The sequence below is a fragment of the Pipra filicauda genome, unplaced genomic scaffold (assembly GCF_003945595.2).
Source record: "Pipra filicauda isolate LSUMZ 115617 unplaced genomic scaffold, ASM394559v2 scaffold331_size1881853_pilon, whole genome shotgun sequence".
Taxonomy (NCBI): domain Eukaryota; kingdom Metazoa; phylum Chordata; class Aves; order Passeriformes; family Pipridae; genus Pipra; species Pipra filicauda.
Window position 1 is genome coordinate 325 of NW_024104456.1, and position 144,179 is coordinate 144,503.

General features: G+C 39.5%; 2 protein-coding genes and 1 long non-coding RNA gene across 3 annotated transcripts; 1 reads left to right on the forward strand and 2 right to left on the reverse strand.

The window, feature by feature from the left end:
* Positions 1 to 4,307: 4,307 nt before the first annotated feature.
* On the reverse strand, positions 4,308 to 53,961 carry LOC113998744 (translation initiation factor IF-2-like). The gene is made up of 5 exons (XM_027741749.2): positions 53,825 to 53,961; positions 52,725 to 53,684; positions 28,462 to 28,658; positions 10,509 to 10,738; positions 4,308 to 4,384 (listed from the first exon to the last, which is right to left on the reverse strand). The coding sequence occupies exons 1-4, from the start codon at positions 53,959 to 53,961 to the stop codon at positions 10,695 to 10,697; spliced, it is 1,338 nt and encodes a 445-aa protein (XP_027597550.1). The 3' UTR covers positions 4,308 to 4,384; positions 10,509 to 10,694.
* A 2,015-nt stretch (positions 53,962 to 55,976) lies between these two features.
* LOC120323734 lies at positions 55,977 to 58,369 on the reverse strand. Its single transcript, XR_005564525.1, has 3 exons — positions 58,274 to 58,369; positions 56,239 to 56,363; positions 55,977 to 56,061 (listed from the first exon to the last, which is right to left on the reverse strand). It is a non-coding gene; the product is annotated as an uncharacterized LOC120323734 (long non-coding RNA).
* A 19,900-nt stretch (positions 58,370 to 78,269) lies between these two features.
* On the forward strand, positions 78,270 to 107,249 carry INO80C (INO80 complex subunit C). The gene is made up of 5 exons (XM_027741750.2): positions 78,270 to 78,471; positions 97,229 to 97,339; positions 99,937 to 100,048; positions 101,728 to 101,795; positions 106,469 to 107,249. The coding sequence occupies exons 1-5, from the start codon at positions 78,340 to 78,342 to the stop codon at positions 106,598 to 106,600; spliced, it is 555 nt and encodes a 184-aa protein (XP_027597551.1). The 5' UTR covers positions 78,270 to 78,339; the 3' UTR covers positions 106,601 to 107,249.
* The last annotated feature ends 36,930 nt before the right edge of the window (positions 107,250 to 144,179 follow it).

Here is a 144,179-nt window from a genome sequence, read left to right on the forward strand (position 1 = left end):
ATACTTCTCCTTGCTTCAGGTCTGCTTAGGGAAGCCCATCCCCCTTCCAAGAAATCTCAACCTGCAAAATATGACACCCTCCTAGCGCTGCATCATAAGCTCCAGTGGGGACCAGAGCTTACATGAACAACATCATTCTGTTCCAGCTATGTCTCCACTGTTTCCAGCCTTGATTGCTTGTGCCTGAAAAAGAAAGTGTTTTAAGAAGATCTTTGCACATGTAAAAACCTCAGAATTTGATTTAAACCCTCACATTTTCACATGTAAAAACCTCAGAATTTGGTTTAAATTCTCACAACAGGAACACAAACGTTTTAGATATTACACAAATTATTCTGTAATGAATTCAGGCTGGAAAGCTCAGCCTTAGAACACTATACTCATTCTTCATTTTGCAAACCAGCTTCTAAAGTCACCTCCAACAAGTATTGAGAGCCAAACCAAGTCATATGACATGTGCAAATTTCATGCTTTCAACCACCCTACTTTCCAGCCTGAATACCAGCCTAAGACACACAGGCACAGCTGAACATGCACTTTAGTCATTGACACCTATTTTATTCGTTGCCTTCCTCATCTTCAGCAAAATCAAGGCAAGACTCTGGTGTTCCTAATCATCCATCTTTTAGTCTCTGCTGTCATGTCAAACCCACAGCTGCATATTTTCCTGGCAACTGTGAATCAACTCTCACTTTGATGACTGATTCATGGACTAGAATAAGACATGCTTACAAGAATTATTCTATTAACAATTTAAAACCAATCTGGTATGCCCAGCTGCTTATTCCCCAGCAACAACTTTCCTCCAGAGGTTGTAGCCCTGTCTGTCATATTAGTTTGTTACAGTAACATGCCCCAGAGTCCAGATTCAGGGAAATATCCAGGCTAAAAAAAATTACTTCTGGTTTGGCTTTTTCTGTTGAGCAAAACACATTCAGCTGGGATAATGAGAAGAATAAGTAGAACAATGTTTCTGGTTTCAGATACAAAGTGACTAGCAATTCAGGCACATGTCAATGATTTTAAAGGCATTTATGTGCATCAGTATTTTTGTGCCAAATAATAAAAATAAATATAAACCTGTTAACACCACTAGGGTACAGCTCAGCAGAACAGAGGTGTCAATGTCCATACCTGCCCTGTACTGAGGAGTTCCCTCAGCTGAAGAAGTACCTAGAAGTTATTAAAACAGCTCATCTTTTTATTCTTCTAGTAAGGGAACAAAATTTCTTGGCCAAAACATAAACAGAATGCCCAGAGTGGGTCATCTGTAGAGATTAACCTATGAGAACTCTAGGACCAAGCACGTACACCAATGACCTTGTCTTCACACAGATGGCAGGGGACTCGGCAGAACTAGAAATTAATTAAAGGATAATGTAGACTACTTCAGAAGTTGCTCTCCAGCTGACAGGTCGTGCCATCCCCATTAAATACATGTGGCAAATTGGTCCTGGCACTCTTAATTCCACCAGCTTTCCCATGATTAACTGTAAGGCAAAACTTTTACAGGCTTCTGTACTTCAGAAAAACTGACATGCTGGAGAATTAGAGGACTTGAAATAATCACATCTTCCCTCTACACCACATTAAAGGAAGCAACCCACAAAACCTGTGAAGAAAATAATTACATGGTTGAACAGCTAAGTGTGCCTTTGAACATATCCTGCTTTTTCAAAATCTTGATTGAAAGTGCTACTGGCAGCTGTTCCGTAGGCACATAAATGTGGTAAGGAATGATTAAAAACTACCCATTCTTCTTCTCCATAAACTATTTACATACAGCCAGGGACATAGAACAAATTAAAATAGAAGTAATTCCACTAATGCAGCACAAAGCATTTCTGACCTTTGAATATTTTGACTAATCAGATAGTTTCATAAGACATACACATAACACCAGAGGATATTTATAGTTTTAACAATTCTGAAAATGGTTACAGCGTTTTTGAAAAGTAATACTAATCCATCCATACAGATTAAGATATCCTTTCATTGTAAAGACAGTATTGTTCTCAAATTTGCTGGGGAAATGCTAAAACACTCCCCAGCTTCTTAATTAGAATGACCTTATAAAGTACATGTTGAAAAAAGACAAAGGAGATTTTTGGGAATAATTTTTCTCTCAAAATCTACTAAAAAATGCACACTGAAAATAAATGTCAAAAAATTTGGCAGGAATTTACAAGAACAGAAAATCCAACTATGCCCTGAGACTTTACCCAAAATTTTATTCTAAGATTCCACTTTCACACACAGAGTACAGTGACAGTATTGTATCCAGACAAATGGAAAAGAGAAGCAAATGCAACATTACAAAACTTACAATGTATGTCTTACTGCAAAACACAATAATTCTAGAGCATAACCAAGTGTGAAAGACAAAAATTTCCTATAGCTAAACTTCATTATAGAATTGTAATTTCATTTTTCTGCAAGTTTGAGCGATGTTTACGCAATATTTTTTTAATAGTTTGTAACAATTTCTCTTTCCATTTTTGGCTAATTCAAAGTCTAGACCTCACAAAGCTTAATTTTGAAGTTGATTATGTCAACTTTTTAGATCCACAAATTTATTTTCTTATCTTTTTACTTACATTATGGAAATGGTAGAATATATACATGCAAGTTTTCAAATATGAATGCTGAAAAAAGATGATATTTAATTTCTTCATACTTCAGGGTCATAATGAAGACTTTACTTCTGTTTACCATCCAAATAACCAAAAATTGTAACTATTGCTTCCCCAAACTTTTGGTAATTCCTTCCATTATGCCCTTCCAGAAAAACATGCAGAAATCATCCCATATTAGTATCTCAGCTTTGACAAAATTCTCCAATGAAGCAGATGATTTTCCTTGCAGTTAAGCAAGTTGAGAATCCTAACTATAAGTTCTTTGCCAGTGGAAGTCACCACTTAACAGGGAGGCAATTTCTTACCCTATAGATTGTGAAAAAGGGGGCAGACATTACATATGAATTTGCACAAATCCAAGAGATCCCATTGCCAAGTTACAACAATGACCAGAGCAATAACACAAGAGAGAAGGATATACCTCTCCCCACCAAACAACATCTGTCAGATTGGAAAGAAAACCTGCACGTTCATGATTTGCATTCTTCCACTACAGTGAGTAACAGACAAGCAGTGACCAAAAAATCTGACTAAAAATATATCTGAAAATTGATTGAAAAGTTACACTAATTCAAGATTGTGAAATTGTATTTTGAAAAATATGCCTCAATTATTAAGAACACCAGCACTACCAGGAACTCACACACTACATAAAATCACTTTCATCACAACAGATGAAGGTACCCACAAACCAGCTCTTTAACACTCATTAAAAAAGAAAAGCACAGAGAGCTTCATCTCATTCTCTTAATATTAATCTTCTGAGGTAGGAGATGAAAACAAATTCATCCAGAAGCTAGGCCTTGAGTATACAGAAGCAAAGCAGAGCTTCTAAAGAAATAGGGTTTCTATAGCATCTGATTCTTGCATGAGAATGCAGATAATTGGGAAAATTTTGTTTCGTGAGCTATATTCAACTTGAATGTCCCGTTCATAAACAAGAGAGGCTGGGGAAGGGGGAGTCCTCAGCTACTCTGTCAGAGGAGTCCCAGGAGAGTAATGGAAGCTCAGTTTTCTTTAAAACAAGGCTACAATTTTCTTTTTAATTACTTATGACTCAAATAGCTCTGAAAGGATCAATATTTCAGAAGCAAGATCAAAACCAAACCAGATGGATATTAGAAAACATTATAATGCAATCTAAATGAAGCTTTGCACATTTCATTAGGTAACAACATTTTAAAGGATTTTCCTCATCATCCAATCTTTTTTATTTTATATAATGCAGAATTTTAGACTGTCTCCTTAGAAGCAGTGCATGAATTTTTCAAATAAGTAATTTTTTCCTGAAATGTCAAGTCTTAACTAACTTTGTTTTCCTTCAACCAAATTAATTTCTATTCTCTGAACGGGCTTCATACTTGTAATCAGATTCAAAATTAAATAACACTGAAGAAAACTGGTTTTCTGCTGTTCCATCTTATTTTACCAGTAAGTATCTTATATATAGGAAATTATCCAACTGTTTGCTTGAAAGTTATATCTTACAGAACTGAACTGTTGTTTTGGATTACTCTTTGCACAGTCTTCATTTAAACAAAAGTACCTTCTTGATACAACATAAAGTACTTACCCTTCTAACCTGACATCAGGTAAAGATCTGTTGAGTGCAATCATTTCACTTGCCATTAAATTAAATTGATTTATTTTAAACATTTCTTTCATTTTTTCTTGCTCCTCTTTAGGAATGACCACAGGCTTCCCCATCTCTCCAGGTCCTTCATGTGGTTTTTGTACGGGTTCTGGAACTAATAATAAATAAAACATTACTAACTACTTTTAGGCTTGTTTTTGTTTGTTTATACATTATTTTACACTGTAGGAGCATTCATATTTAAGATAGTCCTAAACCCCACCAGGTTTTGAAAGTGAAAACAAATCTTCACATTTGGGAGTTTAACAGAAGTAATTAAGTGCTATTCTTAGACACTACAATTCATGTAAAAAAACCCCAATACCAATTTATTTCTATCCATCATTACGTCATAATTGACTTTACTAAAGTTTCTGTAAAGGAAAATCCAACTTTTCCAGGAAAGTCTGTGTGTGCAAGAAAAATCTGGGATATAAATGAGGGGAGATCACACAGTACTCTTCAACTTTCTCAAGAAGTGAAGTGGAGGGGGCAGGCACTGATCTCTTCTCTCTGGTGACCAGTGACAGAATCCAAGGGAATGGCCTGAAGTTGCATCAGAGGAGGTTTAGGCTGGATATTAGTAAAAGGTTCTTCACTCAGAGGGTGGTTGGGCACTGAAACAGGCTCCCCACGGAAGTGGTCACAGCAACGAGCCTGACACAGTTCAAGAACTGTTTAGACAGTGCTCTGAGGCACATGGTGTGGTTCTTGGGGCTTTCCTGTGCAGGGCCAGGAATTGATCCTTGTGGGTCCCTTCCAACTGCAAATATCCTGTGATTCTGTGATAAATGTCTGATGTTCCAGACCAGTAAAGGTTCTATTAAAGTGTAGCTTTACATTTATTTCCACATTTTTATTTTGACAGAATGACATTGGCATTTACAGTTTAGAAATAATTTCTCCTGTTTGCACTAACATTATTTTTAGTCAACAAAATTACATTTGGAGTTTAATGTTAGTACTCAAACCAGTAACACTATACATCTTTAAACAAACAAAATCTTAAATATCAACTATCTGATAAAATTGAAGAGGGAGAGAGGGAGGAAAAAAGGAATCCAGACTCTTGAATTATTTGGGGGTTTAAACAAAATAAGTGGAAAACAAATGTCTTTTAAAAAGTTACACTTCTCTTTACAAATACCATTCACTTTTCTTCTGAAAAGAAATGACAAAATAGTGAATTTGAGGTATATTACCCCTTTAAAAATTCAGTAAAAATATTAATTAAAAAAAATAGTAATTTAAGATCTAAACAGAGGAATAGGAAGTATTTTAAAATAAAGACACCAAATTCCTTTAGAAATAAGCCTAGGTTCAAATTACCTTTAATTTGCACCTTAGGATAGCAAAGTGTGATTAAAGAGCAAATAGCCACACAAGGTATAAAAGTAAAATTTAAAAAAAAAAAAGTCCAAGCCTTCCATCTTTGATGAAACACTGAGGCATAAAATATATATTACTAATAAATAAGACTTTTTGCTAGCCTGCATTTAGCGCTAATCAGTAACAAGCACAACGTGCTCCTTGAGAAACTTTCATTTTCGAGTACCTGAAGAAATTGCACTAGTTGCATTCACACAGTAACATTCAGCAGAGAAAATCCTCCCACCGTAAGGGTGCTTTCTTTTTACCACACTCCCCACGACTGCCAGTTGAGCTATAAAATTCTAGAAGTTGTAAGTCAGCCACTCATACACTGAAAATTGATAGAATAAGTATGTTCAAGCAGATCCTGAACAGATTGGCCTAGGTGTTTGTTTTGGCCATGGGCTAAACTGAACAAACAGCTTGCTTTGCATCGTTGCCTCTTAAGAAGGTATGGTTGAACCTGCATCAAAACTTTCTGATTTGCAATTGCACAACCTTTCAAATTAGAATTTGTGCCTTTCTGGGTGTAATTAACATAAAATTATGGTATACAATAAGGTAATTATTTGGGTTTAATTTTTTTATAGTCAGCTTGGTATTATTACGTGGACTATCATAATAATTTTTATTAACTGTGTGGCAATGAGTATATAATTTACTTAAGACATAAAATGATTAGACAATGAGTGTTCCACATACTTAAAACAATTAAACCAAAACAATCAGAATATAGGTATATTCACCATGTTTTTCAGAACTCTGAAGAGTGAATGTCTTATCCTACCAAATTACCTATTTAGAAGAAAAAATCATTTCCTGTTTCATTTACACTTCCAGTTGTTCCTTAACGTTTACTAAACCAGTCAAATTGAGTAGCTAAATTAACTGAAAACTCATCTCTCACATTTGCAGACCTTGCTGTTAGATGAGAGTTTAGCACACCAGTGACTTGGATCCTGGTGTACAAATTCCACAAATTCATAAGCTGAATTTTTAAATTTCATTAGTAAATACACATTACTTCATTACACATTTTACCTCAGTAGTGTACTCCATTCTTTTGCAGAAAAATTCAGCAACAACAAACCAGATCCAGATGTTTTGTGCAACTCATTAAATGCAAAGACAGTCAAAACTTGGTGCACAGACAGGGTGATGACTTTCCAAGAAAAGTTAACCATCTGAAGTTTCTGAGAACCATGCCTTTTTTTATGGTTTTCTGTTTTCCCACAAAAGCACGTAGTTTTCACATAGACACAAATCAACAATGTTCTCCCAAAATGACTAATACACATTGTTAAGCATTCAAACCACAGTGCTCTTTTGTCAGCTAAATACAAAAAAAATATTTCCTTTGAAGGACTGTAGGCACGTACTGATGACATACTTCTAAAAAACAGAAATTTAATTTACAGTTGCAAGTTTCAGAACTAAATGAATTAAGTCATTAATCACCACCCAATCCAACGGGAAATCTAGTAATGTTTTCCGAGACATCTCTTAATTTTATCGATAAACCATTGGTTTCAAAGGGAGCTTGATCTCTTCCAGATCTTCATTAAAAAATAAGGAACTGCTTATGTCTGTGGACTACAAATTTCTTTTTACCAGGCAATATGCCTGATGAAAGCCAGATATTTCAAAATCTAAGACCACCTAAAGCCAGGAAAAAGGGGTAGATTTTTCTGGTGAGATGTCTTTAGCGGCTACAACAATGTAAACCGACCAGTCCAAAATCATCACCTTTGGAGGCATCACCATAATTACAAGAAAGCTGTTTGGACAGGCAAAAGTTCAGAGAAGCTCTGTCTCTTGCACACACCTCAGCTTTAACAAAACGAAACTGATTTATGATGTACAGTTTGCATTTTCAAAAATTCAACCTGTGTTTTATATCTTGAAATTGCTCGCTTTTCTTAGGATTTTTTCGTGCAGGTGAGATTTCTCAGAACCGAGACACTATTTAGAGATTCTATCTTTACCAGAGTTCAAAATTCAAAACATAAGACTTGACTGGTACTTGACAAAAATGACTGGCCATATTTTGTCATTGCCCAAGAAAAGAGCATAAATAGCAAGGAGCTGAGACTACAAGACTCTTGCAATACCAATCCTAAATCTGAAAGATTCCTCACCATCCTGCGCTTCTAATAATTAAACAAGGGGAATGCACCTTGAGGAGAAAAAAGGGATAAAGGATGAGTTTGAAAGTTTATTTAGAAACCATATCAAGTGCCAAAGCTGGAAGTTGATTTGCAATCATACCTTTAAGAAACTTTTAAGTAGGGGTAAAGAAGGATTCATTTCCTATGGAAAACATCCTAACTTCATGAAAGCCCAAACTGTCCAAAATTATCCCCAAAATCCTGTGCTCCTGCTGAAATAGCTAAAGACTAATTTTTCCAACTAGACAAGCATAACCTAAAATAAACAAAAACTCTTCAGAAAAACTTATATGCCAAGTAGATTCATTAAATGCTACGGAATTCTTCCATGAATTGCAAAGTGAAGTTATATACCAGAGTGACAAGGACAAGAGGCTATTAAGTTCAGAACTCTTATATAATTTATGCTGAATCAAGAAAACTAATTCAATTATGGAAATTAATAGGAGTGAAGAAAGTGAAGTGAAAAAGCAGATTTTGATAAAAGCTTCACAGAAAAAATATCCTCAATGTTATCTGAAGATTCTAGACTTCTGAGCAGGAATCAATCTACTACAGATTCCAAGCTGGTAAACTACTGGAACAAGTAAAAATATTTATGATCAAGCATGCAACTTGGTTAAAAGGAAGTCACAGAAAAACCATGGTTTCTAGCAGACCTATTTCTGCACATACCTTATTACAAATCAGCTGTTTAAAAGAACCCAAAAAAACATACAAAACTATACACAAGATTTTGTTTGCTTGGTTTGCGTAGTTTTTTGTTTCTTTTTGTTTGTTTGTTTACCAGTCAACTATAAGATATTAAAAAGATATCAAGGATTTTAACACACACAGATTAGTGAAAGGTCAGAATGAAGACTGTACTCACCTAAGTAAAGCTAGTGTTGCATAGGGAACGTCATAATACTAATCTGTCAAAACTGCAGACTTTCCCTCACCTGAAAGTTCCCCCCACTGACTTTATACATAAAGTCACCTAAAATTTCAACATCATCAAAATACCAAACTAAGTTTGATAAATATTGACTTTAATTGTTGTTTGTCAACAGAAAAAAAAAGTAAATTCAACAGCACTAAAGAAGCCTGGCATAAATTCTCTTCTTAGCATGGGGTAAAAACTTTATGGGAATCCAAAAAGTGGATCCATTCCTATACAACAATATATCAGTCATCTTACCATCAAAAAAATTTCCCAACTTCTGAAAAAAAAAATAAAAAGAGAACAAAAGAAGACTGAGTTTCTATAAAAGATATACTTTCTACATAAGCCTAATTAATTTTCTCATCACTCTCCTGTGTGCTTATTGAAAAAGAAACCCAAAGGATTAAATGCAAGCAACTGAAAATTTAAGTTCCTTCTGCAAAAATTCAGGTGAATTAGAACCTCTCTAAAATGTTTGCATGCAGTTGTGGAAAAAACAGTTCAGAGACACTGCAGACATTGCAGAAATTCTGCATTCTTACACGTTGTTGTTCTCTGTATTAGCCTGTTTTCATCATGGGGAAAAATCTCAACTAAACCAAACCTGACATTTCCTAAATATCTCTCCAGTGTTATTCTGCAACAGAGCAACATTATTCTTAAAATACTTCAGAAAATTTCCCAGGAAGGACAAGGTTGTCCATACCAGATGTTAACAGTTGAAAAAGTTTTTTGTGATGGAAATCATTAATCTTGAGTACAATTGGTTGATTAGACTTAATAACTAGTATCACTGTGTAAGTTTCTTATATCAGCAGTGAAACACAGACACAGCCCTTCAGGTGGGAGAGACACCACACTACAAAATTAGATGTTTCACAAATGAACTGGAGACAGCAGCTGCCTGCAGTTCTAAATGCATATGCTGAGGCATTTCAGGGATGAGAAATCTCCCCGCACCAATCCTTTCTTCCATGTGATCAACTATGTTGACCTCCTTAAAACAAAGTTGGCAACATAAAAAGTAGTGCTTTCAAAAAAAAAAAAAAAAAAAAAAAAACAAACCCGAAAAACCCCACACTCAGCTCATCTAACTGGTACTCGGAAACGAAGATGGCAATAACAAAACTGAAAGCTTATCTAAAGACCTTTAGCATGCAATAATACAGGTGTCACTTAAAAAAAGCTGCATACATAAGCATGTGCTCATTTGTCACTTCTCCAACCAAGTTAATCATATTTATTTTCATAAACTTATTGTCATTACAATATTCACTGTCCCTTGTTGCTATAGTCACTGTCCAAACTTTTGCTTAGGTGGGGTTGGGGGCAGGGGGCATTTTTTGGTTTGGTTGGTTGGTTGAGGTCTTTTTTGCAGGGGCAGGCAGCCAGGTAAGCTTGGTTGTTGGTTTAGTTTGTTTCACTACCAAGTCTAGTGAAGATAAAAGTGCCTTTGCTTCCTCACCGGTGGAAATTTAAAATATACTTTAGATTATATTAACATAGCTTACATTCCTGAACTTCTTGTTGCATAGTTTCATTATTTTTTTCATTTACATTAGTGCTTAAAATGCTACATCTTAAGCATTTAAGTCTGCATCATACATTTCAGGCAATGTGGTTATTCCCTAGTCATTCAAAGAAACAGGGAACATTCTACAACACCTAAATGCTGACGCAATGCTATATTGTTGCGGAAAAACAATCCCAAATGTTTAAAAAGAGTGCAATTTTAAATGACCATAATTTAAAGAACACTCAGGCAGAAAACTTACCATCTCCAGCAGGCAGGCCTCGTTCTTTTTTCTCATCACATTTGTTGCATTCACTGAAGTACAGCAATAGAAACATGTCCAGAAGGACCCAAACCAAAGAGGTGGCAAGGACCACCTTGCAATATGCAAATTTTTTCATGGCACTTTAAGTCAAATACAAAAAATAAAAAAGTATAAATAAAAATATCAACAGGTTGTTTTAATCCAGTTTGAGAGACCACGTTCTATATCTGGAAAAAAAACAAAAAAGAAAAAGAAAGTCACCAAATTTACCTGAGAATAGATGCTAAAAGCAGAAATTTTAACTCCACTTTAAAGGTAGCAACTTAATCACCAAATGCTGTATGTAAGAAAATGAATGCTCTATGCATTCCAGTGAGATTAAGGGAACAGGGTCAATTAAAGCAGCATGACTCCAGTCCTTTACTATGTCAACATTCATTATCTGAAATGTTAAAATGAGTGATCAAAAGAGTCCTCTACTGTGCCACTGAAGAAGAAGGTAGGCACATCAAATGAAATTGGAACTCTCTGGATCCTCTGGAAATTGGAACAATCTAAATGAATGAAAAACAGGAATATCCTAGGAAGCAAGGTATCAATGTGTACTGGGTGAAGCCCATGGTTAATATTTCTCATGCTCCTCCCATGTAATACACACTGACTTTCTGGGCCCATACTAGGAATACTAGCCTACAAATGCCTGTGTTTTACATAGGGTCTAATGGCACATTACAAATTTGTCACAAAGACAAATGCTTTGCTTTCAGCAAACCAAAAATAAACATCCCCTTTGGCAAAGTTAAACAGTAGGGAAGGTTAACAAAGTACCCATAAGCCACCATGATCACTTACTAGGTATTCAAAGCTAAAGGTATCAACTAGTAATTCTGACACTTACAGGGACTTTAATAGCTCAACACTTGATTATAGAGCAAACCTTTATACATTTTTCAACATGTATACATTAGAATTTTAGAATGCCAACATGTGAAATTCTCTTTTGTCCTACTCAAATTACAAACGAACTTTGTTACAAAGACTGCCTATTTCCACGACTGGTAGTGCAGAATCAAGAACAGCTTTGAGCCTGGTGACTTACACTAAAATATAGAGGTTTTTAATTTTATTTTTTCTTTACACTAACAGGTTTCCTGCCATTGCAGACATATTTCAATTCAAGGTGCTCCCGAAATGTTTCCCAGTGGGGACAGCTTACCAGTTAAAATTAGAATTGCAGATACTCTTAACTTATAAAATAAAGGGAAAGTAAGACTCTTCAAACGCACACTAGAATTTTAAAAGGTACATGCACACAGTTTTCCGTACATGCTTTCAGTGTAAACTGAAGAATTTATTGAAAAGGAGAACTTTAATCACAAGCCATTGTGTTGGTTTTGGCTGGGGTAGAGTTAATTTTCTTCCCAGCAGCTAGTTGGGGTCATGTTTTGGCTTAGTGCTGGAAACAGCATTGATAACACAGGGATGTTTTTGTCACCGCTGAGCAGCTCTTACATAGAGTCGAGGCCTTTCTGCCTCTCACCCAACCCCATCAGCGAGGAGGCTGGGGATGCACAAGGAGCTGGTAGGGGCCACAGCTGGGACAGCTAACCCTGACTGGTCCAAGCGATATTTCATACCATACGGAATCACACTCAGCATACAAAGCTGGGCGAAGAAAAAAAGAAGTGGAGGATGTTTGGAATGATGTCATTTGTCTTCCCTAGCCATTGATACACGTGATGGAGCTCTGGGAATGCCTGAACACCTGCCTATCCATGGGAGGTAGTGAATGGATTCCTTGTTCTATTTTTCTTGTTTGTGTAGCTTTTGCTTTATCTCAATCCATGAATTTTCTCATTTTTATTCTTCGAATTCTTTCCCCCTTCCTACCAGGGTGGGGAGACAGTGAGTGAGTGGCTGTGAGGGGTTTGTTTGCCAGCTGGGGTTAAACCACATCAGCCATGACTAAGCAAAAAACCTCACAAAAAAGCCTGTATTATTTAAGACAGCCCTTCCTTTAGCATTTCATTGTCATAATTTGACCCCTACTTCCCCTTGGCCTTCTGAAGGCAAAATAAGATGACAACCCTCTTCTAAATACAGCTTATTTCTTCTTATTGGCAGCAGACACATCCATGCATCCATATACAATGAATTGGCACAGGTTTGGATGGCATAGCAACATAGAAGCCTTTCAGTTGTACAGTGCTAGAAGGGTATATATCCCTCTGCTTCCTGTGTAAGGGAACATCAAATGCCAAGAATGAATTTTGTTTGGGATCCCAGTTTGCAGCTATATAGTTTCGGTGTACAGGGATGGCTGTATGAAATTAAGAACTGTAAAAGTATCTGTAATTAACAATTTGAGGATAAAATGGATGAAATTACCACAACAAAACATTAAGTGAGGTATGTTAAGAAAAAATCCTAGGGTTTGTTTGTTTGGGTTTTTTTGTTGATTTTTTGGTGTCTTTTTATTTTTTTTAAATAGACACGAGGATAGACCTGAATTCTGGATCTTGGGAGCTGCATGATAAAGTTCTGTAAAACCACTGGCAGCAGTAAAAGAAAAATAATTTGTTACAGACTACTAAGTAGAAAATAGAAACCAAACCAACCCTATGTCATTAAATAGTATCTGCTTTCTCATCTTGAGCGCTGTGTGAACATCCAGTCTTGTAATTTCAAAAAGGATATAGAAGGATTAGAAGGAACAAGTGAGAAGTGCAAAAGGATGAATTCAACAAAGAACAGCTTCATTATAAGATGAAAGTAGCATTTTTCCCGGCTGAAAAGATGTAACCTAAATCAAGTGGCAGGTCTGTAAAATCAAAAGCTGTATGGAGATGGTAAATTGAGATCAACTGTTGCCTTTTACTCTTCCGTCTTGTATTGGCAGAAATCAAGTGAATTTAGCAGCAAGAGGTTAAAAACCAAAAAGGAATGTATTCCCTACAATGTGTAGTCACACAGGGGAACCGCCTGTCACAATACACTGCCAGTGCTACAAGTCTATTCATCAGCTATTAAATACCAAGTGTCACCCCTATTTCAGGCAGTCCCTGACTGTGAACCTCAAGTCACTACATGTTAGGAGAATACAGTGAGGAAGTATCCTTACAATTTCCCCTGTTCTCTTCCCTAGATATGTGTATCAACCACTAGCAAAAACCAATACTGTATACTGACAAGATCTCTCTGACATAGTATGACTGCACTTAAACTCTCCATACAATAGTTTTCTTTTACTCCAAATCAGGACACTGTAGAAATGACTTGGTAAAGAATCAAGTCATACCATCATCCTGTTTGTACTTAAAGAACATAAATGTTAATTAAACATCACATGTTTTGAAAGAAAACTGTATCAATTCTTATAATCTCAGACTTCTTGAAGTTCAGACTTGTGAGATATTAGCCTATAAAAGAAAGTGTAAAACACACAGGAACACAGTGCTTAGGGATTCTCAAATTAGCAAGACACCAGGAAAATCATAATAATAATCTAGACTTTCTGTCCATAAAAATACTAAAAATATCAAGTGTTTTAGAATGCATAGGCTGGTATATCTGCCTCTAACACAAGAAAACTCCTTTGACAGTTCAGTGAAATGTCAAAGAGACACTTTGTGAACCCTTTGAGGATTCAGAGAAGTCATGAAGAGATGGTTATGCAGAAATTCAACACACTGTTTACCACTGATAAAGCCCTTCCCTGTACCTTTAGAGGAAGCCTTTCACTCTCTTGGGCAGTTTTCCACCTCATGATTATTTTACCACTGATTTTATGACAGCAATCCCCCTGTCTGCTTATCAGCAGAATTCAGACAGCACAGCAGTGAAGCAGAGGGGCCCAGAAACTCAGATGAAGCAAGTGTTCTTAGCATACCAGAAATCTGACCCAGAGGTCTGGGAAGAGGACTCCATCATCCAGGGCTTGGGCTATATGCCTGGTTCTTCTCCCTAGTGCTGAAGCAGTGGTGGTGGCCTCACCCATGGGATGGATGCTTTGCCTGAGGTGTTGCTTCTACAGTGGAAGGGTCTATAGGACAAAGTAAGCAATGATGAACAGTAGGTAGATGCATCTTCAAAGAGATCTTGCAGCGCCACAAGTCTGAGCCCCATGATGCAAGAAAGAAGAGACAGCTAGGCACTGCACTCAGTGGATCAGTGGATGGAGACTCCTAAGATGGGGAGTGAGTGAGAGACAAATACGGGAAATTAGTGACTTGTGGTAACAGAAGGAAAGTCTGTGGATGAGCCTTTCCAGAACAGTTATACTTCCCGGGATGCTGTTGAAAGACTGATGAATCTGCCTGAGTTTAGCTTTTAGACAAGCACCCCTTGGCTATTCATTCAGATATGAATCAATGACACTGCCAAGTGCCACATGAACTTGAGCATGTGAGCAGGCTGATCTTACTGCACGGTCATTCTCTATCATCTCTGAAAGGTCATGGTGACCTCGAGTTGCTTCAAGATTAGAAAAAAAAAAACTATCATCAGGAAGGAGAAGGAGAATCTGGAGAACCATCTGCTAGTCAGTCTCACTCCAGTCCCTGCAAAGATTATGGAAGAAACTGTACATACAAAACCACAAAAAACCCAAAAAACAAAACAAAACAAACCCAACCCCAAACAAATCACCACAACACAAAAACTATACCATACTTGAACAACTTGGCAGCTTGCTTTAAGAAGAGAACTGCTTTGGTAAAGACGGGAACAGCAGTGAATGCTGTTTACATTGACTTCAACAGGGACTGTGACAGTCTTCCAGAGTATTTTTTCAGAACTTAATGAAATTTAACCTGAAGAAGTAGCCTACTGGCAGGGTGGACAGCTAGCTAGCCCACCAGGCTTTATGGGTTCTGACCAACAGTACAAAGTCCAGCTGACAGACAATCTCCGGTGATAATTGCCTGAGGCCAAACTAGAGCTGATACTGCTTAATGTCTTTACGGAGCACCTGGCAGATGGGACTGAATGCATGCTCAGCAAGGTTGCTGGTGACGCCCAGCTGGGGTGGAGCATGCAGAAAATACCATTAAACAGTATGCAGGAATGGCCCAGGGTGGCTGATTCAAGAGACGTCCAAGAGTTAGAAAAACAGGCAGGTTGAAACCTCAAAAAGTTCAATAAATGCAAGTACAAAGTCCTGTATGCAGCATAGAATAACCTTATTCCATGCAAGATCAAGCTGGATGGGGCCTTGAGCAACCTGATCTAGCTGGTGACATCGCTGCCTGTGGCAAGGGGATTGGGATTAGATGATCTTTGACTTCCCTTCCAACCCAAACCATTCTGTGATTCTATGATTACTATCCACATATCACAGAATCAACCAGGTTGGAAAAGACCTCTGATATCATTGAGTCCAACCCATGACCCAACGCCATCCTGTCAACTAGACCATGGCACGAAGTGCCACATCCAGCCTCTTCTTAAATACCTCCAGGGAGGGTGAATCCACCACCTCCCCGGGCAGCCCATTCCAATGTCTGATCACTCTCTCTGTAAAGAATTTCTTTCTAATGTCTAACCTAGACCTCCCCTGGCAGAGTTTAAGACTGTGCCCTCTTGTCCTACCTCTGGTTGCCTGGGAGAAGAGATCGACACCCACCTGGCTACAACCTCCTTTCAGGTAGTCGTAGAGAGTGATGAGGTCTCCCCTGAGCCTCCTCTTCTCCAGGTTAAACAAGCCAAGCTCCCTCAGCTACTCCTCATAGGCCCTGTGCTCCAGTTCCTTCACCAGCCTTGCTGCCCTTCTTTGGACACTCTCCAACACATCGGTGTCCTTCCTGAACTGAGGGGCCCAGAACTGGACACAGTACTGAAGCTGGCTATTAGCATGCTAGAAAGCTGCTCTGCAGAAAGAAACCCTTGGAGCCTGATAGTAACTTTAACATGAATCAGCAGCATGGTCTTATGGCAAAGAAAGTCAACTGAATTTATAAACAAGTCCAGTAACCACAGAAATAATCCCCAAATACATAGGTTTAACAATTGTATTTACCTACTGAGCAATGTAATAAAATTGAAAATTTTTTGCAAAACCAAGTATTTTTCATCCCTTTGAAATACTGGATAGTAGATGACAAAACTCTTACACCACGGAAGAAAAAGGAGTATTAAAAACACCATGGAAAGGGTAAAAACAAAGGCTGTAATTTATCAAGAATAAAGTGAAAAGAGGAAAAATGGGTACGTTCAAGTCTTGTTACTTCTGAAGGTCAAGTGCATTTTTTTTTTCCTCTGTGACAAAATCCGTGATACATTTGACACTATAGAAAAAGGTCATCTTTAAAATTACTGCTCATATAAAGAGCATTGTTTCACTTTACGACCTCTTTTACAAACACAGTTGGCACAAGAAAGAAAGCCTACCCTTTTTTCAGTATGATACATAACTATTCAGTCATTTTTATCTTTGGATCAACTTCATCTTTGTTTATACTAGTGATCAGTCTTCAATATGACTTTGTAACAGACTTTACAAAGGATTTCATTGCCGTTATACAGCTAAATCAGGATTCTACACTGGATGTGTCACGTAACCAGACAAAGCTGATGTAAAGTTTGTTTTCTAGACTTTCAGATATGAATAAACAGAAGCTGGCACAAAGTAAGGGCTCATCAAAATCCTGACACAACATTTGCTATGTCTAAGCTATTAATATCAATTTAAACCAAATGGAAAATGATTAACCGAACAGCATCTAAGGAAAGATTGATGGCCTACACGAAATTGAATTTTCAGCTTCTCAGTCTACTTAGTAATGAGGGAGAAAAGACTGGCATACTCTAAGGTAACATATTAGGCATATGTATGGATTTTTGAGCAAAATTCTAAAAAATGAAGCTAATGCAAATTGTCATGAGCAATGTCTACAACTCCCTATCTCTGAACTATTAATGGACCAATCCAGTTGATTACACCCATATTTGAAAACAGAAGTGATTGCCAACACTACAATCAGGTTTCAGAACTACTTTTGCTACTGTGCTGATGTGTTGTTTTTTTCTTTTTTACTGGCCCATGCTCTGTTCAGTTGGTTTCAGTGCTTGTTTGCAGAGGGCTCATTACTATCAGACCATCAGTAAACAGGTCAGTTTGACAATAAATAAAGAACCACCTTTCAATGCTATAAAAGCAAATGTAAAAAAAAAAAACATTCAAACCAGAAGGTCAACCCATCACCTGTGGAAAATGTGTGTATTCTGCATCTTTTTCACAGAAACACAAATGCATCCAGTAAATTTCAGCAGGCAAAAATAACACTCATGAGTTCAAGGATGCCAGTACTCTACTGCTCAGAAGTTAATAAAAAAGAAGTATTTTTCATACTAGTCTGAGCAGTATGAAAACAATTCATTAAATCTTATTCTTAGAAAAATCTGAGAAATATTGGTCAGTAAAATCAATTTCTATTCTTCTTGCTCTGCGCAGGAAGACTGTATTTTTAATTAATCAGAAGAGATTTTTCAATTAATAAATCAAGTTTTTAATTGACATTTGAGAAAAATATCAATTATGTTTCTAAAACTTGTAGGCCTTGGAATGAAGGAAGAACAAACATAGGAGTAGCTGACTACAGTTGAAAACCAAGAATGAACTTCATACACAAAGGTAGAAGCTATTGGTTCATACAAACTTTCCTACAAATAAACAGAGCGTATTTTAGGCTTATAAAAGCAGAAGCTCTCGTGAGATTAAAATCTATCTCATCACACAGGAAAGTAATACCAAAAAGAGAACAACAGGTATGCACTCCTTCCACAATTTTTTCCAACTATTTACAACTGTATGGAACTAAGTCACTGTGTACTTAAACTTCTGATTCTCCCTATTTAGAATTGGAGAATCATAGAATATTTTGAGTTGGAAGGGACCTTCTTACCTAAATAGTCTTTACTTAAACTCTAAACTTTTAAGATTAGTTCTAATTACTTCTACAGATACATAGTAAGGAAATAACATTTCTAAACTGAGTTAACAGGCTTTTAAAACCAAGTTATTTCAGTTAATGCAAGAAGTTAATTGAAAATACATTGGTATTTTGGTACCTATAGTTTTCAGAAACATCTTTACTATAATCATTGAACTTCTGAAAGCAGTATATAATTTGGCAACTCAGTGATAACGGTTTCTCAAATGAGTTTGTAGCTGTGCCAAAATCCCTCAAAATATCATTTTTGAGAATGAAATAAAAGATTATTTCCACAACTCCTCAAATGAAAACCTTTGAAATCACTTAAATTACGTTTTTCCCCAGCCATACTTAAAGTCAATAGTTTTTAGATTGACTTGAAGAAAGCCCTATCTTGCTTGCAGGAAGAATGGGCTAGGTTTCAAAGAACCAGATGAACAATATTTTAGTCAAATTCAATCCATAGATTTTGGATTTACATTCTTTTTACAACAATTTTTGCTATACAAGAAAAAGAATAAATTGATCCAGGAGGGAGATGAATTGTTCCCTATCAGAATATCACTGTAAATATTCCAAGAGCTCAAGAGAATAGCTAAAATTTGGAAATTAAGAATACAATAAAAGTACAAAGAATACTGCTGTTGTATAAGCAGCTGAGAGTCACTGGATGTGTATTCTATAACTTTAAAGTAGCTTTGAAATGTCTGAGGCAATAATTTTATTTCTCTGTCTGCTCTCCAGGTTGAATGAAAATTATCTAAAAATAGACATCTCCTTCAGGGATCCTTCATACATTTCCACTCTCTAAACTGCTCTAAAATTTAAAATATACTTCTATTACGTCCAGTGAACAATCAGTATACATTACTTAATATTGCAAATCCTATAACAAAAAACAGTTATACATCTTTTTACAGTACTGCTTCAAATATTTGGAGTACATCATTAGTCCAAGTTAACTGCAATACATAACAAAATGAATACACAGTATATAGAACCTTGAAGCAAAGAGCAGTAAGTGTTTGCACAGGCATTAAGTTATTGGGTATTACAGTACTGGCAGGGAAGTTCAAAACCCTGCTATTCAAATCTTTTCCTTCTCATACCGAATGGTAGATATTGCCTCTCCTGACAGCTGCAGAATAGGCAATACTTTTAGAAAAGCAGATTTATAAGCCAATAGACAGTTATTTCTTTTCCTGAAACAACTGTAGTCTTAAGTTGGGCTACTGACACCTCAGATGGTGACAGAGAGCAAACATCCCTCTTCAAAGCCATACCTACTTCACATGTACACTCTGGGAGGGCTACTGAGTGTGCTTAACTAGGAGTAACAGCCAGCTAGAGAATACAGGTGGTATTTTCATCAGAGAGTATCACAGGCAGCATGAAGACAACGAGCAATTCATGAGTGAAAAGCGTTTGTTATTAACAGCAGAACGAGATGATCTAAACACCAAGCTCATAAACCCTTGACGTGCAATAATTAATGGCTGAAGATGCATCAGTAAGACCTATTAAAGCCTTCTGCTACCCTTCACAGCAGCCTAGAAGGCTGAGATGGAATTTTTTTGCTTTTTTCTTTTTTGAAGATTCACAGATGGTGATCCAGCACTTAGCTTTTTCAGCACAGCAACACTCCTGCCGATCAGCATCCCAGAGCTATAAACTGACTCCAATCTTTAATAAATCCCTGAAGAGCTGTGCTAGCTGGTCTTTCAACCCCAACACTACAGGACTTTTAGAGGAAAATCGAGGTCACATCAACACAGGTTTTCTAGGTGAGGACCTCCATTTCCTCAAGAAAAACAATTTTGTCATGTGAGCTACAGACAGTTCAAATTCACCATTACTCAGAAGAAACAGTTTAAAACTAAGTAATTTTAGCTTCCCTATCAGATCTAAATGGTCCTTTAAGAAATAAAAAGCTGAACTACCCAGAATTTATATTGCAGTGGAATGGTGTCACAGGAGTAGAGATTAGGCTATTAGTATACTGTTTGCTGTCTGCAAGAAAAAGCTGTAAACACCTCCACATGTCGTAAATGCTCAGGCTTGTGACATGATGTAACACAGCACAAAGGCTTCTGGCCAAAAGCAGCACCACTTGGCCTTACAAGGCATACTCTAATTTCTAATAATCAAGAAGTCTTATATTCCGTAGACTATTTTAAATACCTTGGCAGGTGCCAGATGAGCTGTAAGTAGAACAGGTTAGCTGATAATAGGACTTCTTTTAAAGTTAAAATTCCTTCTGAAAAAAATTAAATTTAGTATTGTGAGCAATCTTCTTGAAGAAATCATATGCACTAGATTAGACCATGTGGAAGTAAAACCATAGCAAGTTGTTTCATATTCTCAGTGCTCATACTTTCCATCTTCCTTTATAATGTTTCTGCATGGTCCAAAAAAATCAAATTGACTTCCAAAATATTTTAAAAGTTGTACATTAAAATGTCCAAACTGCAGACTCAGAATTTACTAGCTAAGGCTAAACTAAAATGAATACTATCCTTATCAATAGGTCACTCTCCATACAGACATATCAAATAACAGAATTTCCTGCAGAGGATACTTTCTTTAGTTTGCTCATGTCAACATTCACAAATGTCAGGTAGCATTTGCTTTTGAAGTATTTTGAGAGAATAAGCAAATTCTTCTTGAAAACACTGCTGAACACAGACAAAAGGGTTTCAAATTTACTCTCTCTTCTGCTATTACGGTAGAAGCTAGAAGAGAAGAAAACTAGAAACTCTGGTATCAGCATTAAAGAATTACAAATTTCAGGGAGAAATCTTTGACTACTTAAAGGTCAGGAAAATTCATCATCGCTAAGCTAGTTACACAGTTTTCATAGACCAAGACCTAAGCAGACTCTGAACAATCAAGTGAATAAATCTTTATACAAGACATTCTTGACAACTTCCTCGTATGTTGTGAGAAATTGTAAAATCTTTCAAGCTAAGTCTCAAATGTTCTAAAATAACCAACCTCCATAAAGCTTCTGATTATTTTTTAGGTATGCATCAAAGCCAAAAGCTAGAGTGGAATAAAATTGTTCATTAATTCTTCAAACACTTTTAGAGACGGCAGAAAATTACATAGGGCAATAGTCAGCATTAAGGATGAATCACTAATGGGCAAAAATTTGAACTAAAGTAAAGCAGAGTCAGTAAATTAGAAAAAAATTATTACAAAGGAGACTTCTGGAAACATTGGGTAAACTGCAGTCAAAAGATTGAATCACGCTTATGTGATTAACTGTAGAAACCTTCAATCCTGAAAACTTTCTACTATAAATTAAAAAATCCAAAGGGAAATTTGAAGAAATACAAATAACTTTGAAGAACACATGTTCTCTGCCTTCAATATATTTGGAGAATACTCAAAATACTGTGTTTCAGAAGAAAAGCTTTAAAAAAAAACACAGGTAAAGAAAAATTTAAGTTACATACTGGGGCCATAGGGTGCTTATCCTAGAGAAGCTGACTTAACTCTGCCTAGAGTCAGAACTTGCTGACAAATACAGGCAGATACTGAGTTAAAAACTGCTGACAGGATAATGCATGTGACTAATTGTGAAGACTTTAAGAATTAGGAAATATAATTTGAAAAAATAAGGGAGACAATTATTTAACCCACAGTGGGTTATTTAACTGCAAGTAAAATGAAGAATGGTAAAGAATTCAAAGGTTTTGTTGGCAAGTTTTACTTCCCATCCCATGTCTGGGGAAACACCATACTTCTAATCAGAAGTAACTCAGCAGCTTTGCAGGGCTAACCACTTTTTGAAATAGAGAGAAAACATCAGATCTCCTTCCAAAAAAACCTAGCATCAAAAAAAAAAAAAAAAAAAAAATCAGAACATATGCCTGTTGCTCTTTCTCTAGAAAGAAGAGACTGATAGATAGATATGGAGAAAAAAAGGAAAGCTAGCATCATCCCATTTTGTGATACATTCATAATATTTTTGCAATGTTTCTCACAAAGACTTGTGTTCCTTTACTATATCCATATGCAAATATAAAGTCTACCTAGAAAGCAAAAGGCAGCATTTATACAGAAAAGCCATACAGCTTTTAAGCCTACATTCACACATAAGTCGGTTCTCACATCATAAAGCTGTCTGCTCAGCAGGTAACTTCTGCTGCTAACAACTGTTTTGTACTTAATTAACACGCACAGTATTTCACTATGGATAAGATTCTTCACATCCATCCTTCTCTTTCCTTTTTAGATTCACTTGTTTTAGATGTAGTTTTTCTTAATTCTGTCTTCCCAGAGATCACTGACAGCACAAGCTTGGGAAATATCATAATTCTAAGTTCTTTGTTTCAATTGCTAATCCATGCAAATGTACAGATGGTATAAAAAGAACGACCACAAGATTTTCTTCAAGGACCCATAAACTTGTCCATGTAAAGTCTTTCTTTCCAAAGTAAGCAATATCCATATTTTAGGTTCTACTTTGAATAGGTGAACAAGAAGAAAAGAACTGTCAGATAAAAAGCTAAAAAAGGCAGAATAATAAAAGCAGAGTTCTGTAAATCCTTTATAACTTGGGATCATTTTGCAAGACTGGACAAAGAAAGAAGAAACTGAAAGGGAGAAGTTGTTAGAATAGTTTGCAACCAAACCAATATAGCAATGGCTCTTCTTCAGCACTAGTGTCCTGGATACTTTCTTTCTCCCTATGGCACCTTGTTCTTCAGCACTGGTACTGGTATTTCCACAGGAACAGACCTTAAACTCCAGAATTCCGATTTCAGGTGAGCTACAGAGTTTATATGTTGAAGCACCTGTGATGCCTGACAGTACAAGAGAATTTTTACAGAGGTATCGGTACTGTCCATTTTGAACAAAGGCTTGATTCACATTTTGGGACATTCTCAACACAGAGGTCTACTCTTCCTTTCCTTTTCACTGCATTTTCCCCTTTATTATTCAAACAAGCAAACCATCCTTAACTCTCAGACAGGCTGCAGCTATGACCAATTCAGTTCCATGCAAGCAGATGCACTCTCCCTCCCCGTTGCTCTTACATGTATATCTCCTAGCTTGCTGCCATACAAACAAAAACGAAGATAACAGGTAAAGTAGATACAGGATGGAAAAGTGATCTTCTGTTGCTGGTGGACTCAAGACCGTAGAACAAAAGAAGGAGATAGAAGCAGAAGTTAAGAACCCACCTATCTGAGAAATATAAAGCAGCCCATGTGTTTCAAAAAGCTGGTGCACACAGTATTCACCTATCCATGAAATACCTTCCTGTAAGTGCAAAAGTAGACAATTATAAATGATGAACCAGATCACAGAAATTTTAATGGACCATGGACATACGCCTAGCACTATAAAGTATTAACTGGCAGAGCTTCAATATTCCATTAAGTGGAGGGGAGAGAACTTAGTTTGATCCACATATGCCAGTCCTAATACAAATAAATGAAACCATTTTACATTAGCAGTCCCTACAAAAAAGAGTAAGTGACAAAGTGGATTGGCAGACAAGGAAAACAAAATGACCAACCAAGTAGTTTATGAAAAATTGGCAGTTCAATGGCAAGCAAAACCAAAAGACAATATAAGGCCAGCCAGCAGAATTAAATCATGTTTAATTGCACAATACTGAGACTATATAGGAAAAAAACCCACAAAGATTAAAAATTATAGAAATCCAGTCTATTAATTTCATTGTAAACACTTTACGCTTTGTCCTCTTTCACCCTGCCCCAAACCAGACATATTAGATAGCCTTCAAAAAAGAAAATAAAAATTTAGAAACCAGAACTTCATTTGCCAGTATTTCCAGAAAAACTAAATGCTGGCTACATTGATGGTTTCTCTTAGACTCATCTGCAATACTACAGCAAATATTTTAAGCAACTCCACATTCGCTGGAGTAGTACTTCCAAACAATTTAAAAAAATCCACGAGTTAAACTTGGTTTGCTGAATCTCAAAAAAAAAAAAAAAAGAAGGTATGAATATTGAGACCAAGAACATTTAAATTTAACAGTGTGACAAAACATCTTGGGTTTGTAGTTTTTCAGAATGAACTTTCTTCTGCACTCTGGACACAACAATACAAAAAATATACCATTATTAATGAGACAAAATGTAACAAGAAAGAAAAAGGTCTGCAGAAAGGAGGATATAAATTTAAATAAGCTCTTGGGTAGCCTTATCAAGTCATTGTTACCACAGCATTTGTGCAGGATTGGATGTACATTTTTGGTTTTCCAAAGGTTAAACAAAACCACTGAACACTTTTCCCAACTTTCAACTTCATTGAAAAACACAAAAATTGACATTCAATCTCACATTTTATCAAAAGCAGCAATACGGAAAAGATGAGTTCTACAGAAAACAGCAATTATCTTTTGTTAACAGCTTTAAAAATCTTCACTTCTTGAAAATAAGAACAAATCTACCATGTTTTGAGTTTGTTTTTGAAAAAAAATGCTAGAAAAACAAAAATCAGTAAAACTGCAAAATATTAGTTTTCACTTAGATCATAGAAATTATTAAATGAAAGTCCTTCTCAAAAGAAAGTATTGCGTTTTCATTCTTCTGTAAGAAATGCTTTTCAAATGTTGCTGGGTTTTATTTCTTAATATTGCAGAAGAAAATAGATTCACTCACATGTTAAATTTCAAGACTATACTCTTCAGCTAGTGATTCCAAAAAAGGTTTTCCATCTGGCCTAACTTGTAAGTTTTCATCCTAGTATGAAAAAAGCTTGAAAAATCTAAATAAAACAGCCATATCAAGATATAGGAAATGCATCAGTAAGGTAAAAAAGTAAATAAAATTTAGAATTTGTTATTTGTTGTGCTGTGCATCAGTCCAGAGAAATACGAAGAGTGTGATATGTAATTTGAGGCAGAAAGATTATTTCATGGAAGAGTTCACTTGTTTCCCCAGTTACCTATAAGAGATGGTAACAATTTTCTGCATAGTTGCATAGAGAAAACAATCAGCAGAACATTAGGTATGGCAGGAATGTATCAGGCTTCACTAAATTACTTAAGTTTCTTCAAATACTTAGGTGCTTATTACTTCACCAATTGTTTTGCAGAAACTGTCAGGCACTTTGTGAAAAACAGCTAGTGCATTTAATTTGACACGACTTTTGAAGGTACAAAGCTTGTAGCAACTTAAGCTTTTTTACAATTCAAAATTAATTCTTGACTAGAAGCCAAGAGAGAAACAGGTCACCATAAAAAGGTTAATCTGTCAGAAAACATTAAAAAAGGGAATATGACAGAACTGTTTTGCAGTTTTAGCTACACATTAATTGAAAACTGCAGAACTTGTGTAATACAATCACTTCAAAAATTTAAATTAAATCAGATCAGAGATCAGATTCTTTTTAAAGACTCTTAAAATTCTGTGCTCTAAAACATTTAAAATTACTTTTCAGTACCTTTTCTGAAAGATTTTCAACTTCTCTGAAAATACTAGAGTCTTGACAAGAAGAGAGAGTAGACAGGTCTGAGAAGCTAGGCCACACGATCAGACCACAGTTAAGGATTCATCAACACACTATTACTGCGTAAGTAGTTGCTAATCCAACATGTTAGCCTTATGCTTTGCCAACAAAAATCTACACAGCAGTGAAGAAACTTAACTAGAGAACTGACACAACTGCAAAATAACCGAGAACAATTGTGTCTGGTCAGCCACATCAGTCTCTCAGTGCAGATCCAGACCAATCAGGTATTCCCCTCAACAGCAGTTATTGCTACTCAAATCTGTTATCTCATTAAACTCACCATTAGAGTCAACAACCACAGAAGAGGTGACTGGGCTACCAAGAAAGCAGTATCACTGCAGCTACAGCTTGAGCAGTAAATCCAGAAGTAAAAAATTTGTTCTATTTTTTTTACCCTAGTTTTTTTTTTCTTAGTAGCTTCTACTACTAATAAACAGTATTAGGTAGTAATTTGGAGTATATTTTTCCCTCTCTGCTAAACTGATGCTTGTTCAAACTATACCTTTTAAGCACTGAATTTAAGAGTACATTTTAGATCTTTTGAAGTTGACTGGAAAAGGACCCACTCAAACCTGAAACAGATTTTTCCCATTTTACCCTGCTGAACCTGAACTTCAGAATTGGACCCAAAGAGTTCTTCAGATCTCAGTCTGTGGAAACTAATCTACGAAAACTGCTAACAGGTTTCAGGAAAGAAAAAAATCAAGATGAAAAATAAGCACAAAATGTCAATACCAATGATACCAAGTGCAGGACACCAGCTGACGCACTAAATACAACTGCATTGGTTAATCTTTTCTGCCAAAGGAAACAGACTGGTCATACTACATCTTTGCCTGTCTGTCCCATTAAACTTTGGTTCTCCATCTTGTATCAATCAAGCTTAAAAAAAGTGGAAGATGCACACAGAGAGAAGACTTCAGAAGGATTCGGTTGTTAAACACCTCGCTGGGCAGCCAGTGATTACACAGCGGTAGTTTAATAAATCATCTCTTATCTGACAAGGATGCTTTCAGAGAACTGTGTTTACTGTAGAAAGAGAGAAAATAAAACTCAGGTTTTGTTAGTTCATCTGGATGGAAAGTTGATCTGAATTCCAGCTCATTGGCCTAGATCATTCTTTTCAAGATATACTGAGAGGGTAAATTTAGGAGAACTAAAAATGGAGTGCTTTACCTACTTGGCTATTGTACTTTAGGTGTGCACTAAGATCTAAAGGGATTCTTATGGATTGTTTAATAGCTGCAGACAACTGAACTGGTCCAGCAGGACCCTGAAGGAACAGTACAGTACGGAATATGCATGTGGTGGATTGATCCAGGCTGAATGCCAGGTGCCCAAAGGCGCTGTATCACTCCCCTCCTCAGCTGGACAGGGGAGAGAAAATATAACAAAAGGCTCCTGGGTTGAGATAAAGGCAGGGAGAGATCACTCACCAGGTACCATCACAGGTGAAACAGACTCAATGAGGGCAAATTGGTTCCATTTATTACCAATCAAATCAGGGTACAATGAGAACTAAAACTAAATCTTAAAAACACCTTCCCCTCACCTCTCTCTTCTTCTCAGGCTCACCCTTCACTCCCTATTTTCTCTACCTCCTCCTCCCTCCAATAGCACAGGTGGACAGGGAATGGGGTTTACAGCCAGTTCATCACACTCTGGCTCTGCCTCTTCTTCCTCCACAAGGAAAGGATTTCTCACACTTCACCCCTGTTCCCATGGGAAACAGTCCTCCATAAATTTCTGCAACATGAGTCCTTCCCACAGGCTGCAGTTCTTCACAAACTGCTCAAGCATGGGTCCCTTCCATGGGGGGTACAATCCTTCAGGAACAGACTGCTCCAGTGTGGGTTTCCTATGAGGTCACAAGTTCTGCCAGCAAACCTGTTCAAGCCTGCATTTCTGTCTCTCCATGGGGTCACAGGTCCTGACAGGAGCCTGCTCCAGAGTAGGCTTCCCATGGGGTCACAGCCTCCTTGGGGCATCTACCTGCTGCAGTATGGGGTCCTCCCTGGGCTGCAGGTGGACATCTGCTCCCCCCTCTGTAGCATGCAGGGGGACAGCCTACCCTACACCTTGGTCTGCACCACAGGCTGCAGGGGAATCTCTGCTTCTGTGTCTGAAGCACCTCCTCCCCCTTCCTCACTGACAGTGATGTCCGCAGGGCTGTTTCTCTCACACAATCTCACTCCTCTCTTCAGCTGCAGGGTGTTTTTCCCTCCCTTCTTAGACACGTATCCCAGAGATGCTACCACCATAACTGATAGGCTCAGCCTTGGCCAGTGGCAGGTCCCTCTTGGAGATGGCAGGTCCCTCTTGGAGATGTCCCTCCATTGGACACAGGGCTAGTTTTAGCAGCTTCTCACAGAATTCACCTCTGTAACTAACTTGCTACCAAAACCTTGCCACACAAACCCAATATAATCCAATCACAAAGCAGTAGTATATATGCAGTCGTTAAGTGCTCCCTTTGCTCTAAGGCACAAAGCATACAGATCTGACCAAAGCATCAAAAATACCTGCAATACATTCTTTACAAACCTCCTCTGCAGGTTTACAGCCATCTGGATGGTCCACTAGCACTGGTGGCAAAATCCCGATCCATTGCTGTAGAGCACCTGTGGCAGGAACCATAGAGCAACAGACTGGCCTAGGACATTCCGACATAAACATAGAAGCAAAAGAGGTCTTCCAACCACAAGGTCTTAAGGCTGTCCTAGAAGAAAAACAGAAATTCATGTAAGTTCCTAGCTCAGCTCTGGTAGAGTTTGAGGTGGAAGGGGAAGAATGTTTCACATTAAAGATTTCAAAATCCAAATTCCTGTGCAAGGGAGAAGGAGTCAAAGATTGTTTCTAAAAAGAGGCAGTGAACTGAGCTTGTGAGGAAAACAACATATGCAGGGTAGAGTGGAGAGGTGGAACAAGTCATCAACATTTTTTAGCCTTTCAGATGATATGATTTAAGTGGGAGGACTGCCTGTCCTCCCAAATAAGCAGTTATCTATTTTTGAGTTCTATATATGTCATCCTCTATCCAATCATGAACACTTAGCACAACAAACTATGAATTGTTCTCAATAAGGCTAGAAAACAGCCTCCTCAACAGCACACATTCACATGAGCAGCTCTCCAGACGATCATTCTTTTGGACTAAATTTGCCATACATATTCAAGTTTATAGATGTAGGGGGTTTTACATTCTTTCATCTCTCGCCCACAAGTTAAACATTAGCATTTATAATGACAGCTTTTGTAAAAAAACCCCGTGATATTATACTAACATAGACCTGATGCTTAAGAAGTAATGTTTTTTCATTTCTAAAAAAAAAGTGACATCTTAAAAATGATGCCTGAGCCTTTCCAAGTCTTATCTGTTTAGCAATATTGAATGAATTCCTTCCTTTATGCAGTTAATACAGCAATGTCTGAAGGAAATTCTAAGCAGCTGAAAAGTAAAGATTATATCATAACAGACAAGAGAGGAGGTTTGTTCAATTTTTAATGCAATTGTAATTTGTCAGCACTTAGGTAATATTTGCCATATATTATATGAGTTTATATCTTGTATTTGCCATATTATACATGAGCCTACTTATTCAAGTTTATTGCTCTACCTGTTTAAACTGTTAGCTGTATGTACCTGTCCAGATGAAAAATTATGTACAAGGGAGAAAAAAAATACGATGCTGACACTGTGACAACATGACAGTATGGGGGAAGTACATGATAAGGAAAGCTAAGATTGGCAGTGATAGAAAAGGTGTTTGTCAACTGCTTATTCTGAAACAAATTATTATGCCAGTACTGAAGCAGGTGAAGTAAGTATAGTACTTGGCAGTTTCCCATTTATTTGCATACCAAAGTAGAAAGGGAAAATGTCTCAACTCCTAATTTTAATCTCCACTGGAGGACAGATTACCAAAATACTGGTAAAGTATACTGATAGAATAGGAATACTAAGCAGAAGTGGCTTACAGTGTGATTTTTAAAAGAACTGGCTAAGGATCTCCCAGAAATTATACCAGTTTTTACCAAATCTGAAAAAAATAGGGTAGTTTCAAAGGCCAGAAAAATATGATCTAAGACATACCCAGCAGGGCACCTAACATAAATCATGTTTGTTTCCTTTCTGAACATGTTAGTATAAGAGATCATGACATCATCACAGCAAATTTGTTGGTGCCTTCATGAAGGTTAAACACAGGCTTCCATGATATATCTGACTAGACTCTTCACATTGCACTGTAACTTGCAATACACACACCAAAAAAGTCAGTGTTGCTTATGTTAAATTAGCTTTTTGTGTATTACTTTTCTTCAGTAAAGCTCAAGTGCCTTACAGAGGCAGAGAACAAGGTTCATTTTTACACATGGGGAAACTAGTCTGTTACTGGCTAAGTGGCTGGCATCTGGGAGCAAATTTTCTTCTATCTTCTCAAGAGTTTTAACTGATATATCTATCTATACATCTTATCAGGTTAGATGAAGATGCTTATTTAGTAATTTTGCTAACTCATATAGTTTTTCAAAGGAGCCTAAGATGGCAGGCTCTTTGTTCAGTGCTGTCCAGACACTGAATAGAAATAGCCCTCATAAAACACAAAACTAAAAAGCAAACAGTGAGAGCAGGACACACAGCGAATGGTCCATGTCGCCATTAGTAAGCAAGACACATCTACCAATGGTAGATGTTTGCTTATTTGTAGTGAGCTTCCACACACTTAAAAGCTTGTGATCTCCCTTGATCTCTTCTTTGGGTTACAAAAATGCCAATTCAATCATTCCTTCTGCACATACCATCTTTTCTAAATCGTCTGTCATTACCATTACACTCCTGAGGCAAATCAACTGTGCCTACAGCTTTCTAGAAGTACAGTGGCCAAAACTGATAAAAGTACTTCAATTCCACAATATAGAATGGAGTGAAAGGTTCAACTTCACATCCTCCACATTATATTATTTAGTCATACCAATACATACACACACCTCTTCTTTGTGAACAATTCTGCATTGTTAACTCTCCTTTTATAATCTGTGGTGAGGAATGGGATGGTAGGAACAACTAAACAGTTGTTCTCCATATTTTATTTTATTTTGACCTCAACATAAAGTATTTCACTTATTCGTGTAAATCACATCCCATTCTTTTAGGCTATCTTTCCAACATTTAAGACTTTCCTGAATTGCCATCCCAGCTTTGTGTAACTGCATTTATTCCCAAATACATCTTGTCTTCAGATTTCATAACCATATGCTAATTACCCAGTTCATGAAGAAGAACAGTAAGCTGAAACAACTACACAAAACCCCATGCAATATGCTTTCCTTGTTGTAAGTGAACCACTGAAAAAACCTCTGGCTACTGTTAACCTAATGATTTTACACACATCCTAAAATAGCTTTTTTTATCTGGGCCATGTTTCCTCTTACTCTGTAAGAGTATCACATGTGGCTTTCTACAGTCCACAAGCTTCCTGTTGCAGAGGATGTTACACTGGCTTGATGATGCATTTCTAATCTTCACAGAATCACTGAATGGTTTGGTATTGGAACTAGATGATCTATAAGGTCTGTTCTAATTCCCCTGCCATGGACAGGGACACATTCCACTAGAACAGGTTGCTCAAAGCCCCATTCAACCTGGCCTCAAACACTTCCAGGAAGGGGCATCCACAACTTCTCTGGGCAGCGTGTTTCAGTGCCTCACCATCCACTCAGTAAAGAATTTCTTTCTTATATTTAATCTGTATCTGCCCCTTGTCCTATCACTCTATGCCCCTGTAAAAAATCCCTCTCCAGCTCTCCTGCTGGCCCTCTTTAGGTACCGGAAGGTCTAAGGTCTCCCTGGAGCCTTCTCTTCTCCAGGCTGAACAGCCCCAACTGTCCCAGCCTGTCTTCCATAGGAGAGGTGTTCCAGCCCTCTGATCATCTTCGTGGTTCTCCTCTGGACTCACTGCAGCAGCTGCACATGCTTCTTATGTTGGGGGCTCCAGAGCTGTTTGCAGCATGCCAGGTGGGGTCTCACAAGAGGAGAGTAGAAGGGGAGAATCACCTCCCTGGACCTGCTGTTACTTTTGCTGCAGTCCAGGACATGGTTGGCTTTCTGGGCTGCAAGTGCACATTGCAGCTCACATTGAGCTTCTCGTCAACCAACAAAACCATACTCCACCCAACCTGTATTTGTACTCCAGGCTGATTCCTCACCCTCGGTTTACATACGGGGCATGGCATTCTACGATATGCAATATCCCTTTTGCCAGTTCAGGTCAGCTGTCCTGGCCATGCTCCCTCCCAGCTTTTTGTGCACCCCCTCACTGTCAAGAGAATGAGGCACTAAAAAGTCCTTGACTTGGAGAAAGCACTACTTAGCAACAACTACAACATCAGTGTGTTATCAATATTATTCTCATACTGAATCCAAAATACAACTCTGTACTAGCTACTAAAAAGAAAATTAATTCTATCCCAGCTAAAACCTAAAAATGAAATTTTTCAGGAGAATCCAATATTCTGAGCTTTTATTTAAACCTAAACAAATTTTAGCCAGTCATTCTAATATGCTGACCAGATTCGCAGTCACAATATTTTTAAAGTGCAAAATATAATTGTCTCATATTCAAGCTTCTATACTGAATAGCCTCAATATTTCCATTCCTATTATACAGAGAACTTTCTTCTGACACATTTAATAACAGCAGCAATCATGCAGAGCTATCTCTGCACAGTATCTTTTCCTAATTGTAACACCCCACTTACCACTTTCACCTCTTCCTAAATATAATATGGATTGACTGTATGATTTTTCATTCATACGTTATCTTTCCAGCTTTTTCAATCAACTTCTGTTTATTCACTGACACTCCTACACACACACAAAAAACCATGCAGCTGCCATAAAGTAAGGAGCCAACTCCACTGATTCAACTTATTTTTCTACCACATCAGTACAGTGGTATGACCCTGGACGTGGTCAGAAACATCAGCGCAAGAAAGTGAACAGCAAAACATGAAAAGGAGAAAAAAATTTAGTAGCCTGCCATTAAACTCCAGAGAAAACAGATTTATAACACTGAGAAAACCACATCTTCTACCTGTTGTTCTTGAGGTGAGCAACAATATTTAAAAAAACCAGCACAAAACCACCACAGTTTTATTCCATAGGTCTTCATGGTTTTATCTTATACAGAAAGACAGCAAGAGGAAAAAAATGAATTGAATTCTTAATGGAGACAATCCAAAGTTTTTTTCCCTGCATGCAATTTGTCAGGAAAAAAAAGATTCATAGATATCTTTTATAATAGAATCAGCAAAACCATAAAGACAGGTATGTGTTTAACAGGTGTAAAGTACACACTGCTATGATACTATCTCCCAAAACTCAGAAAAAAGTTGACGAGCTAACACTTACTTTGATCAGACTGACAGCTAAAGTGTATGCCATTACTTTTCTCGGCCTTGACCAATAGCTTGTTCACCAAACAAGCAATGATTCTGGCAAGTACAGCCATGCAAACAACACAGCAGCACCTTCTTCTCACAGGCCTCCCGCTGCCTCCTGTCTTCTGGGGACACTGACTCAAAGCAACACAAGAAGTGTATGAAAGGGACCAAGAGTGACTGAACCCACAGAGGTATTTTAAAGTAAACATGATTTTTAGAGATCAACTGTAAAATGCACCCCAACCCCCACCCCCAAATCAAGACCATTGCAAAGCTCATTTTCACATTGCTTGAGAGTACTACACTGCTGGAAAGCACGAGAAAAAAATAAAAACACAAGACAGTCTACTGCTTTTACCAGTGAGGTGTCTACTGTCATATTCAGCATCATTACTAAATCTCTTTGGACTGCAAGAAACAGCTTTTTCATAATTCAAACCATACCTACACGGTGAACTGCTCAACATGAAAAAGAAAAAAGCTATCTTTCATAACTGCTCTCCAGAAAGACATAAAACCAAATTATTTGCAAATCACGAGTAGCACCGCTGCCATTCTTAAAACTATTGTGATGCAAAACATTAGTAAGGCAATCAGCAACGGCAGTTTATTTTGATAGCATTAACTTACATCAGCTTTAAGTAGGAGCATGGAGCATCAATCCAGACACGCTTGCCTTCAGTGGGACTATCAACAAAGAGTTGTGTGTTGACTGCTGTGAGCTGGCAGACACCCTCTGCACCTTCTCTTCAGCCACCAGGAAACACTACCCTCATTGTTTCACAAGTATGCAAAGCAACCAGCAAGGGTGCATATGGAGGATGTGAGCCACAGTGCAAAATGCATTAGACACTTCTCAGCTCCTTCAGTTTACAAAACATTTACTATGAAGGAACACAGAAGTCAAAAAATCAAGATTTAGTGTCAACCAAAGTTTTTTGTTTGCATTGTTTGTTTACAAAGAGTGGGTAGTTTAGTTTTTCAGTAATATTTCTATTGTAATACGCTATGAAAACAGAGACTGAGCTGTATTTCACTCTCAAAACTTCCACCTTCCTATCCTATACTGCAATAATTTCAGTCTTGTTCTCTTGCCCCCTGCTCATGTGAACTGAGGTGGGACCAGCAGCAGATGCATATCCCTGACATTACAGACAACACATTTCTTGTGTAAAAAGCACAGACTGTGGACCTCACTGACAACTCTTTACCAGAAATCACATGAAGCTCAGGAGAAATCAGATAATTATCACTTTAACAGCTCATGTAGTCATCTTCCTCAACAAATGCAAGTATTGGCAACAGCCTTAAACCAAGCAGCAGCAACTAGGCAGAAGTATCAGCACCTCCTGCATGCCAACCAGCATCAACCCCAGCTACCTATATAGGTGTGTGCATGTGCACAGCTTTGTACACAAAGTGGATTTCTTCATCTAGTTTTTATAAATGTTGTTTATTTTCTGTTTTCTGAATACTGTTCTTTGCTAGAAAAATTGTACATAACACTAACACTGGCAAACAAACAGAGGATGCCTTCAACTGAGAAAGATAGTGCCTTCTGTTTCACCTTTTTTACTCTTCCCTGAGTCATCAGAAAAGAGGAAAAGTTTCCAGACCCACTGAGGAAAAACATCCTATTAAATTATGAATACAAAATAGTTAAATACATAATTACATTAAAATCAATGACAGCTGCCCTCATAAATTTTACATTCTGTAAAATTGCATGCCCTATGATCACTGCTTTCTTCCAACAGCAAGCAGAAGGCTTCAGAAAAGCTGTCTGCTATATTCTCAGGTCTAATACTCAAATGAATATTCTGTAACATCCCTTTCTCTGATGTGATGCAAACACTCCAGAAAGCAGGAAAGCTTACAGGTGGATGGCGCAGGAGAACAGAGCTTAGGGAAAAAAATGTACATGATTTATTGCCATACCCAGGTTCTCCATTTCCACTGATAATTACTAATGGAACTACAGACAGTGAAATACCTACAAATATTTCCCATTACCTCAGATATGATCAGAGGGATTCGAAATTACAAACATTCAAATATGCTGCTTTAATGGTGCTTAAAAGACTACAACCTCTGCCTTTCATGGGCCAAGAACTCAGTTTGCAAGTGGTAACAAGCCACTGTGGGATAATAAAGTTACAGCAATCTTCCTATATGCAGAAAAAGGGAACTACAGAATGTTCTACTTCTAATAAGAGGCTTAGATTTTTTGAGTTCACACATACACAGAGAGTATTATAGCAGGCACTGCTAGAGTATTAAGCAGCACATTACTTAAAGTGTAAAAAAGTGGGAGGGGGAGGTACCCAAGCAAGATCCTAAGAACTGACATTCACAAGAGGTAGTACTTGAAATAAATCAACTGGTAAATTTGTAAAAGCAAATGTCAAATTTACACAGTGCTTCTCAACATTTACAAATGACCTACCTCAATGATAATTATATTTTCACACAAAGATAATAAACAAAGTGCAAAGTGATAGAAAGTCCCCTAGGTAAAACTACTGCTCCACACATCCAATTATGTCTCTTTAGACACTGAGAAATCATTTCTTCCAGTATTCTGGCATAAGAGACAGATTACTGTCCATTCAGCTCTATAGCTTCATTGCAAAAGAAATACAAATATTAGAGTTCCAAACCAAATCATTTGTGGGTGTATACAGAGCTAAAAAAGGCTGTTTATATATTTAATGACTTAGGAACCAAATGAAACCATAAAAAACGCTCACAAATCAAAAAGGAAGTAGTCTCCTGCAATATGTAATTAGCACTTGTTAATCAAAGAGGAAAATGAGAAAATTGTATTCTTGTCCACAAGCTGTTACAAAGTCCAATATTATCACACATTACAACATTAGTCCCCCTGTAAATAGTGGAAATATTAGACACAGCTGTTTAAAAAGTGAGCAAGCATATCATAACTCCAAAGTCCAAAATAACACACTGTTTATTAGGAGGACTTTAACTACGGGAGCAGTTAAGTTTACAGTACATAAAAGTAAATCTTTAGAAAGAAGTTAGCCTAGGGCACAGAAGTAATACATAGAACCTCCCGTAGGAAAAAAGTCTAGCCTGGGGACTCAGTCCTTTAAAAATATTAATGCTCTATTTAAAACCAAAATTTTGTGGTGAGGGAAATAAATGGAAACGAAGAGGGAATGGGTTTCGGCCTTCTGCCAGATTTAAAGCATTTCAGTAAGACTGTCTGTCAGTGTCACCAGGAGAAAACGTACCCAAACCAACAAACTGCTTGACTGAACATATGTCTTCGTACACAAATACTAACCCTCCCACAGAAATTCTAGTTTTGGATACATGCATCTGCCTCCAGGCAAAGCTCTGCTACTTGCAACAGTATCTGAAATTTGGCTGAGCTGACAAATGACTATCATTTCTCACTTGCAAGAGTAGGAAGATCACTTTAAACAAAAAAAAAAAAAAAAAAATTCCATTCTTCTAAGTAGAATAAAGCAGACAAACTCCTTCTGGATTCAGGTGAGATAATGGACCTTAATTCAGGAAGTTTTGTTTACCACAAAGGAACACAGGAAACGTTACGTTACCAAGTTTCCAAAACAATGGATTCAGTTAGTAATATGGATCCTAATTTCTTTCTTATCCCTTTCTGTAAAATCAGTAACAGGTAGCTGAAACAGAATACTGAGAGCTATTAACACTGTAATAACAAGGATGAGGAAACTGCGACAATAAGCCAATGAATTAGCTTTTCTAAAAAAAGCACTGCTGTTTTAATGCAGCCTTTGGCAAAGCAGCAATCTGGCATACAGTTTCCCAATTCATGCTGCAAACCTTAAGGTTTCTTCCTAGGAATATCCTGTTTCACTTGGTTTACTAACTGCTGAGTCAGCCAGCTGTTTGCAGTGTCTGTCTTTCTTTCTACAAGCATGAACCCAGAAGTTACTTTGGTATGCAGGAAACAAGGTATGCAGTTTACATATACATCATGCCTAAAATAAGAGGAAAAAAATAGTCAAGAATACTGAAAATCAGCACTGCAGCTCAAGGAATGCATGGCAATGTCCCCTAGTCCCTAAGCATCTATCTCCACGCTCCTTTCTGACCTCTCATTTGGGTACAGGTTAGAGCTAATTCAGCACAGATATATACTGCACTCCAGAAAATTTTGCCATCTATTTCACAGTGCATGCCTAAGGAAGGGAAAGAATGGTCAGGAAAATACTGTTTACTTCAGCAACAGTGGCAGACTGGCATGTTCACTAAGCTAACAATTTAATTCCTAAACTTTGAGAGTTGCCACTGTTCTTACACTAAATCTCACTAAATCACATAATTACCACTACTATGTGGTAATTATGTCTTCTATTTTCTCCAATTCTTTGGTTTTTTTCAGTTATTCTGTATCAATTTTTCATCTCAATTTAAACACCTCTTTAGCAGCTGGCCTGAAAACATTGTGAATTACATCATAACATCATGTGGGAAGGATTATTAATCTGATACCTGGCAGAATGCTTCAGGGTCTGAGAAACTTGCATTACTGGAAATCTCTTATCAGTTATTCAGATATGAATTCAACCATGTAGCATTTTCAGTAACTGGAAAGACACCAGTTGTATGAACCCTTGCTTCCCTAAAACACCTGACTGATTCAGGATTGAGGAATAATTCTCATTTGAATATTCCAAAATGGGATGAAACAGTAATTTTCCATATAAAAGCTCATCCTAGCGTACATCAAAAGCTAGGCAGCAATATGAAAACACGCAGAATGTTTTGGTTTCTAATCAGCCCCTAAAACCAAAATTACTAAAGACAAAATAATGTAACAAGTAGGCTAGGTACTTGCTATACTGAAAAGAAGGTCAGGATACAGAGAACTACGACTTACAGAAGAACAAAATATGAACATTTTATTTGACAGCAGGTATACTATACTAGAGGACACCTCAGCAAGCATCAAAATGAAAGAAGGTACCTTTTAAAAATACAGTTAGAAGGAATAAAAAAAATGAATTCACTACTTTTATTCAATCAACACTGACTTACTTTTATTCCTGATGGGAAAAATCTTTGGAAGTACTACACTGTCTTAAACTACTTATCCAAAATGCTTAACTTGTCATCCAGAAAAGCAAGCAGGGAGCTTTCAACACTTTTGCACACCTTGTGACAGGCCAAAACAAAGCCTCTCAACTCATTCAGCTCCCAGCTCAACTGTTTGACAAAGTCATATGCTTAGCAAACAACTTCTTAACATTTCCTCAGGTGGAAAGTATCAACTAACTTTTTTGTATATGTTAGGAAATGTAGTATGTTTTTTAAAGACTCAAATTCAATTCATCAAACTAAAGAAGCAGTACCAGCTGAAACAGCATTTCTAAGACCTTCTTCAGCAACTGAAAACTTGGGGCTTGCAAATACCTCCCTGTGAGGCTCCCACCAAAAGAGAAGACAATCCATTTGTCAAAATACCTGAGCTGGATTTCTATGATATGACATATGAACATTTAGCTTCAGATTACGTTGAAAGAAAATAAGTAGAACCAACTTATAAGTAGCAGCTCAAGTGCTTCATCAGCTTCAAAAGAGTACCAAATGCTGAGAATGGCTATTTGCTTTGCAAGCTGAAGTGTTCTACAAACCAAGTATGCTCAAACCACTGATTTGTCAGTATTGCTCTTAGATTTGCACCTAAAAGTGTTACACGCTTCCAGAAAGTAAGTTCTACATAAACTCTAAATAAAAATATGATGACTTATATATGATACTTTCAGCAAAAGCCTTATCAACATTCCATATTCATGGGAAAATTACATACAGAATGGAAAATTCAATTTTGTTTTCCACACCATAACAACAACATTGTGCTTACTCATCAAGAATGAATATGGCAAAAAAGGTTCATAAAAGACTATAGTTCAGAGCTATCTTCACTATATGTACAAAAAGAGAAAATCACAAGTATTTACAGGACATGTACACCCAACTTTTTATATATGGTCCATGGTTTGGACTACCACGTAACTTTTTGTTCAAAGGACATCACATCCAAATACATCAACTACACCTACCTCCCAAACAATTACTCCAACACATCCCAGGGCTATAGTGGTATGCCCTACGCTGTAAATGAAAGCAGATAGTGTGTCTATTCTACTTTTTAGTGGGGTATATAAACTCATCCTATTTCTTGTAAAGATCTCACTGGTATTTTCCTGGAAACTAAATGCTATGTCAAGAGTAAATTTTACCCTTGTCAGGGTCAAGAGGGGCAGGAAGGAAGAAGGTCAAACTGATTTTATCATCTGTGAGATTGGCTAGACAGGCAAATCATGCTAGTCAAAACTTTAACCTGCTTGCTACACCTCCACGACTGTCACTATTTGACAAAAGAAATAGGGAGATACTATTTAGCCATTTAAATATGGCAAAATTTTTACATTTTATTCTCTCTTCCCAATTCTTCTGTTCTCTTCTCCTACAGCTTTTATGTTGCCCAGTTCCTGTTTGCCTTCATTTTGAGCCCCCCAACGCCTTTAGACAAAGCACTGACCAGGAGACTCTTCAATATTGTTTGTAGCTGCAATAAATTAAAAAATTGAAAAGGTGGATGTCATTACTTCCATCACATCGATCAGTGCAGTTGTCCAGGGAAGGCTGGAGATCACAGCTTTAATCTCATCAAAAGGATTGTGTACAAGAGTTCCTATTTAAAACCTGTTCAGATGCTACCGAAGCCTCTAATTGTGACCCACCCTCAACTACTTTTATTCACTAAAAGATGCTTGGTAACACCACTTATGCCATCCAGTCCCAATTTTCCGCAGACTCAAACATTTGCTCTTTGAAGCAATTTACTTCTGTAATAGTTTTCAACAAAGCAATGTCTCATTACCAGATTTTGTTTTATTTTTTAAAGCAGAGGCAGGGTAGGTGACAATGATGTTAAAAGTACGTCCATTCTTACATTAACACTTCACTTTAGCAACAGTCAAGTTTTAAAATCATATCACCTCAAATCATCTAGTAGCATTCATTCAGAAAAGTGAGAGAATATCATGTTTATACTATTATTTGCAACGTAAGAAGTCTTTCCTAATAGTTTCTGTGATGCTACCCAGAACGTGTAGAACACATCCACCGAAGACACAAGGTCATAATTAAGTATCCAACAACTCAATTTGAAAGTTGCAGTAAATTGCAATTCTTTCATTCCTTTTCCTCATGCAATTCAGAAAGGAAATAACCCAGGTTATCACTCTCCCTAATTACATCAGCTTACATACTTTACATGTATGAACAACATAGTTGTTCATACTTTACATGTATGAATTGTCTGTAGTCTGCTCTCCTGTTCTCCTCTTTGGTTTTCCAAGAGAGGAAGAAGAGATGTTATACTTACAAAATAGCCACTTTAAAAGCTAATTTTCTATGAGCAGCTTTCAACTGCTCCCATTAAAAATAAAAAAATAAGAAAATAACACATTCAGTAAAATCATACTGAACTACATGACAAACTACTCATTAATGCAAGGAAAGTGGATTAACTTTTACCACTTCGTTCTTCTGAAAAACTACTCTGTAGCAGCAGCTGGCTACCTTTATATAATTTAAAAGAACCAACTGCAGTAGGAGCTGCAGCACACTGAAAAAAAATGTCTGTGTAATGTTGATCCTTAGAAATAAATTACAGTCTATCTGCAAACAGCCCTTGTTAAAACAAGTTATGCTTCCTTGTGGAAAGTGGAACTTTGGGGTTGATCTCCCACAGACAGCCATAACCCCAGCACCCTGCTGCTGCCCCTTATGAGCTCTCCTTTTTTCCTCCTCCTCTGAAATGTCCATTCCCCACACAGTACTATGATCTCTTCCCTGTGTCTCTTAATTACTGAATCAGCAAGAGGCATCAGAAGCTAGGGTTTGTTCCAAGGTTTAGGTATGCCATCTGCTCAGTGAAAAGCTCGGCTCGCTGGTGAACTGGCAGGATAGAAAAGAATTGGTAAATGTTGAGTTGCCTTTCTTCCTTAGGATCAATTTTCTCCAAACCTGTGCCAATTTAATATTTTAGGGATTTTTGCCCATTAAGTATGACTACAAGCAGTCTAAAAATTGGAGGAGAAGGGTGGCACAAGGTAAGCATGATGGAGGGCTGAGGATAAATGGAGCAGGAGATCAAACTGTCTCAAAAAGGCAACTTTTCCTCTCCAGCCAAAGCAATTTCTGTTGCCTGACTGGGGCAAGCATTCAACTACAAACACTATCAGCTTTTACAGGAACGACTACCACAGGGCATGTCGTCATCATATTTGACATACTTCTAGAAAACAGACAAACTGCAGGCAGAGAACAGAACCCAAGCCAGTGCTGGTACAGCCAGGGAAATGCCCCTCCCATCACTTGAAGACTGGACATTTGATCCATACAGATGCAATCAAAGCCAAATGCTTTCAAGTTCTGTGTATTCACTTTTTGTGTATTAAAGTTTTGTCTTTAACTTTCCTCTCTCCTGAAGGATGCATGGAAAAAAACCCCAAAAATCTTAAACATTCTTTTTGAAGCTAAACAGAAAACAGTATTTCTTCCATAAACCTTCATTTACAGTGGATACAAAGATTTTCAGACATATACACAGTTTTAAGATAGAAGTGTCTTAAAATTTCCCTAGTTTTCCAGTTATGTTCCTCCATAAACACTCGAGATTTTACAAATACTTTATAATTTTTACCCCTCCATCTGAAATAAATCCCTTTTGGAAAAGGAAAATAATTCCTCAACAAGTTTGCATAAGACTGTCTAAATTTCTCCTTTTTGTGTCTGAAAGCAACTGCTTAGCACATTACAAATTTCATAATGTCAGAGTAGTAGCAGCTCCAGACACCACCAAAGAGCGAAACTAATCTTTTCCTCCAAACCTTTTCCTCCAAACCTAAGACTTGGATATGGAAATTTTAAACTTAGTGTTTGTCAGTTGGGCCATTGTGATCATTTCCTCTTCAATATGTCTGACCATAAATAGATTTCAATTTACTTCAGAAATGAGTCATTACTTTTCTCTTAAAGAAGTCTTGTCTCTCTCCCCTGGCATATTCTAGTTTACCTTTTTATGTAACAGTTTGATACATTGTTAAAACACAAAGAAACTCTACGTTATTCAAAATATATTGAAATATCTCTAGTAAATTAAATTATGTCAAATAATTGGCATGCAAAGAAAAACTGGCATGCAAAGAAAAACACAAAACTTTACATCATTCTGAATACTCTTCAAGACCAGTACAGTAAAATGAACATGCTCAGCGAGCTAACTTTGAGGTAATTTCCTTCCTCTTTTTTTTTTTTTTTTTTTTTGGAAATACTTGAGTTACACTAAAAGTGATGATGTTCTAAAAACATTGAGCTTCATTTTCAGAAGCCAGGTCTCTAAGACATGTGAAACTATGTATCAAAGAACCCAAATTATTAGCAATTTCTATTATTTTGATTTCTTTCATATACATTTCTCCACTCTCATTCTTGAATCATTACCACATCCTTCTGAATAAAAATTAATGTTACACCCAAACAAATGGCAGAAATGGAGAAATCACAAATTATGGAAAACTTAAGCTGGTATGCTACAACAGTAATTGATACGAACTGTTTCAAACTAACAATTAGCAAACATTTTACAAGTGATAGATAAAGAAGCAGTCTCTTAGAATAATGAGAAATTCTTCTTGGGTTTGCTCCATAGAAATATACTGTACCGCTCATCCCTGTACATGGAAGCAGTAGTGAATCACAAGTTCATTAGCCTCTGCAATAAAAGAGGATTTTATTACAAGAAAGTTGGTATCAAATATTTTTACAGTTGCGGAGTTGAAAATTTAGCTATGAAGATTGCAAGGTCTTGGAAATTGCCTTAGAAATCAGTGCCTGACTTGCATGCTATTTAACTCTTCTGCATAGAAGGGATAATAAAGAAAGCCTGCTCATCTTAAAAACCATTCCATTGTGGATTCTTTGTTTAAAAGTGCTAGTGATCCAAACTATTGGACTAGTGGAAATTAGTGACCGCAACTCATTGCTATTGAACTCTACTGTAACATGAGGTATTCCATAAAAAAAATAAAATGAAAGGCATTGTTTTTCGGGCAGAAGCCAAGATGTTTTATGAAGTTTTCAACAAAAAGGAAAATGTGGTTAGAAAAGGAGTTGTTAGATGCCTTTCAAATATACATAACACTCGTGAAATAAAGAGGAGCTATTGTTTCAGCTCTTAGAAGTTCTTGCTGTGTTTGAGAAAGCACAATTTTGGGGGAAAAAAATGAATAGTCACGATAGTCTAAAACTGCATAAGAAAACTTTTATATGATCCAAAGCAAGCAAATTACATATTGTTGTACTTCTGTGAATCAGATCACAGCTGAGATTGGGTCAATTGGTTTCTTACGCACAGCAGATTTCAAGCATTAGCTGCTTGCAGAAAAGTGATTAGTTTTCCTAGGCATGGAAAGACAAAATAAAAATATATGATTTTAGAACTCTGCAATATCCAAAAGCAACTAAAAGAGAAACATGAGGAAGGAAGGAAAGAAAATAATGCCTAGTAAACAAGGGGCTTGGTTTTCTGGGTTTTACAGGGTTAGTTTTTTAAAGATTTAACAAATTCAATATACAAGGTTACTTTGTTTCTTTTGGGGAATTGGTTACCTTAAATTTTTTTAAATTAACTGCTGCAGATATAAAGATTTTATGATTTAGAAGTGCAGTGCAAAATTAGATATAGAGCCTGACAAGTATATTTTGCTAGAGAAAAAAAGTTTTGTGCTGATTCTGCAAACACAATCTGCTCATTGTATTAAAATATTTTAACCAGATCTAGTTTCTCACTAGACTCCTAGAATTCTTCATGTTTTTAAACACCCTTTTTCATTTGATGACACTACAGCAGATTAATGTGAATAATATTATGAAAAAGCACTTGAATTTGTAATACAAAAAAAAAAAAGGAAAAAAATTAAAACTGTACAATATGCCTTTTGAATATGCAAGCATGCAAGTTAAGACTTTTTTCAGATGCTCTTGTCAGAGTAACTCTGATTCTGATGTACTATATTTAGATATCTATCTTCCAACTACACTTTCACAAGACTTGATGAATTGTTTAATATTTTCTGCATGAGTCTGTTAGTGTTATTGGACAATTAGGGTACCAATTTTTTTCTCATTCTTTAACATTTTGTACAACCAAGTAGTATTTTAACTACCAACATACAACTTATTTTAGACCTGATAAAATATTAATGCATCTCCCAGCAATTCAATGAATTTATTCACAGCCAAACATCAAACATGGATTTTAGAGCACAAAAAACCTATAATAAACACTATTTTTTCTAAAGCTATACTAACCATACTTTTAAGCTCTCAGTACATTGGTTATTTTGAAGGCTAGATTATCAACCATTTACTTCTGTGCAGCCTAAGCTGCCTTTAAAGATGATGTTGATCTATACAGTTTGAAACTACTTTAGTCCAATGTTCATAAAACCTGTGATACCACACGTTAAAACGAATTTGAAGCTGACAAAAACCCCCAAACTAAAACACTTCTGATGAGTATACCATCTAACATAGCAGCAGCTGCCCCACTGTTCTGCTTTAGCAGGGAACTTGAGTTTTTACAAAGAATGAAAAATTCCTGGGCATCCTTCCTGTCACATTATTCTCCCTATTCACTTCAGCACCCAAATAAACCACAGTAGAAGTTGAAGCAAAGGGACCACTGAGTAGCTTGGAGTTTTTTCCCACAGCTATCTCAGACCACATTTCCAAATGGTTACCAGGCTGTTCTTTAAAGAGGACAGATAATTACATTAAAGTTAAGTCTCAAGCAAACCCAAGTTTAACTTACTGGACTTTCCTATCCTATCTGTAACGCTTTCTATACACAAACAGCACTGGAGCAAGGAGCAGATCATGGTAAGAACCTGAATGCCTTTCAAAGATTGTAAGAAGGTACAAAGAATGTATAATTTTTGACATACATTAAGGCTCCTGGAAGTGGTACTGTCCTTTTCTACTCCCTAAAGTTACTGAACAACTTTGTATTTTTCGTGCCACTTCTGAGACTTTCATTTCACAAAAATAAACCACATAATCAAATATTTAGGAATGTCAGCATAAAAAAATACTTCAATTTTATAACCATTCTTGCAGGCAGAGAGCCTTATGAGGCAAGTTTTATTTTTCTTGAAATATAAATTTAAAATAAATGTATTTAAATCATAGTACCTCTGGTGCGCTTTAGGAAGCTTAGGATTTGTTGTGTGCTGTGTGTACATGTCCGCACTAGCTCCAGAATTTGAAGACTGAAAACAAAACAGGTTTACTAAACTGTTACTAATTTAAGTACCTATATTTCTTAAACTTCTGAACAGAGAGTACTGAAGAAAAAATTGCAAGAGTATGTTGGAAAAGGGATGAACGAAGTTACACACTGCTAGCAGGGGTAGGGGTTTTCTTAGCTATTCTAAATAGACCTGTTATCTCTTTGAAACAGGACTGCTCTGGTATGCTGTCTTTAACCGTTTTTCAAAGATAAAGACAGCAGACATTTATTTCATTCACATGACAGTATAGACAATAGAGTTTAAAACCACAAACTTGTCTTAAAAAAAAAAAGTTCTGTGAAAATGCATCCTCAACTTCCTTATGGCAAACTCACCAACTGTACCTTCAAGGTAGTACTCTAATCAGCAGAAACTGAAGTAATTCCTTATAGAAGTATTGTCCGGAAATAATAGTTATAGCTGATTTTTGCATCTAGAATTAGGATTCAGCTTCTGTGTTTGAAAAGTGTATCAATCCCAATTACCTTGAGTACATAATGAACTGAAAATTAAATAAATCCATTAGTTTAATTTTAACTTAAATGAGTCCTTAAAGATACTTTAAAAATGCCCCATCAATGAATGTTCTCTTGAATGTATTTAATGCAGAAACATAATGAACAGGATATGCACATAAGAGCCTGGGCTGTTCTTAATGCTAAATTATTCACGATGGTAATCAAACTGATAAATGTCACCCAGTGAAAACACAACTCTGATCAGTCCTATTTTTTCCCCTACAACTAATATGCATTTGGACCATCTGAAGATTCAGATGTACATTTGGTTTGGGTTTTTTGTTTTAAAAAAATTTATCACCTAGCAAAGTTAAGAACTGATCACATGAAATTACATCTGTTTGTTATCCACTTTTGACTGAGGTGAGAGACATCTTTATGCTTGATCTTAGTCCTTGCTCATCCTGGCCACAGTAGTTAAACTCATTTTAAAACACTGTAGTGGAGACATCTGATTAAGACCAGCACTAAATATCTTTTTCTCTTTACAGACGTCCATGGTCATTTTTTCAATTTCTCATTCTGCTTTTCAGTCAGCTACTTAATTCAGATATGTAATGAGCACTCCCAAATCTCTCTCGACACACTGACAAGTGATTCCGACCTGTTACCAGTATTCCTATCCCCTGGTTTGTTCCTTACATCCCCTGGTTTGTTCCTCACAAATGACAACAAAAAAAAAAAAAGCCCCAAACCCCAAAATTTGTTTCCCTCTCCCTGGAATAATCTGGCATTATCAATTTCCTTTTAATTTTCAGCATAATTCTAATTATCATCCACAATTTGCACTAAAGCATTGCTAGTATACAGAGCACAAGCTTAAAAGGTATGAAAAAAGGTAAGATAACAATGACCTGTGGCTATGGAAAAGAAAACAGATTGGGATTCAAGTTCTTCGGGTTCTGTTGGCCTTTGTCATAGAATCACAGGATCAGATAGGTTGGAAAAGACCTCTGAGATCATCAAGTCCAACCTATAAATGTTGTGCCTACAAAATGAGGCTAGTATTCCTGCCTCCTGTAGAACTACTTACTGTGAGATATTTATGCACTCTGTTATTATCATCATTCCTGTTGCTGACAGGAAGCACCAGCTGAAACTCTGGAGTCTATTCTAATGCACGATAAAAATAAAAAGTCAAGGAACATGTCATACCCTCTTGCTTGCCTTTAACAAGTTTTCACAAGCAACTTGGATGTTGAATATCGTCCTGACTCAATTGTTCCACTTAATCAGGATGACAAAGTCTGTTGTATGACTTCATTTACACAACAGGAACTCTCTTATATGAAGATATATTGGTATTCAACATGAAAATGGTACTGCATCCCGTTTCAAAGAAATACTATTTCTACAAAAAATGCTAAGAGTTTGCCTACTGTAAGAAATTCCACCAAAAATATAATTCCTAGAGATTCTAACACTTGTACAGCTTAACCAATACTAGTCCTACTGAAAACAAAGTAGACTTACCAAAACATTTACGATATTACACTGGCTTACAATTTACAGGACAAAGTCTTACAAAGCAATATGAGAATTATAGAATAAAAGAGCAGTTCATACATTCTGCCTACAAAGGATGCTAATGCTCTTTCAGCTAGACAACAAAACACTGAACTGGCTTATCTTTTGGATGAGTTTTCTAACAGAGTATAAGTTTCTGAAAGTTGATACCAGCATGGCACCAGGAAAAGAAAATTATGAAAACACTTCCCTCCTTAATTAGGAATGAATTTCACAGCAGCTGTACATCAGCTGGTCCCAGAGTTGAACTTCCACAGCAGCAAATTGCTGTTGCTTTATACTGTTCTTCACTAGCAGTAACTTCTCATAGGAAAACAAAAAGAAATGTCTTGAGGACCATCAGATTACACAGAATAGCAACACAACCCACTGTTCAATATCCCTACCTGTATATTTCTTTTAAATGCTGGAAAACATCTGATAAAAAAGGAAAAACACATGAGCTGAAACTATCAATGAGAGTTGCTGTGGTCATTAAACACAGATTCCAGTGAAAAGGCACCATTACAAAGCTCTGATTGTTGAGGATAACTTTTTAATTCCAAAGAAACAAAACTGACTACTCTAGTGCCAAAACCAAATACCTTGGCAAAAAAAAAAAAGTTTTGAAGCTATTTCCAAATCAAGTTCCATACCACAATTACCTACTACTTAAAGGCAGAAGAAGTGAAGGGAAAAAAATTTATGTGGGTTTTTTTTAATAATTGAAAATAAAACGCTCGATCACAAAAGCAAGGGTGGTAAATTCTATCAAGGGACAGTCTTGGGAGACTATCTTGCCAAGGGTACCTTTTCTTAACTAACCAGGTCTCCAAGCACATTTGCTTTCAGTGACAACTGAGGTTATCGACTAGACACATCTTTCAACATTGACTGCACAGTTCCATTGGCCCTTCAAACGAAGACACAAGGAATCAAAATCTTATCTCCTACAAGAAACTACAAACCATTATCCACTAATGTGAATAGTCCAGGTCTTCAGAATTCAAGTTAATTCTCTCTCGTGGATTATAAAAAGACCTTTATGTGAACCCAATGGTAAGAATGCCTCAATGAGTTGGGAGTTACTACAACAGCACATGCATGAGATATTTATGCAGTGCTCAAAGTCACAAGATTCCAATTTAGCCGAAAGTAAATGCCGCTTAAGAACCTTCATATTTCATAGTGCAAAACCGTATTTAAGCAATCAGAAAGTGAATAATAGAGCAGTTAGCCAGCTCTTTAATACATTAGCTAAAAGTATATCAATTCCATTGATTTTTACAATGGGCTGATTTCACATAATGGATTAAGCTCGCTAGAAAGGCCATAAATGGGAAAAAATGCTTTGCCAGAGTCAGTAGAAGATGGTGTCAAAGCGCTTTTGTGACAAGCATACAGTTAAAACATTTTATTTTGGAATGCTAAATTTAGAATACCTCTGTCAAGAATAGACCTGATGCTAACAGTTGAGTAAAAGCCATGATTTCAACACTGCAGATATATTTGCAGATTCCAGTTACATTTTGCTTTAAATATTTTATTCCTACCTAAGAAACAGGAAGCTTGGACTATGAATACGTAATCAAACTTCAACACGGCAAAAGGTTAACAACAGGATGCTTCAAGGATCCATAAAGCAAGCAATATTTAAAGGTATTAATTAATGAGCTGAAAAAGAAAGTAGAAAACTTAATACTTATATAGGTTAGTCAAGTATATAAGACCAAAAATGTAATCAATTGGAAGCTAATCAACCATGATGTACAGGTAATACAGTGGCAGACAAAATTCCATGTTAATAAATGCAGAAGAAGTGTCACTGCTACTTAAATAATTATTAGTATAGTCAGCAACCTACCAAATTAAGTAGGCCTAGCATAAACAAGAGGATTACAAGCATCCCTGTGGAACTCAGGAAAGATCTCTGCTCAACATGAGAACATTGCAGTAGAAAATTAAGAATATCAAGATTCAAAAGCAGCAGTGGCAAGCATTAGCAAAACTGTGGTATCTTCTAATAAAATTAATGCTTCATTCTTTATTGTTACCTGAAAAAGGGTGCTGCAGTGTAAGATTAGGTGAAGAATTAGAAATCAAAGATTCACAAAGCAAAATATGAAAAAACACAGTTACAAAAAGACTAAACAATGTAAGCAGAAGGGAAATAACTTAATCCTCAGAAATAAGGATGCTGCTCAGTGAAAGGGGGAAGTATAGAGTTCAGAGGTATGCTATTTTGACACAATGCATAATTAAATATTCAAAGTTATCTCTAGTGCATCTTTATTATAAACAATGTGTCAATATTCAGAGGAAGACAAAAAAATGGACTGAGATGAGGAACATCCCATTTAAGGATCCAAGCCTAGTTTTATTAAGCTCTGGTGCAAGACCCATACCATAAAAGAAACATTCAACATTTGCCTCCTTTAACACTTCTATCTGTCATGAGCTATTCATCCAGATGAATTCCAGATAAACCCCAGTGTCACAATTTCAATACTAAAAGCACCATGCTGAGGGAGGAGGGGGGCACCAAAAACACTACCTTCCAAACAAACTTTAAAAATCAAGATCCTGAAGAGTAACGCTGGAATGAAAAACATGCACTATAACTTGGCCTGAAGGACAGCACTACATACTTCCAGATTTTGATTATAATTTAAGATGGATAAAAGAACTTCAAAATTCTTGATAAAGTGATTGATTAGGTATGAAACAGCACCATTTTAAAAAGCACCACAATAACTGCTAAAAGGTATTTTAATGCATCTTACACACACACACACAAAACAAATAGTTCTATTTAAATTTGTAGGCTATTCCTTTTCCTTACAAGTATTGACAGTTCCCAATACAGGTCAACTTGCATCTAGAGGTGTTTCCTGCACTTCCACATAGAAGCCACTTAAAAACACAGGCTGGGTAAGACTGCAGAGCCAAAGACCATACCATTTTGGTCCTGGGAATCAAACTTCTCTGCTAGGTGGACAATCTGACACTTATGTGCCCAAAAATAAAAATTAAAAAAATCACTACAAATATAAAAGGCAAAATCTGTCAATAATCTCTTGCCTCTTGAACTGAACATAATGTCAATTGCATTCAAAGGATTTAAGTATTTGGAAGTACCCTATTTTTGGATGAGTGTCCCTTGAGCTACATTGTCTTCTCAGCCCAAATATTACGCTCTTTCTGTGACAGAAAAAAAGAAAAATATTTAACAAGTTTATAGCTAACATATAGCTTATCGACACGTGCAACAAAGACAGCAGGGTACTATTCACTAAAGCAGCAATTTGGCACTGAAATTTATTCTAAACTACCTCCATTCTTTTTCTGTATAGCTTATTCCTGAACTTATTTGAAAAAAATCCAATATGAGATGATGAGGGGGGAGGAATAAATCTTTGTATAAAAGTGTAACAGTACCACCTCACCACTAGGCTATGCAATGACTGTCACATGGTATTTTTAAAGCATTTCCATGACTTTAATTAGTGTCTTTGAATAGCCCTATTCCTACAGGAACAAGGTATATGAGGAATAAGGTATATTCATTCATGCAGCTTACAGTTCTGAACAGACAGACAGCATCCAGTAATAGTCCATGTGTTGTCATTATCACCTTGATCTCAAGGGTGGCTTGTGTGTGGTGTCCTTGCCAGGTACCATTTGTATCATTTTTCTTAAGATGACCATGCTGCCACAATCTCCCTATTTGACAATATTTGCCTCTGATGTGCATTCCTGTTTCACAGGTAAGGCTGATAAAATGCAGCAAAATCAAATTCAGAGTGCTAGTAATACCACTCAAAAAACAGGCTAGCATCACAGGAGGACAGAGACAAAATTCCAAGTCACAGAAAATGATGAAGCTGGCGCTAGAAAGTAAAGTGCTCTCCCAATATAAGCAATCCTTTGTATGTACAAGAAAAACAACTTCTGTGGTGTTCCAAGTGTTCAGAGTAGCATGATCTTGAATGCCTTTGCAAAGAAGCAAAGTTGAGATCAGCAGTGTATAATAATACATGGTTAGTTACATAGTTTTGGTTTGCACAGCTGTTGGCTATGTTCATTTACAGTTCATGTAGTGCCAACATCATTTATATAAACAGAAGAGACTGTTTCACTCCTGTTCATCGCCATAAAAGTTATTTCTCTGAGCAGCTGCTGCACAAAAATCAGTTTCTATTTCAGTATCTCACCCAGTAAGTTTACAAAGTAGCAGGTTCTAGAGTTTGCTGAAACCAAGCAGGACCTAAAGAAACTTGCCCGGACTTAATAATAAAAGGGGAGTGGAGGTGGAGAAGGCAGATGACACACACTTCTGCTTTCCTGAAGTGGAAGGAGGTAGTAACCCTCTGTTAACACGGGTAAAGTCACATGAAAACTAAGTTCCTGTAGGCAACCACTTGGAATGAGAGTCTTAGCTTCCCCGACCTTCTTCAGCTTTATGAATTAAAAGGAAATAAAATAAGGCTGATCCGGATTCCAGCAGATAAGAAAAAGTCTAAAATATTAGTCACATGTTACATAATATACATTAACTGAACGAACTTGATATGACAGCGGTGCAGAGGTAGAGTCGGGGATGCTGCCCTGGTAGTCCCCCCCTGCACAAACACATACATACAGACACAGACACACACACACACACAGAGGCACGCTGCCGGAGGCTGCTGACACACAGCAGCTCCCGACCCCTGGACGCAGCAACAGGACGTCCCCAGCTCCCCCGACCATGGAGCACCTCGGGGAGCCGCCGGAAGGCAGCCGCGGGCTGTGTGTGCCCGTCCTCCCCGGCGGCTGCCCCCGGGGCAGCACCGGCGGAGAGGGAAGAAGCCCGGCGCTGCCTAAACTTGGCGCTTCCCTTCCCCCGAGCCCCAGCGCGGGGGGGAAGCGGAACCCGAGGCGCCCGGAGCCCACACTCACCTCGGCCCTCCTCTCCGTCGCTGCAGGGCGGGCGTCGGGGAGAGGCGAAGGGCTCCGCCGACCCCGCCTGTCACCGGGCGCCCGAGGAACAGAGTCCAGCGGGGTAAATCCTCCGGGCGGCGGCGGGGACGGGGACCAGCCGCGCTCCGCCCGCTCGTCGCGGCGGCCGCTGCCTCGCACCAAGTTGAGGCGCGGCCGCCGCTGCCGCTGCGCTGCCGGCGGCGGCCGCTACGGCCACGGGGAGAGCCGGCGCCTCCGCTCGCCGCCTCGCCCCTCGGCCGGGGAAGCAGCGCCGCACCGCCGCCGCCTCGGCCCCCCTCTTCCTGCGGCTGCCGGGAGCCGCGCTCCGGGCGCAGCGGCGCGGTCACACGGAGCCCCGCGGAGGAGCCGCTGCCGCCGCCTCCCTCGGCGCCTCGGAGCCCGCAGCTGCAGCCCCCCGGCGGCGCCCGCCCCGCATGCCCCGCGCTCCGCCGCTCCCGCTGCTGCCGCCGACGGCGGCGCCCCCGCCCGCTCTCCCGCGCACCACCGCTGCCGCCCGACCCGCTCAGCGCCGCGTCTCCATCACCGGCGGCAGCGGCGGCGGCGGCGCGGGGAGGCGGGACCAGGGAAGGGGCGGTGACCGCCCCGCTCGGCCCCGCTCCGCCCCGCCGCTGCCCCGGATGTGCGGGGGTCGTCGTGGTGGGGTGGGGGTCGCTGTCGCGGGGGTGCCGGTACCTGGCGAGGTCGGGGACTGCCGTCCACCGCCTTGGTGTAGCAAAGCCGGCGGGCGGCAGTACCCTCGGTCCCGCCTGTCGCCGTGCGGGGAGCGCTGCTCGCTTGGGCCGGTTCTGGTCCAACACGTGTCGCCCCGGGGGCCCCTGACTGAGCAGGGTGTGCGGTGCTTCGTGCACGGCCCTGTGGGCTGTGGGTGCGTGGCCGCCGCCCGGGGTTGCGGCTCCCCGTGGTGTCTCGGGTCTGTAGCTGGTGAGCAGGTGTGGTGTTTTCCTGTGTCATTCCTGCTGTGCTGGCACCTGCTGCACCCGCGGCTACGTGCGCCTTGAAAGTAGGTCTGGGCTGTGAGGACTTGCAAGAACCGCGTGGTACTGAGTTGTCCTTCCTACGCCTTGAGATGGGGGTCAGCGGCAGCTCCCAGCTCCTTGCTGGGCCACGGGTAGCTTTGGCATAGCTTGGGTCCCGTCAACGTGGTGCGCCACAATCTCCCTATTTGACAATATGTTGCAGCGATGTTGGGACCCATGGCTGAAAGAATGTTGCAGCGCCTCGTTAGGCTGCAACAAGCCTCTTAGCAGTGGCCCCTGGGCAAGGCAGCATCAAAATGTTAAGACATCTGCCCTAGAACCATGTTTGTGGACTAAGATTATTCAATATAACTAGAAAATTACTTATCACGCACAAAAACACATACACCCCCCTCAAGAATATTTTTGACACTCGAATTCTGGAAAGTGTTTTATCATCTTCCTACTCTTAAATTCAGCTTTTTACAGCTTATAGATCAAAGTTGGTATGCCCTCTTTAGAAAAGTCTAACTAGCAAAGTTTCAGTGAAGAAAACACTGGGTTTCCTTGACGAGTGAATCTTAAGTCTCTGAAGTGATGTACACCTTTAAAGAGGTATTTGTTTACAGAACCCAAAAACCACGCTGTGCTCATTATAAACATTTTTAACAAGTTCCTTGGCAGGAACCCTATATTCAAAATAGAATTTAAACAGGGAAAGGAAAAAAAAAAATGTGCAGACAAAGTTAGGTGAGTGCCAAACACGCGTCAGACTGATGCCTCATAATTTTGTGCGGAATTTTGCTGCTGCTTCCACTTATTTCTCTCTTTAAAGATCTTTTTGTTCAGATGCTAACTAGTAATAGCCCTTTACCCACCACACAGCGCCACTAGTTCTATGGTATTTTTATTTTTTCTAACTCTGAGACTGATTTTTTTATTCTGTTTGCCACATATGCAGGTGCTATTTGCTCTTGCCTCCTTCAAAAGTAACCTAGGCCTTTTTAAAGGCTCTTAGGTTTTTGAACCATTCACTTGTGATACTTTTTCTTCAGACAAAACCAGAATCCTCATATCCAGATCTGTTGAGGATGGGTACTTAGTTTGCTAGGTAGCATACAGGACCCTATTTCTCCATATATTTTGATTTATATTTTGAAGCTCTTTCAGGCCCAGCCTCTTTAAGCAGGAGAGTGCCAGGCAGCAGCACAGTGGTTGCACTTGAACTCCATCTGCCTGCTCTCCCCTCACTGAGGAAGAGTCAAAAGTGCAGGATGGATTCCTGAGCAGACATCTAGCCAGGGTGACCTGAGGATTAGACTAAAAGAGGATTTGACTAATATTGACAGAAATAGTTTGAATAAAAAACATTTTGAAAAATGCTTAAAGTTGTAGTCAGGTGACAGAGTAAACATTCCTGTGAAAATACCAAGGTAGCCAATGCATAAACAGTAGCACAAGGAGGCATTCTTAGCCCAGCACATGGCTCCCACATATGTTCACCTTCAGTGAGCTGAATGAGATACCTTGTGTGCTTAAACAACTTAAATGTTTGAGCTTTGCTGTATTGCTCAGCTGATACATTCATCAGGAAGCGTGTACTATGACAGGTTACTTCCCTGTGAGACATAATGCACACAAAAGCTATAGAGCTGCCTTCATTTAGCATTTATAGGCTGGGGGCTGAATATGTGTGTGCTTACACACAGGTAGATAATACAAGAAGTATCAGGCTTTCCTGTGGGAAAAAAAAAAGTGTATTTCCAATTTACACTAAAAAGTTTGAGATTTGTTGTATACAAGCAGCTTAACACTTTTTCTGTTATGACTGATGATGCTGTAGGATATATCCCAAATCCCTCTGGTGGAATGCCTTTATAACACCTTGATTATCTATTTTATTACACTGCAACCAAGTCCAGGAAATTCACTTAGCAAAAACATTATCAATTTCATGAAAAGAGAAAGTCAATGTGAGAAGTCTAGATACAGCCAAAGACACTTAAAGAAGTGGTATGAATTTACTAAACCGTGTAAATAAAAAGATGTAATTTTGGAGTAAGTCAACTTTCAAAAATGTAGTCTATAAGGACTAAGTTTGTGGTATTTGTATTAAGAGAAGTGTACTGGGATTCTGGTTTATGGATTGTACAACACTACTAAGTCAACTTTGTAAAACTACTATTGGAGGGATCTTTTAAAATATGTACGTCTCCAAGTCATGAGAACAAATAAATACATTTTAAAAATCCTTGTGATAGTTTGTAATTATAGTCCATGGTAGCCTTCTGATTTCACAAGACTCTCAAATTCCTCTAACATACACACTGTAGAGTTGCCTGGAGGGGAGAAAGGATAAAAAAAAAGGATTTTTCTTTCTTTGGTTACTTGTTTGCCCAAGCTGTGCCACTCCTCTGATGTTCTTAGAACCCCAAAAAATACCAGGTTTAAGGAAAATGTAGAGGAGAACCTCCTGTGTAATTTGTACTGTACCAGGCATTAATGGGCACAGTTACCTGCATAAGTCTCCATCTTACATCTGCAGCCCACCTACAGCTGCAGAGAGGTGAACTGAGGTTGACCAACACAAATGCCACAGCTGCCAGGCTCTGGGCAGATGAGGAACTGAAATTCAGGCTACCTGCAAGGTAAACAGAAGCATCAGTGACCAGATCTCACAGGTAAGATATGTTTAACCATAATTCACATCAGCAGCATGGCTTAGTGTCATGAGGACAACAGCCAGGAGCAGCCTTGCCAAGGAATCCTCACAGAACCGGAATTAAAGTGTTCCCCAGCTGAAGCAGGTCACTGTGTCAGGGTTTGGCAGCTTGCTGCATCTGAAGCAGCATCCCATTTGAACCGAGTGCACAGAAGCAGTACATTAGTGGAGGTCACTTGCACTCATTCAGTATTTAAATGATGCTTAGAAATCTTAGAAATAAAAAGTACACTTATGTGCCAGATACAGTCCGTTTTGTAAAAAGAAAGAAATATGTAAATACTGTCTTCATGTCAACTTTGGGGAAGTGTTTGTCTCACCAGAGCTAATTGCCAATGAGGAAATTGGCATTTATTGTTGAGGTTGTTACAAAGGGTGTCATAAACTAACTTTATTATAGCAAATGTTGAACTGTATTTGCATTATTTCCATCGCATCGTCGTTGCTTTACAAGCTGTCTGCAATAGCTGTTCTTGGAAGGTCTCCAACAAAGCATTCTCTTTGGGGCTACTAACTGCAAATAAGATTAAAGCTTAATATGTCTGGTAATCAGTTTTCTTTTAAAGAGTGCAATTTGATTTCTTATGGTCAGTTGGGATCCCACATATCCTCATCTCCTGTGTTTTTCAACTTGCTGCTCTAAATAACCCAAAAAAACAATTTGCCAACAGATGTCCTTTCACCAATTTTCCTGAACTGGAGCATCATCTGAGAGGCAGTCATACACAGCTTCTACTCCAGGGTCTCAGACTTCTGTCTATTAAATGCAACCTCCTTTTTTTTTTTTTCTTTCCCCTTGAGCCTGGGCAAGAATGAAGTGCTTTATGTCCTCCATTTGTTCCCATGACATGCAGTGAATAAAGATGGGGAAAGCTCCTTTGCTCAAAACCAAACAACAGAAGCAGGTAATGTCTGTACTCCTCACGCAAATAATTGATTTGCTCCAAGAGAACTGTGGCTGTACTGAGCAGATTTTTTTCTTGATAATAACAAAAACACCCTTTGGGGCAAATGGTAAAAAGAGAAGAGCACCACAAGAACGTGTCTGTCTTTCATGAACCCAATCTCATGTCCCAGCTGATCTGATCTCACCTGACTTGTAAGGGTAGGAGAAGGGGACAGCTGGGATCTGTGCTGATACCCAGAGGGAGGGTAAGGACACCACCTCATCTCCCACTTTCACTTCCCATGAATGTTCCCTGAGCCCATAAGCACTCAGCCCTTGTCTGCTTTGCTGCTTTGCTGGAAAGGACTAGAGGGAGAACAGGTCTCCTTCACACCACTTCTTCCCCTGTATTGGACCAGAACTAGGATGCTATCCTGTGTCTGAGGAGAAAATTAAGGACACGAAAACAGTGAGACTGGACTGGCAAAACTGGACTGGGTAAGCCTAGTCCTAAAGATATCATGTTGGTTTGACAGCCTAATAGCTGTTAAATCATTTGGCACCATGTGCAAGCTGAATAGCAGCCACACGGTGCTACTGACATCTATGCTGTAATATTGTACCACAGAATGGTCAGGAGTTGCAGGAGACTGTGAATCATTAAGCAAAGCATTTGGTAAAAGAGTATGCTGTTGGTGACCCTTGAAATTTTTTTTTTTCCAGTATTCCTAAAATTCATCTTGACTGATACTATACTTTTTCTATTGGGCCTACTGGAAGAAACCACCAGAGGATAACAATGTTAATTCCTCATTGGGGGATAGTTTCTCAAATTACAGTCCTTAAATGTTTAGTTTTGCTAACTCTCCTATTGAACAGGTGGCCCAGAGAGGTTGTGGTGTCTCCCCCACTGGAGATACTCGAGAACCGTTTGGATGCAAACCTGTGTGACTTGCTCTAGGATGACCCTGCTTGAGAAGGGAGGTTGGACGAGATGCTCCACTGTGGTCCCTTCCAAGCATACCCCTTCTGTGGTTCTGTGATTCTGTGAAAACAAGCTTTTAGACATCGGGGGATATCAGTATATTTGTCAGTTTGGTTGTCAGAGGTCCAAGAGGATTTAAAACAAGTTTGCCAAAGTAGGAGGTTGCTTCTAGATATAAACATTTCAAAGAATGTAAACACTAGTTTTCAAAATGTTGTTAAAAGGTTTTGGCAGGTATAAAAGTGCTTCCATTTCCATCTACATTAAACCTGGAACATATTCATCACTCTTACACAGCCTGTTGCTATTCATATGTCATACCTTGTTTTGATACTTATTTCTAAGTTCTGTAACAGGAAAAAAAGGCAAGTCCTGTGTTATTAGGACTATTTTGCCACAGCAATGATATGTTTCAATATACTTAATCCACAGTTACAAAATGTGGATGTTTAAAAGACAAAAGAAAAATAATTATTACATTTCATTCAAATATACATGTGACTGAAAGGACTGAAGATTTATCACAAACAGCTCCAGCCTTTACTAAGTGGTCCTATTCTGGAAGAAATCTGAATCCACTTTCTCCGAAGAAAAATAGAAGTGGCCTGAGGGCAACATAAAGGTATAGCAAACTTCTAAAAGATGAAGTCTCTATTTTATTTTTTCTGGAATAACTTTATGATATGGATAAACAAAGACAAGATATAATTTTATGCAGCCACTTGAAAGTTCATAAGCCCAGCTAAAGGAACTTTTCATGAGCAGTCTTAAAAAACAACAGTAAAACTAGCAACTAATATCTTTGCCTGATATACTGTCGCGTCGACACGATAGTAAGATCTGTCTAACACCACCCATTCTCCCCGCAGATGGGATCCCAGTGTTCCTATTTCAGCAGGATGTTTTTGTCACTGACTTAAAAATAATAAATGATTAAAGTGAGAGCAGATACTAAATGTTTTCACACAAAAGCCTGTCACAGATTTCTCACCCAACTGCTTCCATCTATCCTTCACTATTTACCGTCACTGCTCACACAGCGGGCCAGCAATATTATTTTTTTCCAAATGTGAAACAAGGCAATTATGTAGGGGGTGCTGGAGGCCACTTGGAAAACAACTGCTTGAAGGAGGAGGTACCTTCTGAAAAGGCACTGTAAAAGTGGCTCCTGAGGCTTCAACTTTGTACCTTGATGGCTTCTTTAATAAATAAGCTCTGTTTATCACGTGCAGAAGAGAAAAGGAGAAGAAATGGGCTTTCCACAGACAGGTCTGCAAAGCAGAGGTACCATCTGCTTCACGCACCATAGATTAAGCACATTAAAAAGGGTGAATTCATCAGTGTAGAGATACTACATCATTAAATCATGCCTTCAGTGACAACTGGATAGTCCATTTGCCTTCAGTAGGTTTCTAGTGGAGGCAATGATTGAAACAGGTGTGTTAGGAAAACACTATTTCTTATATATATGGCTTGTGAAGCACAAGCAGTACAAGAAAGCAAGAACATTTCTTCTTTTTTTTTGGCTTTTTTTTTTTTTTTGTTTACAAGCATGAGACGAAATTACTAGCAGGTGAAGGAAGTGGACTAAGGTGATAAAAATACACTACTTACCACTCACTTTTCAGGTAGAACAAGCCCTTAGGATTTATTTCGTAGGTTTTCCCATTAGGAAAATGTTCCTAAAGTGTGTATTGAGTAGCATTCCTGCACATTATTTTCAGTCAAAGCACTCCACCCCTAACCTAGATTCCACTTTGCTTGCCCTGTTAGGTTTTTAAAATGATCAACACCCACTCCAACTAAATTATTTAATTATATTTACCATTTACCAAAATGACATTGCAAATGAGCTACACCTGCACCAGTGTATGGTTTGGGTCAGACCAAAGGTCTAACTCCACATCCTGTCTCTGACACCTCTCAAAATGAGTACCCAGAAAAAGATTACACAGGCCACTATAAACACATGGTGTCACCTCCACAGCTTCAGGATGAACTTAGGTTTCATTTCTCTTTTCAATACAAAGGTAATTTGCAGTTCACTTGTTTTTACAACTTGCAGGAGTCTGCAGGGGCAATAATGCTGAAGATGATTCTTAGCTAGTTCTCTCCTTAAGTACACATCTAACTGAAATGTACCGACAATATGTAATTGCTGCAGGTGAGCTTTGTAGACATGCAAGCTGCTGGCAAAAGCAAAAGGCAGGAATCACCTCTGTGTCTTAATTCAGTTTCTCTCTTATGGTCTGCCCAGACCATGGGAATTCACGTACCTTCCCTAGGAGTTTGATTTCTGGAAACAGTGGAGGACAAGTGTGTGGAGCTCAAATAATTTATCCAAAGTACAAAGACACTTTTCTGTAAAACCAAGGAATAATCCATCACTCAGACTTCTTTTTTAAACAATTTTCAAGAATTAGGAAGATGTCTAAATTTTTACAGCTCCATTCTTATAATTAAATCCTTCTACCCCACAATCTCAAAGTATATACTAGTATAAAATATTTGACTCAGGATACACTTAAGTGATAAGGGCATTCCTTCTGTCTTGCTGTGTACCAATGATCTTTGATCTTAGTATATTCACTGCCTTCCTTCCTTCCTTGCACTGATTTTAACAAGGTGGATGAAAATCCCTCCACCTGGAGCTGTTTTAATGCTTGCTACCCACTTCCTAAATCCTGTATAGGAACAGAGTGCACTATGGCTGAGCACAAGCCCAGGATGGAGGGATTAGAGAAAAAAAAAATCCAGCACCTCAAGGCAGTACTTGGCAGCTGCTGTTTTAGGCCTAGAGCTACAGCAGCTGCCACAGCCATAGCAGCACTGCTTGGCACAGACACAATAAGGAAGGTCTGCCTGATCTACTTCTCCTTCCCACCTTGTGGCTTGCCTGCATTCTTTAACTCTTCCTTTACGTAATGCAAATAGTTCTACCTCGAGAATAATCTTGTGGATCCAGGGGAAAGACTATGTTTTCATCCCTATTACACAAACAAGCCACAGAAACCTCCCTCTCCTTCTTCCAGCCCCAGTCAAATATTATGTTAAATTAAACACAAGCCACGTTATTTTCAGCAATTATATATTAAATAATTATATACTATTATATGTTATAATCATGTATCAGAAATCCTAGCACACATGGACAGTACAGAAAGATCATTTCCTCAAATGTAACAAACATGGAGACCATGCAAGGAATGACCTAAACACTTCAGAAATGAGAAAAAGATTCAGCATATAGTCTAGAACCAGCAGAGCAGCATTAATTTATTTAATTCTATATGAATCTATTTTCATACCGTTCTTTTCCTCCTGTCTGTTCCAGAAAAAGTTTTAACTCTCCGGAGTGCCATTTCTGAGATGGTTTCCCATAATGCAAAAGCGAAAAGTCTACGAGCATTCCAGTATAATAAGTGAGCAGCAGATGTGCATGAGCACAGTTTAGTAAGTAGGTATTTCCAGAGAGCTTAGATGAAGTGCTTAATACAATGGCCAAATACCACAAGTCCCAGTGGGATCTTGAAGCTTGCTATGGGAGAGAGACAATGGAAGAAAGTCAAAGACAGTGCAGGAATATTATTTCCTTTTTGAACCATTTCAAAGTATGACAGCCTTTGTCATACTTGTCAGTCCGATGAAGTAACAGAAAGATGCAGCATGGGCTGTGGCCATGGAAGGTAAAATAGTACCTGCTCAGGGTTATTAACTGCATTCCAGTTGTCCTATACTAATGCTGGGGCTAATCATCGGTCAGGAGTAAGCACAATATTATAATTTTTAAAATATTGTTTTAAAGTTGCACTTCTGCATCTAAACAGAGTCTTGCTTTTTTGTTATTCATCTGAATGTATACAAGATCTGAGTTTTATTAAATATTGGGAGCACTGGCACTGGCTAGTGCAAGTTTTAGGTGAGCAAGCATGTATATCCACCACATTTTTAACCTGAGGTTCTCAAAGCTTTTGGGGATGAAACTGTCTGAGTCCCATTTTTTTTAGACAGACAGCTACACTTGCACCAAGGCTAGGAGACACCACACTGAATCCTAACTGAACTACACGTGACCCTGTAATGCAGGGTGCAATCCTGTGACCTCCGTCCCTGCTTCTTGGGAGGCAAACTGGGGTCTTGCTTCAGGCTGCAAAGCAAGTCAATGACATAGTACCAAAAGGATTCAAGGTCTCACCTCCCCTTCCATTCCTGGTCTTCATTTCATGCTTCTATTTTGTTACGTGCATCTCACTTTTCATTATAGCATATCACTGTTTAGCACAGTTTTAACAATAAAACTTGTTTTATAGTTTGAAATATCCTTCTTTAGAGAAAGAGAAAAGCATTTTATTTGAAAATACACTCTCATCTTGCAAAATAAGTGTTAAATCTCTGCAGCTGAAAGACTATTTATGGTCTGCATAGATATCCTTTCAGGGTATGACATCATCCTTAGCACATGCATAGCCCAGAACACAGTAAATTATTCTCCCTGAAAATTCCTTTCATTACTCTCAGATTGTTAAACATCACCCAGTGGCAAATTAGTAACTGGTGTCTGTTGTCTGAAATTGATTTGCATGCTTATTTCTTTTGTTAATTCGCTGGAGTCTCTTACCTTCTGTGTCTAAAATAGAACTAAGGATGTAAATATTTTAGGATTGAGGGAATAAATTATTTTAGCCTATTTGCTGTTTTCTAAACCTGTATTTATTTACTTTTTAAAAACTACTTTTTGTATTGCAAACAATACTCATTAACACAGTTACACATCCTCTGGTATTACCTCAGATGTGAAACACAATTTTCTACCCAGCCTCTGATGTGGAACTTCGGGCCTCCTGTGCAGCCAACTTCTGCCCATAGCAACTATCCCTGACTTTGCAAAGGAGTGACCTTTTCAAGTTAACAGTTTTATTCATTCAGTATCACTACTCCAACGAGTTGAAAAGTATCAGTATGATCTGATGCCTCTGAAAGCAAAAGGTTTAATTAGAGCCCCTCATTCAGTCTTTGGGACTATTCTTCAGGAAGACAATATAGGTTTAAAATTGATTTCTTGCAGGACCTCTGAGCTGCTGCTGTAGAGAATAAAGAGACAGCATAGATAGGAGTCCCATGAGGAAAATCACTCTAACCTGAAGAACACTGGAATTCCCAAAAGCTGAATGGTGATGAAAGCAATTACCTGAGAACATGGGCAGTGTTTTGATGGTTTTGCTGTTGCCTTTTCTTCCTGGCTTTTGGAGTTGTTTTTCTCTTAGTTCCAGTAGTAAAACCAGCATGTGCAGTTTGCTGCTGTCTACCCAGCTAAGCAAGTGACAAGTATTACCCTTTTGTTATGGTGGATCAGGCCCTTAATCTGAACAGTACTCTCTGTAATGAACCAAATAACCTCCAGGGCAGTTCTCTTGTGCCTAAAAAGCGTGATTTATATGGAAGTAAATAACTGCCATATACAAGTGCTGCGCTGCTCCTAACATCCAAACAGTGATGAATTCCTTATCACATATTCAAACAGAGCAGGAAATACCTCCCTTTCTATATTTCTTTCAGCTATGTTGTCAATCAACCACAGTTTCTATTTCTACTAAATAGGCAGATTTTCCTTCCCTCATGTGTCCAATAAAAGCAACCTACTCTAGTGAGAGGTGTCTCTGCCCATGGCAGGAGGGTTGGAACTAGATGATCTTTAAGGTCCCTTCCAACACAAACCAACCTGTGACTCTATGATATTTTTTTGTTTGGGCTCTCATAGTTGATCACCTTGCTATATACCAAACAGGCCCTGATGTTCTGAATGGTGCCTTTATTAGGATTGTTGTTCTAGAGGCATTTCCCTGGAAATTTGGTTGAATTTTTGGATGCACACAGATACAGAGGTGAAGAAAGAAAATGCACAAAACTGATTATTTTTCTGTTTGAAAACAAGTTTTCCTGCTGTTCTAGACAGATGGAGAAGAAAAAAGGTAGTACTTAATGAGGTGGGACATATTGTACTCCTTGACAGCACTGCTGAGCCAGAACACCATTTTTTAACAAGAAAACCAATGCAGTAGATAATGTGCCTTTCAAATACAGTTTTAAAATAAAAACCAATACACAACTAACTCATCTCACCTAATTCCCTCATAACAATGATAGACTAGTTTGTTTTATTGCCAAAATAAAAACTTCATCTTCCTCCCATTTCCTACCCCCCTCTTTTTTCCCTCAAAAGAGAAGATAAACAGATGCTAGCAGAGTAACCCTCAAGATAAAAATACGTAAGAAACCATGCACGATTTCCCATGAATTCTTTCAAAGCATGCTCCTAAAGGAATATCATCATGTAAGCCTCATAACTGAGCTCTGGTCAGTGTGGGACATTGTTTTACACCAGTAGAATAGAAATGCTGTTCTAACTGTATCAAAAAGCTTGCAAAGTTTATAAACTTACAAAGTTTAGAAATTCTCTGCTGGCAAGGTTAAATAGCCCCCTGCTCCAAAAGGAAAGATTGAAACCTTCTGGGAAGAAAAAAAAAAGAGGTGTCAATTATCTAAAACAAGCTTGTGCTTTACATACAGCTTATTAATAAACATATAGTCAGACCACAGCAATTCTACTGAGCAAACCCAGCCCGCAGAAAACTTATTTTAGGCAGGTGATTTGGGAAGGAAGCAGAAGAGAAGGCTCATCCAGAGCTGGTGCAATCAGTTGGAAGAATGCTATTAACTGGACGGAGTTCAAAGGACCCTGATGGGTAAGAACGGATACCTTTGGCTGTCAGCAACAGAGCTAACAAAAGCTGTCGTTTTCTACATTTACTCCCAGCTACACAGAAGCCAAAGTTACCTTCACTATCAATGTTCATCCGCAGGTTGGAATCTTTACTATTCAAGGTCTACAATCCTTTCTCTCTAAAAAAAATTCCTATTTCTGTAAAACCCTTTTTCAATGAAGGCCAAATAAGACAACTCCTGGAGCAACATTCAAAACTGTAGCTTTTGAAATTTCAGAAAGCCAACTCAAATTCTTCAGATGTAATTTTGGAATAATTCTAATTTAATTGTTGTCTTTTGCCTCAGAGTTTTTGTGCCTATGTGTTTCAATTAACATTTTCAAGCCAAAACCTAAAAGCATTTTGCTGTAAGTAACAGAAGAAGCTAATGTAAAAGCTAATGGAGATTGTCCTTACCATTGAATAAGGCACAAAGGAAAATAAAAGCCCCAAAGAATTTACCATCTGAGGGCTCATTAAATTCTGTGGGCCTACTTCCAAGATTAAATGCACACTTCTGGGCTAAGTATTTGTGAGATCAGTTTCATACTGCAGACATAAAATAGAGAATTGCCCCTTGAGACTGGGAGAATAATTATGCATGACAGGAGGCATGTACTCACTCTTACTGTACTCTATTGCAAACTTTAATGATGGTAGGAGAGCCCTCTGAAGTGCTTTTTACATACACTCACTTCTATATACATATATAGATATTTTATCTTTTTTTGTGTGTAAAATATATATATATATATATTTGTGTCTGGGTATGTGACTTCCAGTCACATAATACTGAAGTCCCTATATATTCATATAGATATATATATTTATTAAAATCCAATCTACCACTGCTGCATGACATCTAGTATAATAAGAATACAATAACCTAACCAAGCAAGGGGATGGTTAGATACAAAGTCTTTCATACAAGTTACAACTTCATTCCCATAAGACATCAGAGACTTCCAGTTTTAGAGACATCTTCTTAAGCACATGAAGTAGCTTCTCTTTCTGCAGCAATTCTAGCTTCTGCCATGGTCAATGGAGACTTTTCCACTGCTTCCATGAGGAATCAGCCTAGGTCTTGCTCCATCCAAACAGAAATCACTCAGACAAGATTATGATGCAGAAGTTACATATTTTAAAGCAGTAGATATTTCATAATCACCATAATCACCAATACAGAAAAAAAAAAACCAAAATGCAAACAACACAAAAACCAACCCACACTTAACTAAGCCTATTTCTTATATGGATTATTTCAGATGTAGCAAAATTCCCTCTTTGCAACCTAATGTACAATTTTAAACAATCAGTTAGAGTTTTATGGAAGTGGGAAAGTGGATATTGACCACTGCTTTGTGATTAGGCAGGCTAACATTCTGAAAAATATAAGGACTTCAATCTTAAAATTACAAGGGATTATGATCTGCAGGAGAACAACTATACCTTGCCATGCCTTCCAAACTAGTTTCTGGTACTCATATTGAGCTCCTACCAGGTTGGATTTTTGTTTGTTCTAACACTAATTTGAGATTTATGCAAACATTCCTGAAATACAATCCACTTATTACATGTTTTTAAGTAGGAGATTGAAAACTGCCTACCCACCTACAAAATCATCATTGCTCCACCAGTTAAAATCACATCCCATATTGCTCTCATTTAATCAAAAGCTAATCTTGTTAAGTTACTAAAACAAATTGGCTTTTTGATGTTAGCTAATACCAACATTAAACAAACAAAAATAAATTAATAGCTCATTCAAAAATTAAGGGAAGTGTGAAAAGGAAAAAAAATTAATATAATTGGAGTAGACTCTTTTCTCCAAGAAATAAAAAGGAAGTATTGTCAGTTTTCAACAAGCATTGGCAGAGCACACATTAAGATTTTCATCATGGTAAAAGTAAGATAGCATCAATATTTTAGATTCTGTGACATCTGTTTACAGTCAAGATTTTTTCCTGAAGTACTATAAATTGTCAATTGTTTATCTACAGTAACGGACTCAATTACTGCTACCCCAGATTATGTAATAAGCATATTTAGTAACTGAGATAATTAAGCAACACACGTATACTTTAAGCTACAGCAAAGACTTGCCAGCATTAATTCTGCCAAATCAGAAGACACGCACACATTGCAATGTCATTTCTTCACACTTCATTTTTCAGTATTATGTGTTTCACTGTTCGCTTCTGTAATGCTAATGCACTATTGCTTTGAAAATAATTAAAATTATGGTCTGACCACATGCAGTTTGAAGAAATTAATGTGTGACCTTCAACTGCACAGAAACACATACGTGACAGATAACCAGGTTATGCAGCATTAGGGAAACCACTACATGCAAAGTTATGCACATTATAAAAGTCAATACACTAACCTAAATTTTAAAAGACACCTTTTGGTTGCACAAAGATGTGTTCATGACAGCCTTATGTCACAGGAAATGTTTTTTTTAAACATCTCCCTCAAAGTCTCGATTTAACCACCATCATTTATCTCCAGCCTTTTAATCTGTCAGGAATATTCTTTATTTCCACTAATTGTTCATTCTTTTTTTATTATTTTTTTGTAGGCCCAACACTTAAGTTGCTGATGGTTGCCTTTGAAGGCCTAAACGTCCTTAACTTTACTAAACCATGGCAGAACAAAAATGTTTCACATCATCAAACTTGCATTATCTAACATCTCTTAGAACTTGCTAATTGGAAGAGACTGAACGTCACTGCAGATTAATGCACCTCCTTTCAGTTTGAGCACCTGAGTTGAATCTAATCTGCACAAAAGTGACTAAAAATCAATCTAATCTGACAGTGGTGAAATTATTAGGTATAATTATATGCATTTTCAGATCCTTAGCTGGAGAAGACAAATTCCTTGGAACATTTCAAGAGAAGAATTTAAATATTTGTAGCATGTTGGGATTTTTTTTAATCAAAACCATGCAGAAAACATTTGCTTTCAACCACAAAAGATGAAAGGTGATCAAGACAATATCTTCTGTTCATATCAGCCCTCAGTATTTGCTACAGGAAACAACACATTCCCATGCCAGGAGTGTGTTGGAGGAAGGAAGGAACTGGGGGAAGGGAAAAACCTTGAAAAGTACTCAGATGCATCATTTTTAATTACCTAAAAATGTGCATTAAACTTTTAATCATTGACTCTTTTTCATTAAAGGAGCAGAGATCTTAGCTTGCTCATACAATGACATAACTAGCAAAATTTCTTTTTTGCAAAGGGCTGCATATGTCTACCTAATACAAGCAAGTAAACTCACTCTTTTTACCAAACTCAGAGCAATGAACATGACAGGAGAGCATAACCCTGACTTGAAGCTACTTTTTCTTTTTCCTCACCCACACAGTCTGCTGAGTAGTATTCAAATACAAATTAGGAAATATAAAAGACAATACACCTATTTTTTTGTCAATAATCCCAGCAATAACAGAACACTAAACAGTGCTGAAAAAACAATCTTGTTTGTCTCAATAGGCATGATTAGTATTTAAAAGATTCAAATGTTTTTGCAAACTGTTTATTGTATAACATGAAATACTCAACAGCACTCAGTTAACAATGTTCTTCATCAAAATCTTTCTTCAAGCAGTAAAATGCATCCATTTATGATTAAATTTTTTTATTATTACCAATTCCAGTATTCAAAAAAATGAAGACGCAGATGATGAAATTGTGTTCTGAGAATTAAAAAGCACAGCAAGTCCGTGTGTCAGAACTGGAAATGTGATAGTGTGATTAAACTAACAAATTTGTATTTGGTGAAGAGAACAGTTTCTCATGTAAAAGATAATAATTTTGTTTGCTACTACTGTCTTATTTTTATGCCCAAAAGCACATTGCCAGTGGAAATCCAGTTGATACAATCTATCTGGATTTCCAGAAGGCTTAAGGAACCTAAGCACCTACCAAGAAATAAAGAAGGCCCTTGCACAGATAGAGAACTTGTCAAAAATTAGAATATAATTACCTACAAGAGTTAGGGAAGTAAACAGTCCTCACGGAAATCTATCCTGGGACTCATGCTGCTCCTTGTATTTATAAGCAAGCTAGAAAAGGGGGTGTAGCAAGGTGGCAAAAGTTGCTGACTCTACTTTATTATTTAGGGTAGTGAAAGTGAAGGCTCATAATGAACAATCACCTTATATGACTTAGAAATTAAGCAATAAACCAGCACAGGAAATTTGCTACAGACAAACGGTAAAAGATACACAGGAGAATAAAGCTGTCCAAATTTCATATATACAATAAGTTGACCATTATTACTTAAGAAGGGGGGCCTTGAGGTTAGGACAGCCAGATAATGGAAACATAAACTTAGTGCTCAACAGAAGTACAATAAAAAAAATCACTTATTTGAAAAGAAATTGAGAAAACATCTCTTTGCTACCTATAGTCTGCATCTTAACTTCTGCTTGCAGCTTGTTCCCTCCATCTGATCCAAAGAGGGCAACAAGGAGAATCCAAGCATCATCTACCATATAATAAATAGCTAAGTAAGCCAGAACTCTTGAGTCTAGACACAGAAATGTTTAAGAATGAATAAGGTAAAGGTCTATAAAGTCTTTAGCTGCAATGGAGAGAGTGAGTCTTTAATGTCTGTCTAAAAAAATAAGAACCAAGAAGCACCAAATGAAGCTAAAATGGGGTCAGGTTAAAACCAAGAGAAAGGTCTTCACACATGGTTGAGCTACAAGAGCTTCTGCTTGTGGAATACCAGGAACACTAACAGCTCAAACTTTTTCAAGGGACACAAGATAAATTTATGGAACTGGAATCTAACAAAAGCTACTAAATACACAGAAGCCATCGACAGAAAAAGTATCATCCTGTGTAGTCACTCTGTTTGTACAGTCCTCCCTGCACATCTGCTTTCAGCTCCCACTGGAGACAGTGTACTGGGTTAAACAGTCTGACCACACAGCCAGCCTCAGTGCTCGCTCCTCTGTGTGAACGCACATGCCTTTAATGTATAACGATGGAATTGACACAATCACAGAAAACAGAACTGGAAAAATTCTTGAGAGGTCATCTAATCTCCTCCCCTGTCTCTTGGTAGAATCAGTTGTGCATGATCTTTTGTGGCAGATGTCTAACCTGTTTTTCAAAACCTTCAAAAGCAAGCTATTCTAGTGTGAATAGCCTTCTCTGAAAAAAGTTCTTTGTGATATAACCTGAATCTTCCTTGCTGGAAAGTTAATCCCTTTATTTCTTCATTGTTATAGATACACAGAGATACGGTTCCTCCCCCTTTGCAGTGGCCTTTCATATCCTTGGACTTATCTATCAAAACCTAGAAAGAAAACCTAAGACTTCTCAAATTGTAGTCACCTAATCATTGAAAGAAAAAACCAAATTTCATCCTTGCAAATACCAAAATTCCTCTACATGTTACCCACTTGAGTGTATCACAGAAAGTAAAAAAACAGACTCTTCTAGTAGGGTCATTACTAGTCCAAAAAAACCCAAAAAAAACAACAACAACAACAAGCCAAACAACAAAGAAAAAGAAAACCAACCAAAAAACCAAACTAAAACTAAAAACTACTAAAAAACCCCCAAACATGTGTGAAGTATGGTTAGTATATAAAGAATGGCCTATAGTGCATAATAAATTGAGTTCATCTGTAACAGGCACAGAGAGCAAGTCTTCCTTTTCTGCAGAAATCTTCCCCAGTCCCCTTCTTCTCCTTATCCTTTACCACATAGGTAACCCAAATTCTCAATCACTCTTCACAGACTATGCTCCCTAGACCTCAGAGTATCCTCTTCAAGAAAGACAGGAAAGATTTGGAGGGAGTCCAGAAGTGTAATGCCCAAAGCTAGACATAGCATTCAAATTGAGCCTAACCAAAGCTTTGACAAGCAAAAGGATTACAGCGTGTGCCTTGCAGGCTTCCTGCTTGTGTGATGTGTGTGTTTCAAGGCACGGCAATAGCGCTGATTCATAGCCAGCTCATAAATCACCCAGGCTCTGCCATGCCTTCTACTGCAACTGTTATCCACTCATTTTTACCCTAGTCCATGATTTATGTAGTTTCAATGATTTTAATTTTTTTTATTTCGTATGGAACCTTTTTACTCAAGAAGAAATGATCTTTTTAGGACTGTCTCAAAAATTGCACTGATGCTAAGCAGTATCAATTTGCTTCTCTTGGCCACTTCACACAGTCTAAGGATTTCCCAGGATCAACAGATGAGACTTTTAAAAATCACTGGCTGTAGAAATAAAGTATGAATTTGTGTTTGTCTGTGATTTATTTTATATATATATATATATATACACACATTAAAAAGAAACCCAAGCCAACAAAAGACAAAAAAACCCTAAAAAACCCCAAACCAAACTAAACCAAAAAAAAATGAACCCAGAAACATTTTCTCTAAATTCTAATCTTGTGCACCAACTAGGCTCCTCTTGAGTATCTTGAGTAAATTTAGTTAGGGCTTTTTTGTCTATTCAATCATCTGGTCTGCACAGTAGCAACTCAGCAGAGATCTTGGCTAAGACGCTGGGTGCGGTCTGACTAGTTCAGCATACACCAGAGTGGTTTACCTGGCACTTGCATTCCTAGTTTGCATTTGGGAAAGAAAACAAGTGAGACTGACAAATAACCAACAAAGTCAAGATGTCATCAAGCAGATGTCACATACTGGCTACATTTTGCATCTTCATCTTTCGGGTTTTTTTTCTTGCATTGAGAATATAATAGTGAGCAAAGCAGATAACATTCACGGATGGCCCATGAACACTTAGAGATACTGTTGTCATTATTAACTTACTCAAATTTATATCCTAATTGCAGTAAAAATACCACAGCCTTAATCTACAGGCAAATGAAAAATTAGTATAGAACTAATAGTGCTACAGCACCAGAAAACTTGTTCTAACAAGTAGAGATGCATGAGTTAATCCCTGTGAGCAATTAACTCAGTGACTTCAAGCCCTGCTCTGTTAATTAATTCAATGGGATATTTTTCTGTGGATTTATTCTTTAAAATTATTAATAAATTAATTACATGACCACACTCAGTCTCCAGATTGCTTGCAAACTATTTGCCATCCCATCAAGATTTTATGTTCATAAACCAGATTACTTACTCAGCTAATCCACATTTTTTTCAGTCTACAAACCCACAGCATTTTCAAGGTGGTTACTGCACTAAAGATTACACAAATGAGTATCATGACATTTTTATCTTTCTCAGCTGAGCATTTTGGAAATCAAGAACTTGTTCACATGAATAACTGCAGAAAACATTCATCAGACTCTGTATGCAAACTAAATAGGGAAATTCTTAACCTGTTTCCACTTTCAAAAAGATAAGATTAAATTTAATATGATAAATTGATTCACAAATCTTTTGAGACACTATGTAAATATGCTAAATATTGTGTAATAAGTAATTATCCAGGATGTAGAGAGTACAGGATTCCATTAACTTGCACAATGGCCAGTTTCTCCCTTTCACAGTGTATGTAAAGAGAATAATGTTTAAAATCAAAGTCAAATACTACATGTAATTTATTTTTTTTTCCAGCATATAACTTTATTTTACCATAGTGAAATCTATATTTAACAAAACCTTCTGGGTTAGATTTCCCTTGCCTACACAATATTTTGGTAAAACTTGCCAGGCACAGCATGAATACAATTTTTGGTCAGTAGTCCACACTTCAAGCAACAACCCTGGTAAATGGCAGGTGTGCTGCCAACATAACTTTACTTGAGTTACTAGCAAAAATCCAAGTAAAGTACAACTAAACTGCAAGCAGAACAGCACTTTGACTCTTATTGCTCATTTCTGATGTGTCACATTTTAAAACAAATTTTAAGAAGGAAAGGCTACCAGGAAAATGACACAAAAGGCATTTCTAAAGACCCTGCTTCTCTTTTTGTGTTGCTAAGAATATAGAAAAGGCTTCAAGAAGATTGCATTGAATGTTAGATATTTGATGTGCGCAGTAAAAAGGCCTTTAATATTACAAAAGTAGTCTCCTTAATCCACAGTTCAAACACCTATTTTAAAGGCATTTGGCATTATATTTAAACAAAGCTAGTGCAGTGCCTGCAGCTGCAAATTGCAGGGAACAAATGCAAATCACAAGAGTTCACACTGCAGGCTCTGAAAAGTCATCAAAGCCTCCAAGTACTTTTAAAGAATAATGTACAAAATGCCACCAAGACCTCACAAGCTACCCTGCAGGAATCCATTGCTTTTTACCTGACAGAGCTGTGAAGATAACAACTTTAATCCTTACTCTTTCCAGAGCATCTATTAAAATGCAAAAGACACCCAGTAAACAAATACACTACCAAAAAGGAAAAAAAAACAAAACAACACTCCAAAACACAAAACCAAACAGTTGCTGTTCTTATTTTTAATAAGAGTTAAGTCTTTTTTATTAAAAATTTAGAAATTATAGCACAAATTGCACTTGTGGAAAACTGCTAGAGATGCCTAGATTAACAGAGTTGTCTGAAACTGTTGGATACTGTTGCTAGGAAATTGTAATAGTACAAATCACTATGTAACAATCACTAGCAGCTACTTCTCAACTATGACAACTTCCTAGCATTATTTCAACCTACCGAGGAGTAAAAAGTTATTACCACTTTGTAGATATGCAAAAAAACCCAAAAAAACCCACAAAAAAAACCCCCAAAAATAAAAAAAAAACCACAAAAAAACCCAAAAACCCAAAACCAAACAAAAAACCTAAATAAACAAACAAAAACAACAACAACAAAAAAATAGCCAACACGCAGAAAGAGGTTATGTAAGAATTGTAAAACCTTCACTTTAATTCAGTTATATACAGAGGGATTATACATATTCTCTCACACCATTTTAGCTACCTGATAATCTTACAAACTGCAACATAGCCAACAAGTGAAGCCACAGACAATATAATTTTTAACCCACCCATTTTTCTCATGGCACCAACGCGCTTGCAACAAACGTGGGTAGAGCCCTTCCCAAATCTTCATTCGTGAAACCTAGCCATGATGACAGAAGTATGAATAGTAGGATTACTGAAAGCTAAACAGCCAGATGCAATGTAAATTAGGTCCTGAGAGAGATCTAAGAACAAAGCTGGGAGTAGAATAAATTCAGTTTCAGAGACCGGCCTTTTCCTTTTGATGGAGCTGAAGAGCACCCATGCATTCGGTCCGAAAGCATCCAAGACTTTTACTTCCAGGCAGCCTGAATGTGTCAGCCAGAAAGCATCCCACCACACCCAGCCACTCCATTGGGCCAGCTCCCCAATAGGAAGAGAACTGGCAGAGCTCTCTCCTCGCTAGGAAGCTGCACCTGGGGCTGGGGCAGGGAGCAGCTCTGATCAAGAGTACGCTACCCCAGCCATTTCTGCCTATGGATCTTCTCCATCAGCTGCCATTGCACCTCCAGATACACACTACTGACATTCCTACTGGTAGGCCATGCTCCTCCATTCCAGGTCAGTCGGTCCTTGCTGTCCTGGTGGCTGATGTCACACCTCTCAGTCCACAGAAGAGCCCTCTGTGTGGCAGAGCCCTCTCATGACCCCTGCAGCCCAGGGCCACAGCCTGCACGGGGGCCTCACAGCTGCTGGGGACCTCGCTCTCTCCACTCTACTTATCCCAACTCACGATAAAGATCCTTCAGCTTGTTTTCCAAACATTTTTTTTTCTCTCATCGCTTTCTTCCTGCATTAAAAATATTAAGACTTAAATTATCCTAATTATGAGGCACTCACCACTCTTCATATGCCTCAATAAGCTTCACACTGGAGTAACTCCCTCTGCATGATAAGAAAACTATTGTGGTCAATTTTCATGCAGCCAAAGGGTGAAAAAAACAACCGCAAACAAAAAACCCAACCCCCCACCTCACAAACCCGTGATAGGACCCTGAGATGTTCTTTCCTAATTCAGGAGATTCCTGCATTTTCCCCCACATATTATTGAAAAAAAAGTAACAGGAGCCTTTCCAGCTCTCTGAGGCTATTACAGGTGGGTGACTGCTCATGTCAAAGAGCGTGCAGAGTTGTTGCTGAGCGGTATTTAATTTTCTTATTAGAAAGGTAATATATAAAAAAATAGACCTTGCATACTAGAAAGGGAAAAGGTGTTCAACTCAAGCCAGGTTCAAAATGAACAGCAGGAAGAGCCATGTCAGACTAGCAATTGCAATTGGCACTTCGTCAGGTGAGCCCTTGTCCATATCACAAAGCAACTGCCTATGTAAGCGCGTAACAGGAAGCCAGCAAAATACACATGGCACTTATTCAGCAGAAAAACATCTCTTAATTTTCAGGGCTGGTTCTGGACAGCCAATCAAGGAGCAGGGAGAAGGAACTGTGCAACTCCACAGCCCTTCTCCCATCCTCAATTCTCCTACTCATCCCTGCAGACACTCTCACCAGGCAGTACAGGCTGGGGGCTGACCTACTGGAAAGCAGCTCTGCAGAGAAGGACCTGGGGGTCCCGGTGGACAACAAGGTGTCCATGAGCCAGCTGTGTGCTCTGCGGGCCAAGGCAGCCAGTGGTATCCTGGGATGCCTTAGCAAGAGCATTGGCAGCAGGTCGAGGGAGGTGATCCTGCCCCTCTGCTCTGCCCGAGGCCACATCTGGAGTGCTGTGTCCAGTTCTGGGCTTCTCAGGACAAGAGAGGCAGGGAACTCCTGGAGTAGGTCCAGCAGAGGGCTATAAAGATGATAAAGGGACTGGAGCACCTCCCTTATGAGGAAAGGTTGAGGGAGCTGGGCCTGTTCAGCCTTGAGAAGAGAAAACCAAGAGGGGACCTCATCAATGTCTATAAGTATTCGAAAGGAAGGTGCCAAGAAGATGGATTCAGGCTCTTCTCAGTGGTGCCAAGCAATAGGACAAGAGGCAACAAGCAGAAACTGATGCACAGAAAATTCCACCTGAATATGAGGAAAAACTTCTTTACTATGCAGGTGATTCTGAACAGGTTGCCCAGAGAGGTTGCGGAGTCTCCCTTACTGGAGATATCCAGAACCATCTGGACACAATCCTGTGCCATGTGCTCTAGGATGACCCTGCTTGAGCAGGGAGGTTGGACCAGGTGACTCACTGTGGTCTCTTCAAACTGGACCCATTCTGTGATTCTTTAAACCATTTGGTACCGTGTAAAATTCTATTGTACTTAATATTGCTGCAATACATGTAGACCTTGTGATTTTTAGTAAACCAACTGATAAAAGTGGGCACAGGTAAGAAAATGCCTGGATAAGTGCTATTTAAAAACTTTCACTGATGCAGCACATTAATTCTCTGCATGATGCACTTTCATTAACGATGCTCCTCTCAGTAAAAACATCCCTGTGATAAGGTATGCTTCCTACTTAATTGGTCATGCCTGAGAGCTGGGCACACAGCATGTGCATGGGAAAGAGATGGGCCCCAGCCTTGGCAACAAGAAAAGGCGGACTAAGACAAGATCAACACTTTGAGCAGACAACAAAGCAGATCTGGCTTTGTCAAGGGACACAACTCCCCTGCAATTCCCAGTGCCCCTGCTAATTCCACACTCAAGTCACTGTCTTGAGCATGCAACGGGAGGCTGTCTATTTAAGCGAGAAGCAACATGTACTACATAGCGCACACAAGCCTGAAACAATCACTAGGGGCAAATGCAATTGAGTTTACCAGTTTTCTTTGTGATGCTGCTGGCAGCCTGTGTGCTCACACAGAAAGACAGCAACTACAGTTGGGAAGGAGAATATGGGACTTGGATGTTTGTACAAGGCCTTGCTTATGCCCCTGGAAAGCAAATCTTGTCCTGCTTTTCTGCTACATATACAGGTGCCTGGAACACAGCCTGGAAGTCCAGGCTTTTGTCTTCAACTCTCTTTCAGGCCACCTTCAAAGCTTTTGTTTTACACAGCACTGCCTGGCACCCCTACTGTGACCAAGCTCTGTCCTCATTACAGCACCGTCTATAAATGTGACCTAATTTTTATGCCTGAATATCAACTTCTTGGACCTCTGCCTCTCCACAAGGCATGTGCTGGGGTAGGATCTCATACAGCTGCAGCTAGAAACCTAGAAGACAGGCGTTGCATTGAAGTAGCTCAAACAAATATGGTAATAAGTTGACCAGCATGTTGAATGCAGGTGCACGCAAGCATAAAAAGTTTTCTCAGTCATCAAGCAGCTTAAGAACTGTGTGCAACCCCATATCACCACCAACCAGTTCTCTGGGGCACGGCATGAAACAGCACAGACAGTAAAAGGACTGCGAAAACACTTTGGAGCACAGTCCAAGTCCCCTCAAATTTATTCTCGTATGTTTCCCCAGGGCAAAACTACCCCAGATTCCAACAACTGTTAAAAACTCCAGACCAGGACGATAGCTATGGCAAAACAGTGTGGAAACAACCAAATCTGCAACAGTATGAATTACCCAGAAAGGCAGTAAGTACCAGCTATCTGTAGTTATATTCTGAATTTTTTAATGACAATGGCAATCACTTGCAACTTGAATTTTAACAGCTTACACAGTTAAGTGTGGATGACCACAAGGAACACTTACTGGTTAGGGTCCTCAGAGCTCACCATCTGAGAACTGAAGGGAGCAACTAAACCCCTCTGAATATTTTATCGAGGCAACTGGAACAAAAGCTGACACGTCTGAGACTCGCACACCATTCTCATCGTTATGAGGGCGTTTCGATAAGCTTTATCTCGCCTTGGGCAGGTTACGGCAGCAGCTGCCCGCAGGCCCAGCACACACTGCTGCGCCCGCTCTGTGCGGTGACAATGCCCCCATCTCCGAAACCACAGCCTGAGTTCAGCCGGATCTCGCACAGCTCTTTATTGCACACCTGCAAAGGCCTCTGTGGCACACAAGACTCAGACCCAGCGCCCTTTCCAGCATCGCTCACCCTCGACGGCGAGCAAACCCACACCTCGACACACTGTCACCTCCCATGCACACGGGCTCCCCGGGGCCGGCTCTGCTGCCACAGCAAAGCCTCCAAGGAGGGGCCTGCGACACTGCAAGGCAACGAGGAGGAGACCGAGCTGCTCCCTCCGAGGCCCCGGCCGCGGCGGCTCCGAGCTCGGTCCCTCACAAGCTCCAGCCGGTGCCCCGTTCGCTTCGCCCGCTCCGGCCCGGCCCAGCCGGGGGTAGAGGGGGCACGCTGCCCCCACTGCGCATGCGCGCACAGCGCCGCCACCACGCCCGGGGAGGGGGAGCTGTGCCGGCCGCGGAGCCGAGCGGGGCGGCATGGCCAGCCTGCTTCCCGCCGCCGCTTCTCCCGCCGGCGCCCCGTCCCGCAGCAAGAAGCGCCCGTCGAGCCCAGGCACCGGCGGCGGTCCCGCCAAGAAAAAGAAAGCGGCGGCGCCGGGTAGCTCGCAGGTAATGGTGGGAGTGGGCGACCAGCGCGCATGCGCGGCGGTGAGCTTCTCTTACTTTCCCTTCCTTTCCCTGTCCCGCCCCCTCGGCGGGGATTGTCCCCGTTCCCGGTATCGCCGGGTATCCTGGGACACGGCATCGCCTCCCGCCCGGCTTCCCGCGGCATTCCTGCTTCCTCGCTGGAAGCTGCCGAGTCCCAGAGAAGGGCTGGCCGCTGGGTGCCTGCCGGGGGACCGCCATGTCCCTCGGGCTTACAAGTCCCTTCCAGGCGTTGGAATGCCGAGTTTCGGGCCGCTTCCTTCGTCTCCCTGTATCGTGGAGGTTGTGTCCCCTCGATGTGTACAGCTGGACTGGTGGTGTCGTTCTCACGCCTTCCCCAACCGGATGTGTGGGTCAGAGGCAGCGCTTTACCGGGATGCGGTGGGAGCTGCGTTTGGAAGCACCGAGATGTCCAGTGTGGTCACAAATGTATGGTGACACAAGCGTGCGGTGACACTTTCTGATCAAACCGCCCCGCGGCTGTTCCTTGTTCCCCGCGCTCAGCCTTCAGCTTTGTACCTGAGCTCTGTGCGCACACCCCCACGCATAAACCTCTGATCGCGCACGATGGTGATTTTAGTTCGAGGTAGCTGATGTGTCACGGAGCAGACACTAGTGCTGGACAGAGCACAGTTCAACAGCTGCTAGTTCTGCTGTGTGCGGCTCAGGTGGCCTTCTCTCAGTTGGGCTAAGTGAACAGAAGACTTAAACGTGAAATGAAGATGTAACCTCAGAGCCTGAGTTTCAGGGAACAGGGCCAGGGGAGGGAGAAGGGCTATTAAGGTGAGTTTCTTCTAAACTCCAATCCTCAATCACAGCGGGTGGTACAGACTGTTTCTGCATTATGTGACACCACCACCCATCCCCAGTTAATGTCATCTGCCTCTTGATGAAGGAAACATCTCATGCTCCAAAACTAAGTCCCAGAATGTCTTCAGAATCAGTGTGTATGCGACACCTGTATAGACTTGAGATGCCATATGTCTCATTACTTCTTCAAGAAAGATTTTGGTAGCTAAAGTGGTCAAAAGATGGTTGGAAAAAATGGCTGTCTTTTTTCTTTCCCCTGGAAATGACTCTTCTCAGTCATATTTCATGAACTATAACAGTAGCTACAAAGTATGCCCTACTACTAGTTAGGTTGCTTATTTTCACGTGAACCATCAGATCAAGGGAATGTTTATGTGTTTTTCAGCAGATCTTCTCTCCAGGCAAATAAAAGCCATTGTGCACACGCCAGAGCACAGGCAGAAACCCTTCCTCATTTGAATGATCCTCTTGCAACACTTGTTTTCACCCTGTGGCAGTTCCATGGTTTCTTGACTGGTGGGCTTATCCCTAGGAGAGGGAGTACACACCATAGTGCTTCAAGTCACTAACAAACTGCACCACATCACGTTTCACAACTTTTTCAAGGTGGGATACAGATAACAATCTGGATTTTCCCCTGTGGAGCAAGCTGCTCTGTGCATGTGTGCGTGTGTGTGTGTGTATGCAGATATAAAACATTATTTATTTATATATTATTTAAATGTGTATAGAATCATTTATATTTAAAAAACTTCCCCAAACCCTTCTGCCTCTAAAACTGTTTTCTGAAGTGGATGCCAAACTAAAGCTTGTGGACAGCTTCCAGTATTATGAGACTTTTCTTACTGAAACTGTGTTTCAATACTGCTTGATAAACAGTTTTTGTAATTTTTCTCACAAGTGATTTCAGTGGAGAAAGATGTAATTTCTCAACACTGCGTCCGAGTTAGCATATACATTGACTGACTTCAGCAGTGCAGATCAATCCAATAAGGAAAAGAAAAAATGAGTCTCAGAAAAAGTAACCTCAGGAGTGGGACAAGGAACAGCTCGTTGATCTTCTGGCAATCTCATTCAATGTTGCTGACTAGCTCTGAGTGAGGCAGTTCAAACAGAAATGAAATGGGACTTTGCATTTTTTGACTTAGAAACATTGATCATCGAGCACCTTCTTCTGCTGTATGTTATTTAATCTTAATCTCCAGCAGTCCTTAAAAGACCTTGGTTAATTGCTGAGTAATATACTTTTTCTGGATAAGGAACCTGTGACACAATGAAACAATAATTCTAGTCTAATGAGCTATTCAAAATGTAGCCAGTCAACAAGCACTTAATGCTCTCTTTTTTTATAATATACTCAATCTTTAAGTGGCTCAGTCAGTCAGGGACTAGGTCATCCATGACTTAAATACTTTTTCTGAATATATTATATACCAAATATCCAATCATGTGGGATTTTTATTTTATTTTGGATTTTTAACTCCAAACAAGTGACATTCATCTGGTAGTCTGATTATACACTTTTCATGCACACCAGTTTCAGCACAAGTTTGGAGGTAGCATTTGTTAATCTTCTGACCATTCACTTTCCTAATTAACCCCTTTGATATTTTACAGCCTTTTATAGCCTGTTTTCAGCCCTTTAGAAGCTAAATGTGTCCTGCCATAGGTCAGCATTAAATAATTTCTATTTTAAGCAAACTGACATTCTGAAAGGGATAGAGAAATAGTGAATTATTTCTTAGTTAAGTTGCAAACTACAGGTAAGGGAATCCCTACTGGGAGGTTTATAACTACTTGCAGGGGTCAACTTAGAATCTGGGGACTTTCCATTATATTAACTAGTAACTTTTGCTGAGAACCTTGTCCCAGCCTATGTGAAAATACACTTCATGTTGTTCCAGCTGTGAACATACCCACATCTCTGATTCCATCATTGTGAAATTAAACAAAAGAAGATTTTTGTAAGTTCTGCAAAACACATACTTATTTTTTTCTTTTGTACGCTCTGTGTTACAAGTAGCTATCACAGTGCTCACCCTGAAAGACAGACCAGTCTGGTAAGAGTGTAAATTTAAAAAATGTGTTTATTTTTTATATAACAAATTTGCTTAAGCATAGCAATGTAATCAACTAGTTTGAGTAACTGTGTGTATCCTACAAGAAGGCACACAGAATTACACAGCATACAGATTTTTTTAAACTCCAATTTGATTCTGTTTCTCCAGCATGTGAATTGCTACTTTCTCTAAGACACACTTTAGGAACATTACTAAGAAACATTCTTCATCATTTGGTTGGAGCATGGTGCTCATAATGCCAAGGTTATGGGTTCAATCCCCATATGGGCCATTCAGTTTAAGAGTTGGACTCGATGATCCTTGTGGGTCCCTTCCAATTCAGAACATTCTGTGGGATTTGTATGAGTTACCGACCCAAAGGTATTGAGCCATGTTTGTTTTGGAAGCACATTGTACGTAGGGCTTGTCAGTCATGTCAGCAGAAGGAGACACATGCTCCCAACGTTGAATAAACAAATACCTTGCTGCTTAAAGATAAAAAATCTCTGAGCAGTTTCTTGGACCGATTTTTCGGATTCAGCATTACACAATTATTCCTCCCATGCTGTTGTGCCACTGAAAAAGACCTCAGTCTTTGCTGCAGCAATGTTGAGGATTATTATGTATATTAAATGGTAACATTAATGTCTCAAAACCAATACTGTGTAGTGATTTACACAGCACCATTCAGTCAGATGTCCCTGCCCAGTGGTTCCCAACAGCTGCTGTGCTGATTCAGCTCCATTGCTGGCTTGTGTGCGGACTTGTCTCCAGGTCTTCTGTCTTATTAATTACTATCACTTAGCCTGGGTTAGAATCTTGGACACTGATCTTAAAATGCCACTGGTTCTTCTACCTTAATGTTCACACTATTATTTTTATAAATTATACAGCAACAGGAAGCTTTAAAAAGAGTATATTCTAGACGTAAGTAATGAAACACAATGCTTGCCTGTGACATCCAACAAGCTTAAAGATAAAATTTCCAGTAAGATAAGAGAATGATTTGGAAAAAAAAAAAATCTCTGACTTTTTCATAGGACAATTAAAAAGAGAAAATATGCTAAATATTGTGGTAAATCTATATTTGCTTGCATTATTTGTGAAACAACTTTAGACTTAACCTGATGAAGTATAATAAACACTTTACTTTGAGAATGACATCATGTTTTGTCTTACATTTTTAATTGATGTAAACTGCCCTGTAAACTACAGAAATACACAGAGAATATTTTTTGCTTCCCTCGTCTCCATTGCTATAATAACAGCAGATCTTGGTACTATTTAGAAAATAAAGGCCAAACTTCTGTAGTGGTATTTAGAAGTTAAATTGTTAAATATATGGATTTTATCTACAGTTAGAATTATTGCAGCAATACTAGTAACCTTCATTTTATGTAACTAGCTCTCATTTGTATACTTAACACTTTCTGTATTTCTTGTTCTATGCTTAAAAATAAAAGCTATACAACAATATTAGAAAATAAAATCAAAATGCTTTAAAGTTACCATCCTCTTAAATAAACTCTTCTAATGTACAACATGAAAAAAACCCGAGTGACTCTAAGATGCTCTTAGAAATCCATTTTTGTTTTAAAGATAACTAAATTATGATTCTATGTCATAAACTGAAGATCATCAGATTTCAAAGTTCTGATAGAGAGCTGTAAGTTCAACAAGTGGACTTAAATATATACGTGGTTGCTGTTACATACTCAGAAGCTGCCCACTAAAAACAGAGAGCTTACCCTAGTACATAAATAGCATAGAATTGGACCCTGAACCATCAGTAAATTTAATCAATTCTCCTGTTACGCTATTTTACCAAGCCTATCGCTTTTAGTAGGAAACCATCAAATCAGTTTAAAAATTACTTTGTTTTAAAGAGTCCATTTGATCTGGCTGTAATTTCCTGAAAAACGAGGTTAGGGTGAAGGAGTTTAACTGTAGAATTGGCAAGTACAACTGCAACTACTGAGGTGAACTACTGTTCTCCATGTTCTGGGACATATATCTGCTCTAGTGCAGGTATCGTCATTATGCATTAGACTACACTTTTTGTGTTAAAACATCTCTCAGCCCTTAAAATTATGACAGTAACTGAAAATATGTGAATTTAACCAATGAAGCAGTGCCAGTCTGAAGCTATTGCTTGCTTGGAGTGATATCTTTAAAAGATATAATGTGTTCCCATGGGATGTTAATTCAAACGTAATTAAATTGATTTAAATGACACTTTGATAAAGTATAGATATCTTGATACATTGCAGGTGATTGCTAGTTACTGGTAAGAACTGCTAAGGTGAGCTCTTCAGGTTCAGCCAGTTGCACACTTATTCCCAACCCTACCAAAGAGTCTTGGCTCTTACAAAACGAGCAGCCACTTTAAAATAAATTGGCATGTCTCAACAAGAGTTTGAGCATGTAGTGTTTAAATTGAGATAGCTATCCTACGCATAGGTAACATACTCTGGCATCATACTGCATGTCACCAGACCACAGAGCACTGAGAATTCCCCAAACCTGCAGTTCTCTCTATGAAGTTCTCAGAGGGTCACTGCTTTCATCTCTCAATCCTTTCAGATGCTGCACCACAAAGATACTTTCTGCAACAAAGCTGAAAGTGAATAGCTGAAATACTCATCCCCAAAAAAATCTTATTTTCAGGCAGTTCACTAATGAGAGCCAGGATTATCCAGTTTTTGTCACTTGCACATTTGAAGTCAAATCTGTTAAAGATCCAGAATCTCTCTGTGCCTGATGGGGAAAAATGGTAATTAAAAGACAATTAGCAGATTTTCTAGAGAAATCTGCCAACATTTGTGTGTATTTTAAGTTTAGCTTCATTTTAAAATTCATTTTAAAATTCATTTTAAAATTCATTTAAAATTCATTTTAAAATTCATTTTAAAAAGGGCATTGTTTTTATAGAGCAATCTGTTTAAAATGGACGCTGTCAAAACAGAGCTAAGAACTGACTTTACTTGACATGTATCCCATTTTGAAGGCTTCAGATGATCTGCAATCTTAAAAGTATGTGAATTTCTAAACCATACTGTGCCAGTCTCAGAGAATTATCTACCTCCCAACCAAATGTGATTAGATTTTAAATTTAGAGTAAACACAGATGGGTTATGTTGTAGAAAGGCAAAAGCACATGGGTGTTGGCTTTTACTATGGGTGTCAGTATGCTGGTGTCGTGGGTTTTTTACTCTTCTCCACTTATCCTAGTAGATAATTTTAATCTTTCTTTTAGCAAACTGGAAATGGAGTCTTACTGTGATCACATCTAATTTCAGGATTCATAATAAACATGGAAGAAACTTAGGAGAGTTAATAAAGATGGCTCACTGCTTCTATTGTAAGGAGATAGAATAGGATGGGTCATTTTTTGAGAAAGAAAGAGCAATGTAAAACACCGCATGCATGTACCTTAGAATGACATTTTTTCTGAGAGGTAGTAATGCTAAAAAATGGTCTCAGAATCCAGTTAGTTCTTTAAAAGGTTCAGATTAGCAAAAGAAAATGTGGAATAACTTAACTGTCTAGATAGTGCAGATTTATAGAGGTATCAGGCTGTTTTTCACATTTTTCTAAAGTATAATACTTGTGGTAGTAACTTCAGTTCTTGCTGTAGCAAGGCACTGGTAGTATCAGTGTATTTATTTTGGATTAGAAAAGCTAATAGAAATATTAGTTTGGTAGCCTGGGAGGGTTTTGAGCACATTTTTCAAACATTCCAAGAAAACAAACAGAAAGATTAGCTGTTTATTTAGACCTGCAGAAAGCCATGAAAGTTGTGAAGTTGTGACACTCACTGTGTTGTGAAATACACCTGGTCTTGACAGCAGAATTCATATCCATGAACAGCATGTGTTGCCTCACTGCAAAGCATTCCTGCAACTTCCAGAGGCTCAGTTAGGCAATGCATTAGTTTCTTCTTATCAAAAAGGAAAGAGTCCAAGTCTCTTCCTATCTTTTTCACTGTTATCCCACTCCACAAGTCTTGGCCGCGTTCTGCTGCCTGCATCATGCCAACTTTGGTACTCACCAGACCTGTTCCCACTGATAGAGGTCAGCAGTCAGAAGACTAACTTACCAAACTTTCCCCCTCTCCTGAAAACTGTGTTGTCTCTGCTGCATTGATGAGCTGAACGGATTCACAGGGAGGTCTAACAGCTGTTGGATGTAGCACAAGAAAGAAACACGACCATGTGGCAAGGAAAACCACTTTTCCACTGCAAGCATTCAAGTCTTTTTTCAAATCTGAAACAGCAACTTCCCAAGTTAAGTATAGAATGACTGCTTAAAGTTTGGTTAGGTATGTATCAAGTAGAACATATTTGAAGAAAAGGTTACTGGCATCCCAGGACCACAGGGGATGGTTGTCAGGCAAGGGAGAAAGTTATGTGAAAACACTAATCGTTTAGCAGAAAGGAGTAGGGAGTCAACACCTACTAGGAAACTGTGTGAAATTTATGTGCCATAAAAAGGTCTCTATTGAGTCAGTGTCGTATTGGTATGCAGTCCATCCAGCAACTTGTCTTAATTTCCCAGATAAACAGGTACATTTAATAAAAGATGACCCCTCTGTCTAAAAACTTTGTTACATTTATGCCCTGAAACCATCAGGACTACAGCAAAATACTGCTGAATTGGGACATAGAGAAATTAGGGCAGTAATTAACATGAGTTATATGACTGCTCATGACAAAAAGATCTTTTTGTTAATAAAACCACTATTTTCTATTTTATAGGGTATTGATTTCTATCCAGGGAGATGGAGAGCTGCACAGAGAGCTGTGCGATCTCTGTCCTTGGAAGTATTCAGGACCTGCTGGGACAAAGCCCTATAAGTCTAGTCCAAGGTCAGCTTTGACCCTGCTTTGAGCAGCAGGTTGGCTAGTGGCCTCCTTAGACTCCTTCCAGCTTCAGTGATTTAGTGTTACCATGTCAACTTTCAGACATTTGCTTTATGTGATTAAGATGTGTGTGTCCTCTACCTACAACAAGCAGCTGTACACTCCTTCCATGGTTCAAATATGAAAATGACCACAAAATTCAATGGCTTCATTTAGACAGTATTAATTCTCCCTACACTGTAACCATGGTTAAGTTTTCATAGAACTGCTCTTCCCTGGAAAGAACAGGACAATATTTTTACAGCAAAATTGACTGTTAAAATGAACAAACTGAAATAGGAGAAGGCCATTTTTCCTTGACATATGCTGTGTATTCAGGCTCCTCAAACCAAACTGATAATCTGGAAAGGCTTTATTCCTTAAATTGATTACCTTTGTTTACATAGTCTACAACTAGCAATGCTAGTTTGAGTCTCACATTACTGACCTTGAATTTTCTCAAGTCAGAAATTCCATTTTCTTGTAAATTTTTGTTAAACCTATATGTTGCAGCCAGAATTGCCTTTTATACAGATATAGAATTGCCCTTTTTATTATCATACTTTTCATCTGTCCGAAAGGTATTTTGTTTGTTTGCTGAATAATTCATTGTGGGAAATATTCTAAAATAGAATCCTGTTAAACCAACCACTAAATATGAAATACTATGTTTCCCTTTCACCTACGATAGTGGATGTGATAGCAAAACTTCACTAGTTCTAATGTAGTGGAAAAGTCTTTTAATAGTTCTGTTCTGTTTCAAGTCCAGCAAAAAAGGCAGTCGGGATAGAAGTGTATAAGCAAAACACTGAACTGTCTGGCGCTTTTCAGATCTGCTGCAGTTCCTCAACTTCAATATATAGTATCAGGGTGAAGTGCTACAGAACTTTTATAGTTGAGTAAACAACCACCTACTTGTACAAATGTTTCTGCAGAAATATTTCAGAAATTTGCCTTGAAATTAGCTCTACCATACAACTCTCTCCTCCCTTTTCCTCCTGAGCTGCCTCAAAATAACCTACAATAGATACTTGTATTACCTTATTTTCATCTAAATTAGAATTTGCTGTATGTTTATTTTGGTTCAGTCGTCAGGGTTTTTTTTCCTTATCCAATTAAATGTAGGTATCCATAGGATAATGCACCTACAATTTTGCTGAATACAGGAGACCTGGTGTGCTCTTCAAGCTGGAATGGTTGGTGTTAAGTTTACTAGATGAAGGAAAGTGAATACAGTATTCAGGGCATGTGCAACCAGATTTTTTGTCCCATAATATGAGACAAACAATAAAGATGGCATTTGTAGTCTGAAGGATTTTTAAAACTAAGGTATAGTTTCTTTTCTTGTCTTCCTTAAAGACCTTTGGGGCATCTGATACAATTACTACTCTCTGATACGTTATGCCTTTGATAACTTTTTGAAGGTTTGTAGAAAGAATGTTTTTACTCTTGGTTCCTGTAGAAGTGGAATGTTCCATACATCAGTGTACCTAAACTTTGTCTTTCTGAGATAGTTTTCAGGTATGACAGTCTTATGTAACTGTACACAAATGGAAAAACCTTCTGAGTAACTTTAGACTGCAATGCAGTAGTAGTGTAGTTAGCAGAAATGAAATAAAATTAGAATTTTTGTCTACTTAAAGTTACAAGAAAGACAGAAGAAAGTGCTAAAATGTGTAAAAAAATAGGAAAAATACAAAAGTAAAGTTTCATTTTCTGTATAGGTTTTTGACCAGTTAGTCCATAACATCCTGAAGGTAAAATTTGACTATTCTAGTCCCAGCGTGTTTTTTCCTAAGCAAAGTAGATAGAATAGGAGCTCTGAAAGAAAGATACACTCTGTTTTCACTTGAAACTAATTAATGGCTTTTCCTTGAAGAAATGTTGTTTTGTTTTTCTTTGTTACTCAAACATTGTTTCCTGTCAGAATGGATAATGTTTTACAGAATAAACTACAATCAAGAAAATGATTATTTTTCTTTTTTTTTTTTTCAGAATCAAATTACTTTCCCATCAGTCATAGGAGCCAATAACTTTTTGCTTTGCTTGTCGCTGATTCAGTCACATGTAGATGAATGGACTTGGATCCTTCTCCTGCCTTGGCTGAAGCCTGTTACTTGACAGAGGGATTCTGGTATGCTCCCTGAGCAGCATTACAATGTTAGCAGCACATGAGCATATTGTAATCCTCCACTCTTTTCTCCAGAAGTACTTTGACCTTAACTGTTATGTATCAAATGATGTATTTTAAACTTTAAGAAGCAGTTTAGCCAAAGTCCTTGACTGAACTGAATTTTTCTGATAGAGAAAGGAACGTATTGGCAGTTTTTATAAAAATTCAATTGTGATTTACTATAGTCCTTTTTGCTGGTATACTTCCATCCATTTTCAGTCTTAAAGCTCATCAATTAAAGCTGTTTTTTTTCTCTAGAGGGATCAAAATACTCTGTTAGCTGGGCTCACTTTTACCCTTGGTGAAAGTATGACCTAACATGTGCTTTTCGATTCCACATATACTGAAAGTTTTAGCTTCAGAGGTGCTTCAGTGTGCCATTCAGCTTGTGAATTTGTCAAAGTTACAATTTTCTTAATAAAGAAAACTGTCAAGCTTTATAAGCAAGGAGTAATCCCAATCCACCAAATGAAATCTAAAAGTAAGAGATCCTTTGCAATTATTTAAGCCGAAGGCAGCTTTGTGGCAAATGCAAATTAAAGCAAGCTTTTCTGGGATAGCATGCAGCTATTCACAGTTGCGTCCCAATTACGTTTTATTCGAGGCTTTTCCCCACAGGAAATAGTAATTTTTTTTCCTTTAAATATCTGTAAGTTATAAAACTTTGCCTATCACAGTATTTGAAAGTTTTAAATGGAAAAACATGTTTGGCATCTGAAATCCCCTGAGAATAAATCCAAGCTTTTTATTGAAGCTTGTTAGTCTTTTTCTGTGTTTGACAGTGTAATAATTTTGAAGAGAGGAAAGTAAACTTGAGTTTTTCTGGATTATTTTGGGGTTTTTTTTAAGTGAGCATTATGAAAGGAGATCCTGTGTCATGAAATTGCTACATTTTTTTCCCCTAGGTTTTTAAGAAATGTTGGAGAGGTGGGGAGTGTAATTAAAATCTTACTCTCCCTTCGGCTGCATTTTTAATTTTCAATTCAAACCCTCACACAGCATAATGGAGCTTTGAGTTAGGGTGTTTTATACCTCTATCAAAGTGACTAAAGTAATTAGTATTTTATACATTTTTGTAAGTATTTTGTCACTGGAAGCACCAGTGCAGGTGAATGATAATGGTTTGAAGCTCAGGCAGTGACAGGACCCTAAATGAGAATGTCGCCTTTTAATCAAGAGCGCTTGGAGTCTATGGTATTGAAATGCCCTACAGAGAGCATAGGAAAGCCATCCATCACTTTGTGACAGTCCAATCTTTTAGTGCATGAGTAAAATTTTATTCAGCCTTTCTAAGGCAGTTGAAATGTGAGATGTTTTAACTCACCTCAAAGCAGCAAAAGTTTGAAAGCATAAGGTAGAGAGTGCTATCTGGACAGTGTATGTCTCTTTATGTATTATCTTTGTTTATTTAGATTGCAGTTGGAATATTTTCCATGTCCTGCTTCAAAAACCTCCCCCCTAACTCTTATATACTTAACAGCAGAGATTATAGCTAAATTTCAGTCGCATGTTTGGAATTAATTTGCTTAGTTGATTAACTCCTGATAATCAGCAGAAATACTCCGCAAACTAGAGGGAGAGAAGTGCTGGAAAGAAAGAACTTTAGGAAGGGCAGATTTTGTAAGTCTCGCACAGATAAGTAGTTTGGCACATGACCCAGAAGTCCTTTGGGGAATGCATAGAAGAAGAAGTACATTTAGTGACACGTACTTGGAATTATAGACTATTATTATAATAATCCAACAATCTAATTTCAAGCTTTATGTTGTTATATTTGTTTTTAACAACCCTCCTTCAGCTTTCTTTATAAGTGAAAGCAGCAGTAGCATCTGAGCACAATGTGGTAATTTAAACAAAAATATTTTTGTTGTCAGGCCTTTGGGAGATTTACTTTTGATGTCAGTGGAAGCAGAAACCTATACCAGGACCTTTGTCTTTTGAGATGAGTTGATAATTATTAAACCCACTGACCTAAATGGGTTTACTCCCAATTTACACCGTATACATGAATATATTGCCAGTCCTACTAGCTGCTTGAAATCAAGGACAATGATCTGCACTGTACTTCATAGCTGGTTTCAGCTGGCTATTACTCAGGGATTTTTTGTTTAGTAAATTCAGTTTTTCACTGCCCTGTGGAACAAAATTTGCTGTGAATATGCAAAACTAGGGGTTTTTTCCCTCCTGGCACTTGAACATTTTCAAGCTTAACTATTTTTTGTCCTATCCCAAAATAAGGTAAGACATTCTGTGAAGGGAGAACATTCCTAAAATGCTACCATGTACCAGTGCTGAGAGAGAAAAGGCTGGGGAAATTTTATTTGGCTTTATTTTAGTGAATGGAAGGAAGAGCGAAAAGTTTTTTCCTGCTGAACCCAAGAACTAGTAAAATGCAACCAGATGAGGAAGACATGTTTATACATCTTACTGAATAAGTTTCCAGCAAACCCTTCTGTCACATACATGGAGTCAACCTTGTTCAAAAGAGTGCTGTTTCCTCACTCTTACATTCTGAGTCTTCAGTGAGTTTGCTTTCAGAACTATACTATGGTAAGAATGTTGGCAATGAGAAATTTTTTAGCCATCATTTTAACTTCAGCTTAAGCACATCTAATTCTGACACCTTTCTCTGTAAATTATTCCCAGCAATGTAAAGAGCTGCATTTTTGTCTGCCAGAGGGTACGTGTTCAAGTTTTAATGGCTCCTGTCATGTCATCATGCAAAGTTAAATGATTTAAATATTCAGAATGTGCAAGAGCCTGGGCCAGCCTTGTTATAGTGAGAGCTAATATATTAATCAAACAGCTTAATATATGTTCCAGTATGAGCAGTATTAGCTGGTAGTCCGTTAAATAGCTGACATTCAAGATCTACTCCCAATTTTAAAATGTCTGCTCATATCATTGCTGCTGTCATCTAGTGACATTCGTGCTCTGTTTCCACATGGCATTCTCACTCACTGTAATTGTCTGCTAGTGAAAATACAGGTATTATCCATCGATTTTATAAATTACCATTTTCTTCCCTGGCTGCATGCCACAGCTCTGTCAGGATATCACTGAACTTACGCTCAACTAAAAGCTGAGTAAATTGCTACAACTTGGATATTGCTGCTTTAGAAGTAACCTACTACAGGAATAATTAGACATATGCCATTATTGAAGCTGAGTTAAAACAATATTGTTCTAGTATTGTGATTATGAAAATCAGCTACCAAAAGTAAGTAAAAATAATATAAACTGTTTATTGAATTTCACATACAGAGGTTGGAGACAAGTGGGTTCCTCAGTAAGCCAAACTGGCTGCTTGGGGCAAAGTTATCACCAAGGGTGAGGGCTTGATTTAGAACCAGACCCCTCTTATTACTTGTTTTTCAGCAATGGCATTCAACACCCTAGTCATCACTGTGGGACAAAGCCAGCATTTCAGAAATACTGAATGCAGAAACCAAACGAAACCAAAAGACAACATATGTAATCACCTTCATCTATAATTCCTGGATATATATCCAAGGTATATATCCAGGAATTATATCCAGTATTGTTAAAACTGATGAATGATTTGCAGCAATGTTTTCAGTATCATCAAGCTCCCTTTCCAGTTCTTATGGAATTTATTTATGCATTTAGGTTTTGATTTACACACTGTTCAGTTGCCTTCTGTTTTTAAATTTTGTTTTAGCACGTAAAACTGTAACACCTAGTGAAAATGGCCATTGGCGATCATAGTGTACCTTCAGTGATGTGCAAATTCTTTTTTTTTCCTAAGCCTTGACATGCATGGTATGCGGTGATAGGATGCCAGAAATGCACATATTTATGTCTTTGACTTTTTATTTCATATTTTTAAGGGTTTTTTTATACTTCATAAAATCCTATTAGTCTAAAATAATAAAAAAAACTTCTTACAGAATATAATCAAAACAGAAATAAGTAAGAAATGATACTTCAGGATATACTGCACAGTTTTAATCCTTGCTGGGTAAAAAAAAAAAAAATCATGAGTCAAACAAGCACTTTCATAATAAGCTAATCCACCTGGTATTTAGCCCCATCACGGACACCCATCCTAAACCCCACAATGCTGATTCCACCTAGAAATAGCCAAAACAAAGAATTCAGCTTCTGTGGTCTACAAGTTTTGCTTGTTCTCTCTCTAAATAAAACCAGACGGATGGAGCACTCTTTGGAAATCATGTTAAAACATCTGCAGTAGGGAATTTGGAACGAAATATATTAAAAAATTAATAGATCTACCAAAACCCAATATTGAAAGTAGTATATGAATAGGCAGCCTCCCAGTGTGGTTTCTCCCACAGCAGAAACAGCAGGGTCCAAACTAGGCTCATTCCTGGGGTTTGGCTTTACTCAAAAGAAACCAGTGTAAAGGTAGCAAAGCTTAACTCAGGTCTCTTCCCCAGGCTTGGCTGCTCTTACAACCAACTTATTGGGACTCCCAAGTGTTTGCTGAAGGTTTTCACTGTCAAATTCTTGCTATCAACCAAGTGAAGTCCTCAGTCAGCTTCCTCCCTTGGGTGACTCACCCAGTCCTTGTACATACCAGGCAGGGCAGTGTTCCATCCTGCAGGGATGCACTGGATACTCGATAGATGGTCTCGTGAAAAGAAATGCAGAATAGAATCTGACCCCCTCGCTATTGCTCTCATCTGTCCAAGGCGATAGGGATTGCCAACCTGTCATCCTGTGGTTGTAGTTAAAATTCAACTAAAGCACATAAACACAACTTTACAGAGGGAATAAAATTGCACAAGTGGCGCTGTAAGAAGCCTGTAATTGACCCGCTGCCTATGATTTTTAATACATACTATTCCAGTCAAGGTTGCTCTATGCCTGGGGGATACTGGGAGGAGGAAGAGGAGGAGAACAGAGAGGGGTAACGTGAGAAGATGTGGCAGCATGGACTTCAGTGAGGATTAACAGCCAGAGCAAGAGTTGATGGGAGACGATGAACATAGTTACTGATGGCTTAGATGAAGTCTTTACTGCAGTGTTTTTATCATTACCTGAGGTAAAACTAGCATAAGTATGTTCAGCTGTACTGAAATCATTTTCCCATGCAGGTGTACCCTGTAAATGTAAAGCCGCTCCAAAGACTTTGTTGCTATAATCTTCAACAGACTATGGAGGAAAACATATACTGCTTAGTGACTAATGTAGCACAAATTCCCTGTAGCTCTAGTTACATAAACCACCATTTAAGAGACACAATTTAGTTATAAAGTGCACGTTAAAAGCTGCTCTCTCCTTGAAGTGTATATTGAATTCTCCATAAAGACTGTTTACAAGATCAGTTAAAAAGAAGCTTTAAAGAAGCTTTTGAGAGTTTCAGCACATGATTACACCTTCTTTCTAGCCCCACAGCAAAGCATTTGGGATTATCCTAGAACTCTGGGGGTGACAGAGTTAGCTAAGAGACTGGCTGGGTAGGCCAAATGTTCTGGGGATTGGCTGTGAAATGGGCAGGAAGGGGAAGTTGCCCCCCGTGTGACTGGGGGTTACGGCACACATTGAGTAGTGTGTGTTCGCTGGTGACAGGCACTTCCTCACTGTGCTCGTGAGACCACCATCACTTCACAGGACTACAAAGGGGACTTGAATTCTTTCTGTTTGTTTGTCCCAGCACATGACAGTGAAGAATGTACTGTCTTCCAATCTGGATGACCAAGAAAACAAGCACATTTGGGAGAGATTTGTTCAACTGATGTTAAAAGTTAAAGATTACCTTTACTGTGCAGTAATTGTTCACTGAGGAATCTTTCATCAGGCTGTAAATAATGGTTTGTTTTATCACTGTATTATTCACTTTCAGGAAATGTGAGTTTTGCAGTACAAAGATAGATCCATATCCCCTGACTTTAAAAACACATTCGAAAAAAAGTCCTGAAGCATTACATGATGTTTCCTATGCTTTAAATCCTGGCATTTAAAACATGGGCTGGACAGATTTGTAGATTCTGGAGACACTTGCAGTTTGTGGCTATAAAGCTGCAGAGGATATCAGCTGAGACTTCTGCAGGCTGCATGGAAAGAGCATTTCAAAGCTCTGTAGTTGGCGGAGTTCATGGCTCTGTGCAGTAGCACATTATTCTGGAAGCAGTGCTTCTTCTCAACTCTTTAATGCTTTTTCCAGAAAGAAAAGCATGTTAGGTGGGTGTGTCTCTTCCATAGTGCCACTGCTAAAAATCAGAGTTTTCATACAAGCAATGTTGAGTGAGGGAACTGGCATGGCCCTACAGTATGTCTTTATCTCAATTCCCAGCATTAACTGGTATCATAGTACTCAGTCTTATTTGCTTCCCAGTCTATCACAGGGCTCTGAAATCAGGTATGCACACAGGCCTGCACCCTTTGCCTTGAAGAGGAAACCTCTGCTCTCATATTGTCCATGACACATCCAGAAGCTACTGCTGGCATTGTTTCTCACTGGGACTGGAGTATGACTTGAGTGTCCTTATGACCTAAAAAAGCAGAAGTTGTTGCTCCAGATCCTGCTGCCTCTGCCACTGTGCAAGGGATACCGGCAAAAACAAAATCACATCTGGCCTGTAATGAGAGTTAGCCCAACTCTTAGCAGCACTAATACCTGAAATCCCTTAGGAGTTGGTCCGAAAAAGAAATGACATATAGAATTTACATTGAGGAATTTTCCTGCCAGGAAGAATTCCTTACTTTCCTTCCCAATGCACTAGCAAGATTATCACTGAATCCACACAGTGTAGTATGTAAGTATATCCAGCTACAGAAATTAAGGACTATATGTGTAAGGAAGTTTCTTTTACTATTTAACTGTTTTTATTTGCTCTGTCTCACTATATTAGTTACTGTTTTGAGATATGGATGAAATGCTACTCAAAGCCTGTTTCATAAAAACCAGAATACTTAGGAGAAGATCACTGAAGGGACAAAAGTGATAAAGTAATTATCTGTGGGATTGGATTTAACACAGACCAGATGGTACCAAAGAAGAGGCAAGAATGCTTTGAAGAATAACTGTGAGTGCTGATTCCTCCACTTAGAGAATTTACACTGATAATGAGCAGTATCAGAGATAATTAATTCATCCGAAGTATCTTGTATCTCAGGCCTTGTCTTTCTTAAGACTGACTAACGTTTGCTGCTGAAATCTGAAGTGCTGGAAGCATGCATGTGCAAGAATATACTTTGAAACCTAGAAACTCATTGTATAAAGCCACTTTATTCAGGAGTTATTAAGGTATTTTCTCTGCTCACTGCCACATAATGTATGTGTTTCTAAATATCCATCTGCGTTTCTTCTGTTTCTCTGACAGTCACTGACTGCCTTTTAATGTTGTCTGTTCTCTTAAGGGAAGAATCAAGTTTAAGGTACAGACTTCAGTTTGCTTCCACTGATATTATTATGGCAGTATCCCCCTACTTACAGAGGACTGACTATTGTTTTGAAAATAGATTATTTCTATTAATATATTTTATTTGAATAAGGCACTAGAAACATTTGTTTTATACGATACTTTCAATGTTTAAGATCTTTCTTTGCTGTGTTAAAAACAGGCACTGCAGAATCATTGAAGTATTTTCCCAAAGAAGAGTTCAACTTGCCTAGTTCCTAATCCTGTAATTACTTATGCATGTAGTTAAGAGTAAAAACACTTCCCTTGTAATCACTTGGAGAAGGACATGATGAATCATGGCCTTTGCTATATAGTCTCAGTGTCTAGAAGTACTCCCATAAATCACAATAATAATGATCCTTTTTTCTCCTACTTAAATGAGTATTGTACCAACACAAAAGGTTTTGAACACAGGTTTTTACAGGAAAATATTTTTTGTTTTAAGTATTATCTGTCTGAAGGTAACATAAAGGAGCATTTTAACCACCCATTCAGTAAATTTTGACTTAGCTTTTAGCCAAGCTTTTTGTTCTCCAAGTGAAAAAAAAATCAAAATATGATATCCTATTGACTAAAATGCCAAACTCAGAGACAAAATTCTCATTGGCTTCCCTATAGATGAGGATTTCGAAAGAAACATGTATGTATGTAGCATGGGCTAGTTCTAGTAGTGCGGAGACTTACAGGTCACTGACAAAATAAAAGAAAAACTCAAACTCAGCCGTGCAGAACTATCAGAAATTGGTTAGAACACCGCACAACTTTTTTAGCTTTCCAGTCACACACACACCTTCTCCAACTGCTCTTCCTGCTAAATAAATAAACCATAAAAGAAGCCTGGAAAACCCTATAGCACACAGGTAGATTTTGTGAGGCTTGTATATAAAAATAATATGTAATAATATACTTTTTCTCTCAGTCCTCACTCAGGCACAGTTGAAGCCAAGGATGAAGTATAAAATGATTGATCAATTTTTCTCTAGAATCTTGAGAAAAAACTTTTTATAAATTTTATATATTCCTATTAATACTTTATACAGAACATTCTGAAATAGATCCAGTGTACATTTCTGCTGTTTCGGGTTGCACATGCCATCTTGCACTTTATATAGAGATGGCTTTCATTAATACTGAAGTAAACTGAATGCGTTTTTTACTCAGTGGGCTTTGGCCACTCTATCCCCTTCCTCCCCTTTATGTGTCAGTTGTAAATTGCTTGATAAATGCTCTGTTTCATGCTTCCCCACTCTTGGCCTGCAACATCTTTAAAGATTCAAAAGACATAGGAAGGCTAAAAAGGCAACAGGTAGGTAATACAGCAGACGGCTCCATCTCCAGTTAAACTTGCTCAGAGTAACAAGCAGTAAGATTGTATTTTTTCTGCAGGGTGCAGGGGGAGAGGCCATGAATGAAAATAAATTTCTGAACACAGACTCCAGCACAGGATCAGTGGAAACTACCGTCAAGCCCTTACCATTCAAAGATCCAAACTTCATCGTAAGTATATTATTTTAACAATTTGAAATTCTAAACTTTTCCCATAAAACATTAACTAAGATTCCAGTAACTGTATTCCTAATGTAAATATTAACAAAATCAGCTTAACAGCCAAATAAAAGGTTGACAGTTTTTAAGAAATTTACCTCAATTCTATGGTCCAAAGACTATATTATAACGTGAAAATGGCACTGGTCCAGAGACAGAACAGCTATATTAAATTCTGGAATGGAGTCAGAAAACCTGCTAGATCCAGGTAAGTGTGGAAGTTTTATGATGTGGTGTCTCACAAACTACCAAAGTTAGAGAGGAGCAATTAACACCGCTGTGAAAGGTAGGAATCCCATGTTCCAGTTCCCAGCCAAGGCAGGCTGCAAAGCAATTGAACTAGAAATCAGCCAGAGAGTCAGTGGTGAATGGCATTTGCTCCTCTTCTGGTCCCTGAAACTCTTAACAGACTTGTAGTGTCTTCTTCCCGTCATTGCTAGATTTAGAAGCAAATGCCAGAAGACTGGCCTGCCGGCATTCAGTCATGTAAATGCTGACAGCTGATGAAATGCAGGCTCCTAAACACTCTGAGGTTTAAACTGGGGGAGAAGGTGAAGGAAGATTACAGCTAGTAATGCTGTCACTGCTAGTTTGTTTTTAATATCTTTTTATCTTGCTGTGCCAAAGCCAGCTAACTCATTGGCACACTGTACAAATGCTTTCTAGACAAGCAAACTTCTCAGACTGCTGGTCCTAAGCCAGTACTTAGAAAGAAGGATTTTATCACAGATTTCATTCTGTATGAATAAGATACAATATCTCACAGCATAAACCCTGGGTAATTGGGCATCGCACAGCTGACTAAGTACAGGTTTGGCAGGGGGTATAAAATTTACCTCTGACATGCAAGTCACTCTATATCTGCTTTGCAGACTACTTCTGTCATGAGTGGGGCATTCAAACGACTGTATAGTTTACTCACTAATCCTCCAGCAAGCACCAGCATCTTTGAGAAATGAGGCTTATTGGAAAAGCTCCTTCTGTGCCCAGAGGCATTCCATGTAGCTTCCATATAGGATTTAAATAACCAAGAGGCCTTGCACTGATCCTTCAGTTCTTAGAGAATGTCACTATTTCCAAAGGGGCAATACTAATGTCTGCATGCTTAACATAATAATGAATGTACAGGGCCTTTGGCAACTGCTGTAGAAATAATAGGCAGTTATAATAAAGAATCTGAAATTGTCCTCTCCAATACAATTACTAATTTGAGAAGAAATGCATTGAGTTTTAGCTAGTATTTCATTGGTATGACCTAGTAGTAACAATTTGGATGACTTTTTGCATCCTTTCACCTAATTTGCATTAAAAGGAAGAAAATAAATCAAATAGTGTCTATCTCTCATACATATGCCAAAGTTTGAACCATTACCTCACAGCAGAGGATATACTTAAGAGCATAGAATAAGGAAGAAATTACCTTTTCCTAAACTTTCTGAGTGGAATTTACATCCCTTGGCAATGGGGAAGGGGAAGAAGACTTTCTGACAGTTGTATAGAGCAATATCTGCTATAGAGCAGTAGCTCCACCTGTCCTAGCTCCAGCTTTCTCTGAACTTCACTAGTGCAGAAGTAGCTCAGGTCATATATCTTATCTTAATATATCTTATGTCTACAAAAAAAGCTTTCTCATTGAATCTTTCCTCCTATGATTCTCATCAATTTAACAGGTTTATTTAGAAACCATTCACAGCAGAAGACTGTTTGTGGAACTTTGCTGAGTTTCTGTGAGACTCATGTGGCAGGTAGTAATTATTAACAGAAATAACAACTCCCCAATTGTAAGAACATTTTCTTTTCTGACATAGAGCTATAAATCTGTGTCCTTTGATCATTTAGAAGTATTACAGTGTGTTGCGCAGCTTCTGTCTCTGGAGGGACATAAATAAATTAGTCTTTAGCAATCACATTTGATAACTGAAAATACCATTATAGTACCTGTGACAAGCCTTCCATTAATGTACCTTTCAAAATGCAAAATTGTCTTGGCAGCCAACATTCTATTTATTATTCTTTTTCTATTATCCTGTCTTTTTTCCTTTGAAAGAAAAATAAAATTTCCAGAAAGTTTCTCATAGTATTTATTACATTTTGCAAGATCAGTTGTGTTTGCTGCAGTCATGGATAATTTATAAAAGAGCTAGAGTTTCACCTGTAATATGCCATAAAAAGGAGAGAGGAAATTTAGCTGTGTAATCACAATTTCAGACACAGCTTCATAGTAATAAGTTCTAATACGAAGGGAGTACGTACAGAATCCTGTAATCTCTGGCTAAACCTAACCACATTGATTTTCTATTTCCATGTGAAGAGCAGATTTTAATTTCCCTCATTTAATCAAAAACATAGAAGCTTTGACACAGTCCAAAAAGCTTTGTTTTTCTTGCAGCCAAGATTAAAGTGTACAGTATATTATCCTACTGATGAAATAAGTGAGGATAACAAATGGTTCATGACAAGATGAGACGTATCAGAAAGACTATGAAATAGAAGTGTTATTAGTATTCTTTGTTTATTTTTTTCTCTAAACACCATATTTTTAATTCTAGCACTCCGGCATTGGTGGAGCAGCAGCTGGCAAGAAGAACAGAACTTGGAAGAACCTAAAACAAATTCTTGCTTCTGAAAGGGCATTGCCATGGCAACTAAATGATCCTAGCTGTAAGCTGCTTAGACGCTTCGCATGTATTTATAAATAATAGAATCCTCACAAATAACTTTCTTTAAAACAAATCTAAATTATTTCATCAGTGCATGCCATATCCTGCTTGAACAGGGGTCAGTACTATATTTAAGACTAGTCCAATCACAATGGTGAGCCCCAAGCGGAAATCAGGGGAAAGCAAATAATTTAGAGTATCACGACAAAGTTCAAATACATTTGGAGAGAGAGTTTAATAAAGGAAATATATTTATCCAAACCAGGTCAGAAACCCTTATTCCCATCAGGTTTTTGTCACCTCTTCACTGATTAGGAGCCTGCCCTTCCTCTGCATACAGCCCAGAGGTCTTCTGGTGGGTGGCTGCTATTCGATTAGCTATATTTGAACTATTTTCAAATTGATTCTGCTAAGCCACATACCTGCAGAAGCTTAGACCTTAGCCCAAGCTTCCTACCTAGCCCCTTATCCTAGATTCTTGGGAGATTTAAATCCTACATCCCCTCTTTAGTACAGCACAGCTGAAACTACATTATTATCAGTCCTGATTAGCAGTCCTAGCTGGTGTACATCCACAGGAGCAGAGTTACAGCAGTGGTCTTAATCTAGATTTACTTCAAGTCTACTTGTAAAGTAGGATACTATTGAACTTAGCTGGAGGCAGAATGGGATCCTCAGATTTTACTTAAGCAAGTGGAGGCATTTCAGAATTGAGCATATGCATATACTTTTTGTCAGACGCGGTACTTTATCCAAAAATAGCTTGCCATTTTTTGAAGTGTTTTAGACACAACTGTTAAAGAAAAATGCAGACTACTGTGTGTTCCTGGCTATTGTAACTGACAATCTGCTGATGTTGCTATTTCTACTATGCTCTGTTTGCAACCATAAATTTACAGGATTTTTTTAAAAAGGAGGAAGGAGAAATTCACTTTCATATTTAAAACTAGCTGTCTGTGGCATTAGGGTCTTTTGAATTATGAGATGATATGTTAAAAATCTGATGTGAAGGGAGCATTTGAATTGATCATAGCATCTGAATAAGTTGCAAATGAGATCATAAAAGAACAAAGAAATGAGTCAGGTACAAGATATTTTTGTAAACATCCAAAATTGGGGATTTAACTGCTTAAACATACCAACTGTATCTTGAAAAATGTTTATGAATGACAGTTGCCGTCTAAAGGGCACCAAAAACCAGCAATTTCCACCACTTAATTTAAACATTCAGACAATTTTCTAGGTCACTGACTGGGCTTAAAGTGGTACATGCTTAAAGATTTAACTGATTTAAAAGATTACTTTCCTTTTGTGGATTACAGTATTTCAGAGCTTCGATCTTGAGCAATGTTTCATGATCTTAACATATAACATGAATATGATAAAGGCTATGCTTTGCATGTGACTGACTGTAGGGGAATTCGTTAAGACTTGGAAAAAATCAACACAATTTGAATAGGTCTTGCATTTTTCCTTTTGGGGAGGGAAGTTCTGCTTGCTGAACTCTATTAGAGAGATGAGCAGGATCAGGCTGTGATTTACAGTGATTACAGGCTAAATGTTTTCAGAGGTTTCATATTTCTTTGCCTTGGTCTTGCTAATTAATAGAGATCTCAGAAATTAGGTTTATGTATTAAAATATACATAAAACACTGAGTTTATCCCTTTGTTTGTCTCTAGATTTTAATATTGATGCTCCTCCTTCCTTTAAGCCTGCCAAGAAATATTCTGACATTTCAGGACTTCCGGTAAGTATTTTATCTTTCCCTCCAAAATTGGCATCTCACTTTCCACAATGAAGTAGTGCTGGTGCATTGTTTTGTAAAAGATGTACATGCTGAGGTTCCTATTCAGCCTTGGTCTTAATAGTTATCCAGTGATTTAGGGCCAAACCCCAGCTACTATCACTACCTCACAGAATCCTTAGGTTGTTAATAAATGTCAGGACAGATTAAATAGCTTGTCCTGCCAGGTCGCTCCTATGACACCATTTCCTCAGCTGTAGAATCTACATTGGTCCCCACCATTTCTAATTCTCTAGATCGTTGCACTGAAAGCTGGTAGTCCACAGTCTTCATGACTGCTAGCTTTGCCAAGCTCTAACCACACTGACTGAAACTTTCCATGCTGAATGTTTGCATGAGGCCGATCTGTTTCATTGTATCTTGTAGAGGAAGTTTAAAAAGATGGCTCAGCAATTTTCAATAATGAGATTAGGCAAAATTATATTGATTGGCCCAGGTTAAAAAAAATCTTTGTTATTGCTCTCAAACTTTCCCTCAAACAAATCAGCCAGAAACAGACACTTGGCGTAGACTTTTGAGAATTTCAAATACCCTCATGCTTCAGAGCTGGAACTTGGAGTTTGGCAGATGTATATCCTATGTGTCACATATGGCCTCTTTTACATATTTTTGTTAAAGAAAAAAGAAAAAGGGGAAAAAACCCCACCCTCACGTTTGACTTAGATACAGTTTGCACATGCTCCAAAAAGTCTCAGTAGTTACGATTTGGTGCCTGAATTCCCCAAAGATTCTGTTGGCACAAAACAGGAGTAAGTCATTGAATTCTGCCCAGCGAAAAATTTGTATCTGCTGCTGAAACTGTTCCTATGTGACATGAATAATTTTACTTAAAACAGTTGTTAGTAACAGCATATCTTTTCAGTTTTCACCATCAGCTCCCGGTGATTTATTTTGCAGAAACCTGTGTATTTATTGCAATTGAAATGAATGTGAATGTTGTATTTTGCTTAAGTAATGGTTACACTAGCTAACTACAGTAATGAAGACTTTATAATACCAAAGAATCTTAGACAGAATTTCTGGGGCCCCTTTTCCCGGTTTAATCTGTTTTTCATCCATAGGGCACTGGCCCGCCTTCACAGGCTTGATATCACCTCACAAGAGATGTCTTTAAAGGTACAAATTTGTTATGTAGATGCAGGTTAACATACCATTTGCATTCTGTACACTGAATTAGGCGAAAGTCCTCAGTAGGAAACAAAATGAGTGAGCCCTTAATTAAGGACTGCCTTATAGTACATACACAGTGTAAGGCATCAAAGAACAGCTATAGCACCAACTGTAATCCTGCACATTCTAGCATGTGTTTTCTTTGACTTTTTAATTTTATAACTAACACATTTAAATAAGGCACCTAGGAGGTGGCATGTTTGCAGCCTGTGCCTCCTAATGTGATTTGGAAATGGAGTGGGTTGCTCAGATAGAGGATGGTAACCCTTAGTGTTCAAGAGGGAATGGGAAAGCAACATTTCCCTCACAGATGAACAGGCAGACAGCAAATGGAAGAGACTGCTCACAAACTGAGGGAAAATAATTCCCTCCAGCCAGTCAGACTTACATTCTTGTACTTGTAGCAGTATTGCTTTGATATAATAGCAGCTTGTTTTCAGAGAAGGAGCAGGGATCAGTTGAATAAAGCACTTTGCATAAGTACCCCTGCTCTATATAAAGATGCAGTGGATAGAGGAATAGGGGATAGGTGGGCATATGAAATAATAATGAGCAGATTTCACCAACATAGCAAAAATTCTATCCTGGATCACTTAGTGGTGCTCATCTTTTCTCTATCCTCTCCCCTTAGAGCTGCTTTGCAAGTGTTAGTAGCGCTCACACCAGCTGTTAGTAAGTTGTTGCAACATCTCTGCTGTTTGCTGCTAAGCTGTGGGGCAGAAGGCATAGAAGCATAAGTTCCTTTCACTGGCCCATCTCCAAGGAGATATAATACTTTCCAGCGCTGACCTTTGATGCATTTCAAAACTAGTCAGTCGCACCTATAGCAAGGTGATGATGCAGGATGTAAATGTGAGTGGAGACCACATCCCTACCGGTTAAGGGTCAGTTTAGTCATAGGAAATAAATCATTCTCTCAGTTCCCCAGCTTTCTTTACCATCTCCCGCTTTCCATCAGTGATTTATGTGCTCTAAGTATTCTAGCTCAGTATAAATACTCTCTATACAAATCCATTCAGTGCTTCTTTTGTTTTCTTCTCCTCTATTTCCACTTTTTTTTTCCTTAATTTTCCATCCTCTAATTGCATTGTGAGTCAAGTTTCCTATTTTACCTGGCCTGCAAGGTTCTCCAGACTATGATAAAATTACTGTGTTTAAAAAAATCTTTTTTATTAAAATAACCGAGACAGTGTGTCCTTTAAATTGCTAGTCTAGAAATGTTTCATAAGAAGCGCTAAATACACTTTCAAGATCATTTCCTAGTGGAAAGATATGTAGGACAATAGAATATTTTAGAAATCTAGTATTAGAAAAATGCCCCTGTATCTTCCGTGTAAAATCTAAAAGCATTTGTGTAAGAATATATTTTCTATGGAAATGCTGGATTCCCCGTGGGGAAAAAAAAGAGAAAACAAATTCCTTAGCATTACCCATTTAGGGAAGAATTAAATGGTCAAGCAGGTACAAAAAGAGAAATATATTAAAACACTCTCAATCAGTATACTTGCACTTGTATTAAATGCCACAATTAAATTCTGCTGATCCTCTTCTGTCTCTGTGTGTAACACAAATGGAATTAAATTTACCAATGTTCTCAGCAGAACAGCCTATATATTTTTGTAAGGCAGCTTAGAATTCAAAAGCTATTATTTACTATATTGACACTGGAAAATAAACCTATTATTTCCAAACTTGCAAGATATGTATTTAGATATTTTAACATGCAAAACAGAGTAATTTATTGTAAAGAAGATTAAAAAAAAACCACCAAAACTTCAAATGTTTATATTTCTCTTCCTTTTCTGAAAATGGATGAGCCCTGTTACTATAGAAACAGATTGAGATAACTAGTTTATTGTGTTTTAAGAGTATGTCTCTCTGGCCTTTGACTTAGTTTTTTAAACATGACAGAGTTTTTTCTTTGCAAAATCATCTTGCTTTACTCTTCTAATCTATTTAATTATTGCTGAAGTATTGGTAAAGTTTGTTTTCAGACTGAAGTCATGGCATAAATGAGTTATCATACATTAGTGTCTGCAAACAGTGCCCCAATACAAAGTATCAGAATGGTGGAGAATTGCCATAGTATTTTTAACCTAGATTGGTGCATAATACAAATCGCAGATATTGCTTGACTAGTTTATTACTGAATCATGCACATTTGAAAAGCTGTCTAAATGGTTAGCCTTTTCTTACATGAGGCCAGAGGTAAAGTTTGAAATAAAAATAAATTTAGACCTGCTGTAACCATGAAGTTACCACCACTGATAAATTTATTCCTAATGTTCTATGTTTGAAAATTAATTGATGACTTGACTGTTAGCTGACTACATTTAATTAACCTGGTGGCATTTCTTTGTAAAGAAACAAGCTGCAAATAACACTAAATTTTCTGAGTCATATCACACCAAACGATTAACTGGGTTGTTACCATAGTCAACAGGTGCTTCCCAACATAAAAATGGTAGAGGCCTCTGCACTATGACAGTATGGAGGGGGAGAATACTCCAGCTCTTCCTGACCTTTTCTATTTTTAGTAGCAATGTCTTAGGGGATCTCAACTGCCTGTGCCTTGCAGCCTGCCACCATCTCGTGTTAAAGAGCGGTATGGAAAACACTTTCAAAGTTTTGGGAGATGCTTGGTAATCCATTGCTGAACAGGCAATGATTGTCCTGGAGACTGAAGGTGGGGAGGCAATACCCTGAAGCCTGCCTTCTCCCAGCACAGCCTCCTGGCCTACCCCTGAGCTCATCCGAGCTCCAGGTTTCTGTAGCAACAAGGAAGGGGAGAGGATAGAAGGAAACTGGCACCACTCCCAGGCATCCAGGGTCCAAATATAGCTGGGGATACAAGCATAGCCCAGGGTGAGCTGGCCAGACTGTTATCCTAAAAGCAGGCATCTGTAGCAAAACACAGTGCTGAGTTCAAATTTCTTATCGGTTCAGGCACAGAACCATAAGCTGAGACTCCCTAGCTTTAACAACCACTTTAAAGTAAATTAAAAGCTAAGTTGTATGCAGCAAGAGAAAAGCAGTCCAAAGCTATGAGAGCGCCCATAATTCAGCCTCTTTGTGGGTAATTTATTGGCAGCAGCCTGACTGCTTGGAGAGCTGCCTTGCGAGAGACTGCACAAGGCACAGAGTTGCTAGGGTGAGTTTAGAACTGAGGAATTTCTTTTGCGCTGTGTTTTGTATGTAACTTATTTCGGCCCTCTGTTATGTTTAATGCATTTCTAATGTGATTTTATAGGGGTCTGTTAACGTTTCATAAGTTCTGACATAAGGAGAAAGAAAAAGAGACAAACTTTTGGTCACGTGGTAGAACAGCAGTGCTGTTACTGGGAACAGAAACTCACTATTTTGTGGTCTTGTAATTAAGACACTTTTTTACTATTATGATTTGAAATTTTATTTGAATAGTGTCTCTACCATTGTTTGTTTTTCAGGCAAATTACACAGATCCCCAGAGCAAGCTAAGGTTCAGTACTATCGAAGAATTTGCTTATATTCGGATGCTCCCTTCAGATGTGGTTACAGGATACCTAGCTCTAAGGAAAGCAACAAGTATTGTTTCCTGAAGAGACTAAATATTGTCGTACATCGCTTGTGAACAGTGCTAATTTTGAGCGTCATGATGGAAACTGACTGTGGAACTGAGGTTCTTTAAAACTATCCATGGATTTTTACATCTGGAAGTAGTTGATGATACATGCATTTGAAGAACATATGGATTTAATTTTCATAAATGCTGATATTTGTTAGTTTGCCAATTTGTTAGCAATTTGGTTTGGTGAACAGAATAACTTAGACCTTAAGGATATGTATTTGCACCATAATGTCTCATTTATATTAATTTCTGTAGAGACAGGATTTCATCTCCACCCTGTGTATTTTATGTACTGCCCTGGCTCAGAAGGAATCCTCATCTGAATCAAGGAAAAGGCACCAAGATACCCAAACATCTAAACCCCTTACCAGCTGCGCTTGCCACTTGGCTATAAATAAGTTTGTCCCATCTGTAAAATGAAGCTAAAATACCTGGCAAGTACTGCTGTTGTGATGACTGTTTATGGTACTGAGCACTGTGGAAATGAACAGCTTCACACAAATATTTCCATTGAAGCACTGCCAGCATAAATAAAGTTGGACTCATACTTGTTTGTAAAGTACTCTAATGAATACACATAACGGGATTAAATCAAATCGCTGGGTAACTCTTAATCGTGACACTTTGCAGTTTTTGAGTGCTTCATTTCTCAACCTCACTATTCTACCTTTCCTAGTTGGAACAGTATTAGTACTAATTAGTATGAAAAAAGTACTTATTTCCCAGACTTTTAAAAAAAGATGCTAAAGAGCAGGAGTTCCACTGTCCATTGGGAGTGTTCTGCTACCCAGATGGTCTTCAGAAAGGCAAGACCTTCTACATGAGAGCACTGAAGTTGGCACCATGAGACACTGAAAGAATAACTGAGAGCAAGTGAACATTGTCACGTTTTTGAGGAAAGAGACTGAAGGACAGTTTGGACTCTTGCTGGGGTGATGGCTGACAAGTGTCAGAATGACCATGACTTCCTGAAACAAAGTCTAGGGGCCAAGGGGGCAGAGGGTTTTCTGCCCATTCTTTCTTTCTGTCCTCTTTCTTATGACAAGCTGCTGATTTGATATCTTCTGACTTCTGAATCTTTGTCCCAGCCTTAGGCTCATGTAGGGTTTTGATCTGGACTCCAAGTTCAGGCTCAACTGCTTCTAGCCCCCAGTCACGCAGCCTTCACCGCCATACTCCGTGGATTGCCCTTTAGTTGTGGCACTTCCCTCCCTTATCTCTCGGAACCAGTGGGTGTTAGCCTGAAGGGCTGCTAGGCAAGTTACTCCTTGCTGTGGAAATGCTCTCTTCCCATGTATAAAACTGCCAAGTGGAAGTCTTGTACCATAGCTTGTTAGTTCTGGACTTCCCAGGTCACTGAGGAGATAAGGTGCTGGTCACAGGACAGCACTTCTGTCACACTGAAGCTCCATCATGGACATCAGGATCTTGTGCAAGGCACATTCTTCTCTTTGACTGCCCAAGCAGCACACAGCAGTGACTAGTTAGTTTCTAAGCTGCACTTTAAATGCACATTTCTATAGACATGACAATTAAGATTATTTTTTTCTCATTGAAAGAATAAATATGCAAAGTGTTATTATGCTAGTTTAATTTCAACTCCAAACCAGGAAAAGCAATAATGGCATACACTGTTTAATGAAAGTTGGTGGGACTCATTCCTCAGTTTTTGTGATCTAATATTGCCAAAAACAAATTCTAAGTCTTTGACGTGCTTACAATAGATCCTTCAAAGCCCTAGATATCAGATTAGGCTACAACTGTATCACAGTACAAAAAAGAATAAGACAGGATATCTCTCTGCATGCCTGTAAGCATCCAAGCCACATTCTCTTTGCATCCGAGTTTTATAATGGATGTGTTTAACTTACTTTACATTCTGAAGATGTGTTTATAAGATAAGCTTAGCATTGATATGAAAAAACACATAGAACTGCTGTAAGATCATTTTTGTTTTAAATAAATAGACAGCAGCTCACAAAATCAATTTCATGAGCTTGTTCTCTCCCACAAATATTTTTAACATTCTTTGGGAATGACTGTGTAGGAGCCCAGGTTCCTCCACTATCAGAAGTGCTCCATGCACTACTGCACTCTATATTAAGATGTTGCCTCTTGGCTAATTTCTGCTGCACAGCATTTATGCATTTCATTTTCAAATTCTAAGTGTCGTGCTGAATAAATCAGCATCATCTTAGATTTGGAAGAAACATTAGTGACTCTTCTCTCAATGCTCTGTATCCATATGGTGGCTGCTAGATTCCCTTTTCTTCCTTTCCATGTTTCTTCCATTGTTGGCTATTTTTTCCTAGTCGTTAGCACTTCCCTTTTACTCCTTACACTGTGCAGTAGTCAAGCCAAGAGTGATGAATCGGCCACCAGCACCATTCAGCATTACATCGATCAACGACTGTTTACTATGTGGAACAATCAAAACAAATTTGTTTTAGCAGGAAGCTGAGGACAGAATAGATCTAGTGGCCAACATGTACAATGCTGTTCAGTCCAGCTGGGTTCCTTTAGGGAACAGCATGTGAACCTGCTGCTCTCATCAGTGCCCTCTCTGAGAGAACAGACCAACACCTCCCTTGCTTTATATAAGAGAAAATATGGATAAGTGAAAAGCTTATCAGTGCCACAGAGTAGTTCTAAAGTGTCTTATTGACAGCTTTAGAGGAAGTGAAAATTGAGAAGTACATTTATATATAAACAGGATGTTATCTAGATAAATATACATAAGTTGAATTTAAATTGAAAAAAGGACAAAGGAAAAGAGAAGCAGCAACAAATACCATTTCAGACTTGGGGAGAATATGTTTTGACTAATAGCACTGCCACATCTATAAAGCAGAAAGCCAGCAGTCAGGGTGAGGACTAATCTGTTCTAATACAGCTGTTACTGTCTGGGAAGCATCACCTGAATGCATTACTTAATAGAGACCATGGATGGCTTCAGCCTCACATGCATTTGCATTAATATGTTCCCCTGTCATCCCCCTGTAACGGCTTACAGTGCGCCAGTTGCTAAACTCCCACAGAAATCCCACTGACATTAATGGGAATTGAGCTTGTCCAGCAACTTGCAAGGAGCAGTCCAACTGGCAAAGCTTTAGCCTTAGTCTTTTTGGCAGGTGGAAAACATATTTTCCTTGCCTCATCTGTCCTATCCCAGAGGCCAAGCTCCTGTTTCCCTATGCAGCTACTTACCTAACACACACCACTGGTCCAGCAAACACTGGAGATGGTGTGTTGCATCCAGCTTACTGTGGAGGTTTCTGTTTTTATTTAAGACTGCAGTAGCTTGTATTTACCCCATACTTTGGGTGGATCTGCTTGCTCTCAAAGGCCAGGAAAAAGCAGGCAACTACCTCTGCAGTGGTCAGCCCCAGGACAGCAGAACCTCTGTAGCTGAACTGTCTGATGTGGCCTAAACCCTGGTGCTGAAAGGATGCTGTGCTGAGCTGGGGCAGAGGCTGGATCCCATGGGGCTCTGGGACTGCGGAGCCAGCTACTCCCAAGGAAAGGGGTTCACTGAGAGCTATGAGAGGAATGAAGCTCTCAACAGCTGTGGTTGCTGCCTCCATGCTCTTTAGTGGATGGGAAAGCAGGGTGTAGGAGCTCCAGGGCTCTTGCCTTTATTATTCGCTGCTGGTTCAAACAGCAGGTGTGTACCCATGGAAACTTCCTGCCCCAGCCCTTCCCCTGGCTGTGTCTGTACTAGGAATGACCTTGGCCCCACGTCCTGGAAAGCAGCAAAATTCAATTCAGAGAGGCCTTGGACCAGCTCGTTCTGTAGCCCCTGCATTTCACTATCCCATATTTCCTGGCTTTCTCCCATCATAACCTCCTGGATCCCTATGGAGTTTCTATATATGGGCTTCAGTGGAGGATAGGAGTAGCAGGCACATGCAAGGAAATGTGCCTTGATCTCCTTTGATAGAGGCCTGAAAGTGTCAAACCCCACCAAACCACAAGGAAATAAAGGTAAACAAAGGGGTGGGCTTTTTACTGGTGAAAAATATCAAAGTAAAAATTAACCAGTATAAGCATAAAAAGGTTTTTCTAAGTCTACTCTATTAAAGAAAAAAGCTTGAAAAGCATGATTACAATCTTCTTCTGAAGGGCTAAGTAATCTTTAATAAATTCATACAACAATAATTTATTATTTATTGGAAAACTTAGCAACTGGTTTTAAGGCCTCTTACAATCTCTAACAATGTACATGGTTTATATAGTCAAAACAAATAGCAAACAGTTTTTCTATCTGAATAACTTCAAGGAAGAAGACTTTCACAGACTTGATGTGAGGTTCTGGGAGAAAAACCCTGACTTTTAAGCAAGAAGAGTCAAGCGGTGTACGTATTGTTACTGAACACTTCAGACACACTAAGATGATCATACCACTAATATTAATTCATAGAAATTCCTTCATATTTTTCTCATTTTAGTATGTGTCTCCCAATGAGAGACCACTTGGCCTGTTGGCCAGTGGATGGTTGGAACGTAATAAAATAATACATCTTGAGGAAAGAAAAACATTTTCTTTAAGTCCTTTGGGTATCTGTAAGTATTACTTGACTTGTTTTTGTATTATCTGAGGAGCTTAACAAATCCAGTATTTTCAGATGAATACACTACTGTAAATCACAGCCTACAGACAGCAATGGCACTAATCTCTTGTGAGAGATAATAACAACAATTAACAAACACTGATTAAAATACTGGTAAGTAGTGCCTGTGTAATTGCACTTGGTTTATGACCTATGAGGTCACGTGCACAGAACATTGCTGTCTCTGACACTGTAGCCTAAAATCAATAATCTGTACATAAAAACCCATAATACTAGTGGATTAGACAATAAGTTGGTTCTGGGGCTGGCTGTGGTTGCTGTTTACCAGCGTGTTCTCTAGGCAAGAACTCCCATCAGTTTCCACATTCTGACTGCTGTGGCTCTGTTACTTGACTCCAGTGCACCCAGCACAGCACCCAGAAAACTGCATCTGGTTCATGTACTATCTGAATTCTTCTCCAGTGTCCGAAATCTGGGATGTAAAAACTATTCTTCTCTCAAGTGAAGAAATCATTTACAAGTCTCTAACCAGGCATAGCCCGTGAGAATAATGTCCCTTTTCTCTGCAAGTCTTGAATGCAAAACATAGTTTGTGGTAAAGAAGAATAAATGTCTTGTGTGTGGAAACTTCTGTTTCAGCACAGGTCACACACAAGCAAGTTCTCAGCATCAGGTTTTGGAATTTCTGAAGACAGCTAATCTACCTATGCATGGGAAGAAAGTGTTTCCTGCCTCATCGTATCAAAACAAATGGTATATGTGCACACCGAATGCTGATGTATAGATCTGATAAATGTACAGCAATAAACCCTTGTGAGCAGAGATGAAGGCCTTGTCTGCTTGGCCGATACTTGAGCTATGTTGGGCACTGAGTAAGCAAGGGTAAATAGGGAGGTTTGAATTTTGTCTGTGATCTTATTTATACCCTGAGGGACAGCAGCTTGCCTTGATTCTTTTCTCCCAGGAGGAAAGGATGCCTCTAAAAGGACACCATAAACTCACACACATTGCCTACATACTGTATGTCTGGTCATTAGTTCCATGACTAATACGTAAAGATGACACAGAGGGGACAGAATTAAGGACGTTTTAATAAATTGTCTGTGGACAATTTATAGCTTGAATAATATATATCTAATATATCTATCTTAGATAGCTTGAATAATAATAATATCTTAGATAGCTTGAATAATATATCTATCTTAGATAGCTTGAATGCTGGTAACCCCTGTGTGCTCATGGAAGGGCATGAAGGAGTGACCCTACCTACATGGAGGAGTGTTCTGTGGTCTGAGCTCCAACCCAATGATTAGAGCAGTAAATTGTGTGAAACCTCCAGGCCATGGTAGGGCTGGCAGTACAGCGTGCACCTCTCCTGTCCTGTGTCTACACCTGCATTCTTCACCAGCTCAATAGGCAGACATGGTGGGGATAAATACGTGCAGGCAATCTCCTGGTGGGAGTCAGCCTTCCAGCTCTGGACCAAAATGCAGGCACCCACTTTCCAACAACTGGAAAAAGGCAGCAGCCTCTAGGAGTGTGCCTGAATAGCAGTTCTTGCATGGGGGAAAACAGTGGCAGTGTCTGGTTTGATAATAACCTTAATAAAAGAGAATCGCAGGGGTTTCAACAAGAGCTGGCCTTAGACTGAGGTGGGAGGACTGAAAGTGGGACTGCAGAAGCAATTGCCCTGATGATATAAGGCTATGCTGAAGAGAAATCATCTATGGAACATTCTGTGGGTGATTCGTAATCCTTTGAAGTAATACATATGGCATTATGGTGGCTTTATATTTGAAATAAAGAATTTAAATAGAGCATAAATCACGACTTCAAATTGTGCCTTTCAAGGTGTGTATATGTCATAGCTGGTGATGTGGAGTCAATGGCTGCCATCAGTCTTGTGTGCACAAGTGACAGAAGCTAATAGGTACAAGCCTTGTTCTCCTCCTACTAAACAGGCTTTTGTTACTGAAACCGATGGCAAAGCACAATCAACCAAACATTTTTTGCCTCTAGCAACCAAGATTTTGTCATGTTGCATCCCTTGTACCAGACTGTACAAAATCATAGAGCTAAGAAATAACTACCAGTAACTCCTTTCCAGTGTTATGTGAGCCCTTCCCATGAGCTTTGTAAATTGAGAACTATTGCCTCCATTTTAGTGAAGTACGAGGTGTTCCATATCAGTACCCCGGTTTGGCCCCATGCTTCCTTAACCCTTGGGAAACAGTACTTTGAACCCCACTATGAAACACCCCCCTTCAACAGTTTATTTCAGCAGCTTTCTCCACATTGCTATAATTTACCTAATAATTAATTGGAAGCCAAATTCTCCATGGACCTTGAGATGTCCTTCTGAAGGATCACATTGGGACAGAGAGCGCAAAAGCCATTCTTCCTGTACATTTCCTGTATACAATTTCACTGGGACACACAGACCTCTCCAGAGCCTTTAGACAGTGACTGTCATGCCAAGGTCTGCTTGTATCTTTCATAGGAAGTATGCATAAGCCATCAGGATGATTTCTGGAAGAAGCAGTGGAATCCTGTTCTTCCCACTTCTGCACACATGCTCTGCTTGCTGCGCTTAACAGTTGCTCAATTAACCCCTCCAACTCTAAGAATCATGGGGTTGCACCCACTGCAAAACAGTTACACACAGTTCTACAGCCCTGGAAGTTCAGATATTCTCCAACGAATGGGAGAGGTGCTTTAAATCTGTTAGCTGAAAGAAGGGACTGAGCCTATGTGAGAGGACTAGGCAGGATGGGCGGGAAGCATCCTCACTCTGGGTGGTTGGATAAGGAGAAGAGGAACCATGGGATTCTGCTGTACTTCAAACAAGGGCAATAGCCTACAACAGCCCTTTTTGAACAGTGTGATCTAGAAAAGCTCTGCATCTGCTGCTGTGGGACAGAACATGGGCAGGAGGCTCTCACCGAGCTGCTCAGTTATGTTGAGGCTGACATGACTTCGGGCATGCTCAAAGGCAGAGCTTCAGGGGTCTGGGTAACCATCCAGGATCCAGTCAGTAGCCATGTGAGGATACAGAGGATGGCAGGTTTAGTTGTAGACTGTCTAAACTCAGGCCAGATCCCTTTTGGGGATCTGCAACTCTCTGAAGACTTGGGAATGAATCTTACCAATTCAGTGGATTTTGACTCAGCACCTGTATCACCTAACCAGCTCATATAGCACGCACTTCTTATTACCAGGTACCTGGTATTGCTTCCAGTACTGGATCTGATGTGATGAAAGCACTAGAGAAGGAAAGTATTAGAGAAGGAAAGAAAATAATCAAGGGCAGACAGGGGCCCTCTTGTCATTCCTCCAGAATTTCTCCGCTTCTGAGGCCATGTCCCTACTACCTTTGTGACCTAGGTTACACTACCGTCTACCTCCAGCTTTTTCCAACTTGGATAAGACATGAACAAGGTTAAAAATCTTGTTCTGAAACATACATTTCTACGTAGTTCTCAAAAAACAACCAGAATCCAGCAGTTAAGGGGTGTCCTAAAAGTCTTCCTTTGCATCTCTGGATCTCTATAGGTAAGAGGGTAAGAAGGAGGCTGCAGGGGTAACCTCTGTGGGAAAGATTTCAGGGGCTATAGGATATGTAAGAACTACAGATGCAGTTTCCTGACCCCTAAAAATGAATATTTGAAGTGACAGCTTGTTTTTTGGGTCATATAGAAAGAGGCTTTATTTTATTCTAAATAGCACATATGAGTTTGATGAAGTAGTAATTATATCTGAGCCATGAAGAAATAATCTCCAAGGCATAATTAGTAACAGCACCTCCCTGTGAGATATGATTCTCTTTACCTCTCACTTCTCCTTCCTGCTCTGAAAACAGAGCTCTGTGCTACTCATCTGAAAAAAAGACAACTGAAAAATAAATGACCAATTTAATAAAAAGAAGATGCTTATATAGAATGAACATAATTCACCTGCAGATCTGCAGAAACTGCTTGCTGAAAAGAGAAAAGAAGCACTAGAAGAAGAAAAATCCCAAGTGGAAAAGCAAGAAGAAAAGCTGAAACCATAAGAGGAAAGGTAATGGTCTATGTTGCCAAAAAGGCAGACTTCTGCAGAGGACAAACAAAATGCCAGGGTGGGCCAAAACCAGAAGCATCCTCTACAGTTGTTAAAAGGGCCATTGAAGCGAAGCAAAGCTTAAAATGGAATGAGTTCACCTGAAAATAAAGAACGCTTTGCCATGGGGCCAGACAGTTGTCCTAATATAGTACAACTGTATTTCAGCAAGCATATTTCTGTTTCTTGAACTGTACGGCTACCCAAGGCTCACAATTACCCCTTGAGAAACTTAAACCAACTTGGGTAAGTGAAAAAGACACAGGCACACACTGAAGCCTTCCAGATTTTCACTCAAGCAGGTACTCAGGCACTTACTCTGTTCTTACACTGCCTCTTTCCTGCCAACTTGGCTAGATTAGGGATATTTGTCACACTGTAACTATATCTACAAACCCTGAGTGTAAATTTATATACAAACCCTGAGTGTAAATATTTACATCGAAAGGATTTTGCCAGGAACTTAGTACTGCATGAGCACTTCAGTCTTATCTCTAGGTAAGGACTGCCATTTGATTCTGCTAAAACAAATTCTCATCTAGACCAGTCAGTCCACATCCAGAGCTGTGCAGCCAGCAGGTATCAGCCTCTACACCTTGACCTCAGGCTGCTGTAGGAAGTAGCGCCGGGGATTGGCACAGTGGTCACTTGCCACAAGAGTGCCAGGGTTTACTGGGAGATTTATTTTTCTTGGCTCAGACTTAAAACACATCTCCATACAGAACACCCCCCCCCCCACATAACATTTTTAATGGTACTCTATTATATAAACAACATAACTGGAAAAACTATTGCACCTGCGTAGGGTTGCACCTTATAAATAATTTATTGTAGTTAAGCAAAAGCTAAAGGATAAACTTTGATTTTGTTTGCCAAAATATAATACATCAAATTGCTAATAAGCCTCTAGGAGCTATTTGAGAGACTGTCTATTACAAGAAATCTTGCCAGGATGCTCCAGTGGTTTATGGTCATCTTGGATATCTTGGGAAAGGTGAAATGGGTCTAATGTGTTTGAAGTTTTGTGGGGTTTTGAGAAATCCAGACGTGTGTGTTTTAGTATTTGGAAAATCCTGAGATCAGCAAGACTATCGTCTGCAGGATTTAACCACAAGTTGGACCCACTTCTTAGGAAGTCTGAAAGTCTTATGATTGCTGTAAAAGCAACAACCCCCCCCCCCCAAAAAAAAAATAAATAAAAAGCAAACAAAAACCAACCCTTTTTTTAATATGTACACATAATGATGGGGTTTGCCCTGTAAAATATTTATCTTTAAATGACAGAGTAGAATATGACAATTCACGCTTTCTTCATAACCAAGTTAACTGGATGTGTCTCAGCGAGTGATTTAAGTAACTGCAGCTTTTCACCTTGCTTTTTTTTCTGCAATGTGTGTATTGCAGCTCTATGTCAGCAACATAGAAAGGGGTAAGAGCATCTCAAACGCTATGCAAGACTCATAGGCTCACAAAGCACTCCTTCTGCCTTTTAAATAGTCCTGTTACACTGCTACCATCATATCTACCTCTCATGGGGAGATTTTTTTATACATGAGGTATGTGGTTCAACTGAGAGCTGCTGCGTGTACACACCAGTGCTTTTTGCTGACAGGCACACTTTTTAAAGTTTCACATTTCCTCTCTTGTTACTTGTCCTTTCATATTTGAAATTCAGGAAAGATCCAAATATAGGCCCAACTCTTCACAATATTTGAGATTTGGAGTTAAGTGGGACATTGAAATAGCTCCAACACTGTCAGCAGGGACTTTCAACTAAAAATGTAGTAACACAATGACTTCCGTTTTGATGTAAAAATCAATCATGCCAAGCACTCATATTTACACATCCCTTCATATGTGCTAATCTACACCACCATAACAGCTTTACACATTTCTAGTATTTACTTTGGCTTCCTACATCCTCTGTTAATCAAGTCTTACTTTTCCATGACACAGGCAGCTGTCCTGAACTTTTCTAGAAGCTGATATGACACACTCCCCTTTGGAAACTGCAATAAAACATGAGTGCACACCTAGTGCAATAACTACAGTAATTAGAGTCACTGCTCATTAAAAAGTGAAAATAGGAGGATTGCGCTGTGCAGTGCATCAGTGCTGTGGCAGCAGTACTGCACTGCTCCATAAATGAGAGAAAAAAACCTCAAACATTAAAGCCATTTATGGTACTTGTCTCCAACAAGGACACTAATTCCAGGTATTTGGAACAAAGAACACAGTGTACTTTACTCTTTTTTCATCTTTCTGTTTCTAGACTGGGCAAATTAACATTGTTTTCTTACCACAGGCCTCTGGAGACATCATGGTTTAAGAATGTTTTTCTGAACTCTCACACTAAAAAGTAATCAACCAGCTACTGAACTTCAGAGGAAGGAGGTGGCATCTCTGTTCATAAACCCACCTTAAAACCAGCTATCCTGCAGGGAGCCAGGCTGGGTAAACTGGGGGTAGGCAGAAATACCGCAAAATCTTTTCCTTTCCATCCAGAGCTGGCATAGCTCACTAAATCCAGTATTTTACACAGACCATACAGACGATCTTAGATTAAAAGGCATACACATTTTTCAGTGGGCCCAACCATTGTCTAAATCATCTGCTGACTTAGACAAGCAGAGAGGCATGTTGAACTTCTCCTCTCCCTCTCCATACAGGGGGAATGCTTCTGTCCCAGAAAGTTAGTCTGCTGCCAACTGTCCTAGTCCAGCCCCAGCACAGCACTGTGTGATGGAGGTTGCCTGAAACTGCAGTAGTGGGAACCCTACTACAGAAGAAATGTTTGTGTATGGCTAAGACAGAGAAAAACAGAAAAAGGAAAGAAATAAGACTGTCATCCAACCTGCAACATATTTCTCTAGAGAAAAGTAATTTTGTATATTTTATACCTTCTTTTCCACGGTGGCCAAGTTTTAGTGGAGCAAAACCAACTTCAGTTAGTCTCTGAGAAAGGAACCAGAGGTTTGCTGCCTTGTCAAGGGGATGTGGAAGGGGGAAGATCTGATAAAATAGCTTTTTAACTTTTGCAATAGGCTTACACAGGACTGTCCCCAAGCCAAGCAGCTGGGGAGCCCAGGGGCTGAATCAGTGGTGTAACACATCTATCTGAACCTCCCAGAACACAGATGCTGAGTTTGATATCTGCCAGACAGATAGGTTTCCAGGAAAATAACCTGTCCCTTCCCCCACTTCCGTGCCTCCCTCCTGCCATCAAGTACAAGAGTGAGCCATCTGCTTCCATGAGCTCACCGGAGCAATGCCTACATCCGAGCTGGTCACAGCATGTGCTCTCCACAGCAATATCCGCTTTCCGCTCCAAGCTGTGACGCACGGCGACATTGCCCTCTGGCTGGGGACTCCAGGAAGCGAGCTGTTTGACTTGGACCTGGGCACTGTGACACAGACACAGGTGGTTCCATGTATTACGACACAGGGTCAGGTTTGCTGCAAAGGCTGTCTTACTATCCCCACTTGTTTCTCTAGGGACCAGGAAACAGGGTGAACAGCAAGACCCTCGCTGGAATTAAATTCTAGTAAAGTTCATTCCATGAGTACCTGTGCATCTCCCTAGCATTTCTTGATAAATTCCCCAATAACAGGAAGAGGTAAAAATGAGGAAAATCTAATTTCTGTACTACATTTGGGGAAAATTACAACACAGACTTGGAAGATGCTTTGTGGCTGACATGCACTTCCACTGCAGACCTAGGCAAAATCCCACTCCCAGCTGACTCCTGTTGCAGGACATTTGGGTCTAGCACAGAGCTGAACAGGTACTTGTCCTCTGCACTAGAAACTCCCTGGCTGAAAGATGTACCTGCTAGGATGTGGGATATCTCCAGATGCAGGCAGTTTTGATTTTGAACTCCTCTTTCTCAGCTGTTTTGTTCACCTCTTCTTGATTTTTGGTGGAACACTCATTTTAATATGTTTTCTGCCATCTTTTACCTGGTGGTATTTTTCTCCAGTGGGAGAAAGCATCAGTGTTTTAAATGTATTTGAGAGAAAACTAAAAACTAAGAGTCAAGCTCTCTCTCAGTGACAGGGGCTCCTTCGTTTTCTGGATGATCTACACGCACTTCATTGCTGTTAATAATTTTATCCTGGATAAAATTGGATGGAGACCTCTACCTGCCAGGCCTGAGGCAAGCAATTCACTGACTGACTTGGCCAGCATGTCAGGTATAGCTCTTAATACTGATTCTGCTTTGCCAGCACTGTTTGATTAGGATGCAGGAGGGAAATGCTCCAATTAATGAGGGTGAATGCTGTATGAGAAGGCATATCTCAGAGAGGGAAACAAAGCACAGTTCTTCCTAATGGGAAGCAGGGAAAGTGAGGCTGCAATGTTCAGCCTCAATGGTCAGTTCCCTCCTCTTTCCATCTGCAGACTTCTTGGTCAACACGAGAGGTGATTCACAACTTGGAAGTTGTGTGCCCCTCACCCCTGTCTCTTTTTCATCACTGATCTGGCAATGGAAAGGCAACCCACATGATCTTCAAGCCAAATCCTGCTGGAACTGCAGTTGTCCCATGCTGTTTTCATCCCAAATAGCTTATGTGCTATGCTGGCTTCTGTAGTTAGGAACTGCTTAAATTTTCTGTTGCCTGAAGAGAGTGTACTTCTTGGTAAGCACAGTGAATCTGGGATAGAGAGGAGGACTATGGCATGAGGATCAAAAAGTCCAGTATTGCACAAGTGGTTCACATCTCTTCTGAAGATTTCATTTGCAATGCTCTTCTGGAGTTAAAGCAAATTCACTGCCAAGTACAGTAACTGAACTATTCAGTAAGGGTAATGTGTTGTACTTGATACTTTTTCTGACCACAAATGGATAGAATTTTTTACAGTCTTTTCTTATAACCATCTGGTAAAGAGGTTCAATAAAAGCAATTTTTGCCTATGGGTCGCTGAATGGTACCAATATCTCCAAGTGTTTTTGTTCAGGATTCAAATATGCCGTGCAACTGGTTACCCATGTTAAAAAATATGGTTTCTGTTCCCTATCCAGATTCTTATAGAGGCTAGGACTAGCCAGAAAATTCAAAAAGGCATTGAAAGGAGATATAGGGAGAGGCAAATTTAGAAAATTCAGCAGTCTTCTCTCCTCTTTCAAAAGAAAATGCCTCATATAAGGCTAGACACATGCAGTTCAGACTTGAAAATACCCATGTTTTTCCTACACTTACAGATACATATGTCTGGATGGTGTTTTATCCAACATATCTACTTCAAGTCCTGTCTTGTACCTGTATACTTCGAGTTTTTTATTGCAAAAAGTGCCTACAGCTCAGTTTATTGCTTTCAAATGTAAATGCCAACTTGAAGGTTCACAGAGACGCTTACTTTCGTATGGTACATACATCATATTATTTTACGTATTTACTGGTTCTGTGAATGGATGGTGTCTGCTTTATATTGTGATGTGGCTGGCTAAGTACAGCACTTCCAGGTGTGTAAGGTGCACAAGAGCATGCAGGAACCCAAGGATCTTCTAGGTTCCTGGGAACTTCAGGCCTCATTTAGCTCAAAGTTCTCTCCTATCACTCAATTTTTGCCACCACAAGGAGCCATGATGAGGTGGAAGCAATTGAGGTCCTTTGATGTGGTTCCCAGAGGGAAGTCTCCAAACTAGTGAGAAAGTCAAACAGGGACACACTGTTTTCCCCTGAGATTTCTGTCTTTGGTGTTTGGTGCTGAAGAATATGTGTTTAGTGTTTGAGGGAGAGGAGACAGAATACGTGCTTTTAGGCAGAGGACCTCTTTCTCCTCCACCACCATATACCCTTATCCTGCTTTTGTACACCCTGGTATTCAGGCTAACAAGTTTTAAAACATATTTTAAGATGTATCCATTAGATATCAAGATTAATGCCCAAATTCTAGCAATAGCAAAGGCAATGAACTAAAGTGTCAGCCTGCCTCAAAAACCTTATCAAAACAAACTGCTTGCTGTCTGTGGCTTGAGGCAACTTTATATTTCATTTTGTAATTCAAGCTCTATGACTTCTCATGCTAGAGACTGCTTAGAATATTAAAGCTCACAGCTTCCACTAGGGCAAGTATTATGTCTAAATTCACCAGTCAACTTTTAAAAAAAAAAAGAAACCTATAGTTTGAATACTAAGTCCTGCAGCCTGCATTTATGAATGTGTTGTTTCTTAACTTTGATGTAATGTAACTACTTGGATTTCATGCAGATATAACACAGGTTTCATAGAATCATTAAGGTTGGAAAATATCTCCAAGATGATCAAATGCAACCTTCAAAGGAACACCACCATGCCCACTAAACCATATCATGAAGTGCCACACCTACTTGTTTTTTTAATTTCTTCAGGAATGGTGACTCTACCACTTACCTGGACAGCCTGTTCCAACACTTAACCACTCTTTCAATGAAGAAATTTTTTCCAACCTGAATGCCCCCTGGTTTCAAAATATTTGAAAAGTTCTGCAACATGTACATAAAGAGCTAGCACTGTTGTACAGGATAAAGTTTTCTCTAGCTTCATAGAACAGATAAGGAACAGTTTATTTTAATAAAACATCTGGAAACACAGTACTACTGTAATTGGTCTTTAAATGGTAGCTGGCTCTGAATGCTGACTCAGAGTAATACCACGTCAAGCTCAGTGAGTATGGATAAAATTTAAAAGTCTGTGTTTCATTTATTTAAACTTGCATAAGCATACTTAAATATATATATATATAGGGCTCTTATTTTAGCCACTCCTAGCTTTGTATTTTTTATAGTGAAAACATACTTACACTTCAAATAAATATTTTCCTCAAAATGTACATGCTACCGTAGAACTTCAGCAATACAGGTGATACATGCAATCCCTCAGAAAGTGAGGCAAATAACAAATGAGAAATATGCAGTCCCAAGAGTCAAGCACTGAAATATATAACCTTGACAAACCTTGCTTTACATAACCAGCTGTTGGAAGAGCACTTCATATGTTGAAAAGAGATTGGATAACAAAAGCTGAATCCTGTCTGCCTTTGCTGCTTATGCAGGTAATCTTCTGGAGGCTCAGACAACTTAAATACTGTGTTACATGAATGCAATTGGAAGTATAAAAACCCTACATGGGTTTCACAACCTCTGCTATGTTCTAAGAGGTTTCTCAGATAAGTCATATGGTCATCATAGAATATTATATCATCAAAAATTACATAATTTAAATAAGGATGTGGTTAAAAGCCCAAGCAAAATTTCTTCTGCATGTCAGGTAATAGAGTAAATAAACTAAACTCTTTAAAAATTATGAAAGAAGGAGAAACTAGTAATAGTGCACATTATCTGTACCATAAATTCAGTGATAGTACAAAGTGTAGTATAAATGGACTCTATTATCAAAATGCATTTACTGGGCACCAAAGCAGAAAATGTGTTATCATTTGCTGGAACCGGCCTAAATACCTATCTGTCAAAGAATAAAACAATTTACAAGGAGACCTTCCTGTGTCTAATGGGAGTATGTGTTTAACAATTTTTCTTTCTTCATATCGGTATTTGAACTGGGTCACATACATTGCTCTTAAGATGACAGTTTAGAACCTATATATAGACATCCTGTCTGCCACATCTTGTTTCAATTAAAATTTGATCTTGAAACAAGTCAGAAGGATGGAAGTGGGGAGACACTGTTGTACCAACTACAGATGATCTATTAAAAGTTTATGCTGCCCTTTTAATGGCAGGGAAAGCTTACAGGAAAACATCAGCACAGAAACACTGCCCTGAAAACCTGCAAAGCCTCCTTCTGCAGCAGGAAAAGGACAGTCTCAGATGCCTCCTCCCCTTCCACTGGCATGACATTCTGCACTGAGCTTTTTAGAAATTACCTTCAGCTCTGCCAGCCCTGTTGTTCACACACCTTTTGCCTTTATATGCAATACTTCCTGCCCCATTTCTCTGTGTTTTTCAGAGCACAAGACTAGTGTCTAGTTTAGAACTAGACAAAGCTTTTGCATTTCAGAATTTTATTTATCAAAGGTCTTTGTGGATTTCTGTTTCAAATGTGTTTCTGGGACACACATTGGTTCCTTCAAGTGTCACTGAACTTGGGAATCCTTGTTGGTTTGGGACATTTAATCAACTTCCACATCCCTCCTTTTCACCCCAGCAACACTAGTTAGTTTCTCATGTTCCCAGTGATCTCAACCTTCCAAGTATTTTCTACCACTTCTCCTTTCCACAGATCTCTTGCCTGCAACATTACATCTGGCTGATTCTCAAGTCCTTCAGGTCCCCTTTGAATAGGACTGAGATTTCCTCCACGTTTCTGTCTGGCTGAGAATGACATATGTGGACATGAACAGGGTCAGAGATGAGGTAACATAGGGGGAGGAAAGATGGATAGAAATGTCAGAAAGCCTAAAAATCTCTAAATTCGTAGCTGTGGCACCCCTCTTTCAAAAGAAAGCACCTTACTTTAGACTTCATATGGTGCAGTTCAGACTTTAAAATAGTTGTACTCTTTTGAGAAAGTTAGAGAGATCTGCCTTGGGGCATCTGAAAATTCCTGATAGACCTCCCTTTCCACACAAATAGACAATACCTTAATATCTACTGACCCTCTGCCCTCTCAAGTGAGACTGAAATCAGCCAGCTGGTTCAAAACCCACTAGAGAAATGGTGGAGAAAACTTGCACTGTGATGAATAAAAATAAAACCCCTAACATTGTTGCTGCTGATGCCTTGGCCCAGCATTGTCAGTGGAAAGCAAGAGGATTCGGAAGCGTTGCCCTGGGCTGCTGAGAACAAGCCTGGTCTTGACACCACAGCTGCACCTCATCACAACAGGCACTCAGAGCTGCCAAAACACATAACACACATTTCATACCTGGCCTGAAAAATGGGGAGAGAGTTGGGCATCTCCACCCTTACTCCTCGGACTCCCACTGGCCCAGGCCCCACACCTCTCCTTGGTTTATGTTACCCTCCGAGGTCACAGCAGCCCCCAGCAGTCCTCCCAGCTCCTGCATCCCCCCAGGTGTGGGATCTCACCACCCCAACCCTCCTCGGCACTTGCACCCATCCCATGCTGACCTGAGCCACCTGGTCTCTCCCTTCTGCCTCTTACCTTACCCCAGACAGCTCTGTTCCCTCCTGCATGCTCACACACACACACTCTCATATTTCCTTCCTCCATTCTTCTGTCTCTGAAGTTAGATAATTTTAATGTTTTTATGTTAATTGCTTTTGAATACCAGCCTTTCTGGAAAACAAAAGGTTTCGCAGAGTACTGGTTTCTTTGGAATTGTTCCCATGGCCAACTACAAGCTGAAATAATAACAGTAATAGGAAAATTTCCACATAAGTATATGAGACTTTTTTTGACAACTGGTGAAAAAGTTGTGGAGTTCTCTTTGGTTGTTTAGGGTTTGGTTTGTTTTTTGATGTTTTCAGGCCAGTTTTCCCCTCTAGCCTCCCAGTCCCCCACTCCCACCAGGGGAAAGGCATAAAGTGGAGTCTTGTTGCTGTCTGCTTCAAGACAGGGAGAGGTAGTAACCTTGTTTACCGAGAGAACCCTCGGTGTGCATGAGCAAAGAGCTGCGTGGAAAGGCTGCCTGACTTGGCTGGCATTCCTCTGTTGTTAAAGAGCACAGGAAATGATGGACATTTCTAAACCGGAAAAATTTGCAAGCAAGCTTTGACTAACCACAAGAAAATAAAGCACACAGCAAGAATCACAAGGCTCATGGCAGAAGAGGAAAAGCTGACAACTTTTGATACATGTGCTGTTAGAGGTTACGATGCTGCCATCTAACATCATGGAAATGAAGCCACCATTTTGAACACTAAGGAGGTAGCTCCTTCAGCAAAGAAATTCAGGGTTTGCTTTTTTTCACGTACTTGTATGTGAATTGGTGGTGAAGTTGGGCTGGTCTCCAAAAGACAGTGACACAGGGGTGGTGAAAGTGGTTGTGAGGATCAGCTTACATGAAGAGCAGTACAAGACCTCGCTGGCTTGCCTCACTCCCATCTCCCTGAATTTCTGGAGCTTTCTAATGTCCCCTTCCACCTTTAAAAAGTGAGGATCTGATGGCAGTGACACAGACTGAACCCACATTTCCATTAGTCAGCGTGAGTTGGTGAAAGATTAACAACCACATAGATGCAATCCTACCTTTTTGCCTTTTGCTCTGATAGTCACAAACTTGCAGATTTTCCTTTCGGTTGGCTCTTCTCAGCTTGTTCTGTCTTCCTCTGTTATGCTCCAGTTCCACAGACTTCCTAGAACAAAAAAGGATAATTCAAAAGGTGCTGTAAAGGAAAGCATATGTTATACACTATCTCATTTCCATGTAGGATTTTCCTCACAGCATACACACAGTGTTTGTTAACTACTAAAATACCCCAAAGAGTATCACCATCTCATATGTTGAGTTGGTAGAAAGAGAGGAAAAGCATTTCACAACTTACCTTCCACCAGTGACTGGCATGCTTTGGGGCTTGACAAGGAAAACCACTACTGAACTACCTTCTGCCAGTGCAGAGATTTCCCCTGTGCTGGCACTGGCACAGCTGTAGCTGGGGTTGTCTGCATGTGGGGCTGCCAGCAAAGAGGGAAGAAATCACAGGACCATAGAAGGTAGGGACCTTCAAGATGGTCTGGTTCCAAACCCTTGCCACGGGCAGACACACCTTGCACTACACCAGGTTGCTCAAAGGGAAGAAAGTTTTGCTCATGGTCCCACCATCATACCAATAACCCCGTGGAAGAAGATAAAGCAGAGAAGTGTGGTGGGACTTGGTGCTTTACAAAACTTTATCTTCTGACAGAGCTAAGGGGCTTCATAAAGGTTTCCCAGCACACTGCCACATAGGGATGCTGGAAAAAAAGTTACTGTGTCCTCTGCTTTTCTCATGACCAATTCTTTTAAATCACAGAGGGCACAAAAACAAAGAAGAAAGGACCCCAAAGTAACCTCAAGGGGGAAAAAGGAAAGGAATACTCATAAGCTGTAAGAGAGAGCATGCTGGCAAAGAGCAGCTGTTACAAAATAAGGCCCAGAAGGCTGCAGGTGCTCATTTTTCTCTAGGTTTAAAGCAATAGTTTGCAGAAAGTCTGCTGGAGTTTTCCAGGGTCCTCTGAGTCAGGCAGGGACTATCAGCTCAAATATGAAAACCAGACATCATAGAATGGTTTGGTTTGGAAGGGACCTTAAAGACCATCTAGTTCCAATTCCCTGGCCATGAACAGAGGCACCTTCCACTATAGCAGGTTGCTTAGGGAGACATCATAGAATCAGCTGGGTTGGAAGGGACCTCTGAGATCATCAAGTCCAACCCTTGATCCACTACCATCATGGTTACTAGACCATGGCACTAAGTGCCACATCCAGTCTCATCTTAAAAACCTCCAGGAATGGAGAATCCACTACTTCCCTGGGCAGCCCATTCCAATTCCTGATTACCCTCTCTGTACAGAATTTCTTCCTAATATCTAACCTAGACCTCCCCTGGTCTTGAATGATTCCAGTGGCAGGGCACCCACATCTTCTAGTGTCCCACCTCACAGCATTTTCACTCCTTTCAAAAACTATTTTCTGTGTTCAGTCTTTAACTAGTCCTTGGTCTACCTGCTAAGTAAAGTTTTCATGAGGTTTGTGAAAGCTGTCTATCTTGATTCCAGCTGTGGTGGAAAAGCAGACTTCCCCGTGAGCCAGGTGAAAATACAGTTTCTAAATTGGGGATCCATACAAACAAATTTTTGTGACTGAGCCTGTTGTTAGAAAGGAGTTTTAATTTCCTCAGACATAGAGTGCTTGCACCACGTTGAAAAGGAGACAAACAGCTTGTTTTGAGCCTGCAATGCTTGTTTGACACCCATTGTCTGTGCGTGAATGCCAACTTGAATGATGAAAGAATGGCTGTGTCTTACTAGCACCTGCTGCTGGAAACTGTGTTATAACAGCATCCAAAATCTGCCTCCAAGAGCCCTCAGTGAAAAACTCCTTGCCCATAACTACTGACCTATGTAGCCTCTGCTTATTCCAGTAGAAATAGGGCATGGATAGACAGATAGAGATGCAATAGGCTCTGGTACTGTTTTTGCAACAGACTATTTACACAGACATCAAGTTTCATATTTCCAAAGATACTCAGGCATCTTATACATGCTGCAGTCACAGGGGTCAGCTTCCCATGTGCTGCAGGCCCCTATTCCTTTAGTGGCTTTCTCCTTTCAGATTCCAGAAAACAGGGGGGGTGGTATCAACGTATATCTTATATTTTAAGTCTATGAGTATCATCTACAGTAAAGGTAGATCCTTAAGGTATGAAACAGGTACGTGAAATTTGGAGGGAAGAGTCAGCTGAAATGACAAATATTGATGAGCCTGAGGTTATGGGTATACAGCTGTTGAGTGAAAAAGATTTATTCATTAAGAGATGGAAAAAATAAACAGAAAATTCAATACGCTGTCTGTGCTGCACATATCCAGATGAAAATAATAAAAATGCATCTCTCTGCCTCTCATGCAAATTTAACAAAACATAAATGGACCGTTCTCCTTTACTACTCTGGAGGCATGAAGGAGGGATGAATTAGTGTTAGATGCTGAAATGGGTGAAGTAACCACTTCAGCTTTGCGAACTAGCATGAAGCAGTGTGAGACAATCACCAGCCATGTGTCACTGCGGAGCACCGGCTACCTCTTGGCTGAGTCAAGTTCCAGCATCAAGAGAACAGAGAGGGACAGACTGCTGCTGCTGCAGATGGATCTGCACAACAGCAACGTACACTCACTGCAAGGCAGGGCAATGTGTGAAGTGGTGTTTGTACCTAAAGATGTGGAGAGATCAACAGCAGAGAGGGAATTCAGCATAATGATCTTCATCACTGTGGGATTTTGCTCTTAATCTCCCCCACTTGCCAAGAGAAGCTATAGCCATCTCAAATTATTTCAGTTGAGGCTGTCTAGATGCTGTCAGCAAACTGTTTGAAGTTCTTGCAATTGAGGGATAAGCAGCTTTTATGCAGAAAAAGCTGGCACTTCAAAATTTTTAAAAATTCAGACATCACACAAGGAAGTCCTTAAAAGCTGCCACCAGTAGGGATTTTGTGATTTTGTGTAAAGAACAACTGCTTTTCCCTCAAATGGTAGAGAGGTAAAGAAATGGCATTCTCTTCTCCTAGCATGCTGAAAGCAGCTATGGGCTAAACGTGTCAATTTAAAACAGAAGCTGAATGTAAAGGCAAAAATCTAAAATTGTGTTGGATGACATTCATTAAAAAACAAAAAAGTTGTCAATACTTTCTACTAATTACTATTGTATACGGCAAGTAATGAATGCTCAGCTCTCTGAGACTGCGTTGCTGAATTGTCTCAGTGGTAACACCATCTTTTTGCCTTTGTTTTTGTTCTTACTATTTGTTTCCCGTTATCATTGCACTTCACAAACCGTAGTGAGCTCCCTACAGCAGTGACTGCCCGTGGTGGTGTGTGAGCTTTAGCCTGCTGAGGGCCTGTGTACACACGAAAAGCGATTGTATACATGTTATTTGGTTGGGAACAGCTTTGGACATCCACACAACAGTGTTTAATTAGCTGTTTGTTACTGACAACTTGAAGAGTGCCACAGTACAGATTACCTGGACCAGCTCTCCTGTTCACTCTCAAATGCAGCACGTGGGGAGTGCTGTAAGTGGTGTCTGCTGTACGCCCTTACCTTACTGTAGCTAAACTAGAAATCAGTCCTTTACTAACGTGGGGAAAACCCAAATCTTTTCAAGGACACACATGAATCATATTCCACCTATGTTCTACTGTTTAATTTACTGCATTTTCACGTAGTATCACCAGCATTGTAAACAGGAAAACTGAAGCAGGGAACTTCTTTTATGTTACGGATTAAAAAAAAAAAACAACCTGAAACACCACTTCAGTTACTGTGTTTCTACTGAACAACAGACTAATAAATTCTAGTATTGCATATGCTGTATAGTAAAAGTTAACAATCCCTTATTCTTCAGATTAAGTGTCTCCTCATACAAAACACACCCTGAAGTGCTCAGCAACAATATTTTTATCATCTATCCAGGTATTTATATGGTTCCCATCACTGTGGTACCTGCTTTTATAGTAGCTGTGAAATACAGAGCCATAGAATCAGAACAAGGAAACACTGCTTGTTCAACTACTATACAAGCCAACAAAGGAAACTAAGCAAGAATCCCAATGAGCTCCAAGTTCTTTTTATGATGCTGGATCACTTGACTTTTAATTTATCAATCACAAGTTGCTATTGTTAAGATTAAGTATGAGCATCACCTGCAAGAAAGTTACCACTCCTTGAGAGACTGTGATGTGAGCTACAGAGAAGAAGAATTGTGATTCCTATTCCTTCTCTTACAAAACCCTCAAAAAGGAAAATATTTGTCTTGCAGACAACCATCAGTTGGTATGAGTCACTCTTAACTTTGGTTCTGTAAAAAAACAGTAAAGAAGAAGTGAGAAGCGCACACAAGAAAGTAAGTGCACGTACATCCCATCTGTTATGTGCTGCCTCTTAGAACAAAATGGTATTATCTCCTCAGGGAAGGCCTACTTCATTTTGCTCCCACAGTCATTAGCATCTTCACAAAGTAAATACAAGAGACAGCATTGGGCATTGTTTTGTACTCTCTGCAGGGACACGATTGATGGTACAAGACTGTGGAAGAATCAGGACTGTGAGAACATAAAGCTTTCATATGCCCATTTTTCTTGTGAATACGGAATACTTTCAGTAATGAACATGCTCATGTATTCTAATCTCAGACAGAAACAGGGTTTTTACTTCTGAGGAACCATTCAGGTGAACAGGCTGAAGCAGCCAATGCAAGGGGCCAAGGTGCAGCTCTACCTGCAGCTGCAGCACAGCAGACAGGGACCTGCTACCAAGCAAGAAGGCACACAGGAATCCTGAGGGCAGGTACCCTCAGAGCTGAGAACAATCTGGAGGTAAAGCAAGGTGATGTCCCTTTCGGAATACGGAGGTGTAGGGAGAAGTATGTGCAACAGGAGAGGGAGGTTGGGAGTAAAATGGACATGACATAAAATCAGCTTGGGAACACTCTGGTTGCCCAGAGAAGAACAGCTGCCATGCATATGGAGCTGCATTAAGACTTTCCCCAAGGAAAGGTTCCCTGGGAACCTCTACAGCAGCAGGCTGTAGCAGGCAAACCATCTGACCAGTAGGTCAGTTGGAACACAGAATCATAGAACAGAATCATAGAATCATAGAATCAACTGGGTTGGAAAAGACCTCTGAGATCATCAAGTCCAACCCTTGATCCAACACTGCCGTGGTTACTAGACCATGGCACTAAGTGCCACATGCAGTCTCATCTTAAAAACCTCCAGGGACGGTGAATCCACCACTTCCCTGGGTAGCCCATTCTGACGTGTGATTACTCTCTCTGTAAAAAATTTCTTCCTAATATGCAACCTAAACTTCCCCTGGCAGAGCTTAAGACCATACCCTCTTGTCCTACTGCTGGTTGCCTGGGAGAGGAGAGCGACTCCCACCTGGCTACAACCTCCTTTCAGGGAGTTGTAGAGAGTGATGAGGTCTCCCCTGAGCCTCCTCTTCTCCAGACTAAACAACCCCAGCTCCCTCAGCCTCTCCTCATAGGACTTGTGCTTGAGTCCCCTCACCAGCCTCGTTGCTCTTCTCTGGACCCGCTCCAGCACCTCAATATCCTTCCTGAACTGAGGGGCCCAGAACTGGACACAGTACTCCAGGTGTGGCCTCACCAGCGCTGAGTACAGGGGAAGAATCACTTCCCTGGACCTGTTGGCCACACTGTTCCTGATACAGGCCAGGATGCCATTGGCCTTCTTGGCCACCTGGGCACACTGCTGGCTCATGTTCAGCCTCCTGTCAATCCAAACTCCCAGGTCCCTTTCTGCCTGGCTGCTCTCCAGCCACTCTGTCTCCAGCCTGTAGCTCTGCATGGGGTTGTTGTGGCCAAAGTGGCAGGACCTGGCACTTGGCCTTGTTGAACCTCATTCCGTTGGAATCAGCCTAACCCTCTAGCTTGTCCATCCAGGTCCCTCTGCAGAGCCCTCCTGCCTTCCAGCAGATCAACACTCCCCCCCAGCTTGGTGTCATCTACAAATTTGCTAATGATGGACTCAATCCCTTCATCTAAATCATCAATAAAGATATTAAACAGAATCGGGCCCAACACTGATCCCTGAGGGACACCACTAGTGACTGGCCACCAACTGGACGCAGCACCGTTCACCAGCACTCTCTGGGCCTGGCCCTACAGCCAGTTCCTAACCCAGCACAGAGTGCCCCTGTCCAAGCCTCAGGCTGCCAGCTTTTCCAGGAGTATGTTGTGGGAGATGGTGTCAAAGGCTTTCCTCAAGTCCAGATAGATCACATCCACAGCCTTCCCTTCCACCAGGTGGGTCATCTGATCATAAAAGGAGATCAGGTTGGTCAGATAGGATCTGCCCTTCCTAAACCATATTGGCTGGGTCTGATCTCTTGTCCATCCTGTAGGTGCTGTGTGATTGCACTTAGGATGATCTGCTCCATAACCTTGCCAGGCACTGAGGTCAGGCTGACAGTCCTGTAGTTTCCCAGGTCCTCCTTGCAGCCCTTTTTGTGGATCAGTGTGACATTCACCAACTTCCAATCATCTGGGATCTCCTCAGTGACCCAGGACTGTTGGTAAATGATGGAGAGCAGCTTGGTGAGCTCTTTCATCAGCTCCCTCCTCACCCTAAGATGGATCCCATCTGGTCCCATAGACTTGTGAGGATCCCAGTGGCTCAGTAGGTTCCCTCCTGGATAAGAGGGTGGCTATTCAGCTTCCTATCTCTGTCTACGTTCTGGAAGACAGTTGTCCTGAGGACAACTCAGTTGAAAACTGAGACAAAGAAGGTGTTAAGTACCTCAGCCTTTTCCTCATTTTTGGTGACTATGTTCCCCTCCATGTCCAACAATGAATGGAGGTTTCCCTTGCCCCTCCTTTTGTTATTGATATATTTGTAGAAGCACTTCTCATTATCCCTAACAGAAGTGGCTAGACTGAGCTCAAATTGTGCCTTTGTCTCTCTAATTTCCTTTCTACATGACCTAACAATATTGCTAAATTCTTCATGAGTAGCCAGCCCTTTTTTCCATGGTCAGTAAGCTCTCTTTTTTCTCCTATTTTCCTTCAAAATATCCCCATTCAGCCAGGCTGGCTGTCCTCCCTGCCAGCTCACCTTTTGGCACACTGGGACAGCCTGCTCCTGTGCATTCAAGACTTGCTTCTTGAAGCATGTCCATCCTTCCTGGGCCCCTTTGTTTCCAAGGGCTGTTTCCCAAGGTACCATCTGAACTAGTCTTCTGAGTAGGCCGAAATCTGTCCTCTGGAAGTCCAAGGTAGAAATTTTATTGATGGCCTTCTTTGTGTCCCTGAGTATTGAAAACTCTGTTATTTCATGGTCACTATGCCCCAGACGGCCTCTGACCACCACATCTACCACCAACCCCTCTCTGTTAGTGAACAGCAGGTCTAGCAGGGTCCCACCCCTGGTAGGCTCATTTACCAGCTGGAGCAGGAAATTATCCTCTATACACTCTAGGAATCTCCTAGACTGCCTCTTCTCCACTGTGTGGAGTTCCCAACAGACATTCAGAGGTCAAAGTCGCCCACAAGAACAAGGGCTGGTGATTTTAAGACATCTGCCAGCTGCTTGTAGAATAATTCATCACCCTCGTCCTGGTTGGGTGGTCTGCAACAGACTCCCACCAGGATGTCAGCCTTGTTGGTCTTCCCCCTGATTCTGATTCACAGGCACTCAACCTTATTGTTACTGACTTCAAGTTTCACAGAGTCAAGAGACTCTCTAACATATAGAGCCACACCTCCACCTCTCCTACCTTGCCTGCCTCTTCTGAAGAGCATGTATCCATTCATGGCAGCACTCCAGTCATGTGAGTCATCCCCCCACATTTCCATGATAGCGACTACATCATAGCTTTCCTGCTGCGCAATGGCTTCCAGCTCCTCTTGTTTGTTACCCATACTGTGTGCATTGGTGTACATGCACTTCAGCTGGGCTGCTGATTTCACTTCTAACTCAGGCTTTCCACCCTTAGGTTCATCTCTGGAGAGCCTGGTTTCAACCCCTTCCCTCTTCAAACCTAGTTTAAAGCCCTCCTGATCAGCCTCGACAACTTATGGGCTAGAGTCCTTTTGCCCTTGCTAGATAGATGAAGCTCACAGAAAGTTCCCCTTCCAGTTTCATCTCACTCAGCCATGGACAATTCCCACAACAAACATTACTTTGTCAAGGATCTGTCTTGGCTTTTGTGAGTGTCTCGGACAAACCCTTAGTCTGCAAAACACAAGAAGTCTAGAGACCAAGACAGAGAAAGATCCACCCACCAGAGAAGGTCTGGTCCAGGAGGCGCTTAGCACTCAACATTATGGCAGGCCAGAAACACATAAACAAGCAAACACAGGGCTTCAGAAAGAAACAGTGTTTGTGCAGTAAGTGCTGGGTTTAAGTCTGTGTTTCAGACAAGACATTTCTCATATGCTGCAGTGAGCTCTAGGGTGACCAGCCTGTACAATGAAATCTGTATTACTTGATTAAAACAGAGGACAGAATCTTCTTAGTTCATCCACTGAAATGTCAAGGAGCAAGCAGAAAAGGAGGTGTTCCTTCACAGGAAAGACATCTCTCTGACACTGCCACTTCACAAAGATGTTGAAATGAGACAGGAAAAACACCTGCAGTGATGTCTGTTCTCTGTTTCTGAGGCAAGGGCAAAGGGGAAGAGAAAGGGTTGCCAAATGCCATTTTGAAAGCGGCTTTTCTGTGTCTGATATTACCAGGCCACCTGTGGATGCACGTGATGCTCATGCTGACAGACTTTCCTCAAGGGTGAAGCCAGGGAAGGAGGCTCAGGTTCTGCAGCACCCAGAATCACCCACAATCAGGCACTCAGGGTGGGAGAGCGTGACAGAAGTCCAGACCCACTGTGACTGTCACAGTGCCCTCACCTAGGGAACCAGGTCCTACCTCTTCTCCAGGACTGTGGAGGATTAAACCTAGAAACAGCCCTACACAGGTACGGTGGCAAACTACACAGTTTACACAGGCCCAGAAATTAACACTTGCTCTTCCTTACCTTGTTTTTGAGACTTTATTGCAGCACCATAGGTGTCTATAGGGGTGGCTTCCTCTGTATGACCCTACATGTTCACCCTGTTTAACCCCAAATCTGACATGGTAGCTTCCGGATGGGTGCTTTGTGGAAGGAGAAGCTGGGGAATTACATTTCTACTGCAAGGTGACTGCATGGTGGAGAGGAAGAAGCACGTGGGGCTAGGGGCCATGGTGTTTCAGAGGCTCTGAAACAGGTATGGTGTGGATCACTGCTTCTAGACAAGAGTTTGTTTTGGAAGCAGTGACCCAAGAACTCCCTCCTGCCCCTCACTGGGTCTGATCACTGTCTCAGTCACACCAGCAAGGAACAGTCTTTCTGACTTCAGGTCTCAGGCTGAGTGACAGAGAGGACACCAAGTGACAGAAGTCCTTACTTCGAGGGCTTGGGTCAGAAGTAAGAAAATAAGTGGAATCTCTGGGTCTCTCCTGCTTTCTGATGTTGGCATCTCTCCTCCCTGGAGAATTTAGGGAGGAAAAAAAAGATCAACATAGTCTGGCTAAGCCTGTGTGTCTTTTTACCACAAACACCTTCTGTTCTGGCCTATGCAGTTGCTTTCACAGCTGGAAAGGGAATAATTTTTACCTTAAATAAAAAGGAAAAAATGTCTGGACTGTTTTCAGTATGCTCTGGGGAGCTTCAGGAAGCCACATGAAACTAAAATGCTCTCCATTACACCTCTGGCACCTCGCCACAGCTCCCCGGGTGTCACTGTGAATTAAGTTATGTTGGCTACACTTACAATTTTTTGTTGGACGTAACTCATCAAAGGTAAACACTTGGAAAACCTCTGGCTTTGGTAGCAATTAATGGAGATATCTTGATGATGAAACCACATGTTCCCTCAGGGCTGGCCTTAAGCATTCTGCCTTAGCATGCCTGCGCTAAAGTGACCCTCGAAAGACACTTTCTAATGCTTGCCTGAAAGGCTGGATGAGGAAGTCTAAGGGGAAGCTGAAACCTGTTACAACAGAGGTTCTGCTTTCATAGCAGGAGATAGCACGATCAGACCCCGTACAAGGACTGGGCATAGCCAGGAGGGAGCAGAAAGCATGTGCCCGTTCTCTATAAAACACTCCTCAGCTACAGAAGATTTCCTGTGATGTTCTCCCACCAGAACAGCTAATCCCTCCAGCAACCTGGGTGACCAGGGTCGTCCTTCCAGCCAGGTTCCGCTCACCAGCTTTTCCCATGCATAGCCCAGCCCCTTGGTCTACCTTCCCTCAGAGGCACTGCACAGGGTTCAGAGAAGTTTCTCTGGAGTTTATTTTCTTTCTTTGCTGGTGTCCCTGCATGGTAGTGACTCGCTTTCAGTATGTAAACCATCTCAGCCCCAGGAGAAGCCTGCATGCGAGCATAGACAGGACCCTTTTGCAAGGACTAAACACTGCAACCAGGGGCTCTAAAGAAATGACACAGCTTATTCCTGAGAGATGGTGAGGAGGGGAGAGATGTGGCTGTGACTGCTCTCTTTCCATGTGGATATTCAAATAGAGAAGATTTCCTTCCCCATACAGATGTGTGGATAGGGGTTGTTAACATGACTTTCATTAAGGGAGGGATGGAGCACCTTACAAGTTTTCCTTCCTTTCACTACATGATTTTTAAGAGAGAAGTGCTTAATACAGTGGGACTGACCCCGACCTTATACCAGTACAACTTAGACTTCACTGACGTGTACTGCTATTTATACTGGAAGAAAACAAAATCAGTTTCTACTCATAGCAGCACTACAAAGATGAGAAGAAAAAGGACTGTGAGTGCTATAAGACTGAGTTGTCATAGCAGCATAATTACATTTGAGTCTACTTTGTACAAAAGCAGACTGCCAGAACCTCCTTTTGGAGGGAGAATTGCTGTCAGGAGAAAAAGGGAGGGCTGTTCTGACTAAATTATGTTAGACAGCAAACAGCAAACTGGATCTGCAACTCCCTACAAATGAACCTCCTTATACAAAACCAACCAGGCCATTTTCATCTGTTGTGAATTCAGAAAGAGATCACATGGAGCACTTCTTCATGGAGTTTGAGGAAAGTATATAAAATTTTAAACTACAGAGCATAACAATCTATTAATTATAAATGTGAACAGTGTTTTCCAGAGGTTACATTGTCACTGAATTAAAATTTAAACAATGATGAATTTGTTAGATTGCCTTCCTGTTGAATAAGGAATTTCAGTGACCATGTAAATACTGCTTCTCTGACCATCAGCATACAATCCCTTTTAGATGCTCTGATTGTGTAAAAGAAAATCCAAACAGAATATCCAGAAAAAAGACAAATCAAAACAAAATGCACCTTAATTGCTTATTCTCTGATATGTATATAGACTAGCTGCTCAGTTCATGTTTTCATGGCATACCTGAAAGTAACATTTCTTGTGGATGCCAGCTCTGGCAATTCTTACACTCCTTTGCATCTCGGCAAACTATCCTAAGGAAAGACACTTTGCCATTGTAACATGGACATATTCACACCACATTCACAGTGTTTCTTAGAGGTTAGGAAACTAACTTTCCTCCATACACCTAAAATGAGCACCTCAAACCCCTTTGGCAGTGGCTGCTGGGGTGGAGGTTGCAGGCAGCGTGTCCCCTTTTCTTCTCACAACCTCACTCCCTCCTGCACTGGTGAGTAACCCTGACTCAGCAGGGCAGGACAATGGATACTTGCTGTTGTCAGGGTAATTTCTTTCAACAGCTTTAGGATCTAGAATCACAGAATCACAGAGTAAGAATCACAGAATGGTTTGGGTTGGAAGGGACCTTAAAGACCACCTTCCAACCCCCCTACCATGAGCAGGGATGTCACCCAGAGTGACCAGGTTGCTCAAAGACCCATCCAACATCCAAATGTTCCCTTGAACACTTGCAGGAATGATGCATCCACAATTTCTCTAGGCAACCTATTTTGGTGGTTTACCACCCTCACAGTAAAGAATTTCCTCCTGATATCTAACCTAAATCTACCGTCTTTCAGTTGGAAGCCATTCCCCCTTGTTCTATCACTTCATGCCCTTGCAAAAAGTCCTTCTCCAGGACTCCCCTCTCTTGTAGCCTCCCCTTAGGTAGTGGAAGGTGCTACAAGGTCTCACTGGAACCTTCTCTTCTCCAGGCTGAACAACCCCAACTCACCCAGCCTATCTGCATAGGAGAGGTGCTCCATTCCTTTGATCATCTTCTTGGCCCACCTCTGGACTCAATCAGAGTTTATATTTTGTATGACTAACTTGTAAATAGTTTTTTTTTCAATAAAGAAACAGACAATAAGAGAAGTTAAAAAAAAAAAAGGAGTAAACATGCTCCAGATGGCACAGGATTACTAACCAGAAATAGGCAGGCACACCGTTTCTGCAACAATGTGGAGCAGCCACAGCATAAAGCAAAACCATACAAAATCTGAGGTTGAAGGTCAGAGAAATAAAATAGGAGAGACAGTGTCAGCAGGAAAGTAGAGAGAATATATTTGCTAGCAGAGCAATTATTATAGCTAACCAAAACTCCATCCAGAGTAAAATAAAACTCCTCAGTAAACTTTTTTTTCTTTCCTTTGACATCATTATTTCTTTTTCTGAATATAAAAACTTTTTTTTTTTTTTTGTGGATGGTTTGTGTAACCTTTATGCTTTTGCTTGTGAGGAAAATCTTTATCGTGAAAAAAAAGGTGCAATTGATGTGGCGTCTGAAAATAGGACCGATCATATGCTGAAATAATATTTCTGAATCATAAGTAGCTTCATTCATCTCCAGAAGACATTTGTGCTGAAGCTTCACTGTGCCCGTCTGAATGTCAACATCATTAAATACTTTGCAGCCACTCAAAGCTTACTTTCAAGAAAGGAGAAGTTTCCTATCAATCTTTCTTCCTATATTGATGGCTGCAGCTATATTTCTGAACAGTCAATATTGTCTGTACTATATTTTATTTTTGTGGTATAAGTAAACAGTGGATAAAATGAAAATGTTATTAGTTTTCTCTTGAGTTTTACCCATCTGGGAAAATATCCTGATTTATTTTCCAGATAAACATTCACAGTATAATACATTTTATGGGTTCCTACTTTGTTATTCTTGTAATTGTGCAGTCATTCACCTCTGAGTTAAACTTATTCTTCTTAGGAGTGACATTCAAAAAAATCTTTAAAAGCCAGATCAATCTTTTCTGTTGGTGGAGTTCTGTTTGTTTGTTTGTTTGGTGGGTGTTTTTTGGGGGGAGGCATTTTTTTGTTGTTATTTTTTTTGGTTAGGGGTTTTTTAAAAAAAAACAACTTGGAACTGGAGCTTCCTGATTGTTAGATTGGATGTTGTACTGGGACAGAGTAGGGTGACATTAAGAGGACAACACCAGCACCCAGTGCAGCTGCCGAAAGAAAGCAATACCTAGTTTTAAGCCATTTGGTTCCTTTTACAAAAGTGCTGCAAGCCCAACTTCCTTGCAAGGGCTGATGGAAACCCTGGGAGGTCCTTGGGGAACAGAGGGTGTGAGGAGACCCCATGGGCAGCATGCACGTGCCCACTGTTTAGCGTTGCCCCACAGAGCCCTGGGTGCACAGGGGAGGTGGCGGCACCACATCAGACAAACTCCTCTCTTGGTCAAAGCATTTACTCCCATCTGTAACAAAGATCATTTCCTCTTCCTTCCTTTTGTTTTCTAAACCTCTCTCTGATTATGTTCCTTCTCTCTCCTATCCGTTTTGCAGCATAAGAAAACCCACTAAAACCAACAGCTGCGTGCCCAAGCAGGAAACAGCAGCTGCCCATCATGCCATGGGGACAGCAGAAAAGCCAGTGACTGGTCACAGCTGGGAGCCATGGCACAGCCTGCCCCCTTGCAGGAGTCCTCATTCCCCTAGTCCACAGCTGCGATTCCCAGGCAGTGACAGGGAGAAAAGGAGGTGTTATTTAGAGCTCCTAATTGAGATCACCACCTCTCTGTTTATATCCAGAGCTGTTCTGAAGACCTCGTGTCTAAGTGTGTAACTATTTATTATTGGATCTCCCAATGAGATATGTGTCTGCTGACGGAGCTGCTGCAGGAGAGTCCCCTCTTATCCCCGGATGAACCAGAGCTGCTGCAATGCCCTACTTTCCCACACAGCCTAGATTGGCTTCTAGCGCCAAAGATGCAGCTCCACCTGCATGTCTTCAGGTTCACTTTCTCCTTTTCTCTAATGATCTCTTTCTTGTCCCTGTTCTGTGTTCTGCCTTTAACTGTGTTTTCTCAGCAGCTCAGCACATCAGATTAGGAAACTGGTTCAACTGGGAGAAAAATGCATTATGTTTTCCTGCTTATTTTTCAACTGGATCAATTTCTGAACCTGGTCCACTGAATGGCCATATAAATACTTCTGTTAGCACGAACATGGGGCTACTTTGAGGTCAGGAACAAGTAGCTGGGGGCCAGTGATTTGTTTCAAGACAGATCAGCTCCTTGAACCAGATCTCAAGATGTCTCTCTCTACCCCAGTGCCTGCACAGTGGAAGAAGCAGGAATATAGGGTGGGGGAAGAGGGTCTGGCCAGCAGTCTGGGCTTGGATTGACTTAATCAAACCAATTTCAATTACTAAGGAAAAAGAACAAAAAAAGAGAATTTGCTCACATTTATTCTGTTTTCCAGAAAAATCACTTAAAATGATTGGGTAGCTGGACACTCTCCAAAGAACATGACCTTTTAAACCTTTGGGGTTTTTTTGCTGTTGCTTTGTCAGACCTGATAAATATCCCAAGATTTGTCTACCTTTCCCAATTATATATCCTGATGTAACAGAAGATGCTACACCTTCATGCAAAGGTGTATATCTGTGTTACTCTTCACACTGATGAAGGACACAGTGAGCCCAGGTATTCCCATGGGCAGAAGGGCAGTTCTTGGCTTAAGGAATTCAGGACCTAAACAGACTGTAAGAGAGGAGGTCAGGAAAATCGTTCTGGATATCAGACTCCAGAGAATAGCAACAGCAATTAAAGTTATAGCTCAAAAATGGCTGGAGCACCATCCAAAGCTGTAATGGCTCATTGTTTGACTAGTTTAAAGACAAGGGTTTGACAGATAGACCATGGGCGCGGAACTGCTGCCCGGTGCACCTTTAGCTAAACAGACTACGTCAGGGCTAAGTACGGTGTGCTACTGCTACAGCAACCCAAGGCATGGAACTGGCAGAGAGCAAAGAAAGTTGCCTCCCAAACATCAATCATTAGCAGGTCTTAGTGAGGGAGAAATGAATGCAGGAATGGCCAGATCGTTCTCAGAGCCCCAGAGAAAACTGATCCTTGTTTGTCGCAATCTGAATTGGATCTTGAAACAACTAAAATATACCCAATTTTGCAAATGACCTCTATTTGTGTAGCTAATTCTGGGTCTCATGGGTTTTTCCAAGATAAACACACTCCAACATCTGCTCACAATAAAAGCAGATGACAGTGCTTCTACAGGTACAGCACAAGTTGACTCCCCATTAAAATAAAAACATCACTCTGTCCATTAAATACAGTGTAACTTTTGACTTGCTTTGTCCAGACATCAGTGGATGTAACTTGGAGGGTTTGAGATCTGAAACAAAACAGACTGAAGATGATCTTTTAACATCCCATGCTTTTAAAAATGGGGCTCTTGGCTGCTACGTCTAAGCACTCAGGTGAGTATCGCTGCAGGGAAAAATGTGCCCCGCTCCACAGCAGACAAACTCACCCACACAGCAGTGAGGAAGGCTTTGAGTGCCATGAGTGGAGCATGGTTATCACCAGCCAGCTTCAGCCTGCCTGATGCTGAGTTAACATGCCATTTTCCCTGTGCTGTCAAAGCCTTTGTCACGGTAATAGCCTGTTTCCTCTTTTTGTTAATATCTCTGTCAAGAGAATGAAGCAGCAGAATTGAAGGTGCCATGGTGTGTGATTACACCGTTCTGCTCAGGCTGTGCTGGTAGCCTGCTGTGTTTTGATTAACTGGATATTCCTCTAAAATTTGTATGAAATTATTTTTCCATGGAAACTCAGGGTGATGAAAGAGGAAGAAGCAACTAGGAGGGAACTGGAGGCTGGTTGTCTGGTCACTCAGGAGCAGGCAGGGCTGATCAGGCTGTGGCTGCCTGCATCTGCTCCTGTGCCTTGCCCATGGCCTGGGCTCTGGTGAGGATAAACTGCTCTTGTCACTTCCAGGTTCTACTCAGCTTTTCCCAGAAGTCTTTCAATAAATGTGAATTGTGACCTGAGATATGTGAAAGGTAGTTTGGAATGAAACCCAGAAGCCTTGAAGTTTTATAAAATCTTTCGATACCTGGCAAGCAAACTCAGTATATCAGTCTGTATGTACAGACACTGTTATTCCCACCACACACAAGCCTCACAGTACAGGGCGGAGAATGTGTAGACTTTCAGTTCCTCGGATTTGTCAGGTGACCCCAGATCTCACTGAGGTCAGACAGCAAAATGCCACTGGCATGTTGTGCCTCTCCTCTACCCCTCCTGCCAGCAAGGCCAGCAAGGATTTTGCTAGTAGAGGGCTTCGGTTTCCTTGCATGTCTGCTTGGGCTTTGCAGCACACGCTAAGAAAGCCACTTCACTTTGCCTTCTCTTGGTCCCCATAACCGAATGGGACAAAACCGATAAACAGGGAGTTCTAATTTTATTTCCTAGGGCATCTCACTACTCTGGAAACAGGGATCCAGAATCTCATTTTCAAGATTAAGCACAGTTCACAGACAAGGTTGTAATGAATCTAAAAGTCTGGTGTAGAAACTGCTGGTATATCACACCCTGCATTTCTTGCTGCAGCTCTGAGAAGTGGACAGAATAATCCAAACTGACACATTTTTGTTTTGATTTAGCACCAGTGCAAATGACACAGGATGTAGGATAGCTAGGACCCAGACATTCCTCTCATTGATCTCTGGTCTTACTGCCTAACTGAAGTTGCAGAGGGCTTTTGTGTTACAATCTAATCTGTTTCATGCTCAGAATTCATGAGTAAAACAGTTCTGATAAGTGCAATGTCCGTACCACTTGTTGACTTGCATCTGCAGATTTTATAACACCATTGCTCTGCAATCAATTGAAAATAATCATGAGATTAACTTTCCCACCACTTATAAACTCAAGCTCATGTTTTATAAAATATTTCAAAGTTTTTCTAATGAGTCGGATTGACTTCTCAATCTGCATGCTTACTATAAATCTCTCAGAATATTTTATGTATTAATGGACAAATTTGGAATGTGTTTGTGATGACATTTCCCTTGCTCTTCTTCTCCTCCTCTCCCTTTACCTATTACACATGCTTGATAGAATCTCTCTAGTCTAGTTCAGCAGTTTTGTAACACATAAAAGGTTTGAGACATGGGTTTTGTTTTGATAACTTAAAGTACTATATAAAAAAATTAAAAATTGAGAGGATTGGAGAAACACCAATGAAACCTGAGGTCTGACAACCTCGAGAAAGTGTGCCAATCCACTTAGGCAACTCCCAGTCCTGCTGCCTACAGACAGTCCTCCCGCACCCTTCCCCATGCAAAGTATTTGAACATGGCTTAGACCTCTGCAACTCACCATAACAAGACAAATTATTTTAGCCACCAATTCCCTTTCCATTGACTAATCCAATTTAAAAGAAAGCACACCTGAAAACTTTATATCTTACCTATAGCAGATATTACAAGTTGCTGGTCTGTATGAGGTTTGACTACTGCTAACTTACAATAAACTCCCTGACAGCTGGTTTTGATTTCCTTCAAGGTTTGTGTTGTCATTATGTTTATGGGTTTTTGTTTTTGTTTTTTAATGGACAACAAATGGAATGGAAAAGGAGGATGCCATTTATATGACACATTGTACTATAAGGACTTTTACCAGAATATTGAGACATACAGCCTGATGAAAGAACATGACTGGAAATCCAACCATTTCTGAGTCAGATAATACTGTGCATTTAGCTGAATTGTTACTGTAATGCTTGCAAACTGCTGTTCCTTACCAAAGATCAAGTAGACAAAGATAGAAGTGGGAAAAGTATTGAGCAAGACTGCAATGCAAAAATAGCGCAAATAGCACATGGTTCTGGAAGACACATGAATCACAGGTATTTTAGAAATTAAATATGACAAATAAAACAGGAAAAGGGCACTTAACAAATATCAAATCCAACAGAGATGTACCAGAAGAGAAACAGAAAGAAAGATTTACAAGCAGTGAGCTGGTTTTGCATTTCAAAACACCAGATAATGGTGCTGGATAAGAGGAAACAAAAAAAGTATCGGAAAGATGTGGGAAAATGACAAAGGAAGGAGGAAACTGCCTTGGCAGGGAACATGGACACAATAATGTGTGTATATGGAATAAAAAAGTCAACTGCCATAAAGCATCCACTGCTCATAGCCAAAAGCAGCAAACCAGCATGGTTGGGCTAGAGCAGATGAGTGGGTTTTTTGGGTCACAGCAGGAAACACCACACACTATATTTTGTTAGGCTGCTGCACTGTTTTGCACACATGGAGGGGAGAGGGGATTGTAGATATGAAAAGGCAAGGCAAGTTGTTTCATTTGTTTATATTAAAAATAAATAGCTTTTGAAAATATGACCAAGTCAGTGAAGAGTATGAAACAAAATCCTCAATTTGTTGTGATTTAGCCAGTAAGAAGTAGAGAGAGGTAAGATCCATGCAACAAATGCACACAATAGCTTTCAGAATTCCCCT

Bases quoted from the DNA above. Each gene is read 5' to 3' on its own strand.
- LOC113998744 (XM_027741749.2), bottom strand. From the start codon at position 53,961: ATGGGTCCCAACATCGCTGCAACATATTGTCAAATAGGGAGATTGTGG. The intron at 53,685-53,824 runs GTAGGAAGGACA...CCTGCTCACCAG, and splicing joins GCTGACCCCCATCTCAAGGC to CTACAGACCCGAGACACCAC. The intron at 10,739-28,461 runs GTATTTTTGATG...TTTTTTTTCCAG, and splicing joins TTGTAAAGAATGTATTGCAG to ATATAGAACGTGGTCTCTCA.
- INO80C (XM_027741750.2), top strand. From the start codon at position 78,340: ATGGCCAGCCTGCTTCCCGCCGCCGCTTCTCCCGCCGGCGCCCCGTCC. The intron at 97,340-99,936 runs GTAAGTATATTA...TTTTAATTCTAG, and splicing joins TCAAAGATCCAAACTTCATC to CACTCCGGCATTGGTGGAGC. The intron at 100,049-101,727 runs GTAAGCTGCTTA...GTTTGTCTCTAG, and splicing joins GCAACTAAATGATCCTAGCT to ATTTTAATATTGATGCTCCT.